At 40.5% G+C, this 121,896-nt stretch overlaps 5 protein-coding genes and 2 long non-coding RNA genes across 15 annotated transcripts; 2 read left to right on the forward strand and 5 right to left on the reverse strand.

Moving 5' to 3' along the window:
* Window positions 1–4,103: 4,103 nt before the first annotated feature.
* Window positions 4,104–7,350, reverse strand: LOC137598984 (uncharacterized). Its single transcript, XR_011036742.1, has 3 exons — window positions 5,537–7,350; window positions 4,685–4,781; window positions 4,104–4,240 (listed from the first exon to the last, which is right to left on the reverse strand). It is a non-coding gene; the product is annotated as an uncharacterized lncRNA (long non-coding RNA).
* A 3,029-nt stretch (window positions 7,351–10,379) lies between these two features.
* Window positions 10,380–16,306, reverse strand: ttc22 (tetratricopeptide repeat domain 22). Its single transcript, XM_068319882.1, has 8 exons — window positions 15,963–16,306; window positions 15,370–15,670; window positions 14,919–14,974; window positions 14,717–14,832; window positions 14,480–14,598; window positions 13,718–13,879; window positions 13,397–13,549; window positions 10,380–13,315 (listed from the first exon to the last, which is right to left on the reverse strand). The coding sequence occupies exons 1-8, from the start codon at window positions 16,220–16,222 to the stop codon at window positions 12,779–12,781; spliced, it is 1,704 nt and encodes a 567-aa protein (XP_068175983.1). The 5' UTR covers window positions 16,223–16,306; the 3' UTR covers window positions 10,380–12,778.
* Window positions 16,307–19,364: 3,058 nt separating this feature from the next.
* On the forward strand, window positions 19,365–32,192 carry lurap1 (leucine rich adaptor protein 1). The gene is made up of 2 exons (XM_068319726.1): window positions 19,365–20,031; window positions 27,923–32,192. The coding sequence occupies exons 1-2, from the start codon at window positions 19,816–19,818 to the stop codon at window positions 28,787–28,789; spliced, it is 1,083 nt and encodes a 360-aa protein (XP_068175827.1). The 5' UTR covers window positions 19,365–19,815; the 3' UTR covers window positions 28,790–32,192.
* Window positions 32,193–41,171: 8,979 nt separating this feature from the next.
* lepr (leptin receptor) lies at window positions 41,172–69,547 on the reverse strand. Of its 3 annotated transcripts, none has more exons than XM_068319294.1 (21): window positions 69,445–69,547; window positions 56,913–56,970; window positions 55,827–55,879; window positions 54,733–54,963; window positions 52,350–52,467; window positions 51,727–51,917; window positions 49,790–49,938; window positions 48,818–48,959; window positions 47,492–47,652; window positions 47,268–47,367; window positions 46,891–46,990; window positions 45,748–45,947; window positions 45,358–45,512; window positions 44,756–44,909; window positions 44,585–44,667; window positions 44,281–44,494; window positions 43,211–43,417; window positions 43,044–43,127; window positions 42,856–42,949; window positions 42,450–42,525; window positions 41,172–42,367 (listed from the first exon to the last, which is right to left on the reverse strand). In XM_068319294.1, exons 2-21 carry the CDS (start codon window positions 56,924–56,926, stop codon window positions 41,570–41,572), a joined length of 3,324 nt encoding a protein of 1,107 aa, XP_068175395.1. In that variant the 5' UTR covers window positions 56,927–56,970; window positions 69,445–69,547; the 3' UTR covers window positions 41,172–41,569. The 3 variants fall into 3 exon arrangements, with proteins under 3 accessions (XP_068175395.1, XP_068175396.1, XP_068175394.1); XM_068319295.1 differs by lacking the exon at window positions 69,445–69,547 and adding an exon at window positions 58,606–58,936 and having other exon boundaries at window positions 54,733–54,960; XM_068319293.1 differs by lacking the exon at window positions 69,445–69,547 and adding an exon at window positions 58,606–58,936.
* Window positions 69,548–75,250: 5,703 nt separating this feature from the next.
* Window positions 75,251–107,212, reverse strand: dnajc6 (DnaJ (Hsp40) homolog, subfamily C, member 6). Of its 7 annotated transcripts, none has more exons than XM_068320476.1 (19): window positions 106,741–107,212; window positions 100,601–100,745; window positions 95,112–95,247; window positions 88,214–88,263; window positions 87,666–87,814; window positions 86,761–86,883; window positions 85,301–85,434; window positions 84,933–85,127; window positions 84,724–84,841; window positions 84,075–84,154; window positions 83,751–83,944; window positions 82,641–82,994; window positions 82,009–82,152; window positions 81,581–81,682; window positions 81,275–81,409; window positions 80,869–81,201; window positions 79,897–80,045; window positions 79,421–79,597; window positions 75,251–77,706 (listed from the first exon to the last, which is right to left on the reverse strand). In XM_068320476.1, exons 2-19 carry the CDS (start codon window positions 100,611–100,613, stop codon window positions 77,605–77,607), a joined length of 2,688 nt encoding a protein of 895 aa, XP_068176577.1. In that variant the 5' UTR covers window positions 100,614–100,745; window positions 106,741–107,212; the 3' UTR covers window positions 75,251–77,604. The 7 variants fall into 7 exon arrangements, with proteins under 7 accessions (XP_068176577.1, XP_068176576.1, XP_068176575.1 ...); XM_068320475.1 differs by lacking the exon at window positions 106,741–107,212 and adding an exon at window positions 103,569–103,644 and having other exon boundaries at window positions 81,275–81,406; window positions 82,084–82,152; XM_068320474.1 differs by lacking the exon at window positions 106,741–107,212 and adding an exon at window positions 103,569–103,644 and having other exon boundaries at window positions 82,084–82,152.
* A 1,607-nt stretch (window positions 107,213–108,819) lies between these two features.
* Window positions 108,820–117,259, reverse strand: ak4 (adenylate kinase 4). Its single transcript, XM_068319187.1, has 5 exons — window positions 116,865–117,259; window positions 115,062–115,181; window positions 112,917–113,089; window positions 112,543–112,661; window positions 108,820–111,339 (listed from the first exon to the last, which is right to left on the reverse strand). The coding sequence occupies exons 1-5, from the start codon at window positions 117,004–117,006 to the stop codon at window positions 111,213–111,215; spliced, it is 681 nt and encodes a 226-aa protein (XP_068175288.1). The 5' UTR covers window positions 117,007–117,259; the 3' UTR covers window positions 108,820–111,212.
* A 773-nt stretch (window positions 117,260–118,032) lies between these two features.
* Window positions 118,033–121,346, forward strand: LOC137598741 (uncharacterized). The gene is made up of 3 exons (XR_011036724.1): window positions 118,033–118,603; window positions 119,121–119,381; window positions 120,915–121,346. It is a non-coding gene; the product is annotated as an uncharacterized lncRNA (long non-coding RNA).
* The last annotated feature ends 550 nt before the right edge of the window (window positions 121,347–121,896 follow it).

Below are 121,896 nucleotides of genomic sequence, written 5' to 3' on the forward strand. Positions count from 1 at the left end.
ATTAACCGGCTACAATTACTGTACTTTGAATAACCAATTCTGTTCCGGAACATTAAAAAATATGAAGTTTTTAGTTTTGTTTTCGTTCCTGGCAAAATACCAAAAGTTTCTAGTTTTTGCTTTTGTTCCATGAACAGATTCATAGCCCTGATATAAAATATGAAAGTTTTGGTCTCATTACAAGCAGGTCTTAATTTACAAGATCTGTATGTGGACCTTCTAAAGATCAAGACGGGAGTATTTTTACCTGGTTTTTATGTAACTAAACTTGAATCAATTGTCATGACTTGTATGAAATTTACACATTTTTTTCTTAGCAGTAGTGTGATCTGCATCTATTTACTTTAGAGGATGCAAACAGGCCAAGGAGAACCCAACAAAGCTCAGCTTGTCATCGTGAGTACAGAGGAGGCTGCATCATTAGAGGAGACTGCATTACGACTGGAGGAGACTGCATTACGACTGGAGGAGACTGCATTATGACTGGAGGAGCCTGCACTATGACTGGAGGAGCCTGCGTTATGACTGGAGCAGGCTGCACGTTGATGACATTCGTCTCTAAATTAATGACGACGGGAGTCTGTCGACGGTGCTTTAATTCGCGATGCATCTGACACCAGGAGCACCACCCGCAGAAACAGGACACGGCCGCATCCTTGAAGAGAGAACCCTGTGAAGAGCATTCATGAAAGAATGACAAGATTTAAAGTCAGTAATTTCAATTTCATGTGGCATACTTAATGAATAATCTTGATGTGTGTCCTGCCTTGATTTTGAACTTGTGCCTCATGGCAGCCCTCACAGACAAGACCGCCGGAGGAGGAACCACCGGGACTCCAAAAGCTGCTGTTATTCCAAGGCCGAAAATGTCACATAATGGGAAACAATATTGTTCTCCAAATCGCCCGGAAACCGTACAGGCAAGACAAGGCCAGCACCAGAAACCATAGCAGCCTGAAACCCACACACATACAGCAACAGAGTGATGCAAACTTTAGGAAGTGATCTGGAATGAAATGAAATAAATGTGTGGGATGAATTCATACATGTGCTGGCATCCTCAAAGCAGTCACAGAGGCCGGTGTTCCAGTCAGTCCAGGGTTCTTCTGGCATTGTTGTCTACAGATTTTCCACAGATCTTCGTTTGAACTTGTTAAGAAGAAAATCAAGGCTATAAGCTAAAAGCCAATGAGTTCATGTCTAAATCAAACATTGATTGACACACTGCAGTGTTTATTCTTATGAATATAATCGAGGTTGGGAGATTTACTTTTCCTTGACTCTGCTCTCATCACACATTGAGTGAATGACAGAAAGGGAAACAGTCAGATATTTCTATCAAGAACGAAAAAAACCCTGCATAAACCGATGACAATTATTTTCTCTCGCTCTCATTACGCATTGAGAAACATGAGGGGAGATATTTTTTTCTAGGACGACAAAAAAAAAAAAAAAGTTTTGATTTCGTTTTCGTTCCTGGCAAAATACCAAAAGTTTCTGGTTTTCGATTTCGTTCCATGAACCAGTTCAAAGCCCTTTTACAAAAAGACATATAATGTCATAGACGGGCTAAATGTTTATTATCTACGGAAGATGATAGAATTAGTATTTCAACTTTTTTGTTTCTGAAGAAAATTCAAATTCTGTTTTGAATTTCAGAGAATACTTGGACCAGTGACAGATGTGTTAGCATGAACATATTTATCATTCGGTTTGGGGTTCGGGTCCCGCTCTGTGCGGAGTTTGCGTGTTCACCCCACAGTCTGCGTGGGTTCTCTGGATTCATGAACATGCAAACTCCGCACAGAGCGGGACCCGAACTGGGATTCACGTTAACCCAGCTGTCATTGGTCCAAAAATTCTCTTTAATTTAAAGAGTTTGAATTTTCTTCAGAAACAAATGATACATCAATTTTTTCATCACACATTTACCCCATCAATGACATTTCTATCTTTTTTTAAACGAAATTACTGTATTGGTAGAGCGCTGTATTCTCACAGCGTTCTACCAACTGCTCCGACTCTAACTGGAATCATCATAAACAAAAAATACTGATTATTATGTATGTAAGATAATCAACATTAATCTGTAGGAGTATAAATTAAGATCTTGGGTTTGTGTGATGGAAAAATGGCAAACGGGGTAATTCAAATATCTTACCTTATTTAGAAGAACAAGGAAGAAGCTCCTGGCTGAAGCTGAAGCTGCATGAATGAGCTCTTTACTTTAAATGCTGGTAGTCACAACGGGCATCCTGTTATCACACACACAATGCTGGAAAAACCTGAATTATGACATAATTAAATATTATTCATCAAGTCTGAAGTCAGTTTCACTTTGGGGAATGAACTTACGGCTTATACCTCAGTGATCCCTCCTGACACCGTCAACTGCAGACAGATGCGGAAAATTTATGTTTTGATTCAAACATATGTATTCATTTTTATTCATCCTGTCTTCTGCATGAGTTTGTATTCATACTTTCAATTTAATTTAGATGGATTTGGATTAGGTCACATGATTAGTGTGGTGGAAAAGCCATAGGCGGGGAAGATAAGACTGAAAACATGATGACAAGTGTCAGCAGATCAGAGATAAAACTAGGGATTGGTTCATGCAGGCTAGTTTCTGACGTCCAATGACAAGGCCATGCAAACAGAACTGTTTTTTGTTATTTCTGCAGTGTGACTGGATTCATTTTGTAACAGAAAGGGATAACAAGTTTTCTGTCTTCATAGGAGGATCTCATTGGGGTTGTTCAAGAGTTTGATGTCTGAAAAAGTTTGCAGATGTACGTGGAGAGAGGCACAGAAGTCAATCCGATCAGAAGGCTGAGCTTCACCGATGTAACAAAGGGGCTCTGGTAAAGACGGACTTCTTCTGCAGGGAAGATGGATGAAGTTGTTCTTTTTCACTTGTTCCAAAACCAGCGCTAGTTTTACCTCAAATGCTTTTATGTGGGAATACATGTCCAACTGAGTTTACCTTCGTAGCTGCAAGTTTAAGGCTGTTCAGCATTTCTGTCACAACTCTTCAAAAATGCTATTTCCACTCTGGATCGATCAGCCCAGTTTTGTTAGTCCCAGGGCTGAAAATAAAAAAATAAAAAAAAAATATTTAAAAAAATCTTTTACGTATTTTTTCATTTGAAGAAGACATGCTTTTTAAGATTTTCATTTCAACCCAAACAGCCAAACTTTTTCTTTTATTTTTTCTTCTTTTGACAGATTTTTTTTTTTTAAAGGTTTTTGTCACAATCCATAGATCATGAAGACAGATAGCTAGACAGACAGACAACAGACAGATAACAGTACTAATGCATACATACACACTATGATGGTATTGGGTTAATAAGGTCTGAATAAGAGAAGAGGAATATACAACATAGTACAGTAATATAAATTTAATAAATTATGTGCAATAAATAAAGGTGTGCAGTGTGAACTGAGCAGTCTGACAACAACATAGAACAATATCTTTATTGTTGTTTTTTCTTTACAGAAAATGTAATATAATACTGTATACATAAAAAGGAGCATAAAAATAAAGGTAATCAATACTACCTTAAAAATATATTAAACTAAAGATATCCATTAACCTCCAATATTTATAGAGATGGCATTTAATGACTGCAAGTCATACACCATTCTCGATCCCAATAAAAATGGTCACATCTTTGTGACTCGAAAAGGATTATTCATCAGCTTCTTATAAAAAAGTCTAAACAATCCCCACACCTCACCAAAAGTAATCAGATAAAACCTCTAATGACCCATAGGTGCTTAAAACCGACCCGGGGCCAGAACCACTGGAGCGGGTTGCATGTTGACAATGACAGGGTTCTTTGTGCGATATTTCCACTCACGACGCATCTGACACCACGAGCACCATCCACAGAAACAGGAGGTCAGGATGTCTCTACAGTAGGAACCCTGTGAAGCATGAAGGCAAGTCATAATGGGATGGAGTCTTTCATCAAAACACAATGCAAGATAAAAGTGTGCATCAGTTTGTCTGTTTTGTAATTCATCACACCTGGATAGCGTATCTGTGTCGCATGCCAACCCGTACAGACAGGCCAGCAGGCGGAACACACAGAGGCAGGCCGCAGGCCGCCGTGATGGAGGGGCTGAGGATGTCACATAGTGGGAGGCAATGGTGCTCCCCAAGATGTCCGGTAAGCGTGCAGGCGAGGCATGGGCAGCAAAAGAAACCATAGCAACCTGAAAAACAATCCTACTTTAGTTTGGACAGTAAGCACAAACCCGTTAATGCCTTGTGATTATGTGATCGTTTTTATTGTGTAACTTTGTGTTACTTTTTATTTTTTTTATAGTATGAAAAGTGCTATATAGATTTGGATGGAAACCAGCTGAAAATTCATCTGCAAAAACTAATTTAGACATTTTTTCTGGAAGTACATGAAAATATATGCTTCAATCTTAGGTTTTTACTTTGGATATGCTTCACTAGCGCCCTCTAGTGGAGTCATAGTGAGTCTTGGCTCATTGAAATCATTGCAGAGGGCTGTGAATGAGGCGATGTGCAGAGCCACCCTACTCTTCTTCTGATTGGCTATCCTGATGTTCTTGCCCAGATTCTAACCAATCATAATTCAATTAATCAATCAGTCAATGACATGCCTTCAAGCAAATATGGTAAAAAAATGTTGTTTACACTTACATGTACTTTTGTCATCACAGCAGTCAAAGAGACCGCTGTTCCACTTTGTCATGGGAGGTACAGCCATTGGTTCTTGGTCTTTACCGTCAATGTAGAACTAAAAATGAAATTCAAAGAAGTGACTTCATAATTCACATTAATCATTTTAAGTTAATGAAGAAAAATTAGTTGACTAGTTACGGTTAGATTAGGTCAGTTATGTCTTATGTATTTACAAACACAGTTTAAATTGCATTCAGTGATACTGTTTTTTCAGGCAATAGTCTTTGAATGCTTATACATTAATCAAATGCATTTTGTTATTCTTAAAGCTTTTTTCTCCCCTGTAATACTGAACATACAGAGGACATGAGTCATGCATACCTCCATGCAGCAGCCTTAACCTCGTTCAACAAGGGAATTGCTGAAGATATGCGAGGCAGAATCTAAACCGTGCTTTTAGAGATATTTTTAGGTTCTTCCATATTAAATGAGTTTTTTAAGTTTTGTCTTCAAGTATGCTTTTAAAACCACTCAGAGTATAATTTGATTTTATCATCCTTCATTGTATTACCAAATATAGTCAGGAATAAATATGATTTGTGCAATTATAGTTTACACAGTATACTACCTAAAACGTTTTCAGAAATAACACTTTGTTTTTTACAGAAAAGCTAGCACATGTAAGAGCCAGAATGAAAACTGATGTTTGAAGCAACAATGCTGCTGTGTAGGTTCTCAGTTATCCATGTCATGGTTATCGCAGCAACAATGCTATTCTTCTTCACATCCATGAGGTCAGATTAAGGCTAATCTATCACTTTGCTTTCCAGTTAGAGTTGTCCAGATTATTATCAAATGCATGAATCTCACCTGATGAAGTGCGAAGTCTTGCTGAAAGCTCTACAGTCAACCGAAGTGTCTGCTTTGACTGAGGAGTGTCACCTTATGGGTAAGGACAGAATAATTCAAGCAATGCTGCAGAACCTGAACCCATATGAAGCGGGAAGACACAACCAAACAATGACGCACCCCAGCCAGGCTTGGCAAACCAGTCAGGCAATGAGTTGCGAAAATCTTTTTTTACAATTGTACAAATGACCTCAAAAACACTAAACACTAAATCACAGGATGCACATTGTTGTAAAATGTATATTTTATTCCTATCATTTCACTTTCATTTCTGGCTGAATGAGTTTCCCTTCAATCCAAATGAATTCTGACTTAAAGACAGACAGATGTTTGTATTACATGCATTTCAAGATTTAGAATCCTAGACTTTTGGTTCACATTCGTTTCACTGTAGTTTTGTTGACATATTTCTTGAATGATCCAGTGTTTTGGATCATTTTGGAATATGTGAATAGAATACTGTTTTTTTTTTTTGTAGTGAAGCAGACAAACCTTAATTTTCATAAAAAATATTATTCCTTGATTTGATTTGCATGTTGTGTGTCTGCTGGTCCTGGTAAAACAGCTGTCTCCATCTAATGAGCTATTATTAGCATGGTTGGGTAGAGGTGCACTAAGTGCTGTCAAACTAGCTGTTTTGTGGGTTATTTTTTTGATACCCTGGCTTTCTTTTGCAGTCCAAAAACATGCAATACAGATGTGATGGGATTTTTGTCTATTCGTTGAATATGTGATGACCTAGCGGCTTGTCCAGGCTACTGAACTCCATGAGAGATACGCAAGAGAAAATGGATGGATGGATGGTATAACTTTCAATTTTGAAGATCTGGATAAAAGGGCAGATCTGGGTTTTATTTCCATGCTTTATTTAGCATTTTTATCGACTAACTTTATTGAAACTCCTTCCAGAAATCTTGTCATGAAACTTTTGTATATGTGGCCTGTGATGTCCCCTAACCCTAACCCTAACCCTAACCCCTAACCCTAACCTCTAACCCGTACCCGTACCCTAACCCTACCCTAACCCCTAACCCTGACCTTAACCTTAGCCTTAACCCTAACCCTAACCCTCTAACCCTAACCTCTAACCCCTACCCTAACCCTACCTTAACCCCTAACCCTAACCTAACCCAACCCCTAACCACCAGGTCGCAACCCTAACCCTAACCTTAACCCTAACCCTAACACTAACCACCGGGACGCAACCCTAAACCCTAACCCTTAACCCTAACCCTAACGACAGAGTCGCAACCCTAATCCTACCCTAACGATAAACCCTAACCACAGGGTCGCAACCCTAACCTTAACCCTTAACTCTGACCACTGACTAAGCCTAGCCCATTGAGAAACATGAGGGGAGTTGTTTTTTTCAAGAACGTCAAAAAAAGAAGAAGGTATTAACCGGCTACAATTACTGTACTTTGAATAACCAATTCTGTTCCGGAACATTAAAAAATATGAAGTTTTTAGTTTTGTTTTCGTTCCTGGCAAAATACCAAAAGTTTCTAGTTTTTGCTTTTGTTCCATGAACAGATTCATAGCCCTGATATAAAATATGAAAGTTTTGGTCTCATTACAAGCAGGTCTTAATTTACAAGATCTGTATGTGGACCTTCTAAAGATCAAGACGGGAGTATTTTTACCTGGTTTTTATGTAACTAAACTTGAATCAATTGTCATGACTTGTATGAAATTTACACATTTTTTTCTTAGCAGTAGTGTGATCTGCATCTATTTACTTTAGAGGAGGCAAACAGGCCAAGGAGAACCCAACAAAGCTCAGCTTGTCATCGTGAGTACAGAGGAGGCTGCATCATTAGAGGAGACTGCATTACGACTGGAGGAGACTGCATTACGACTGGAGGAGACTGCATTATGACTGGAGGAGACTGCATTACGACTGGAGGAGCCTGCACTATGACTGGAGGAGCCTGCGTTATGACTGGAGCAGGCTGCACGTTGATGACATTCGTCTCTAAATTAATGACGACAGGAGTCTGTCGACGGTGCTTTAATTCGCGATGCATCTGACACCAGGAGCACCACCCGCAGCAACAGGACACGGCCGCATCCTTGAAGAGAGAACCCTGTGAAGAGCATTCATGAAAGAATGACAAGATTTAAAGTCAGTAATTTCAATTTCATGTGGCATACTTAATGAATAATCTTGATGTGCATCCTGCCTTGATTTTGAACTTGTGCCTCATGGCAGCCCTCACAGACAAGACCGCCGGAGGAGGAACCAGCGGGATCCCAAAAGCTGCTGTTATTCCAAGGCCGAAAATGTCACATAATGGGAAACAATATTGTTCTCCAAATCGCCCGGACACCGTACAGGCAAGACAAGGCCAGCACCAGAAACCATAGCAGCCTGAAACCCACACACATACAGCAACAGAGTGATGCAAACTTTAGGAAGTGATCTGGAATGAAATGAAATAAATGTGTGGGATGAATTCATACATGTGCTGGCATCCTCAAAGCAGTCACAGAGGCCGGTGTTCCAGTCAGTCCAGGGTTCTTCTGGCATTGTTGTCTACAGATTTTCCACAGATCTTCGTTTGAACTTGTTAAGAAGAAAATCAAGGCTATAAGCTAAAAGCCAATGAGTTCATGTCTAAATCAAACATTGATTGACACACTGCAGTGTTTATTCTTATGAATATAATCGAGGTTGGGAGATTTACTTTTCCTTGACTCTGCTCTCATCACACATTGAGTGAATGACAGAAAGGGAAACAGTCAGATATTTCTATCAAGAACGAAAAAAACCCTGCATAAACCGATGACAATTATTTTCTCTCGCTCTCATTACGCATTGAGAAACATGAGGGGAGATATTTTTTTCTAGGACGACAAAAAAAAAAAAAAGTTTTGATTTCGTTTTCGTTCCTGGCAAAATACCAAAAGTTTCTGGTTTTCGATTTCGTTCCATGAACCAGTTCAAAGCCCTTTTACAAAAAGACATATAATGTCATAGACGGGCTAAATGTTTATTATCTACGGAAGATGATAGAATTAGTATTTCAACTTTTTTGTTTCTGAAGAAAATTCAAATTCTGTTTTGAATTTCAGAGAATACTTGGACCAGTGACAGATGTGTTAGCATGAACATATTTATCATTCGGTTTGGGGTTCGGGTCCCGCTCTGTGCGGAGTTTGCGTGTTCACCCCACAGTCTGCGTGGGTTCTCTGGATTCATGAACATGCAAACTCCGCACAGAGCGGGACCCGAACTGGGATTCACGTTAACCCAGCTGTCATTGGTCCAAAAATTCTCTTTAATTCAAAGAGTTTGAATTTTCTTCAGAAACAAATGATACATCAATTTTTTCATCACACATTTACCCCATCAATGACATTTCTATCTTTTTTTAAACGAAATTACTGTATTGTTGGTAGAGCGCTGTATTCTCACAGCGTTCTACCAACTGCTCCGACTCTAACTGGAATCATCATAAACAAAAAATACTGATTATTATGTATGTAAGATAATCAACATTAATCTGTAGGAGTATAAATTAAGATCTTGGGTTTGTGTGATGGAAAAATGGCAAACGGGGTAATTCAAATATCTTACCTTATTTAGAAGAACAAGGAAGAAGCTCCTGGCTGAAGCTGAAGCTGCATGAATGAGCTCTTTACTTTAAATGCTGGTAGTCACGACGGGCATCCTGTTATCACACACACAATGCTGGAAAAACCTGAATTATGACATAATTAAATATTATTCATCAAGTCTGAAGTCAGTTTCACTTTGCGGAATGAACTTACGGCTTATACCTCAGTGATCCCTCCTGACACCGTCAACTGCAGACAGATGCGGAAAATTTATGTTTTGATTCAAACATATGTATTCATTTTTATTCATCCTGTCTTCTGCATGAGTTTGTATTCATACTTTCAATTTAATTTAGATGGATTTGGATTAGGTCACATGATTAGTGTGGTGGAAAAGCCATAGGCGGGGAAGACTGAAAACATGATGACAAGTGTCAGCAGATCAGAGATAAAACTAGGGATTGGTTCATGCAGGCTAGTTTCTGACGTCCAATGACAAGGCCATGCAAACAGAACTGTTTTTTGTTATTTCTGCAGTGTGACTGGATTCATTTTGTAACAGAAAGGGATGACAAGTTTTCTGTCTTCATAGGAGGATCTCATTGGGGTTGTTCAAGAGTTTGATGTCTGAAAAAGTTTGCAGATGCACGTGGAGAGAGGCACAGAAGTCAATCCGATCAGAAGGCTGAGCTTCACCGATGTAACAAAGGGGCTCTGGTAAAGACGGACTTCTTCTGCAGGGAAGATGGATGAAGTTGTTCTTTTTCACTTGTTCCAAAACCAGCGCTAGTTTTACCTCAAATGCTTTTATGTGGGAATACATGTCCAACTGAGTTTACCTTCGTAGCTGCAAGTTTAAGGCTGTTCAGCATTTCTGTCACGTCTCTTCAAAAATGCTATTTCCACTCTGGATCGATCAGCCCAGTTTTGTTAGTCCCAGGGCTGAAAATAAAAATTAAAAAAAAAAATATTAAAAAAAATCTTTTACGTATTTTTTCATTTGAAGAAGAAGACATAAATGCTTTTTAAGATTTTCATTTCAACCCAAACAGCCAAACTTTTTCTTTTATTTTTTCTTCTTTTGACAGATTTTTTTTTTTAAAGGTTTTTGTCACAATCCATAGATCATGAAGACAGATAGCTAGACAGACAGACAACAGACAGATAACAGTACTAATGCATACATACACACTATGATGGTATTGGGTTAATAAGGTCTGAATAAGAGAAGAGGAATATACAACATAGTAATATAAATTTAATAAATTATGTGCAATAAATAAAGGTGTGCAGTGTGAACTGAGCAGTCTGACAACAACATAGAACAATATCTTTATTGTTGTTTTTTCTTTACAGAAAATGTAATATAATACTGTATACATAAAAAGGAGCATAAAAATAAAGGTAATCAATACTACCTTAAAAATATATTAAACTAAAGATATCCATTAACCTCCAATATTTATAGAGATGGCATTTAATGACTGCAAGTCATACACCATCCTCGATCCCAATAAAAATGGTCACATCTTTGTGACTCGAAAAGGATTATTCATCAGCTTCTTATAAAAATAAAGTCTAAACAATCCCCACACCTCACCAAAAGTAATCAGATAAAACCTCTAATGACCCATAGGTGCTTAAAACCGACCCGGGGCCAGAACCACTGGAGCGGGTTGCATGTTGACAACGACAGGGTTCTTTGTGCGAATCCAAATGAATTCTGACTTAAAGACAGACAGATGTTTGTATTACATGCATTTCAAGATTTAGAATCCTAGACTTTTGGTTCACATTAGTTTCACTGTAGTTTTGTTGACATATTTCTTGAATGATCCAGTGTTTTGGATCATTTTGGAATATGTGAATAGAATACTGTTTTTTTTTGTAGTGAAGCAGACAAACCTTAATTTTCATAAAAAATATTATTCCTTGATTTGATTTGCATGTTGTGTGTCTGCTGGTCCTGGTAAAACAGCTGTCTCCATCTAATGAGCTATTATTAGCATGGTTGGGTAGAAGTGCACTAAGTGCTGTCAAACTAGCTGTTTTGTGGGTTATTGTTTTGATACCCTGGCTTTCTTTTGCAGTCCAAAAACATGCAATACAGGTGTGATGGGATTTTTGTCTATTCGTTGAATATGTGATGACCTAGCGACTTGTCCAGGCTACTGAACTCCATGTGAGATACGCAAGAGAAAACGGATGGATGGATGGTATAACTTTCAATTTTGAAGATCTGGATAAAAGGGCAGATCTGGGTTTTATTTCCATGCTTTATTTAGCATTTTTATCGACCAACTTTATTGAAACTCCTTCCAGAAATCTTGTCATGAAACTTTTGTATATGTGGCCTGTGATGTCCCCTCCACCGAGACACTACCTGGTCCTACTGGCTGTTGTTTGCTTGTGTTTGCAGGCGCTGAATGAACAGCTGACTGCTAGATGAACTGAACCTGAATTTATTGCACTCATGTCCGACATACACGCCCCACCCTATCAGAATTTTGTGCTTCAATTCGAGCCACTTTTTCCAAGTATAGCATAATTTAAACTAGATTTCTTCCAGGGCAGAGAAGCTGCCTTTTTGTATGTGTTATAGCTCTATTAACATGCAATAAAATGTGAAGCAGTGTGTGATACACAACATTATTTTGGTAGTGGCACCAGGCCTACAGATCCAACAGGAAACCAGAGAGGATTTCATATTCCTTTTTTTAATTGACATTTATTGTAATAGAGACACTGTTCATTCTTATGCTATAGTTTCAGTCTTTCAAAGGATATTTTAGGTGCTTCTTAAAGGACATGGAGTAGATATGACAGTCTCCTCTCGGTCCGAGACCCCAGCAGTTTATGAATCAATCCAGCACACAGTCTGGTGGACTAGCATTATCAATATGTGTATCTGCCCTGTGTATCTTTTTTTTCTCGCCTTGCCTCATCTCTCAAGCTGTCTATGAAACACATCTCCAAACTCTCCTACGGCTGTTTGGTGGGGTTGAAATCCAGCAACCTGGAATAAATTTCACAAAGCTATTCCTTGATCAGTTTATAACAGGATTTGATTTAATGTCTTAGGTGTCTGTAGATGAAATCATTGATTAAATAATGACCGATTTCATCTGCACTTTAAAGTTCATTGAAAGGCATGAGCGTGCGTCAGCCCAGAAGGCAATAATAATTTAAACATTTCACAAACACAAAAAAAGACTATTTGGGCTACAATTTGAGAACTAATCTGAGAACTAGTCATTTGTTGGCCCACTGTAGGACAACTTCATGATCATAATTTATTAGTATAAGCCTTTTGCTAATCTCTGCATTAATTTCAAAAGATCACCCTACTTTAACAAGTCACAGATTTAATGGAATATTCAGCTGTAAAGTAACCTTATACGGAATATCCTTCAGCAATGCGATACAGTATCTGTAGGTTAATCAGTAGGTCCAGTCTTACCCTTGTTGCTCTTAAAATTTTTTATAATAGATTGATCACAGCATTGAAAGATCTAGAGGTGCAGCAAAGTCCTTTTTTCCACAAAGCTCAGTTGCTGTGCATTTTATTCTGTGAAATGCCATCAAGGAGCTTATTAATGATTGTATTTCTAGACTAGTTTAATCTTTCTTTTTAAAAAGTTATCATGTGAAGGAGAAAGACCTTGTTAGAGGTCTCTTCTTAGTCAGATGTTTGGGCACCACTGTTTTTAACAGCCTCCTCACTAGGCCTAGTCTACCTGTCCCGATCAGAGCTTTGGCCAACTCCGTCACCTCCTCTGTGTGAGTCCTGTAGAGACACCTCAGCTCTGTCTTTACGACATCTGCAGGGTACCTCTCCTCTGCCCTTTGTACCCACACTTCCAACTGGGTGATAACCAGGTCTGTGTCGGGGCCTCCCAGCATGAAAAGAGTCAGGAGTGCCTGCAGGAGGCATCGTAGAGCCGTGGTGTCTGTGCTTCCTGGTCTCTCCAGTTCCACTGCCTGTTTGAAGCAGTCTGCTGCGTTTTGCTCCTCACCCTTCAGCAGCAGGCAGCGTCCTCTGAGTACGTGGAGGTCAGGCAGGCTCTCCCCCAGCTCAAACTGTAGGGCGTGGGACAGACTAACCAACGCACAGTTCACTGCCCCCTCGTCCACCAAAAGACTCTCCTGGAGCGCATCGACGCCCATGTAGTAGTAGACCTAATTGGAGAGGCGTGATTTTGAAAACCATGTTGCACTAAAAATCCAATCTTCATTGTTCATTATTGTTTGTGCGTCTACCTGTGCCATCTCCAGGTGAGTCAGCAGACATGGATGCACACCAAGGACCTTGTCCAGATCTTTTCTGGCTTCAGTTAGGTTCTGTCGGTCTGGGAGTCCACCTTCACCTTGTTTGGCCTTTTCCAGGTCCTTGATGTAGAGCCTCACATTAATCTGAAAGGAAGAGCTGTAATATTTATACTCAATGCTTTCTAACACTTCAACGTCAGTCAAATCTAGTATATGAGACTTAAATTGCAAAAGTCTTGTGTGTGCGAAATTGTAACTTCCCCAACTCTGTCAGCGTTTGTAAAGTCATGCAACTCTTCATACACTCAGTACCTTGGCACGGGTACAGTACGCCTGCCAGTTGAGCTCCGGGTCTGGCAGTACATTTAGGCCCATGTTGCAGATCCCTGTGGCCATCTCAAGTTTGCCCAACAAAAGGAAGATCTTTCCCAGGAGGTTCAGGGTGAATGCATCATCACTAGCCAAGTTTATGGCCTGAAGACAGACAAGTATACTCCATATTACAGACCACACAGTATTCAAGTGTCGTGTCATGCATAAATATTAGGTAATTGTACTTCACTTGGCTGTAATAAATACATATATTTGGCAAAACATTTACTTATGCTCCACATCTCAGAGGAAAATACAAAGTGTGTTTTTGAAGCCATTACATTTGCCTCACAGCTTATGTTAATAGTTCTGAGATGGCAATGTGTTACCATCAGAAAATTACTTGCTTTGTGTTGACTTTAAATTCTAATTTAATTCCAATAAATTTTAATTCTAAAAGACCGGCGATAATACAAATATCTGATTATACTGAGTGTGGTGTAGTGTAGTTGAGAAGTTTGTGCTGATCAGCAGGGCAAAGGAGGGAAGGAAAGTAGGAAGGAAGTTACTTTTAGGTCCATACTGATCATAAATTCATGCACATCGAAGCCAAACTGAAACTGAAGCAGCACAAAAGGTTGGCAAAGCAACCACAACAGTCATACAAGAAGGTCTATATAAATTATATTTGGATGGCACCATCTTTTATTCTCCATCTTGTCATATATGTGGTGAGAAATTCCAATACATGGATTAACTCACAGTTCCATAGCAGGACAGAGGATCAGTGGCAGAGTAGCCACAGTCATGGACAGACATGGGCACAGTGTTGAACTCGTCCTTTCTCTCCAACATGACGCCAATGAAACACCAGGCAAGAGCTGGGGAGAAACAATCAAAGTCTTTACTTTTTACTGACAACAGCTGCAATTAAATGAAACATCTCCAGCAGAAAATGTCTGTAAACGCACAGCAGAGGAAAATCATAGAGGTGCTCACCTTTATATCGAGTTTTCTCACATTCTAGTGATTGTTTGAGGAACTTCAGACCCTTATTGAAGTGGGAAAGTCTGGAGTATTCAGAGTCTTCTGTGGTCTTTACGATGTCATCCAATCTGCAATACATATATAACATTTTTAAACAATGACTGAATACAAAAAAATATGGACACATTTGGTTATGCAGTGTTCTTTTTTTTACCTTATATAGATGCATGCCATTTTAAAATACCAGATTCGTTTCTCCTCCATTGGTATCTGAAAAACAACAATAGTCTTTACGAATGATAAAAAAATTAAAATATAATGTCCTGGAAGTAATTTAATGGCTCTAACCTGAGCCAAATTGGCCATTTGAGAATGCAATTCGATTTACTTGATGTTTGGATAATGTTAGTGTCATGTCTGTTATAGTGAGCTAATATTTTTAGTTTTCACAATAGACACATCCTTTAAATTAGTTAAAAAATAAAATGAGTCATAATAAAACAGATTTTTTTTTTGCATTCCCTTTTGATTATTGTCATAAGTGACTAATAGGTTTCTGTTTCATCACAGTCGTTCCTCCAGCGCTCCTACTTACAATAAAGCTAAACAGACTTCTACAGCTAACAGAGTGTTAGTGTGCATGCAGGCCTATGTCTCCATCTCACCAGCTCACCCCCATAGTGCAGGGCTCTGTTGTAAAGTGTCAATGCTGCCGTCAGCTTCTCTCTAAGGTCTTCTTGGCTGTCCAGCTCCACGTCGTAGGGATACACGTAGGCCTGCTCCGCCAGACAGCGGGCCGCCAGGATCCTGGTCTCCTCTGCAGAGGCTTCTCCACCATCTAAACCCATCAAGGACGACACTTTCTCCACACACTCTCCTGCATCCACCTCCCTCCCCAGCTTGTCGTACACATAGCCCATATTAGCCCAGGCATTAAGGTTGCCAGGATCTTCTTTACAAATGCCTCTGAAAGTAAAAAGACATAAAAAGTTGATCAAGATCTTGAATTTTGGATGAAATTCTGTAAATATAATTACTGTATTATGCACAAGCTGAGAACGGATTTCCAATTATTAAAAAAAAATGCTCACGCTCCATAGTTAGCTTTACACACATTTCAACCTTTGAGTGGCATTTCCAATAAAATCCTTAAAAGTGTTAAAGATTTCCTGTGGAAACAAACACCAGCAGTGTCTCAAAATAACACCTCTTGCAATGTAAATATTCTGAATAAGCCTTGACAATGATTAATGATCACCTGAATATTTCCTCAGCTTTGTCCAGCTTTTCGAGATGAAACGCCAGGAGACCCAGAAGATTTCGGACAGCGTACTGCAGATACCCGGCTTCAGCCTCCAGCTCACCTCGTAGGCTTTCCTGTTTTAGACAAGTGTCCCTGAACCTTAGCCTGGCTGGGCCAACAGGATCGCAGTTGAGGTTAAGGTCCAGGTGGAAGTGGCCTGGGATGTAGTCCATGTCTTCTATGAGGAACTCTATGTCTGTGTTTGCTGCTTCCATGGCCTCCTGCTTGCTTTGCCCCACCGGTAATTAATAAAAAAAGTAGGAAAATCTGTTTATTTTTGATACCTCACACCACATACTTCCTCTTCTCTTCAGCTAAGAGTCAATGAAATGTAAAAGCATTCATCCTCACAGTTTTGTCACCACAGTACAGACAGGATGAACAGGTTTGTCTTGGGAGTGACTAAAGTATGGAATGCAAGGAGAAGTAGTGTATTTCTTTTTTGTATCAGATCTTTAATTCCATCCTTAAATACACAAAACATTTGTTGTTGCTTGTTTGTTTTCCAAAAGTGAATCCCTCATTTTTCTTCAGTGGCAAATATTAAATCCATTCTGACAGCAACCTGAACTCCACACTTTGAATTTTTGTAAAAATAAATAAATTGTGAAGCCTTGTTTTGGTCCAGTCCAGACAACAATAGAGTGTGAAAAACCTGAATCGGTGTGACGGAAATGGCAAACGAAACAAGAAAAAAAGAAAAACTTAAATCATCTTTTAAATAATCCATTTAAACATTGCAAAATAAGGTAAACAACATGCAGCTGGTAGATTTTTTTGCTAACAAAGCATGCAAACACCCAGAGTAACAACGCATGCACTTTACACAGCAAAAGCAAACAATGAATTCTCATCATACTGCAACTCACCATGTTATCTTTCAACATCAGATGCAAAATGATATGCACATTTTCACCAGAGTTCCTTGTTGTAAATAAGTCCACTGTTAAATCTGATGGGCTTTTCAAGCCCGTGTCAATATCCCCAACAACAGAGGAATAAACTCCGTGAAGCCTCAGCACATAAGAGGCTTTTGTGGAGATCATTCAAAGAGAAATCTCCCCTTCTTTGACAGCTGGGGCTCAAAAGCTGCAGGTGGGGACATCCATCAATCCATTTATTCATTGTTTATGCTCTGGTCACCTCTGATCACATGAGGGGCTGGGGCCAATCCCGGCTGATGTTGCCCAAGAGGCAGTATACGCCCTGCATATGTCAGCGGTTCATAATAGGGCTGATATGCAGACAGACAAACAACCATTCACACTCATAGTGATGCCTGCAGGCCAATGGAAAGCAATTAATTCATCTGTAGTGCATGTTTACTGTAGCAGGAAGTTGGAGCTAACAAAGAACATAAAGTCCACAAAAAAAAAAAATCCTATGCTGAGATTTGAGCCCAGTTCCTCAGAACTTTGTAGCTTACAAATACATTTGAATACATGTAAAACAATAATTACGTTTGAGTTTTCATATGATAGGAGCTCAAAAAACAATGTCTTTTGTGTGTGCATGCATGCTGCAGAGTTTAAGTCTCCTTAATAACAGGTGTCAAACTGGTTGCTCCTTTTAACCAGTCTTATAAATGATGTTTAAGGTGCACACAGAGCAGATGAACTATTGTGTATGTGTCAAACTCTGCAATCACATCATTCTGACTTGCATGGGGTTAGAAATTCAATCGCTATGAGCAAACCTATGAAAATATAAAGAGAACTTGTGAGCCCACGCACAAAAGTCCTCAATCAGGTTTCAACAAACCTCTGCTGCCCCCGAAACGCAGTGATTGATATACCTCCAGTGGGTCATATAATGTGTGTTTGATTCATGGGTAGACTTTTCCATTTATACCACATGGATGTAGAGAAGTGAATATTTGCTATAACCATATAACCGTTGTGATAACCAGGTAAACTGTATGCTAAAATGACATTTACAGATATTTTTATGTGTGGCGGTGCACCCTTCAAGCCAAATTAACACTTCAAACAAGATTATGATCACATGTGTACTTCGTTTTAGATCATTTGTTTTACACATTAGCAACAAAGTTACTATGGGGAACATGTGGACCCTTGTAATCCTTGTAGCCTTCCAGTGCGCCCCTGTAAAGTCGGATTAGGATATGCGTCCTACATTCTCATCAATGTCAGTGTTACTCTCAACCTATGATCCAATGTTAACCTACTTCATTGTTTGGATGTCTCCCGTAATCTCTGGTGGAATCTACAGTGTATAAACACACAGGCAGACAGGGACAGTAATGGGAGCTTTGACTGGCATCTTGTGAACAGCATGAATGAGTTCAACCATGGCAACAGTGGGACATTTAACATTCTAAAACTCTTCTCTACAGCAATAGCTGCAATACTGGATGTTCCTCATGAGATGTGACCCTTGAGATGTTTTCCATCTCAAATAAAACGAGAGCTTCATTCCGATCAGTTGGTCTGATATCAGAAAGAGCACAAATCCACAGCCTAAATCCAGCCTTTATTATTTTTCTAATTTATTTCATATTTTATTACATATACCTTTTTTAGCCTTAATTCCCTTGAGACGCTCTCACACATTTAATTAATACTTGTACTGCCTCTGAAACTGCTTTGCCTTACAAAACCCCTTCATCACTGTGTGACAATGACTGTATTCCCATTCTTAGTCAGCTTATTGCTCGCACAATGAATGTGGGTTCACAGTGAAACGCAGCTCTTCGGCTCTCTAGAGACTTTGTCTGGCTGCAGATTACACTGGAAATGATGATCAGCAGTGTTCTGGAAGGACGTGATGATTTGTTTAAGCTCTTTCCAAAAATGTCCTCATTTCTGTTTTCTCATGAGTAAAAATTGAAATGTTGTACATTTTATTTTTACTTTTGACCAAAAGTAGAAATAAAAAATTGTGTAAGGCCCTATATAATTAAAATATTGATAAAAGTCCTATTAGTGTTAAAATGTTAGAATGTCATTTCAACCAGGAGAGAAACGCAAATGAAGTTTAGGTGTTTGTTGCAGCAGATGGTGCGTTTCAGAAATTCTGTGCAACTCCAGAGAGGCTGTGATTGATGCATGTCGCCAAAAACAGCAATAACATAAATTCCAATGAGGTCCAGACATTTAGCGGTGATGGCGGCTGATGGCTCTGCTGAGACTGATGACGTTGATAAAACGATGAAGTTAGTGCAGGGATAGACATGACGCACGGCTCTGAGAAAAAAAACACACTTTTATTTTGGTAGTTCCCACTATTAAAATCCAGTGTTTTTACAGGTATTTTATTTTGAAAAGTCACGAAGGAAGAGGCATGATTACTCGGTTCGACAGTCCGGGATCTCCTCTCCTCCGCTCTGCGGCTGCTGGTCGCTGTCATCATGCAGGTGGAATCTGCGCAATGTAGCTCAGTTTAGGAATCTCCAACGAGACGCAAACGCATCAATCAGCGTTCACAGCGGACTCCAGGAGTAAACCTCTGGTGGTCTCAATCCACAAGCCGCGGGAATATAGAAGACTTTTTTCTCTTCTTATCTGCTTTTAATTTGTTGCGTGTGCTCCATCACTTTAACACCAGATGATGACCATCTGAGCATCATGCTGCTGGAACAACCACACACACACACACACACTGTTGTGTTGATGCTGTGAGGTGGTTGTTGTTTTCTGGTGCAGCTGGAGTCGCATAGGATGCCACACAATCCTGTAAGACGGGACAGACGCAGCTTGCAGAGCAACAATTTCCAGGATACGCAAAGGACGTAATCTTGATCCCGCAGCGGTTTTTTTTTTTTTTTCGGTGTCAACGCACGAACACGATGGATGAAGGCAACACCGGCGAGACCATCCCAGATCTGAAGGATATAGAGGTGAAAATTGGCAGAAAAACCCCCGAGGGTTTGCTCAGGTGGATGCGGGAAGAGGCGTCTTCTGTCCGCGGAGGAGACGCCAAGCTGAGCGCCGCGCAAGACACCAGCAAGGAGACGGGGAGGAAGAGTTTGGATGACAAGATCAGGAAATTAAGGGTGGAAATGGTAAGTGTGTGTGTGTGTGTGTGTGTGTGTGTGTGTGTGTGTGTGTGTGTGTGTGTGTAACTATGCAAGATCAGTTCGTCCTGACCCAGTGATGATTGAACACTATGATGTTATAATAAATGGAACTTTGCCATTCCTGTTTGACACTTTATTAGATATCAGATCTACCTTCATTAAGATAAGGAATGAAATGAATCCTTGTAAAATCAAAGTAGAATTAAAAAATACAAAAAAAAAAGTCAAGCAAATGAAATGAAGATAATTGTTTTTGGAATGGTTTGTCAGAAGGAGTTTGGCACATAGACCAGGAGGGGGTTGTAATCGAAGGGCGTTGCTGTGGGCAGCAGTAAGATAAATCCCCCCATGGAGCACAGACACTGGTGGTGGTGGCTGATGATTCTGCTGAATCAGGTGAAGCTGATGAAACTGTGATTTGTAAACACTGGGTGGAGATGGGATGCAGGATGTGTTTATAATGACAGCAGAAATTAACTAGAGTTAAAGAAGATTCCTACTAAGCAAGCTGATTGGCTAACAGTGAATTTGTGTCACAGGGCGATTGGATGGTAGCAATTAATATCCTACAATGACAGCAAAGACACGCGGATTTGTGAGAGGCGTGAATGACCGGATATCACAATTTATTATTTACTACATTTGAAAGACAGTTTTTCCAACTGAACAAAATAAAGAGAGGAAATAGAGAAACCGAGCCTGCTGTTCTCCAAAGAAGACAAAATCTGTTTCCACCATCTCTGTGGCAAATAGTTTTTGTGTTTTGATTGATTTGTGCTTGAAAAAATTTGCCAAACCAACAGACTATAGTTTTATTGGGTCTAGTGACTTCCTGGAGTCTTGTCATCACTTGAAGTTGCCAGGCAACCAGTGGGGGTGGAATCAATCCAGTCATCAACTCTAGCCAAGAATGGAGTGTTGTCTACATTTGCACATGACATGCCTCATTCTCCGTGATCGTCACCAACACATCCACCAAATTTGTGGGTCTATTTAAGAAGCAACAATTTCCCTCTGCTGAGGGTGTTAACAAATTTCTGTCACTCCCCAATTTATCTGTATGAGTATATCAATGGGGCGTGATCAGGTCAGAGCCCAGACACCAAACTCAAGCTATGCCCTGCTGTAATAATAACTATGTAAAACTATGACTGACTGGAATGTAAGCATATTTTCCACTTAACTCTTAAGTATCTAGATCCAATAAGCAGCTGTATACTATAAAAGGAAAAAACACGCATCGGTAATATGTATTTGAATCGCTGGAGTGATGAAGTCTCTGTGTACTCAGCCAGTAATTCAAGCAGCTCCTCACCATGCCAACAGATCACATGCAGATCACTGCAGTTGCTAGGAAATAAACTGACCAGCGTAGGCCGGTAGGTAGAAATGTGATGATCGCTCCAGTCACACTGCTCTGAAACACGTTTATATCCACCAATGCAGGCCCAGAGAAGATATTTGGTCGTGTGTGTGTGTGTGTGTGTGTGTGTGTGTGCGCGCATTTACGCTTTCAGTCAGTTTGTAACCTGCAGAGTGAAAGACGTCCACCACCTGTCTATATTTATGTCTCTACGCCTTCATGTTTGTGTGATTTATGGTTGGGATTTTTTTAAATGCATAAAACAAATGCTTCACTTCACAGTCTTGAGTCTATAAAGGACACTTTGTGCCGTTAGAGACACTGAACGAATTAATGAACTGTGTTCACACTAAAGAGTTCCTACACTATCCATGATTTCCTTTACATTGAGTTATGGTTAAGTATTGATTGGGTTACTTGTGAGCCAATTATAAAGTGCAGACTTTACTTATTCAATATTTTCCGATATGCACATTAACATCGTAATAAAAGGCTTTTTTCTCCTGATGACCCTAGGCTGACTGTTGCGGTAATTTTGGCCTTTGGCTTTGCACAAACCTGACATCCACAGAAAAATTTGAGACTTTGAGACGGAGCATCTGGAGACCAATTCTGTATCGGATACGTCATGATCCATTAAAGTTGAGCATGCTATAAAGAAATCTCTGTTATTTGTGAACTCTACTTGTTTAGGATATATTTGTTTTTTTTACTCATTAAATGATTGTCACTGTAATAAAAGACTTTTTGTTCAGATAACTTTGTTTTGACAGCAGATTATTAGTAGTGGATTTATTGCATTAAATTGATATCTTCCTTTCTTCTTGTTAAATGGTTTCCAGCTCTTCTAGTTAGTGAAGCTCTGCACCAACCAACCACCAACTTGATAGTTGTTTCTTTTCCGCATTTGTGATCATATATGTCCTTTTCTGTAGTTGTTAGGCAGAAGATTTTTACCACTAAAAAACTCCAAAGAAAAACAAGCTGTCCACAACATTTAATGGCTCCATAAAACATTTAAACATCCTCTAAACTCATTGTTGGTTTGGTCACACTTTAGCAGTAGAAATGTTTGTCTCTCCAGGATTGTCACAACACAAGTTTTGACTCGCTTTACGACTTTCAAGGCTTCTAAAGGTCATGAAGAGGAGGAAGTGCTCTTTACTGTAATTGCATCATCTAATGTCAAACATAAATGTTGCATTTAGAATATGCTGAAGTAGTTTGAGTTTACACAGCATTAAAATGAGTTTGTACAAGCCAGCACAGTCAGTTTATGATGCATTAACCATATCATCTCATAAAATCTGGCCTCGAAATAGTCTCCAAACTTTCCATTAGCCCACGAATTTCATAGAGAATGATAAAAAATGATTTTACTATCAAAATAATGTCATAAAAATTCAGTGTTGTAACAGCAAGACATTTATGGCAACCAGTTATCATGACTCAGTTAAAGAACCCAGTTCAGATTCCCAAAGCCTGCAGACCGTCTCTAAATCTGTTCAAAGCAGTGGGCCAAACTGATTTGCTGTCAGTTTTAGCCTTTAATCAGTGGAGGGACTGAGAAAGAAGTGATGAAGAGCTACAATAGTGCGTGTATGTGTGTGAGAGTGTGTATTTTGCTCATCTCAGAGAGTGGTGGAGTGTAATGTAGTGCGAGAGAGAAGATGAGCGTTGCACTTTCATCAGAAATCTGCTTTAAGTAAAATGTGTATGTAGAGTGATGCTGAATGGAAAAAGTGCACATGTGCACACGTTTGACCTGGATGTTGTTGTGAGAAAACTCAGTGGTGACTGTTATGCTCATTTCTCCACACACACTTTTTCCTGTTTGCTGTTGCATAACGCGATCATCTGTTCTACAGGATGATGCTAGGCTGCAGCATCTGTCTGCTAGAAGATCCAGGATGTGTGTGTGTGTGTGTGTGTGTGTTCGCTGTCAAGGGAAACAGGATGTTATCTCGCATTTCTAACTTTATGTTAGAGTGGAATAAACACAGTCATGCCTATTTCTTTACACATCCAGCTTGTGTAGGCGTCAGATTTTTGAACACCAGCGATGGCATGGAGCATTGGCCTGCTAACCAGAGTGCAGGTTGGTTTGTGCATATGGTGATATGACACTAATTGCTGTTCACACCTTTTAATGAATCAAAAGTTGTCATTGGAAATGCCAAGAAATGCAGAAAAGCAGGAGACTGAATGTGAATAAATGAGTTTATAAAGTCTGTGTCACACATGTATATATAATGCACTCTGGTTTCAGGCTGTGTGTCAGGATGATTGTATGTATTATCCCAGGGACATGTTTGTTGTCTGTCAGTCTGGCTCTTATGGTGCGGTAAAGTCCTACACGTTTGCGATCTACAGTAACAGTTGCTTGCTGGGTGGTGGGCAAAGGAGAAACAGAACAAAAGAGGACAAAAAAGATACCGAACAAGGGTGAATGGATTTTTTTTTTTCCGGAGCTTTGAGATGTGATCACAGACAGATGGAGCGGTGGGAAATCTGTGGGGTGACCTTCCGCTGCCTGTTGTGACTGGAGGGGCTCTGCAAGGTCATTGTATTCAGAAAGCCTGTGTTAGATCAGTTAAATGACAAACGAGGTGATGTGATACAGACCGACAGACACACACAGAGGAAGGGGTGTTGATTTTGATGCTGTGTTATACATCAAATGTAATTTTGTGACTTTCCTGCTGGTCATGATTCAGTAGTGTGTTCGGTAGCTGCGTGACACAGGAAGGCTGTTTGTGGGAGTTCATACTACCATGAGAAGTGTAAACACAGACCGATGATGGCCCAAAGTACAAAAAATGAGATCCATCTAACATTAGCAATGCCTTTCATTTTATATTAAGGCATGCATTTGAACAGCAAAGCCATGTTGATGTTTAAAACTGGCAAATCATTTTATGAAAAGGACTTTTTAATGCTGTAAATGTTGCCCCAGCTGCTGGGATAAAAACTGAGCTTCATGGTCCAAACATCTGATCCAAATCCCCACAATCTACCTCACCACAAAATCCATGTTTTGACAGACAAATGTTAAAAAAGAAGTATAATCTCAAGTCCAACAATATAATGAAAGGAACTTTCCAGCAAGCGGTTGAAGTTGAATGTGCTCCTTATGCCTTTGGAGCTCTTGGCAAGTTCAGGATGTCACTGGTTCCTTACTGCTTTCAAAGATATGTCAGTCAGTATCTGGGATCCAAACTTGTCCTAAATTCTTATTGTGGCACTAACGCTGAAGCAACATGTAACTACAAAAACCTCAACGCGTTTGAGTTTACTCCGTATTAAGTGATAGAAAAAGAGACACTCGCAATTTTCTTTTTAGGAAAAAAAAATTGGAAATATTTTAATCAGTAATGTTTCATTGTATAAATGGGTGTAATATAAGCAGTTCAAATTGTGGAACATACTATTAAAATAAAAATGGAATTTGAAAAAAAAAAAAAAAAGTTTTTCCTAACCTGAAATTGCAATTAGTGAGCATTTTTTATTTTTACTGGAAATAATGTTTTACTAGAGTAATGTTTAGCTAAACATTGTAAGGCATATCTCATGTATAAAAGGCAGGAAGATGAGCTGTCCAGAACCCCATGGATCGGCCAGAGGGTGTTTGGCCTCACGCCTAAGTGGAAGGCTGAAATCTGTTTGGCTCTATATCACTGGCAGCAAACATGACAGAGGATAATGAATGGTGTTTCAGGCCTCAACTTTGCTTTTTTCCCAAATGTCCACTCCTTGTTTTCATGTCTTTTTACTCGAGTGTGACCGTTTTCATTTGAAATATTCCTGTTTTGCGGCTCTATATGGCAAACAAAATAATAATAACTTAAGTATACCTAAAATAAGAGAGGGCTGAGGACACTGCCTTGAGGAACACCTCAGGTCAGAGGAGGAGGAGAAAAATGTCTGCTATGTAGGATTTGGATTACAAGGTGGTGTACTGTTGATTTCTTCCTTTAATGAGTGTTTAGGTACTGTAATAGATGAAGAAATATGACAAACATAGAAATATCATTTTACATACAACAAATAAAAAGGCAATGAAAATTTGATATACAATTTTCCTATTGACAGACATATTTACAATAGATAAAAACACGCATCTAACACTTTAACAAAAAAAAACGCCAATTAGTGAGCATTTTTAGAGAATATGAAGTTCGTGACCAACCATGTATTTAGTTTATGTATATCGTCAGGCAGGGCTGTTGGAGCATTCAGCTTCGTTAGCATTGTGCCACCTCAGTGCTGACAGGCAGGGAACTACTTTTACTGCCACCATCGTTAGGAGCTCAGTCTTTGCCAGCTGAAAACCTCAAACCTCAAACCTGAGCCCCAGCCCAAATGTCTAACAGTGGCCCAGAATGTCATCGAGTTCAGTCCCTTCTCTTTGTCTAGAATTTTGTCCCAACAATAATGCGATCCTTTATTGTAGGGATGAGAATCATTTAGAAATATGTATAAATACTCGCTTTTATCTTGCACTTTTTGTTTCTTAGTTGTCTCGGGTTTTTTTAGAGTTGAATGCCAATAAAATTCGTACTATGGTTTTGCTCCTATCAGTTCATGCATCCATCCTTATAAATTTCATTCAGCAGGTTCTAATGTTCAGATTGACTTATGAAGAGTTCATGTAAGTACATGCTACAGTAGAGTGTTGAGGCGTAGTCTGAAACAGTGGGTTTTCAGCATTGTTGGGACTTTTCTCCCATAAAAACAATGTTTGTCCCCACAGCGTTAACCGTCCATGTGTTTATAGGGTAAGACTTGCTGAGAAACTTGAGCCTCGCTTTTCTTAAGGTTTGTGGTTACGCATATAGTGCTTATGGTTTATGTGTGAGTAAGCCTCTTGGAATTACTGTCAACCCAGTGTGTTAACAAAGCACATAAACCAATTAATTAAACCACCTTAGGACAAAGCTGGAATGTTTGATCATCATATTTCAGTCAGATGTGGTGAAAGTCATTCAGTTAAATGTTTTTAATTAACAGACATCCATGTTCAACTCCAGGATGCGATATTATGGTAACAACTTCTGTGGCTGTAGGCTCCTTCAAATGAACGTCCTTGTGCCCTCTTGTGAGTGTCATGAGCGCTGAGGGGAATTTTGCCTTCTCTGATTTTATCATTAGAAGGATTTTTAGAGGCCTGAAGAAGTTAAAGCAGCCATTATTTCACGCAGCAATGCCAACCAGTAAAGACTACAAAAATCTACGTAATTTTGTTTTGTAGATTTACTTCGTATGACTTCTTTATCTTTAGAGGCTCTGAACTTTAAAATTCACTATTCTTGGGTGAATAAATGTGTTCCTTTCTGCCATTTTATTGCCATAACCTGAAAGGTCATGAGGACGCAGTAAAGGTCATGAGAGAGGAAAACAAATTCTAGTGATGAACGGTTTTGGTCTCTGAACTCTTCATTGCGAAAATGACATTACAGTTTCTACAGTGAAACCACTCATTACACAGTTTATAAATGAAGTACAGTTACGCTTTACAATTGACAACGTATACCTGTATGTAAGGACATGAAGTATTGTGGACGAGAATGTTGTGCATGCAACCATTAATCTATATAGTGCAAACCATCTAAATACATCAACAATAGTTAGAATTATAATAAAAATTAATCTTAATTGCATAAAGTGTGCCAAACAACTCAATGTGTGTCATTGTGTGTAAGTTGAAGTTTTGGGAAAGTCAAAAGCTAGTATTACACGGATACTGAGGTCCTGCTTGGGATTCTAGGAGGGCTTATCTGCACAGAAGCGCAGATGTCATCGGGCCAAGCTTTGAATGTTGGTGCCATTTATCACCTCTTGGCCCCGAGCTGCACCACAGACCTCTGCTAATGTATTCTAAGGGGGAATTTTCCATGACTGCAGCCATCTTTTTCCTCTTATTCATCATATTTCGTTTTTTAAAAGCCCCTGCACACACACGCAGACGCATCATATTAGGAGACGGATTTTTCTGATAAATCTTTTTTTTTTCATACTACATGACATCATAATTAAATGCTCTAGTAGTTTGAACCCGTTAAAGGGTGTCCAGACATCTTTTTAAAGCGTTTTCCATCATACTTTCCAATGTCTCAAATTTCAGTCTCACAGCATCGAGTGCGTACTTCAACAACGATCGCAGAATTCACCTCTTATAGAACACATCTAATGTGCTTCCTTTCTCTTTTTTCCCCAGGATGTTTCTTTTACTCTTATCTCCATTTCTTTTCCTTCTTCAGAGATATACCATCAACTTCTCTTATACTTTGCTTCCAGTTATGGTTTGTTGTAACAGTGTTTGCACTCATCTGTGGTGCCAAATCCCTGAAAATAAATATCCACGGGCGTCCCAATCATAGAGTTTGGAGTTTCATGAAGTACACGTTACAATCACAAACTGAAAATCAAAAAAGGGTCCAAACAAGCGTGTCAAGCCTCAACAACCCATGTTCCTGTCTCCTTGTGATTTCACCCTTGTTCGTTTTCCCACAGGCTCACTTGCGCTCAGTGGACGTGAAGATCTTGCAGCAGCTGCTGGCGGTCCACGAAGGCATCGAGGCGGTGAAGTGGCTCCTGGAGGAGCGCAGCACCCTGACAAGCCGCTGCAGCAGCCTAACCAGCAGCCAGTACAGCCTGGGGGAGGGTCCCGACACCTCCTGGAGAGGATCATGGAGCAGCCTGCAGGACCCCAATGACAAGCTGGACAACATCTCCATCGGCAGCTACCTGGACACCTTAGCGGACGACATGGATGAGTACTGCCCCTCCAGCTCTGAGTCGGTCATCTGTTCCACCACGCCGCTGGCTTCAGAGAGTACTTTTGGGAGCCGGAAAGGTGGCGTGGTCACATCGGCCGGGCCCACCGCTGCGAGGTCTACCAATGGACCCGGAAGTGTAACTCAGGTAAATGAAAATGGAACTGGGACTGAAAACGGAACACATGTGAAAAGCGAGGTTACCAGTGCTGTTCCTGAGACTGGGATTATCGGGAACGAAACTGGGAAACCAGCTGTTCCTGTCGGTTCTCCCAAAGCTAAGCCCCAAGAGGGTTCCAAGAAAGATGCTCCTGTCTGGACCAAGGCTGCAAAGATGGGGAAAGGAAGCCCCGTTTCTAAGGGAAACATCCAGACTGAAGCTGTAAAGTCAAACGGTGCTCTGGAGAAAAGCACCACGCAGACCGGCATCCCAATCCGGCCCAACCTCAGCGAGAAACCGGGAATGACCCAGAGCCCCAAACTCAAACCTTACAAAAATGGAAAGATTGACTTGGAAACTTGTAAAATGAACGGCAAAATGCATCTGGAGTACGACGCACACTGGAAATGGGTGCAGTCGCAAGAGGATGTGACATTTTTGTAAGATGGGTGATAACAGAGTTCAAAACGCAGAGCTGAAGGACAGAAGCGCAACCTGCTGTTTGTGAAATGCACATAATCAGGCTTTGTTTGAGCAACACTGGGTTTTGAAAGACAGAGTAACTTCTTTTGTCCCGTTGTTCCCCCCCGTGACTGCACTAACTTTCTATAAAAGATTGATGTCAGTATTAGGGTGAATGCACATTACAGGATTTTGACCACTTACAGTATTTTCCGCACTATAAGGCGCACTGGGTTAAAAGGCGCACCTTCAATGAATGGCCCATTTTAAAAAAAAAACTGTTTTCATATATAAGGCGCACTGGTTTATAAGGCGCACTGTCAGTTTTTGAGAAAATTAAAGGTTTTTTGGTGCACCTTATAGTGCAGAAAATACTGTAGTTAAAAAAAGAGAAAAAAGTCGGCTGCGTCTAAGAGTTGAAGGAAAACCAGTTTTAAAATCCTGTGATAATTTTTCTCAGGGCCTTTCCTGATTATTTTCCCTAATTTCCTCTCTTTCTTTTCCCGGTCTTTTGCACAGTGACATGATCAATATATAGTCTTCATCCCCTTTATCCAACAAGCAGTGCTGATTGAGCCCATTGTACTGACTTCAAGATGTAAAAGGTTTCCCAGATCGAGCGATAAATTAAATTTATTCCCTACATCATTTGAAATATACTCCAGCACTTAATGATTTCTCAATCAGATTATCGCTTGTTAAAAGCCCCGAGTGTAAGTGACCTCAGCAAAAAGTAGTGGATATTAAAACAGCAGCTAGTAAAAGTTTGTCTTTTAAAAAAAAACCGCACCCACTGCTAGCATTCGTGTGTTTGTGGACCTAATACCTTCAGTGCTTAACCGACTATCTGCAATATTGTATATTCAGTGAATCTCAGTACAGCTACTCTGTGCATCAGGTAGGATTCTAGTCGTGACTTGGTTTGTAAGCAAATACTTAATATGGCTGATTGTTGTTGAACGGTATCCTGTTTTTACAAGCTGATGTTGTGCCTGATTTGTGTAAACCTTAGCTAATATGCCTGACGACTACAATGTTATGATAATCACAGCTTTTTCACTGATATTATTACCTATTTTTGCCTCTGCTTTTGTGTACAAGCAGCTAAACCGACAGTCGTTGTGCTCTTGTCGTTTTGAGTATTGAGTGTTAAATGTGTTATTTTTGGTGGGGCGGATGTTGCATGCCTTGTGCTGAAAGCCTTATTGGTGAAATCGTGAGAAATGCGAGGAGGACTGAACACAATCAGAGGAGAAAAGCAATATGTCATGAAGCCTTTCTACTGGCTTACATTAACCAGTTTCTTCAAATGAAATCTTATATTGTCGTCTCTTCTTCAGGAGTTTCCAAGACTGTCTTTTTTTTTGTGTGTGTGTGTGTGTGTGTGTGTGTTCATACATATACACATTTTAAGCTCAGCATGTCCATTTCTGTGAGCAACTGAAGTGTTTCCGCTCTGTCTTTCTTTTCCTATTGATGGAAATGTTCAGTCTGTGCCAACTTACACACAAACACACACAAAGCCCTCGCGCCAGACACCACTATACAGCCGGTACCACAGAAACAGTAACCAAAGTCCAGTTCTAGGAAGTCTTCTCAAACTGGACCTTGAACTTTATACAAGTTGGAACATTTTAAAAATCTTCATGTTTTTCTTTCCTTTAACTGAAAGCAGCAGAAAAGCATTTCTGGATTGGTTTTTTCAACCGGTTTATCATTCATCCACCAAATAGACAAAAAGTCACACGAAACCTCTGTACCTGTTTAACATATGTGTTGGATGTAAAGCGACACTGCATGCCAAAGAGACTGGCTGCTCTGCTAGTTTGTGGGTTTTTTTCCCCCAAATTATCCGAGCCATTTGGGGAAAAACTATATTTTAGTGCAGGGGAATAAACCTGTAAAACACATTACATCGTGCTATGGTGTGTCGTTCCCAAGTTATGTGGTAGCCCAAGATGTTGTACTGTGTTTTCACTTGGAACATCCAGTTTAAATTTACAGTATGGATATCACTTTTGAAGGATTGTTTTTAGAGACATAACATCTGCGTCTTGACGAAATTGGAAGTGTTTCTGACAAATTTGTGGAAAATACAGTTTATTCCAAGCTGTAAGTTTACATCCAAACCCGTCTCTGTTGTAAACACGACACATAATCTTCCCGTTTCTTTCCTTTCATGATGTCTGGGATTTATCAGATGCCTCATGTGTGAAATGTTTGCTTTGGCCCTTGCCTAGGCACCCTCCAGCTATTCTGGGCACAAGACAAACAGCATGATTACATAGATGAGTGGATATCCACATGGTTGTCATGACAATGAGACCGCCGAGGCTTCAGCTCTTGAGGCTGCGTAAAACAACTGTCATCGCAGCACCAGTAGCAGGATCTCTCTGGATGATGACAGGTGAAGTGATAGAGGTTACCTGGTGACGCAGAGTCCCTAAAACAATCAATTTGTGATCGATTCTAATTGATCACAAATTACAAAACCTTCAGATTATGCCAAATTGGACACAATTTTGTGAGGAATCATACGTTTTTAATGGTTCCATTTTCTTTCTAAATTGTAATCATAATAATAAAACGATTATAAATATTTTAGGGTTATTTTTTCCTTTTCTTTTCACTATGCAGTGAATTAATGCACATATAGACATTCCTAGCTTTGACTGTCCTTAATCTTCTTCATTGCTACACTACTCATAGTCTCAATGATCCATCCTGAAATGCTGTCAAGAACCTTTTGCCTGCATGTTTTTGCCATTTTATTACAAGCTAAAAGGCAGGCATTGCGTCTCCCAGGACACATAATAGATAAAAAGTAAGCTGAGCAGCCGGATGCAGCTATAGCAGCTAAGAGGAAGCTTCCACTCCCAGTGTCTTGCCGTTTGCTTCCTTCCTACACAACACACACAAGCACAACTTACGCCCAGGTCGACACGGGTCTTGACAGCTTCTCAAAGAGAGCCATTAAGACATTTACTTGAATCTTATTTATATTTTATCCGCGTGTTCCATTCAGATCCCAAAACTGGTTAAGAAGTGGAAGCCACTTGAAATAAACCCCGTTGAGTTCACACTGGGTTCTGAACTGAATCCAAAACTGAATATAGCCAAAACAAAAGCTCTGAGGTTTACGAGACAAAAACCACAGAAAACCAACTGCAGTTCACTGGATCGGCTGAATATCAATATCTCGCTTGAGTGACTGGAACTGTTTTTATTTCCATGACATGAAATCTGATTTTATAATGCAATTTGTGAGAAATACTGTATGTATTTTTTTCTTTGTGGAAATGTTGAACTAATAAACGATTATGTTCATTCATGTGGAGAATTATATTATGCAGTCTGTAAGTTATGCTAGCTTATCCAATGATTAAAAATATTTTAAGTGTTTTGGCTGTTTTTATTCCGTTTTGGGTTTTTTTAAATCAAGTGAATCTGGAAGAAAATCAACACCAACTTCTAAACAACAAGAACAACAACTTCAGCAGCTTTTTCTTTCTTGACTGCTTCGTGTAAAATACTCTGAGTGCTTTCACTGAAACTTATTGAGATTTCTGATCAATATTTGGCTCATCCTTCAGACAAAGGTTCATCAATGCAGATCCATTAGCACTCAAAGCACTCAACTTCTATTTCCCAAAGCCACTTCATAGATGATGATGTAGTACTACTGTTTGCAGGAAAGAGAAAGCATCGCTGCCCTGTCTAGATTCTGAATATTAGGATATACAAGTGTTCAAATACATCATGTACATCACATATATATATATATATATAAGTATATATATATATATATATATATATATATATATATACTGACATTCACAACTTTAAAAAACTCATGTTTTTAGATTTATTTTTTTGCTTAAGCATTGATGTCTGCCAGCTTTATGCTATATGTCAACAACTTCAAATAGACGTGAAAAAGAAATTAAAGGTAATGATTTATGAGGATGCCAATCAACACTAGTTGTATAAAATGTACAATACGTATGATTGTAGATTACAGTAGCTTGCACAGATCCCAGACCCGAAGCACGTTGTTAATAGAATAGGGAATTTCATTAGGTTGATTCCACTCTCTTTTTATCCATTAAATAAACAGTCAGCACTAAGTTTACATTTCCTGTTGTTCTGAATATTTGGGAACATACTTTTACCTTCGAAGGTCGAGAAAACACCCCCCCTATTGATAATGAAAAATTAATCTCTTCATTAGCCATTCTACCTGATCACAACTCCTAATACACTGCCAGCTTCTAGAGGTCGTAAATCTCATCCCAGTGAGACAATGAAGAAAGACAAGGCGATGGAATCGTGAGGTTTTTTTGGTAGACCAGAAAATAAATTGAACGGTTTAACAGAATGTGGCGATGATGGGAACGCGTGAGGCTGAAAAGGCGGAGCTTCTGTAAAAGAATGGTGTTATGGTGTCTCCAGACACTGGTGGTGGTGGCTGATGACTTTGCCGAGACTGGTGAGGCTAATGAAACACAAATGTTGAATAACCAGCGGTGGAGAGGATGAAGGGTTGGCAGCAAGGATGAATTATAAAGACAATCTTGATTAGAAAAGACAGCGCCAGGATGCTAGGCTAACAATGAAGGTGTGTCACCATGCTATCGGACAGACGTTACCAGCTGGTATCAAAGTAAATACAAAAGCAGTTTGTGTGCTCTTCCGATCGACAGGTGATCCTTTTGTGTTGACTTCAGGCTGCTTCCTTTCTTTCGTAATCCAAACAACGCTTCCCAGCGAAGCTAACATGCCGCCATCAGTCATTGATTTTTTTACATTTTTTTTGCCATCCAGGAGACAGTGGTTTCTTTTCCATTAATGCACAGCTCTACTAACTGAAGCAGATCGTTTGCAGCTGGTTGTTTCCGCCTTAGTCAGCAGAATGCACCACTTACAACCATTACACCCTCCAACCTAAACGAAGCAAATACTGCCATTGGTACTTGTATTTGCGCACGTTTTTCTCTCCGCCACAGTGGGCGGTAGGTATATGGAAAGGACACCAACAACGTAGGTATGCATTAAAAGTGCAGTGAAACAGTAGGAAAAGGAAAGGTGTGGACCTGGAGGTGTGGACCCAGGAGCAGGCTGGTGATCGAGGAGACTTTTAAAAAGTATCATTAAGAATTGAGGGAAATGTACTTGTTTGTTTTATTTCTGCTTCAGATGAGATGATGTAACTTAGCGGGAAGACTGGAAGCAGGTGCAAACAGTCAAAAAAAAAGTATACTTTTTTTTCTATTTCTTTTTCTCCTGGTGTTTATCCAGTATTATTTGTTATGTAATGCCTGAGCAGTGGATATATACAATTTCCTCCGGGATTAATAAAGTATCTATCTATCTATTGGAATTTGTAAAATAATTTTTTATGCCTCCCCATTGATTAGGCTACGTGCTAACCGCCTCCTGGTTGCATCTTCATTTTTGAGACAGACATAAATGCAGTGCGGATCCTTCAACAGCGGGGGGAAAAAGAAGAAGTGAAACAAAAACATATCTGCTTCTTCAGATCGCCTTACTCCTTCCATCCGTTCAATTAGGTTGAGGATAACAGTTATAAGCTGCAGGTTTCCAACCACATACTGTCACTACTTTCCTCCAGTAGACCTCAGAGTCATGACAGCAACAAAAGTCTTCCAAAACTTGAAGGGAAAAGAACAGAGCAGGAGAGGAAACCACAGATCATGACCTCTTAATCCCCTGATGGTCAAAAACCACCAGAGCGGGGAATGAAATGAAGATTTTCACAAAGGAGTCTGTAAAAACTATTACGGAGAGATAACAGTACTACTTATTTATCTTAAAGTAATGTGAGACAATGGGAGTTTGAATGGAAAAGCCAACCCATTGACTGGGAATAAAATACACTTACAAAATAAAGTTCTAAAGTTATAGTTGTACTAAAAACACTATTTAAGTCTAATCTTTACCTTTCAATAACTATTTTTTGTCCATTTGTGAGGACAAAGCAAGGAAACATCCTGACACACCATTTCTCCATGATACATTTTTTATGTTAAGCTTTCCATATCCAATCATTGGGAGTCATGCGTCCGTTCACCTGAGGACAACAAGGCCAATAAACTCTGTTTTAACTCCAGATCTGGTCTCCTGAGAGATGAACCTCGTCTCATTCACTTTTAAAAGCTTCATTATGTTTTACTGCCTCATTAATGGGAAGAAAGCGACGCTACGTGAGCAGTCAGATTGGAACAAACAGTAAAGCTCTATCATGCTGAAGGAACAATATCTTGCAATAATTCTGCGTCCAACCCTCCAGGGGTAACCAGCCACCTGCTCCCACTGGCCGACCCGGTCTTTTCCTTTTAAAGTAATCTCAATTTATCAGTGTGAACGCTTTAGTTTCATGTCATTAATCCCACTGTATTTTCCTCCCCCCTTAACTTAACATCTATTTGGATCACCATAACACTTTATTATGACGTTCCCAGACAGAGGAATGTGCAAATTTATCCCACGAGCTAGTAAGGTGCTGATGGGTGTTTTTACTCGTGGAGGACCCTGGGCTCCATGGGGAGGCTGGGGGAAACAAACAAAGGGGCAGAACTGGGCCATGGTGTTCCCATGTGATGTAGCAACGAGGGTCAAGGTCAGCAGAGGCCGGGTTTTTCGGGAACTGTTGTCGCCATTTCTAAAAGCTGCTTGAAGATTTCGCTGTGAGTCGAGTCTTATGATGGACGAGGATGAAACCATCTGCTTTGCATTAGCATGACTGGATATGCATGTGTGTGTGTGTGTGTGTGCATGAGTGTGTGAGTCTTTCTCAGCAGCTGGAATCTTCAGCTGTAACATACGTGCACGCAATGGTCACCGAGGGCGGAGCTCACTGATGAACGTTTGCGTGGCATCCGCTGCTAACCTCATCTGTGAGTAACTGTTCAAAGACAAAACAGGCCGGCTCGTTTTTGGCTCTGCTCTGGTCGTCACAGATCAGAGGAATATCTTCAGATGGGTGGGGGGGCAGAAAGTATAGACAGAAGCCTGGGGTGTTGCCCTACCGCATGCCTGTTGTGGACCTCAAACCAATTAGATCTTAATTGAGTATCAGAGTGAAAGGAGGCTGTTGGACTGAGCTGCTTTCAGCCTGTTAGCCAGAGACAAACATGCGTTGTGACACGCATTGACCGATCCGGAGGTATTTCACTCATCCGACCCATTTCTGTAAAAACGCAGCCGCGGGTCAAGGCTCATATGCATCCCGTGTGTTCTCCCACATGTCAGCGGATAAATAGGTTTTGCCATGCAAATGATCGGGTCAGCGGTTTGGGTCACAATATCAGATCACGTCTCTCGAGTATGTGGGGTAATGGTTATTTCCCTTCTGTTCACAAGTGATGGGTCAGAATCGACACACTTTCATAGACCCAGTTTGTTAACCTCCAAAAAAGGACGATAAAATATCTTCCTTCTTTCAGATTCACCTCTCGCTTCATTTCCATCCACCAATCATGATCCCGGATTGAATGTGATGATGTTTGAACGCTTATTTGGTCACAGCCTATCAAACCCAATCAAATCACACCAACACAGATGTTATGTTCACATTGTCTCACCATCTTGGAGTCACATCACTGGAAAATCACTAAATTAACTAGTTTGTGTCTGTGCGTGATGATTTAAGTAACCTAACAGGCCTGTAATTTCTCACATATTTTAATACCCTGTTTGAGTCAGCAGTATGAAAGTGTTCCAAATCCTCTCTGAGTGCACTAGAAAGGGCCTCAAAGAGGGTCTGGGGGGGTCAGCACAGCTTCTGTCTGCATGCTTTTCCCATTCTTACTCCCTCCCTCGCTGTTTTCCTGCTCTAATCCACCTGCTCCTGCTGCAGCATATTTACAGCTCTTGTTTCCCCACTGCGGCCTCTCTACATAAATATATTTAACCGTTACTATTTTATTTTTCCTCGCTCCTCTTTTGCCGTTTGTCCATCCTTCTCCTTGAGAATGTTGATTACATGGATTTCCCTGTAACTGAGCTGCAGTTGAGCCAAGATTCCACACAGAGATAGAGAGAGAGACTTTACATTCCCAGAGAAACCAAAGCTATCCCGACTTACAGCGCTGCGATGCCTGGCAACCGAGCTAAGTTTCATTTTGTCAGACTGAAAGAGGGAGTGCAGCCAAATGCAGTGTGCACAAGCAGAGTTTTACTCACTTCTTTATTATTGAGTTTTGCAGTAATCTTAACTTTCAGATGCTGAGGGCTTCAAAGTTAAAGATAAAAGTCAGAAGCCAAAGCCCTTCACGACTGCTGCGGGAATTGATACCAGGCAATCAATGAAGGATTTTCAATGTTGAGCCTCTAAATCTTTTCCCTGATTCCACTTTAAAGAACTGATGACAACAAGCGGTGCATAAAAAGTGACAAAACCGCAACCCTTGATGTCTAAGGAAAACTTTTGATGGATGCTTGATAAAAGCATGTTGTGCAAAACCCATTAGTGAATGATGTAATGTTAATGAAGACATTTTTCAGGACCCCCAGCTGATGAGAAAGACCTTGGACATTTTTTTTTTCCCATTTTCACAGTGATTTCACTACATCTGGTTTGCTTTAGGGCGGCACGGTGGCGCAGTGGGTAGCACTGCCGCCTCACAACACGGCGGTTTCGGGTTCGAGTCCCGCTCTCTGCAGAGTTGGCATGTTCTCCCCTTGTCTGCTTGGGTTCTCTCCGGGTTCTCCGGCTTCCTCCCACCTCCAAAAGCTTGCGCTTCAGGTTGATTGGCAGGACCCAAAATTACCCGTAGGAGTGATTGTGTGTGTGCATGCGCGTGGCTCCGCGGTGCAATGGTGTCATGCCCGGAGTGTCCCCCGCCTCACGCCCCATGCCAGCTGAGATAGCCTCCAGCTCCTGACCCGCTACGGCAAATGAATCAGCAGACAATCAGTGAATGAATGAATGGTTTGCTTTACTCAAACTCATTCTAACCAGTCTGTTTTGGGAGTCTGCAGGACATGTAGATGAATTATGCTTCTGATTTCATTCTGGATTACTTCCATCCCTGATGGATGTTTTTTTTTACCACAGCGGTTCACCGCAGCTAACCAGCGACAAGCATCATATTTGCTTCTCAACTCCTCCTGGGCTATGTGATTAAATACTTCTGGTTTCATCTTGATCCTGTTAAAAAGTGTGCATCCAGCAGTACTAATCAATAACCTGATATTCCAGATCCAAAGAAAGTACGCTCAATCAGTCAACGATGAAAGGTGGACATGAAGTGAAGCGTTTAGCAGCTTTAGAGACAGATATATTTTCCTCGGGCAAATAAGGGAGAACAGAAATTGGGATTTCCTCCATCAGGTGTATAAAAAAAGACATTTACACACAGTTTTGAATCAATTAAAAAACGAATTTGTTGGTGAAAAGATGGAAGAGAAAAACAAATTCCAACACGGTTACATCTCACCTCACCTCTCAGTCACCAGAGCATCGCTGTGGATCGGCATTTCCTCTATACTCCTCCTCCAGACTGCCTTCTTAACTTCCACTCAGCTGTTTTGGGGGTTTTTTTTGTGTTCTTTTTCCACCAACCAGAGGTAATTCAATCACTTCCAGATGACAACAGCATGCAGCCTGAAAGATAAATCAGTCAGGCTTGTTTTTGAAGAAAGTTGTAATACCATTCAGACATTTCCTGGAACTTTCTGTGGAAGGTTTTGAGTGGAAATAAGGAAAAATAATCAAAAGAAATGTCTTTAAATTGAATTTGTCAGAGTGCGGTCATGCATAAATTCTAGTGTAACACTAAAAGACGTAATTCTGTTATTGATCAGTCAGCATTTATTTAATATTCCTCATCATTTTCAACATTGATTCATGCCGCCATGTATTTGTACTTTAAAGTTTCTACAGAATACAAGTCTTCAGGGCTGCTCAAACTTTTTTCAAAGGGAATATTCAAGTTAATGCGCTTGAGCTCATTTGTCACCAGAGGCGCTCTTTTTCCACTAATGAATAAAAGCTTGATCATAGGAATAAGATTACAACATTTCACGGACGCTTAAATTGTTTACATCACACTGCTGGCAGGTTTAGTGAGAAAATACTAAAGAGAATGACCTATTTGGCTTGGGGAAAAATCCTTTAAGGTCTACATTAAGTTACAATAAAAGTAATGTTTTCCTCAAAGATCATCTTTAGTACAATGATAAATATATACAGTAGGGTTTTTATAGGAAGGTCACTCTCTTACTTCTCACATTGAAGTATTAGCAATGCTAATTTGTCACATCTGAGTGTCCAACAAAGTTCCAAAGAGCCGACACATGTGCTGCATTTCCCTTGCAGTCCTTCTTATCTCACAACCCTTGGTATTTAAAATGCTGGTTTGCAAGACCAGGAAGCCACTAACGGGTCTTTGGGGGAAATTTGCTTCACATAACCAGACATTAATATCACTCTTAAAGCTTGGATTTCCATCTTTTTGATGGTGAGCGGGATGTACTTCTAATTTAAAACACTTGAATGATGGCTTTCCGGTTGACCTCCTTGGAGCTGTGAGAGAAGACCTCTCGGTACGGTTCACAGAATATAATCCTTTGCTCCCAAACCCAATTTATAGCCATAAACATAAGTTCTCCCTCTTTCCATTGTGATTCACTCTGTATTACAGCCACTTACCCAGGCATGGCATCAGGCCTACGTGCTTTCAGCCAGAGAGGCTCTCTGCTGGATTATGTCCTTCTATGGCAAATGCAAGACACCCAGCACAGAGGGCCTTCAAGGATACAGCTTCCCTGACTGAACAGGCTTTTAAATTCCATGGATGTAGTTTTTTTGCCCCCTTGTGGTCAAAAGTACAAACGTACCTGTAAATTATTGATTACAAGTATTAGCTGTAATTTACATTTATTTCTACTTGTTGCTGTATTTTACTGATATACAGCGTCTTGTGGCGGAGGGGTGTGGTTAGAACTCCGTGTGGGCGTGGTCTAATTATCACAGGTGTTTTGCATTGAACTGTTTTCTCTTCCTTACCGACATGCTGGGCCTGCTTCAGACTAACAAAGAGGGCTTCTGAAACGCTTCCTATGGATTTTTACGTGAAAAAACCCAACAGATTTTTTTTTAAAAAGGCAAAAAAAAATAAGAAGAAAGAATCCCCTTAAATATGTTGTAGTTGCTTCTTGCAGCCACGAGGTGGCAGAAGAGGACTGCAGCTTCGGTCAGGCGGTTGTAATTTAGTTGAAATCCTTTTTTAGTGTTTAGACACACACACACACACACACACACACACACACACACACACACACACACACACACACACACACACACACACACACAGAATCCGTAATGATGCCATGTATGTAGATTTAATTCCGACCTGTAATGAGCTGATGAAGTAAATTTTCTATTTATAATGTGTTGTGATCATTTGAGTGTAGAGTTTCATTATTTGTTCGTAATCACAAAAAATAGCAATGTCACAACTAAACAAACAAAGTTCATTGGCCGTCCAGAGAGACAGCGACGTTCTCCCTGGGGGAAATATTAAAGATGTGTTTGACAACTCAAACTGACCATCATGAACAAGCTACAAACTATAGAGGCTTTTTTCTCGACTGATATTTGTTTTTCATCCTTCACATACTTCCATAATTCACACTTCCAGTACAGATCGCCGTCACACAAACCAGACAATAAACACTTTATTTTCAACATGAAAAATAGACAAAAGTTGTACAATGTCAATGTACAGTATCTGCACACTGCATCTTGACATTCTCCACATTTTGGCATTCCTGTCTTCCTCTGGTTTTAAATATATAATTGCCTTTATCTTTTATTTATACCAGACAGCATGTGTTTATGTTAATGGTCAAACCCAGAAAAAAACAGTATAATATCACATTTTTTGACACACGAGTCTCAAACACATTACAGCACACGGTACAAAAAGGACATTCTTTGGGTTGGTGGGTCAGTGAGTCCGTGCAGATGTTGTTGTGCAAGTTGCTTCAAAAGCAATAAAGTCCATGTCCAAAAATCACCTGCTGCTTTCATCATTAACCGGTTCCAGTTAGTCACACCAGTGGCTTCGGGGTGACATCCAAGGCCTTCGACTCACGTTCTGATGTGGTTTGAAGAAACCAAAACATTCCCACTCTCGTTTTCAGTGGGTTACTTCATTCTCTTTCAACGTTATTGAAGTACGGATTAATGATCTTAGCAGAGAATGAATCACAACTTGTTTTCTACACAGCGGTGGGAGCAGATAGGACGACGTAGGCACACGCAGCATTACAAAATCATTTATGTAAGCGTGATCACCTGTTAAATTTGTTTTATGTATCACATGTTTCTCCCATCCTATTTACCGCTATCCTGCCTGTGCTGTCGTCCCCTCTGAGCAGTAAATGTACTTCATTCTTCTAGGTTTTATCAGGTATTCTTTCAGCAATCTGATGAAAAAGAGCAGCAATGGACACGGTCAAATCTGGAGTTTAATCCCCCATCAAGAAATAAATAAATAACGGCCTCCAAATGAGGCTTTTACCCTCATGACGTTTTTTTTTTTTTCCCCCAGTAGATCACAATAGCAGCACTGATGAAAATTGATTTGCAGTCAAATGTGAGGAGAGGTATTTTACATTTTCCAGCATCAGCACTGGGTATGTAGGAAACATGCAAATCCACTTTGGTTAATGCTGAACCGGATCACAAATGGGTTTTTAAAGGTTTTTTAGATGCAGTCCCATTTTAGAGCGTCACAGCTGGGCTTGGACGTCTTGTGTCTGAGCTGTGGGATGCCTCGTGCATTGAGCAGTTCTGTACTGAGGCAGGTAGAGGGAGAAGCCAGGCGGTGAAGCCGACAGCAGCTCGCTCGAGTCCTGGGGGCGAAGCAAAGGGTGCGACTCCACCGAACAGTCCTCTCTGTTTAAAACCGTCTTTTTAAGCAGTTCTGTTTGCGTATCCGCTTCCGGCTGCTCGTCCTCACCGCTTTCCCCGTCCTCCGCTGGATAATCCATCCCTAGATAATACAAATCCTTCTCCTCTCTCGCCCCCTCGTCCTCTTGCTCGGATGTTTCGGAAAGCTCCTCCACGGAATTGTAGGAGCAGGAGCGCCGCGGGTCATCCGGATCCCACAGGCCGCAGGGAAAAGATCCGGAAATGTCTGAGTTGTTAGCGGAGAAGTTGCCCTCGTCGCTGGAGCTGCTGCCGCTGCCATCCTTGTAGTGGAGATGAAGAGGCCGTGGCTCCTGCTTTGGATCAGAAAGCAGCACGGTGGTGTACGTGACCGACGATTGGGCAGAGCTCTCGCTGCTGCAGGGGGGCGGGTCAGCCGGTGGGTCGTCAAGCAGCAACCGATTTATTCCCAGGCTGGAGTTAGTTAAAGTTTCCAGATGAGGCTGGTCGACCTCTGAGCCTGGGAATAAAGCCGTCGTCAGAACCGAGAGGTCGACCTTGTCCACTATGACGACTTTGGAGATGTTCTCGTCTGGAAGGAGCAGAGGCCAGGCTGGGAGTCCCTCCGGAGGTCTGAATGGGTGATCGATGGTGTCCGCCTGCAAAAACACGCATCAAGGGTGCAATAGCGTTCAGAACATGATCTAGGATCTTTTAGGGAATAATCACTTTTATATTTACTTTTTTTAAGTCCAGTCCTTTGGCCCAGGAGCACTTGTTTGGATTGGGGACATCCTTCCACATAAACTTCTTCATCCTGGACAGAAATGCAGCAGAAAAGAAAGTCTGAGTTCTGTCTAATAGCTGCCGTCCTCCCATCACTCACCCCACATCCCATCAGGTAAAGCCACATGTAATCACGCCTTGGTGACCCATTAAATGTCACACTAAAGGTTACACGAAATTAGACTGCACCTCAGATACTTCTGATGGACACCATTAACGACACAGTCGGTGCAAGATTAGATACGTTTGGGGGAAAAACTGCACATTTTGCAGGGGCCAAAAAGTAAAGCTGTTCTTGTATGAGAATATAAAACATCTTAAACACATTAAATATCACTTGTTTCTGCAGAGGAGCTCTTACTGGTTCTGGGAGAGGACCAAGGTGACAAACAGGACAATGGAGAGGAAGGAAATGATCATCAGCATCATGTAGGCTGCAGGGTCTCCTCTGGTGCCTGCAAACGATTAGAAAACGAGAACTGTGATTAATAATACAGCTACAGCGCTCGGTTGTGTCCGTGAAATTTGTTGGTGTTTACTGATACATACCTGTAGAAAACATCGGTTCTCCTTCTCCATCTGCAAACACTGGGTATAAGTAGAAGCCACAGTCCTCAGAGCCAAAGAAATCACCTGAAATGAGTCAACAACACACTGTTTACACCGAGAAAACGAATATTTAACAGACCTGAGAGGGAGCAGATCGGTTTCTTTACCTCTCAAATAAGTGGGACGGTCAGTGTACGGCAGTCGGGCCCAGGTGTTTCTACCCGGGTCTTTGTGTAGATCGGGGTCCTGATGCCTCTGAGGAGACCACTGGACCACCATGTAAAGGGGCACGGAGCTGTTGTCCAGCAAAGTCCAGGACAAAGACACAAAGGTGCTGTTGATGACCGACACCGTGAAGGAACGCACGCATCGGCCTGGAAACGAAAGAATAAGGTGCCTTCAGGTGAACAAGTCTCCATTATTAATACAATATTAAATAAAAATAATAATAATCCTGCTCCAAGTTAGAAAACATTATTCTGAAAACCATGAAATTGTTAGTGTTTGTATTTTAGGCCAGTGTAAAAGTCACACACACATATGAACACCATATTAGACAGAGAGCTGCCAATTAAAAAAAAAAGAAAAAGAAAGTAATTTGTTCTGTTGGGCTGCAGTTAACAGTAAACAGCCCTTAACACCACGGTGGAGCTAATGGCAGCAGCAGCAATCAGAGCTTTCAAGAGCCATCCAGACACATGTTGTAAATGGAACGCCTAAATGGATGGTGGTTAAGGTTGGAGCTTTGACGCGCTCTTTAATGCCATAAATCGGAATAGTGGGAAACGAGCTGACATTTTCTCAGCTTGACAATTATGAAGGCGACATTTCGTGCATTTTTTTGTGCGGAGAAATGCACGACTAAAAGACTGGAAACAAACGGGTTACGCTGGTGCATCGAGGAGCCACACGTAACAACAAACAAACACTCACACAACAACTGACAGGTTAGAGTGATCACTCTACTTAAATCGCATGTTTTTAGGAGGTGGGAGGAAGGCCTCACATGTAATCCAAGGTCGCTAATTATTACCAAGTCATCAAATTCAATCCTAGTTTGGTGAGGTTATGAAAAACCTGCAGATTTTATGTAGGTATAGTGAAGATTAACGGAATAGAATATTAATATTAAGAAATATAGCTGTAATATTAATATAACAACATTACTGTGGAAGAGATTCAGCGTTACAGATGGACAGAATAAGGCTAATGCTTCTTAACACCCCTGCTGACTCACGTTTGGGCTGTTTGTCCAACGTCATGTTGATGTTCTTGGTGGAGCTCCCCACATTGTTAAAGGCCTCCACTGAGACAGTTTGGGGCATCTGGTTCCACTCAAAGCTGTACGAAGACGTCACGTCCATCTCTTCCCTCGTCACAGATCCGCTGGAGTCCCAACGCCGAACTACCAATCCATCCACGCAGTAAGATCGTCCTGATACGTGTAGATGCTGAGGAGAAGCACATAGGATGGGCGTGTTTAATGGTGAGCCTTGCAAAGATGGTGTAAATTTGAATATGTACAGTATGACGTTGTGTACCTCAAAGAGCAGAGTAACGTTCGTCTGGTTTCTCTGTGGATCATCATGAAGGATCCTCCAGAAATCAGGGCCGTGTTCAGGAGCTGTGGAGAAAATGATCAACGTTGTCATCATCTCAAAAGGTAGTGGTTTGAAATGATGAGGCATGAAGCTGATGCCGTTTTACTGCACCTCTGCTGTTCTGAGGCGTGGAGTAGACAGAGTCGCTCCATTCGCTCCAGTGGCCGGTGCTGTTGGTTTGCTTGCACTGCACCTGCACCACATACACACGACACATGTTGGGCACCGCGACCTCCGCCCGAGGTATCTGCACCGGATTCTGGACCTGCAGGCGGGACATTTCAGTTAGGGTTCATTCTGAATGAAGGAAAATAAGAAATGTCTGATCTGTGGGGTTCACATCTGTTTCATCCGTCCCTTCAGAAAATTACTTCCTCATGTCATTATTTTGTTTGTCTCATTTCTTTTGAGCATTTCCTGGATGAATTTTTCAATCAGTCGGAATGAATGTGGATTCAAATCCCATAATGCCACAGTGACCATTTTATGTCAGAATGACATCTAAATAGATGTAAGACTTTTATTTGACCAGCCGAGGTTTCACTGGTTTTGATGCATAAACAACATTGGACATATAATTATTAAAACCATGATGTTCTGCAGTATCTATCCTAGAATCGCATTCGGGTTTTTTATTGTTTTGGAGAAAGAGGGTTAATTATCTCCAGCAGTCATTCTTTTTCCATAAAAGCGTGCCCGACATCGACACTCACCTTCCATTCCGGCAAAGCTCTTGAAGCAGATGGTGAGTGGTACCGAAAGCGACACTGGAGACCCTCAACCGGCAGAGACGGCGGCTCCCATGTGACCGTCAGGACCCCAGTGCTCCGGCTCACTGCCTTTACATTCATGGGTGTGTGAGGTTTGACTGTGGAATGGAATAAGCTTTTGAATTTGTCTCATTTAGCAGCAGGATCTGATCATAAGACAACAAATGCGACTCCATCGTTTTCTACATCCGGCTGATGTGTTTCCAGTTCTTCTGCGGCATCAACTTTAATTCAATATTTAAATGATCTCTTCCCTTTCAAGTGCTTAATCAAGCTTGTTAAAAGTTTCTGAATCTTTATATATTTTTCAAAACATCGTTGGGAGATGCTCACCGTGATCTATGGGGGACAGGTAGATGGGTTTCGACCTGATCGGCCCCAGGTGGTACGGGACTTCCAGCCACAGCTTGTAGCAGTTCATCCTCAGAGGCTGGATGGTGCAGCTTTTCTGCAGGCAGGTTGGACCCATTTCCCCGACTTCCTCACCCAATTTGTCCCTCTCCTCCATCACATCACAAGGAAGGTCAGCCCACCTGGAAAAAATAAAACGAGTAAACAATGGCCTTGTGGATTCTGTCTTAGCATTCCTATGGGATGACTTTTTATTTCCTCTTTGAAAGACAATTTAATTTAACTCATTCATTCAAGGACTAAACATGTTATGCTACTCCATACTTTCTGTCTAGTACCTTTACTTGTTAAATTAATACTAGTTACTTTGACAGATTACAGAATAAATCCACTTCCTCACGACTTGTACTTTAAAAGCATGATGTCTAATGGTGATGATAATTAATCAAACTGACTGCTGCAGTCTTAGAACAAACAAACTTATTGGAATGAAATCAGGCAAGACAACAAACAGGCGGTCAGATGATTGTAAGCCTCTTAACAGTTAAATGACATTAAAATGTTCCTCCACAACTGTATGTTGTGGAGAAAACCACAAGAACCCTATCACTTCTTCTTTTTCTGTCAGACTTCTTTTCACTTATATTTCTAGATCAATCAATTGAAAGAAAAATATTAGTTTTACCAGTAAAAATTATTAAACTGCTATAAATGATATATTTTCCATAATTTACCAACTCCTGTCAGTCAAATTTGGCAAAAAAAACTCATAAATCTATAAGATAAACAGGTGAAAAACACAAGAGAGGGAAAAGAGGAGTAAATTAAAACGTGTAATGTAGTGTTGCACAAGAGCTGTCTGCATAAGGTCAGTTAGAGATGAATACATAATATTTTTCCCTTGGTGTAATTAGTACACTGGGTATAGATCCTCTATTGTTCTGAGGGAAGAAACGCCAATGACCCTTAATTATAGCTTGAATAACCTTCCTGGTAACGTTTATTTTGTCAGGGTGTGTTCAATAATGTTACCATCTATCAATGTCTTCAGTGGCTTCCGGCCTTTTAGCACAATGAGTTCTGAGTGTTGATTTGCGGTTTCAACGTCACAAATTACGGCTTTACCTGGATCTGAATTCCAGTTTTGTCAACTGTGTGTTCTTCCAGCTGCAGTCCATGGCGTCGATATCTCCATTTGTCTCACAGTTGATGTCAATGGAAGCCCCTGACACACACGGAGAGAAACACATACGGTATAATTAACAAAAACAAACTTCACCTGAGGTGGCCCCGGTGCACCGGGGTTATTTCGGTTCCCATTGTCGTGCTGTCACAAAAACTTTTCCTGTCTTTGTCCACTGCAGAGGGAAACTGCCATGAAAAGGGACACAAGCCTCCAGCAACATTGTCACATTTAACTCCCACTACTGCTTTAAGATGCATATAAATAATATATTTATGTGGCGGTCTTTTTTTAAAAATTTTTAGCTTTGCCAGCTCACCCTCTACAAAGATCTGGCTGTACGGGATGCTCCACTCCCTGGTGCACTGCAGCAGGTCATACATCCTGGTCTCTGAAGGACGCATTGTGATCTGACTGACCTGTTTGAGGACGGTAAACAAGATTTATGCAGTTAATGACCCAGAACGTGCTTTATTGAAAATATAAAGGAAAGCCAAACAAACTGGAAATGTTCCTGGAGACACACAAAGAGGTCAGGCTTACCCACTGGTGGACTGGGTGGTACTGGCTGCGATTCAGCTGCTGTTTGAAGTTCAGCATCCACATGGCCATGCTGGCATTGACGTTGTGGTCGTTGAACACACAATAAACTGTTACGTCCTCTCCCGGCCGCGCAACCACCTTTTCAGGGATGTAAGTCACGGCTGGGAAAACACACATAGACACAAACAAACACAAACATTTTAATATTTTGCAAATATTTTGGAAAAACCTGTTCTTGACTAACCTGTTTTTTTCCCCAAAAAACATTTAATTTGTTTTATATTCTATATAAACAGGCATTATTTCACTCGTACTTCATTTTCCTGAGAAAATCAAGTAAGATACAGAATTTTATTTTTTTTTGCTGTGGAGTCATTTCCTGGTAAGATGCATAAAATCATCCTTAAACATAAACACGGGTCAACAAAACTGCAACAAAGCAGGTTTTTACACAAATATAGAAATACAGTACACACTAATATAGATGTTAAAGTATTAAAACTGAGTTCTTGGTTTCACCATTAAAAAAAAAAAAACGCCTGCGGAGAAGTCTGTGCCTGAAAAGCTGCTTCATTTCTTTGTCAGATTTACCTCCTGTGACATTTCTCTTTTCACTGCTTCACCACTGCGTCACGCCGTGAGACTGCCAGAGGTCACTAACCATGAGAACGACCTCTGAGCCATAGTGAAATGATCTCTTCATTAATAGCCCAAACTAATTAGCGAGTTTGAGCATCGACATAAATCTACCCAACAGATAATTGGAATCCTGGTCTATGGGCCTCTTGTTCAAATTGCCACCAGTTAAAAACATTGGCGAGAGATTAAATCACGTAATCTGACTCACAGAGGGAATCACTAAATAATCATGTGATCTCTCAGTTCAGCTGTTTTAGCTCTGAGCTGCTGCGTGGCGATATTTCTTATGTTCACAAATTGTACTAAATATTTGAGTCAAACTGAGAAAAAAATCATTTACATAACAGGAAGAACTGGTATCTTTATAACGTGTGACAGTCTGAACAAATTAAACCAGAAAATCATAAAATGCCGCAAGATATTTGATGTTCCTGAACATATTTATTCATTCAACTTTAATTTCCATACCTACATCTGTGGATCATGTCAGTATTTGATTCTGCTGTCAATCATCAACGCGTAAAGCAAATACATGCACGTTTCAATTCTCTAGAATTTTCAGTCTGAACTGAGAGAAAGGTTTCTTTTCAATACTTTACATGTTCTTCTTTGCACCTCTACCTCAAAGATGCAGCTCTACAGTTTTTGTGCTGCTCCATTGACTCACTACTGTAAAGCAGGACTTACTGTCCAGGTAGATGTGGTGAGGTTCACTCCAGTCGCTCCACGCTGGGGGATCGCCCAAGCTGGAGCAGCGAACCTGGATGGTGTAGTTCAATCTGGGTTTGAGGTCCAGAGATGACCTGGGCTCGCCGGTTTCACACGCCACCTGCAGACAGCAGGACAGGAGTGAACAAACACCGGTGCACGCACGGGAGAACGCACATAGCAGGACATGTTCACGCATGAAAGTGATGACTGAATCCATTTCATTACGGCTACTCGGCTGTGATTAATGACTGGTGTCTCGTCAATTGTAGCTGTTACCGAAACAGGAAACAGAACTGAATGATGTGTAGACACCTGCAAGTTTGGACATTTTCCCCCGGAGAGTCTTTTCTTGGCATGTATGCATATGTTTAATCTCACAATCCATCATCCTGACTGTCAGCACTTTGGTTTTATTTAAATCTAATATCGCTTGCATCTCTTTCAGTCCTGATTGAAGCTCCAAATTAGTTATGAAGGCAGAGGGCTGTTAAATTATGAGGTCTGGGGCTGCAAAAAATGGACATGACTTCATTTCATACAAAGAATTTAACACCCAAACCGATGACGAAGACACAACCACCAAACCCATATTTCATTCATGCCTCACCAGCGATCTCACCGGTCACCCCCCTCCCCCTCAGATGAACCACTAAACCTCTGATGTCGACACTAAATACACTTCCCAGGCTATTACCCGCCCGCTGACTGTGAGCGTGTCTCCCTGAATAAACAAGTCTTGTTAGTGGAAATTGTAGCTGCAGCACTGCGGTGAAAAACAAATGCAGCGTTTACATGAATAACTAAATAACTCCATAATCAACCTGCTGTAAACTCTTCCTCTTCTTTCATTTCTCTTCTTCAACCACAAGTTACTGTCGAGGATCAATATTAAAGTTATTGTTTGCGGTTTATAAAGTCTATATATAAGGTGTTTCCCATTAGAGTTACCTGCCAGTCTGGATGAGAGGTGTTGGAAGAGTAACGGACCTCATATCTCAATGGACCGGTACCGGAGTCTGGTGGGTCCTGCCACCGTAAGATCAGTTCCGCCTTGATGGTCTGGATGTGTGACAGATTGATCGGAGGATTTGGTTTCACTGCAGAGAGAGATGATCATCACAAAAAGTAAAAAACTTGATGTAATTACTGTCATCGTCACACGGTGATCAATAACCCTTCATTCCTTTATCCTCTATCCTTTATCCATCATGCCAGGATTGTCAATAATATTAGAAAAACTAATCAATCAAATATTGAATTTGAGTCAATGGAAATAAAAGATTATATATAAAAATGTGATTAAATGATTATTGGGCTAAAATGTTTGCGTTTCACTTCATGGGATTAATTATCAAAGTCAATTAAATTAAAGTTGCTGGAGATTGTAAATATGTCATTGATCATCAGTATAACATCGAGCTCAATACTTAAACTGAAAGACCGTTTCAGGTGGATTTCATGTACGAGCTTCTAGTCTCACTATTTACTGTCATTTAATAAAGTGACGTCAAGATATGGAGATAATGTTCCTCATCACTCAATTATGACAATTTCAGATGAGATAATTGGGTCTCATGAACCCACAGATGTCCACTGGGAGAAGATAAATTACATAATGACGGATAAATCAGCTTTTTCTTTTCTAGATGACGCTCAGAGGAAAGAACAACTATCGATTTTCTTTCAAAAGAAAGGATCATTTTAAAACGTTCTTGTTTTAATAATAAAAACTGACCTAATTATCGAAAGCAAGCACGATCCAACAGTACACTCATTCAATGGCGCTAATACTGTAAAGTGCATTCCCTATGAATGCAGTGACGATATAAAGACTTCATTTTGTTATTTTAGGTTGAATATTTTACTCTAAAAATAATCACAGCTGTTAAAATTATACAATTCCTCCAAAATGCAGATACTGCATTCGTCATTGGCTTATTTTCTCAATGAAGCTGTTTTCATCTCATTTACATGGATCTGATTTCCATATCGGGGAAGCACAAAACAAACCTGAAGGTGCACAAAAGCTTTCATGGTTGAAGATACGTAATCACACAGTATGAACCTGTCCGCCACGACCCTCAGAATTTACTCTGACTTTACTCTATGAGGATGACAATGTTGGTTTGACCTGCAATGACCTTCTTGATTTATCTTCTTCTTTGTAAAATTGTTTGCAGAACTCCAGTTTCTTGTTGAGTGTTTTTCAATTTCCGACTGCTTTTTCTGTGCTTTTGCAGCACTCACACTGAACGGTGACTCAGTCCACATGCTGCTACATCATGAAACCGAATGAAAAATATTTTCTTTTTCATCTCTGTCCAGGTTCGTTCATTTAAAACATTGGAAAATATTAATGAAATAGTCAAGTATTAAATGTACCTAAATTACTGTATATAAAAAAATGCAGTAAAAGAAAATGCGGCCAATGTTTTTTATCCAATTATGAGATACAATATAAAACCAGTTTTCTTTCAGGTTGTCTTGTTGAACTTCTACTGCGGCTCACATGTCAATGAGTCCTGAGGCGAGCGACTGAACCCAAATTGCTGCGTTGACGTGTGAGTGATTGCGTCAATGGTTAACACTCCTGATGAGCAGGTGAGGCTCTGCGTGGTAGCCTCTGCCCGTGTGAATGCGTTGGTGAATGGAATGGGGAGAACGCTGGCTTTGAGAGAGAACAGCTGCTTTTCAGTTAAGTAAGGATAAAAACCCTCAGCTGTCTGCCTCCTCCATATTGGATGCTTCATCTAACTGAAGGTTGAGAAGAAATTAACATTGATTTTCTTTGATTGTGTGGGTCCAAGGTTTGTTTCTATGAACATAGTCTTAAATGAGACAACTGGAAAAGTAACCTTGCAAATACAGTACATCTCTTTTCTTACCAGGTAAGGCAGGAATTCTCAGCTGAACCGGCGGAGCTACGGCGCCAGAGATGCTGACAGTTACCACGGTGACAAAGCTCTTTGTAGTGTCAAGTGTGACTGAACACATAAAGGAATCCTCCGCTTCACAGACAACAGGATTATCTGGTGGCGAATCTCCATTGTTGGGCTCAATGTTCTCTTCGTTTGACCTGAGAAATGGAAATTAAAAATATTTTGTCAGTGAGTGAACAAAGTATAAAGGAAATTAAAACCAATACGACCAATCTATTGAGGTTTGAAGACGTTTACATTTCTCAACAGTGAAAGAGCGATAGAATAGAATAGAATAGCACTAGAAAGAGTTTTCTATTCTAATCAAGTGTTTGTGAGATCAGTGGTGACTTGGTCCCTTTATTCCCACCACAATAAAAGCCTGGAGTCATTGCTTTATTATACAGCTTCCCCTTCGCTCTTTAAAGTAAACACATACTTAACCCCCCGCTGAGAAGTCGGGAAGGGTTGAGTTCAGAATGAAATACACACACACACACACACACACACACACACACACACACACAAACCTGGTGACCGAAGACAGGAAAGAAACAGCTAAATAATAGAAGGTGCAGTTTCGTACTCACTGGACACGCTGTAAGCTAATTGCCAGGGGGCCGGTATCCAGGGCGACTGATGACTGAAGGTCACAAGTTAAATTTTCCCAGTTTTCATCAAGTCTGCACAGAATGTCCAAACACGTGCCTAAGGAGAGATTACATTTGCATGTTAGCCTGAGGCAACTGTGATAGCGTAATGAAGCCTTCTGAGAAAAAAGCCCCTTTAACATTCTGAGAACTCTGCTTTAAACTTATAGAGTGAAATATCAACGATCCGAGCAGCAATGAAGGGACAGGTCTCCAGATATATAACCGACAAGAAGCCATATTCTTAGCTTAAAGCTAGTAGTTTAGGGAAATTGAGTTAGGAAGGTCAATATGTATTCTAAAAAAATTCAATGCTAATAGTGGTGAGGTGCAGCGATCCATCTATTATCTTATTTAAGCATATTAGCATGTTAGCATTTGCTAACCTTCAATGTAAATAAATACAAATGATCTGACTTAAGTTATTTCTTCATAGGATGTACAGTTTCAGTATTTCTAGCAACATTTTGTGAAAATCAGTCCAGTAATTTTTGCATAAGTAGAGAAAACATTAACAATCACAACATTTGCAAATTTTGATAGAAAACCAAAAACATCTTTTGCAACTGGAATAAAATGTTAGCTTTCCACACAATCCTGCTGATAATCACTCGAGCAACTGGAGATGGGCAGAATGCCTAATCTCCTCAATTGGAGGTAATAAAAACCATGATGGTTGTCTGGTATTCATAAACACCAGATACATTATCCTAGAAAGCCTCATCCTTCTGCAGATATTCAGCCTGATTGTGAAAATTCCTCGTAAAGCTGTCAGGGGGCGCGAGGAAGACCTTTAACTCCTCTGTTTAATTATTGTTGCTTTGACACGAGGCTGGAAGGGCTTTGCTAATAACAATTGACTAAGATGCGTCACAACCGCTAACAGATCGATGCAAAAAAACAAATCTTCCAAGCCTTCCTAAAGCTGCAATATTGCCTCACCTACATCTTCACCTTCACACCAATCAGAGCAAAAGGGAAGGCCTCGGTGTTTCTACTCTTGAAATGGTCCTCATCTGCTTCCTGAACCAAACACGATTTTTTTGTCTTTTTATATTAAATAAGTGACGTTGACCAATGTGATCCGTTCCCACAACTGAGTTTCTCTCAAGCAGTCTGACTTTAGTTTGCATCCATACATTCTCTGTGGAGTTGAAGCTCTGGTGTCCTTTAGGACAAAAGCAACAAAAAAAACCATACATGATCAAAATGTGACTCTTTATTTCAGAGTGGATTGGACCTTGACAGATAAATGAGTTGGATGATTATGACGACATTTTGAATTGAAAAAAATATCAGCTTCATCTTCAGTCAGTGTGTCCACGTGAGATCACAATGCCGGGATGGAGTTTTTAAGTCAGAACAGGCACAGTGTAAGTTCACTGCAGACACACACATGCACACACACACACACACACACAGACACACACACTGTCTCTCCCATGTGCATGCATGCCGGCCTAAAATCAAACAAATTTTAAAGTAATGGTAAATCATAATCTGATTCACTAAGGGGGCGTTACGCGTGACTGAAGACTAGCAAAACAAGTAGAATTTGTCTTGTTGTTTGTTATTGGTAGTTTAATTGTTTAAAATAAACTATATTATCAAAAAAAACATGCTCATGTAGACACAAATCCCATTTTTGTGCATTCTATTTGAGATATTTTACCTCTGTTTGATAAAATAAAGCATAATCACTTAGTATATGAAAAAAAAAAAAATACAGGTCACATAATGCAGATGGACCAGAACCAACTGCTGTGATAATTCTGTAATGTCTGATAAAAGGTCATCTTCACGAGCCACAATCACCAGACCACGGGGTTATGAGTCAGAACAACTGTGATCATTTCCCAGGATTTATAATCACACGGTTCCACACGCTGAGGAGAGGCTGAAGGACGATTAAATGTAATGAGCCTATCCGGCTCATCTTTTGGGGCATCTCTATCAGCACCATGAGGCTCTGTGACGCTAACTCTTCTTGTTGGTTTTCAGGAGCACGAAGCACATCGCATACCTAACCTGTTGCTTCTGAACAAACTGTTATGCTCTTGTTCCCTCACGCAGCACTGATGCCTTTCCCGTCACATCTTGTTTCGAGTCGCAGATGGAATAGCGTGAAATCACCAGCTGGAATGTGTACAGCATTAGCTGCAGGCTTAAGTGTAGGCTAACTAGGATAAAAAAAAAGCCTGTAGAAGAAGAGGAAGAGCAACAGCTCATGTGGGAAGAAAGGCAACATGGTATTAAATACATGTTGCCTTTAAAGCTGTAAATTGTTCCATTAGTCTTAAAAGGAACATTTTCTATGTCTTACCGCCTGAGAGCTCGCGATGATGTGATCCAGCTGTTAAGCTCCTGAAGCTGCAGCGGCGATAAGTCGATTGGTTCGATTGGGAGAGGTTTGCTTGCGCTGCGTGAGAGTCGTCTTCCTCCACCGGTAGGTCGACCGATGAAGAGTCACAACACAGTTCATCCTGCCAGGGGAGGTTCACAGCACCCGAGAGGAAGGAGGTTCCCCCGTCCCGCTCCAGACACCAAACACCTGCTGGAGGAGAAACGTCGATGGTCTTCAAAATTTAACTTTAAAGGCGAAGTTGAAGATTTTATTAATAATTACATTTGGCTCATTCACAATAAGAACTCACACAGTAAAAGAAAGAAATTTGAGGATTGGTGCAACAAAAAGGTAGCAGCTCTATCTGAGACATCTCACACTTAATTTTTTGGCTGTAAAACCCAAACAAGATTATTGTTTGTGCCACACAATAAACAGAAAAATCTCTTCTTAGTGAAGATATAAGGCGTTATCGATTTAACCTTGTACTGAAAGCCTTCATGTGGATTATAATAACTAGCAGTCAAAGATGGGAACGTTCACTTTCAATTTGTTCCATTCTGACCACATGAGGTGCTTTTCGTACAATCTGTGACACACAATAAATTTAAAGCGGTCAAGTGTCCACACTGGTTTAAGGTCACTGTGTTTCATATATATGGAGCTTAAATGGACTTACACATCACGGTTAGTGTTACTTCTTCGAAACATGAGAGCCACTCGAGAAAAAAGTCATTTCCAAGGTGAAATTAAATTCAAACCACCACCAGTAACAGTTCAAGAATGACTGACTACCATCTCAGTCTTCACACCCACACATTTTATTAACATCCAGAATTACATTTATCATCCCTGAACTCTCATTTATAAATGAAAACCAAACTAAAAAAGAGAAGTTCACGCTTCATGCATCATAAATATCACATTAAGATTCAGTAGCACCTCTTGGTAAAACCTCAGACTGCTGCATGAACAGTATAATGTATGATGTTGGATGATAACACAACAGCCACATCTGAAGCTTATATTCGTGTGGATAAAAGACATCCTGCTGTGCTGGATGATGTACTCACCTCGGGACGTCAGGAAAATATGAGCAAGGACGGTCAGCATCACAGACCGGAGCCTGGGCAGAGAAGGAAAAACATTGAGGTTGCAGCTCTAAACTGAGCAAATATCACCGACATCAAATGTTTAATAGGCTCTGATCCATATCTTTGTAATGTTATCTTAATTTATCTTCACTACATCTTTGAGGAAGCCATAAAGGTAAGACTCACAGAGCATCCAGACACTGCCTACCTATAGCATCCTGTGAATAACTTCCTTCTTCCATGTCTATGTGTGATATATTTCTGATTTATTTCACAATATCAACAGTCAATCAATGTCCAATGACCACTTTTTGACATACTCTGTGAAAAAGAGATAAATGTGTAATCATATGATGTCCTCCATCAGGTGCTGTGGGTTAACTCCACAGGTAGAGGTATGCATGTCGGCACTGTCGTCAGCCTGCAGTAGAAGAACGAGTGGGGCAACTTTTCTACGGATGTAATATCTCACTAAACATTACATCTCTGTTGTGCGTTATTGCAGCTCATTAATCCAGATTCATGTCTTTTCAGGGACGTGGCTCCTGAAGGTGGATGGTTAAACTCCATCAGCGACAATAACTGCATCGCCTCTGATACGGTTGTCATGTGATGCCTACCGTAGTTTGAGTCCTAATCACCAGATGACGCTTTAGTTTGTTTTGGAGGTTGTTGGGGGTTTTTTTGAGGGTTTTTTTTTTTTTTTTTTAGTGGAAGCTATGAGTTTGCAAATGATGTGGTATTTGAAATAAACACAATCATCATTGTTCAGTCATTATATTTGCCTGTCTTCCATGCTGCATTCAAGGGCCCCCTGTAGAAACAGAACTTTTCAGTTGCTCATATCTTTGTTGAAAGTTGCAACGTTTCATGGTGATGTTGTATGAACCCACTGATCTCAAATTAAATGATATATTTCATCTGATCATAACCTCACTGTGCTGATTAACAATGATGAACTGCAGAAAATATACTGCCTGAGTGGGATTCAAACCTGTGAATTCAAATCACCACTGCAATTTCATTCACAGCTGATTGCTCTACTGTTGATGCTGCAGTACTTACATTGTAGTGGTCATAGTGAGGGCATGGCCTAGCTGGGCTTTAGCTGGAGTGAATATCACTGAGGAGAAAGAGAGAACAAGTTTTTAGAAACCTCATCAGGTGATAACACACAGGAAAGCTGAAGCCATGCTGCAAGGAAGTCAATTTCGACTGGAGCAGGAAGAAAATCTTTGTTTTAATTTGAACAAACACGTTTAACAGCAGAGAACATAACTTTAAAAATGCATGAAATTCCTGGACAAGCCAGAAGCAAATAGATTGAAACAGCTATGTTCTAGAAACAGAAATAAAAGCTATTTTGAGAGGGCAATATCTCACTGATAAGAACACCTCCAACGTCCCCTATCATTAAAAGAAGAAGCCCTCATCGTCTTTCTTGGTCAATGAATGGATTCATTAATCAGGGGATGTAAATCAGCCTCATCAGAACCAGGAGCAGGTAGAAGGACTGAACAAGATCTAATGCATTTAATCACAGCGAACACCTGTCATCACCTCCAGGGGTTCAAAACAAGACCTCACAACCTCCTGGGACAAGTCATTACTTGTCATGTCATGGTTTCCCTGCAAATAACATGTTAGGATGAACGAAACAACATCCTGAGATCCTGATTTGTCAGCGTGGACTACTTTTCATGGGTTACAAAAATCAATTACGGTTGTTATTTTTCATATTATGAAGTAAAAATATAAATAGTATGTGAGCTACAATTACCTTACCTTCTGCCAAGAAACAACATTCCGCTGATTGATTTGCACAATCGCCAGGTGAGGATTAATATAGTCAGATATATAAACAGGATAGCTGCTACGGTGTAAATCCTATTAAAATCTAATCTCATCATATCTCAAAATTAATAGGAGACCCAAAAATACAGAAATGTCAGTTTTATCTTATTGGCTGTTTTTATCTGTCATCTTGTCAACAGTCGATTTCAGGATTAAAAGCTCAACCCATTAAACTGTCGATTTACCAGTAGAGCTTATCTACCATCAAGTAAACCCGAGAAAGCCACATAAAAAGGGATGCATTTACCAGAATTTGAAAAGAAAGATATTTTGTGCTCTCTTGAGCATTTTTAAAAACTTTTAAACACTTGATCTTGCTCTAAATCACATTCCTCATGGCCTTTCTCTGAGCTGACAATAGGCAGGTGGAGCCACACTCCCACTAGAGAAAAACACACCATGTCCCCAAAACTGATGCTGCTGACACGCACACCTTCCTCATCCTCTTGGGGTGGGATTAAGTCTGTCTGAAAGCTCTGCCTCTCCGCTCCAAGGACTCCACCTTCACTGCTCTGACTCAGTCCATGTCCGATTATCAGGAGTCTTTACATAGAGGCGCTCCGGGGCTTGTCTGTCTACAAGATGACAGCACGACACCTGAGCAGGTTCATCCAAGCTATTCCCCCAAGATGACAAGCGCGTCATGAATAATAATCACATTAAATAATAATAGTAATAATCTTTTCTTTCAATAAACTGATCAACAGATAGTGCGTCTGTAGTGTAGATCCATCTATTAATGGAGCCAGGACGCATGCATGACATAATCTGCGAAATACAACAAGTTGTCCCGAGTGGGTGAGTCATTTCACACCTGCGTGACGGATCGCAAGTAAAACTGAACACTATTTAAACTAAACAAGAGAAACAAAAAAGTTAGTAATAATTAGTAATATTTCCTCACGTCTATCTTGTCTTCTTGGTTTAGTGATTTTTGTCTTCAGGTATTATTTATGTCCGATTTATTCCTCAGATCTCGCTGTTTCCACACGCTGGGTTCGTTCCCGCCCTCCGTCACGACCCACTGTCAGCGAACAACCGGCTGGAACCTCCCGGTAAAGAGAATGAGACCGAAAACCGGGAGCAGCGGCGGAGGAGAGAAACGGCGTCCAGCCCACTGTGATGCGTTCAGGAACGCCTCAGGAAATCCTAACACTTCAGTTTTCAGCTGACGCCTGCTTCAAATAACTGTCTGTCTAAGAATGAATAATTAAAATCTATGGCGTGGAATGTAGTGAGAACTGCCTTTATAACATTTTTAAGATATTCTACTATAGCATTTTCATTTTATTCTACCTGTAAACAGTGTTAACGTTACAAAGCACAGCCTTTGAACGCTACATAAACTACAGGTGATACAGTACTGTACTTGCATGGTGAAGTGCATAAAATATTATATTATCACTAAAATAATTTGTTCCCTTTTATTGTTAATAATCTTAATATAACCCCCACAAAAAGGTGAAGTGAGTGATTACTTTGGGGTTGTGGTTGGATTGTTTGGAAAATTACACAAAAACCACTTAACATAAATTCGTGAAACTCAGTAAAAGATTTGCACACACAGCAAGAAAGAACAAATTGAAATATGGAGTTTATAAGAATAAAGGTGAATGTTTTCCAAGCATTGCAAAAATAATCTTTTTGTCCTTTCTGTCAATTATATGTTACATCCAGTCGATTACAACTGGCATCATGGAGACCAACTGTTTTAATTACACCGCTGCCTCTGTCTGGGAGAACTACAGAACAGCCACAGTCTGCTTGAAACCACTCCAGCCTCACAGATGTACGAAACGTCTGTTGTACAAACATGTCTTCTGTTAGGAAGAACTGTGAGTCAACAGACTGCAGCGGGAATCGGGAACAAACAGGGCTGGATTGCAGACCTCTGCCGGGGCTTCGTTCTATTTTAAATACTACTGAAAAAGTTCACTGTTTAAGTCCTGGAAAAAGTCTCCATACACACGTGGATCATTGGCCACACCAAGAAGTTAACCTACTTTTCCAAATGCAAACAGACGATCCAGTCAATAATGTGCCATTTGATTGGAAAGAATGTCTGTGTTGGTGTTCAATGGGAAGAAAGCATCGCATTTTAGACTAGAAGGAAAAAATAATAATGTCAGTGGAAAACATAGGTAATGTCAGTATGGAAAGATTAATAATGAGAAAAGGAGACCTTTGAGAACCAAGGGTGAACAGGGAAACACTCATTCGTGTTAACACCTTATTAGTGTTTCACACAGTCGTAGTTGCGTTTAAATTCTATATTTTAAATTTGTAATTAATTTTTACCCAGTGCACAACTTTGAGTTCTTAATCAGTTTTGATTTACGAGCACTTTCAGCCATAATTAATGTAGATTTTATCATAAAAAATGATTATAAAAGTGATGAACGTGCTGATTAGAGTGTACCTTCTACCTTTTATTCCTTCTCCCACCATCATCTGAAAGTTTGCTCATCCGATTTGGCTTCCATGCTGGGTGTAATGAGAAGAAATCTAATCTATTTGCAACATCATCTCACAGCCTGCCAAACAAATTAGATCATAATGCATGTGTGACTGTGGGTATCACACCGTCTTGTTGGAATTAGTGTCTGTTATGATGACGGGTAAATGGCTGATCCATCTGTAAGTGCGGATACCGATTTCCCACACCTTTGATGATACCTTCTGCTTTATAGGTACAGTACAAGATCAGACATACCAGGTCCAGTGTGTGTGTGTGTGTGTGTGTGTGGACATTCATTCATCTAACATGCATACTTTTGGGCTGTAAAATAAACGCAGAACACCTGATAGAAACCAAGGCAGACAGGTCGAAAACACGCGAAAACTGCTGGTCGACAAATGAAAGAAGCTCCTTCCTGCTGGTCAGTCACCTCGGTGCCCACAAAACCATTCTGTTGCCCTTTAAGCAATTATTTGCTGAGGTTAAGTCAAGGTGAGGCCAAGAGCAGCTGAATTCTGGGTAAGCCTCCATGTGAGTGACAAGAGTAAGACTATGCTAAAGTCACTATCGTCCTCTATGACGTAGAACGAGTGAGTCAGTGTGCGCTAACATAAATTTGCCTATGTGAAAGGGAGGCAATTCATTTGCAAATGGCTTTCCTCGATCTGCGTCACAACGGAGGCTCATTGCTTAGATTTCACAGGCTGCTGATCTTTATAGAGATTGATTCGGCTCATCATTGTCAGCCGCCTGGCATCGCTCTACCGCTGACTGTTGCCGCAGCCGATGGGGATTAAAAACATCTGGCCTCACACTCACCCATCCATAGAGGAGCAGAGAGTTAGAAAATAAATAAAATAAATGCAAAATTTTTCCATGCAGTCGCTTTTTTTTTTTTTTTTTTTTGCTATTCAAGTCCTGTAGCAGCTGTTGTCAGATGACTTGTTCCAGGTTTTTCATCAGTCTGTATGAATAAGTATTGACCTGGCCATGACGATTGAATTACTCCTCATCTAGCACGCTGGATTCTGTGAAACCTGATGAATTTAGCTGATGGGGGCTACTTCTAGGGGAAGAAAGTAATTAGAAAGGCTTGCTCACACTTAACATTCACACGCTACATCTATTTATTTGCTGACAAGGTCAACCACCTGTGTGGTTACTCCTCCAAATCCTGATCTCTCAATGCACTTTCATTTTCCCGCTGCTCTCGCTTTGATTTTACCAATGCCGTGCTAAAATGACGAAGGAATCTGATACTCAGACTCAGTACATAAATCTAGACCAGAGATGGACAGAGTACTTGACCCCAGCACTTGAGGAACAGTACAAATACTTCTGGTCAAAATATACTCCGCTACATATACTCCGCTAAATGTACTTAAGTATTCAAGAGTAAATGCTTTTAAATGTGCTTAAAGTAAAAGAGTAAATTCCTATTTTTTTGTCTTTGATGAGAACGGACCTGACTGAATTACTGTACTTTTACAGTTTTATATATAGTACCTTGTATCTCTTGTTTCAGAGAAAACTTTTTGAAACCACCTGCACTGATGTGCTTGTCTGTAGAACCATTATGTTATACTGTACCAAGACTTCCCCAACATCTATAAAAATGGAAATAAAATTAATGGAATCATCAAAGAGGACAATTATGTCATTTTCACATTTTATTAAACAATTTCCCCCTTCCATACACACACAAGACCAAATGGAGCCATACAGGCCCAACCAACTCGTTTAACTGGGGACCAACTGGAACCCCTGAAGGACACCCTGGTGGACTACTGGTTGAGAACCACTGCTCTACAACAAACTAAAGCTCTGCCTTCAACAACTCAATGTTTACAGGAAGGACATATCCCAGTACCACAATATTTGTCTCCCCCCGACTGTCTGTCTCCCCCCCCCAATCTGTGTGTCTCCCCCTGCCCCCCAGTCTGTGTGGCCCTGTGTCCGCCAGTCTCTGTCAGTCTGTAAAAATAAGTGCCCAGAGGTCTCTAGGTGTGACTTTTGTCAGTTTTTCTTCGGCAAACACAATAAGCATTTGAAAATGTACTTTTTCTTGTCTGAGTCCACGTTGTCCTTTTTCACTTCTACAAACTCAAACATATCTTTAAGATAAGGCCATGGGTTTTCTTCCTCCGCCTCATAAAACTCCGCCTCATCATGTTCATCAGATTCAACGGAGGCTTCTTCGGCAGTAGCCATTGCCACCGTGGTCTAGTTCTGAGCTGGATAGGGGATGACGTATATCCGCTTTTACGTAAATCCCTGTTGAGAACGTGTACTGTGATAGGTTCCTTCTTTGACAAACACTGCGTGTGGCCAACTGCATTTTAGGGGGGGGGACGACAAAAAAACAACAACAGGCAAACCTAAAAGTAACGAGTATTCATGAGCCTTCTCAGAAATTAACTCGAGTAAGAGTAAAAATCTTTGCCTTGGAAATGTATTCGATGAAGAGTAATAAGTATGAAAGAATTCTAGTGTTTGAGTAAAGTAAAAATCCTCAGAATCTGTACTTAAGTACAGTACTTATGTATATCTACTCCGTTACTGTGCACCCCGGATCTAGACCAGGCATACTGTGGATCAGAGGCGTGAGCGGCACATGGCAGCAGCAGCCCCACCTGCAGCATGCATTTAAAATGAGGGGATGAGGTAATCCCCGCCGATGACATCATCCAAACAATTGTGCATGACATCATCCTGGTGGTATGTAATCCTCATGTGAAGATGACTGTTGATGCAGCAAAAATAATTCTGACTGTGATGATTATCACATCAGTTATCATCCACACATTCTGGAGCAATGTGTCTTTTTCCATCTGCTATTGATTATTATCCCTATTAATGATGGAATGTATTAAGTGTATTTTTTATTGGTTTGTTTATTCCCTTGTCTTGTTCTGTGCAACACCAGTTATTTTTGTTATGATTATTCTAAATTATTAGAGTTATAATACAAACACATGCTGCAGTTAGCGGAATGAATTGAGGTTATTTAATAAAATAATTAATGGTTATTTAAAGTTGGGTTTTTGTTTTTAATTTGGTTGAAATTACTATTTTACTAAGACTAAAATAGTCCTGTCATTGCTAATGCATCTTGCGATTTACAAACACCTTTACACCTCAAACAGGAAGTCTCTCATGAATAAATCATGAGATTTGACACAAGGAGAAAAAAATCCCCAGAGAGGGGGCACAGATTAGATTCCAAGACGATGAAGTCATGTTTGTAGATGGATTTGGGTGATGTCACCAGAGGATGATCTCACCTCTTCATATCAAATGTATGTATGATTCTGCTCCAGTGGGGTTCCCCCAGCCAGCAGCCTGCTTCACATATGGGTTTTTTTGTTTGTTTTTTTTGTTTTTTTGGGGGGGGGGGGGTAGATGAGTAGATGGATTACTATGAAATTACAGCCAGCAGATGATTAGCTTAATTTTTCTTAAAATTGAGACTAGTGGAAAGCAGCCAGTGTGGGTTCATTGAAAAGTGATTAAAATCAAAACCATCTGAAGCTCACTAACTACAAGGAATATGCAAAAACCCATTGACTTCTTCCTTTATCTAACAGACACAAGACTAATCTCATGTCACTTTCAGCACCGACCAATGGGTGGATATCCAAAAATGTTGCAGATTTTACAATACTGTACGCATGTTTTCATACAAACATCTCCCTCTCATTCCTCAGGGTCTGGAAGAAGCCTGCTGATGTCTGAAAACTCAAAGTAGGTCATCTTTCTGCTGCTCGTTTTGCTCTGGGAGGACAGGATGGAAAAGGTCTGAGTATGTAGAGCAAGTGGGTCACACGAATTCTCAAATGACCGTCTTACATGTTAAATAGTTCAACAGAAAAGGCATCGTCGCTAAGCCCTGAATGATTTTTTAAAAAAAGTTTCAAGACTATTTCAAAACAATGTATTCTAATGATTCTCTCTGTGGTGCATTTTGTGCCAACGTGAGCTTATCAGTTGCTGTGTCATTCACCCAGGACTTGTTGATGTTGCCGTGATCAAATTGCACATAGTGGTGGATAATCATGAGATCTCCATGCTTGGCTAATTTGATTCCTATTTGTCTATTATTTCCACATGATACCTGTATAAATATTTAAAGCAAGGGCCTCACCAAGCAATGCTATAAGGGAAATGAAAAAGGTCACCTTCTGATTGTTTATCAACTCTACTTTGGCACCAGCAATTTAAATCTGTTGACAACCTGTTGAAATATCTGGCTGTGGTAAATATAAATGTTCTGTTCTCAGAATTCTTTGAGACATTGGTACATTAATTCCAAACTGTGCTGCGCAGCATGTGGGGTACATTTGTTAAATTATCAGTATTGTGACTGTGAGACTGTGTTCTCTGTTGTTGTTTTTTTATTGATGGACATTCTTTAAAATCTAATTCCTTATATTTATCCTCATTTTTGAATAAAGTACAAGTACTGGGTGTTCTTATATCTATTGGTATCACGAGTTACACTATGAATATCCTTGTCAGACAAAAGCAGCAGCAGCTGATCAGAGAAAAAAAACACACTGAAGCACAGCCAACTCTTCTGTACAGCTTGAAATGCATAATCACATTCAGTGTGTGTGTGTGTGTGTGTGTGTGTGTGTGTGTGGTGGTGGTGGTGGTGGTGGGGGCTTGCTTAAGTCATGAACTGATTTCATTGCATAAGCAATAGTGCTGAGAAAGTTTGAGCCTGATGTCTTTTCCAGAGAACAAACTCATTTCCTGTGAAGCTGAAAAACAAGCTGATCCTGCATTTTGAAGAGTCCTGCCTAATGGAGCTGATATTCATTTGATAAAACAGACCAACAGTCTGAACCAGGAAGAACAATAAAGGCTGCTGACATCTACCATTCTGTAAACTGTCACAGGGCAACCGGACAAGAAAAATTGAAGAAATAATGGCACATGTGGTACTTTTCCACTGCTCATTACTGTTTACTGGATTAACAGGAAAAAAAATGAAGAGCTACACATGAGACGCAGCACCTGCCAAAGATCAAATCCCCTGAGAGGAGAGATAGACGGAGAAACCGCCGGCTCAGCTGAGGAAAAACAAGGAGAATGTGCCAAGGCAGCGTGTGACAGTATATAACAAAACAGAAAAAAGGTTCTAACTCACGTTGATGGCATTTAAATGTGTTTTGTTTCTTTCATTCTGTGAAATACAGAAGTTGTGATTTGAATTTAATGCAGATTCTGACACCTTTTCAATCATAATCATTGATCATTTTTTGTTACAGACCGCCTGAACTCAGTTTCTTCCCTTTTCTTGGTTTTCATGGCTCTTCTTTCCTTCTTTCTCCGAAGGAGGTTTGTCTGTGTGTCGTAACGCATCTGGAACTGAATTGGGATCAGTATGACACATTATACTGTCCCAACCCACACACTGTGTGCGTGTGTGTGTGTGTGTGTATACAATGATGATGACATGACAACTCTGGCTTCACTCCATCCCTCCACTTCGACAATCGCATCATCAAAGCAAGATGGATAAACTCATCAGACAATAGTTACACTATTTACCCAAGAAGACAATGTTCACCTTGTTTCACAAACACACACACACACACGCGCGACTGCGACTGCTCGCTCACTTTTTCCACACCAAAGGGATTATGGGCTCAGAGCCTCACACAGATTCCATCTCACTTTCTTGTTTGAGAGACAATTAAAATTAGGAGGGAGTATTTTATCTTCCCTTGGAAAAAATTGCAAACATGGAAAGAATATGACAGAAAAAAAAAACAAAAAGAGAGGAAATGCTGAGGCATCCACGTACGTCATCAGATTCTATCACCCAAAACCTGGTTAGCCGTTGTCTCCCAAGCACCTAATTGAAACAATAGCCTGGGTGTCACCATCTGGCTTAGAATGGAGGCTGTGATAAAAGCGCTATAACCTTGGCGTCATTTTGTGACGGCTGCATCAAAAACAATTAGAGTTTAGGGAGAATTGGTCGCTATTGTCTTGTAGATTCTCCTCCCTGATGCTACTGATGATTCATCCTTCAAAAAATGAAGAAAGTTTCCAATTTCACTAGATGAAAATGCAAAATGGGGAGAATTCAACTACAGTCACCATTAATAGAGGGTCTGATAATAAAGAGGACATATAATATCCTACTAAAAGAAAATATTCACTTTGAAAATGTGCTTCAAAAGGCTTCATACTGAGTTTTCAAGGAGCTGCCTTGGATCAATGTAAATGAACTCCAGAATTAACAACTTCTCCAAAGCTGACTAAAGCAACAACTCATCACCCAGAGGCTGTCACTCAAAAATTTAACTGTGACGTCAAAGTCACTAAAATTTAGCATAGGAGTGGTTTGTTTTGAAATCCCTCATTTCACAATATTCAACAGCAACTGCTTCACATTTGTATGTAACTCCAAGAACCCTTCCACCGCCCACTTGTGTCTGCGTGAAAGATAATGTGTTCATCCATTGCCCACACACGCTGAATCAATCCACATCAGCCAAACAGCTCTCCGTTCAGGTCGTTCCCTTGTTCTCTGCCTCGATGTCTGTTTGGAATCTTAAAAGGATCGTCTTATCTGTTGAAATTAAAAGGGACATAAAGATTTTGCGGCTATTACGATTTTATGGTAATGAAATGAAGTTTCTCATTACCGAGTGAACGTCCTCCATCAGCTCTTTACTAAATCACATTCCCCTGACTGAGGCCGTACAAACACCCATAATGCCTTTATTTTTAAATTTACCTTGAATTCAAACAGTTTCTTTACAAGTCCATACATGTGTCTAGATCTAGCATGTTTATGCATTTATTTATGCGTGTTTACGTGTTCCTTAATAAAAATACTAACCAGAAAAAAAACATTACACCGAACGTAAAAAGAGCTTGACTAAAATTTGTGTGAGAGAAACAGGAAATAGTGAAAGTGCCTGTACAGGAGGTAAACAATAAAGACGACAGCTGTAATGAAGGAAAATGGAAAAAGTAGAGAGGAAGCAACACAATTAAGGAGAAAATGTGGAGAATCTAATCTCGTCGGTGATGTAGATATTTGCATGACCGTAACTCTAAGAGCATGAATTGTGATAAACCAGAAAAAAGCTAGTGAGTCAGTGAAGACTGTTAACAGAGCCATTACTCCAAAGCGTTTGGTCATGTTGTTTGTGTTGCCAGTGTAGGTGTGGATCCGAGCTGGTGATTCAGCAGATACTTTGCCAAATGGGGAGTTGACATGAAGAATATACTCGACAAAACAACAACACAATCATGTACAAATATCAGCCAAGGCCTGTTGAGTTTTGTGCTGTTTATGTTGGAACACAATAAAGTTAGTAGAGTAGTTCTGTAAACACTCACCCCGATGTCCCTGTGGCTTTAAATGAAATGTGTTTCATGGGGGAAAAGTGCAAGTTAAATGTTCAGCTGTGTTCATCCATGTGATGGCTTCCTGTGTCCTTCAGTAGCAATAAGCAGGTAAATAGAGAGGATGACGGGACCTAATGATAGATAGAAGTCTTCCATCTAGCATTATTAGTATTCTTTATAAGTTGTTCTTTATTATGTTCCTCAGATTCTTGTTTTGACCTTTAACTTTTATTTTTGCAGAGAAAAGAGTAACAGAAGAGAATGACTGGATTTCAGACATAGCATCTTATTCTGCTTCCTCTGTAACCTCGATAGAAAAGCAATAATCTTCAAGGCAGTGAGATATTGTGTTTTTATTTCACTAAAATGCAAATTGAGGTCAAACTAAATATAACTAAACCGCTGTGGAAGAAAATGGACACAAAAAGCTTTCCATGAGACCAGGTGAGCTGAATCTCCATGACAACTCAGCTCCGCCCACCAGGCTCCTGTAAAGAGAGACTTCTTCAAGTATAGCCTGTGAGGTAGGCTACTGAAATCCTGCCTAAACATATACATGTATGTGTCTTAGCTGCACAAGGAATCTGCACCCAAGTTCCTTAAGCCCACAAACTGAATGGAAAAGTCCTGCATAAGACCTCTGTGTTCCTACTGCCAGTCGTGTCCTGCCTTAAATGGGGGTTTTTAAAGGGTTAAAGATTCATTTTCACTTTTAGCTGTGTAAATTCAGCCCTAAAGGTCCAACTGAGCAAACACCACCGAGCAGAAACCCCTCATCACCATGGAGATCCCTGCGATCATTATCACACCTGTTGCAGTCCCAGCTTGAATAAACCAAATGGGCAGTAAAATGCCCCTTTCAAAATGACCCAGGCTACAAGCTCTGACACAGATTAAAAAACCAGAGTGTCTGCCTCTGAGAATCTGACACTGGACCGGCGATCGAAGCCATCCCGGGCAGCTTTAGCCGGAGGCTTGTCTGAAATGTGTCGGTGGCCAAAGTGTCTGATCTCCCAGAAAAGACGAGTCAACAGCCACACGAGCAGCGAAAAGCATGGCATTGTTTCTGAAGACGGAAAGAAAGGTTTGGTTCTAAATTTTCAACAAAGCAGAATTGCTGCTTCAAGATATCCTTTGAAGTAAAAAAAAAAAAAAGTTTATATATATATATATATATATATATATATATATATATATATATATATATACACAGTATATTATAATGAGAATAATCTACTCCAAAATCCTGTGGCTCCATTTTTTTATGTTTATTTTCCTGGCAAACCTTCAAGTCATTCATATAAAGTATTTAAAATGATAATAAAAGAAAAGAAAGAAATTGTTTCTTATAACTTTTCAAATTATTTGAAAAATGGTTCAAAATTCTTAATATTGCAATGCCACAGAAAGTTGAAAAAGAACATTTCTGACTTGTTCCTTTATCCAGATCCACTGCAAAAGAGCCTTCTTCTTTCTATATCCTGAGCTCTTCTGACAAATTTCATTAAAATAAATGTAGTTAAAGCATAATAGATTGAAAGGGAGAAAGAAATTTGAAAAGAAAAGAAAAAAACATTCCAAAAAAACTTTTACCATGTCAGATATCCGATCACACTGCCCAATTTCAGGAATAGCAATCAGTTTTGCTAACAGACAAACCAACATAAGGAGACATAGACAGTGAAAAGAAAACCGCTGAGTCATGCTAAGAGACTGAGGAGTGACACAAAGTTCTGTTTGTTATGTTTGCCACTCATTACTGTCATTGCCTGCAGGAATTCAAAGCAAGAGCAAATAATTTTTTTTTCATTGTTGAGTTCGGAATGAGTCATCGTGGGTTTCTTACGCAGGTGCTGATCATCTAATGAATCATCTTATCAACTGTTGTAATATTGATTAATAAAAACTCACCGTCTTCACTGCATCAGTTGATGTCTAGAGACACAAAGAAAAGTAGAAAGAAAGTTTTCCCTCCACCTGATATCCTCTGCATTTGTAAAAAACTGAGGGAACACTGGGAACACAGGGACATGAACACCCCACGACTGGCAGCTTTATGTGGGGCGGCGTGTTTCTGGGTATGAGGGGCTATTTCTGATGCACCGTCTCAGAATACACACCAACAGCTAACAACTCAAAAGAGACTGAATGTGCATGCGTTTACGCTAATCTGTATCTGCAGGTGTGTGTGCACAGCGAGCATAGGTGGGATTAGATTTTACCAGATAAATGCCATCTCTATTTTTTGCATGCATGTAAAGCAGAGTGATGAGTATATTCCTGGCTGTGCACACAAAGGGACTTCACAGAGTTTAGCGACAAGCCTGCCCTGTGTCAGTCCACACCTCAGAGGGGTTTTCTGTACGCCTGTGTTTGTGGCAAATGATATTTGATCCCATAATTCCTCTGACGCACTCGGGCCAGCAGCCCAGTCTGTAACCACACTGATCCCAAACGGGCCAAATAAACAAAGGGTCACAGAGATCGGGAAAAAAGTCACCTATAGAATGTCATCAAGTTGCAAGAGGAAGCATATATTTTATATCTTTTATTTAACGATAGGTAAGGAATGCTACTGGAATCCTAATACGGAATAAACTGGAGCAGCTTTCTTCTCTGTCTGACCACCGAAAGCACTTCGCACAAGCATTTCCCCTTTCACACACATAGGTTAGCATGCACATGATCACCTAAAAAACAACAATGGAACATTCAGGCTGCAGCAGGTGGGAACTGAACCAACAAATCTCTGAAAAAAAAAGTACCACTGCTCTTCTTCCTGAGCCACAGCTGCCCTTACTTAACTACTACTGCAGATAATAAATATTAAAATAATATTGCTAATATGCTTTGGCAAGGTTATCAGTATGCCATTTCCTAACACTGTGATACGTTGAACTTGTATGTCTTTGTCCAAGGACTCAAGATACCTAACCCCCCCACCCCACCCCTCCAACCCACTACTGGAAAAACTTAATTTGTGCTGATGCAAATAGACTGCAACCTCCGAATAAAAGCAAAATGACATAGAATATTCATTTATTAATATGCATAAAACTGTAAAAATAGGAATAACAAAGATCCCATTTCATTCAAGAGATACAGTATCTCCATTGGTGTAAGCAGACCAAAAGCAAGGCCCCCTATGCTCCACACCCCCCAACAACAGCAATCCTATTTTAAAAACAGCCTTTAAATGTCTGCTATTAGTTTAAGGCCATTGTTAGTTTCCACCACAGCTGCAGGTCCGTATCACCAGTCAAAGGTGGGAGGGACACTATTTTTAAACTGCCAGGAAGATTTAAAAAAAATCTCTGCTGAGGAGTGCGACATCTGAAAATATCTGAAAACACCTTGTATTTTCAGGTGTTGAAATAATATTAGTACATAGGTCCACCACTTCAGAAATATATTTGTTGTTATTGCAGTAATGCTGTGTGCAAAGAAGACTGCTGCTCTGTTCAGGGCTAAAAATGTCAACATGCTTCTCTGGTGTTTCTGATTGGTCGCTTGGAAATAAATCATTTTAAATCCGGGATATTTCCTTCTTAAGGTGGCTGATATAAGCTTCACTAATGGTCAGACCCAAAGCACTGCCTCCACACTATCTATTTAAACCACAGTAACGTCACACCATAACACAAAACCCAATCAAGATATCTGTAGTTAATGAAGTCTCATTGCTTTGAGCGGAGCGATATAAAGGCTTCAGTTCCACCAGAAAGGTTAAAAAAAAAAAATTCTGTATGAATCCTACAAGATGAATTTACTTTGTCGATATTTATTATATTTTATTTCTGCCCTCGCCCACAATAGGTCATTGCTTTGCTTTCATACTGGTACACCTACTATCAACGACTTTACATAACTCACATGAATAACTACTTCACACAAATGCAAAAAATATACATCTAATATAATAAAAATGTGTGTCCAAGGACAGAGATGAATTTGCTAATTTGTACTTACCTAAACATCTGGTGCCAGCTCATTGTTCATGTGGATCAGACGTTCTGATAAGGGAGCACCTCTCATCAGCTTGTTGGGTAGCACAACAGGTGTCTGGAGTGGGATTGATTTGTTGATCCAGTCACCATCCTTTGCTTTGGATTCACTCCGTGCAGTGTTTTCAGACAGAAACCTTGTGGGTATCAATCCTCTTCAATAAAACTAGTGAGCCAAATCGGATTCACCTGAAGGAGTCTCTGTTGCTGTTTAATTACGTTCAACTCACTGTCTTTGACTGTGCTTAACTAATCTTAAAAGAATTTTGGACATATACAATAATTGAAGGTATTCCAGTTTTCCTGGTGACATGACAGAGTAATATGCAAGGTCAATGGTTGAGGGAAACAGACTCCAGTGTAAAGAGCAAAGTTCCACATGTAGCTGCTGTCAGTAAAGATTGATTGAGTTTGATTTTTAAAATCACATTTACCCTCAAACCCCACTGCTAGGTTTCAATTCAAACCAATGCAAGCCTATTTTCTGTTACTTTATTTAAAATGTCACCAGGTCAAAGTTTCCATCCATCGTCAAAGCATGAGGGCATCCATTTAGGTAGCATTCACTTGATGGATTGGCACTAATTTGATGTGGGCATTCATGACATTTCTCCTCCACAGGCACTTTCTTATCCCACAGCACCAACATGGACATGTTTGCTTTTAGGTGAAATAGCTCAGCAGGAGTTGGAAGGATTGCCATTGAATTCCATAAACACCTTAATGTTCCCAGAAGTGAAAGTGTAATGACCTGGGTGCTGACGCATATTTTCACGCCACATCATCATCACTTAAAAAGCAAAATTATGTAATACTTAGGTTTATAAGCAAATACCTACAAAGCTAGTAATCTTCCCATCAGCCTCTGCTGAGCTTTGTGTTTACTGACACCTGCTAAATATTAACGTGTTTGTGTTGCCATTTGCATAGCATGCAGTTGTTAGCATTTATTGTACCGCTGTGCCTCACACAGATTGGCAAAAACTGCTTAATTGTTATCACATGAACAGACTGTTTTATTTGTCAGATAGCAGTTAGCATTGTCTACTCAGAGCGGACAGGTTCTGGATTTGACTCTAATCCTGTTTGGAGTTTGCATGATCACCTATTTGGTTCTATCTGGATGCTCTGGTTTTCACCTTCAATATAAAACACATGTCATATGGGTGAAACGTTAACTGTAAACTGTCCATAATAATGAATGGTTGTTTGCTTCACTAGTCCTGTGATGATCGGGCAACTCGTCAACAGTAGGATCCAGTCCCCCAAGGGGCCCTGTGCAGGATTAGTGGATACAGCAATGGTGAGATGTCTGCTGGTTTGTCACATGAAAGCAGTAAGATAGCCAGATGATTTCCAAAGAAATTCACTGTCCATCAATCTAAATATTTATAATGACCCTTCATTGGAGAGGCCATGTGGAAAAACTGTTTTGGATTGTTGTTCCCCTAATGAGCTCCCAGCCTGGAGGAGCACTATCTCTGGAGAGACGTTCCCCAGGCAGTCAGCTGACTCCATCATAAGTACACAGTGTGTTTGTACAGCAGTCAGCTTTTACATATTAACTGACATGTACTTAGGCAAAGCATTGAATGTGTTTTACTGACCCATCCAGTTTAACAGGAACACAGCTAAGTGTTGAAGTTGGCACTGACTTCCTCCACCAGACTTCAATCTGGTGCCAGCAACAGATACCTGTACAGGTAAACTTCTACGGAGTGACATGGATTATTTAATCATTGTTCACCTTCACCAATCTGCTGCATCTCTAGCACAACCTTCTGGATCCTTTGGGTGTCATTTACTGAAAAAAAAGACACCTGCCTTACTTTAGCTTTAAATTTGACCTCTGACAATTGTGATTAAAGTTTGAGAATAAAGCAATTTTAGGACATCTCTGTTTATGTCCTCTGTGAATTCATTATTAAATGTTGATATATTTACTTGTCCATTCCTACAATAAAAAATTAAAGATATATTTTTTTTTACTGATAATAAGGAACTGATATAAATAAATATATGTATTATTTAACACGTTAAATCAATCAATAAAAAGTAAATTTAGATAAATAATAACGAATGCTGGTGATGTATAAACCCACCCTTCAGGCGGGTAGCGGGGTTCTTCTTTCAGGGGGGAAAGTCGCACCGAACGATTTTTTGTTCCCGTTTGGAAAAGTTACCGGAAGTCCCGCCCCAAACAATGGCACGCGCCAGCGTCTTCCGCGGCGCCTCTGGATTTGAATTGTAAACTCCAGTACTGTACCGTTATTTACGGAAGTCAACTGGGGGTCCCGGATCTGAAGAACGACAGACATCAGCAAGAGCTACGGAAACTCAGAAGCGTCCAATCATGTGACACTACGCCACCGGAAATCCCGCCTCAATCAGTGACATATGCCGGCTCTCGCCACGGCAGTTCCAAAGTGACGTAAATACGAATTGATTAATAGAGATAAATTTAATTTCACTTACTTTTAGGTATTTAATAATGTTACCTTAATAATAATACTTGAGCTAGCTTCTATAAAAAATATTTTGAATTCTTTCAGTCAATAAAATTTGACTTAATTTATTTATTGTAATTTATTGTGTATTATTTAATGTAATCTGTGTAAAAGGTTTTAACTGAACAAATATTAGAAATAATACAAAATGTTTAAAAAGGTGTGACAAATATATAGAAAACAGCTTGTAATCATTCACTGTTCAAAATACTGTACGTCACTTCGCTTCTCCAGTTGAGACACCCTGAAGCATCAACTACATTTGTTTTCCAGTGTTTTAAACAGGTATTAATCTTTTATTATATATCTAGTCTGACAGTGCAACACCCTTGCTCACCATACTATGTATGTATTTATCATTACAAGACGAGACCACTGCCTAATGTGCTGAGATGAAAAATAATCACCCCGGGTTAATGGTCTTCATCCACCAGTGCTGAATCTCTCTCAGGATGTGCGTCAGCACTGTCAGCAGAGCGAGTAAGAGGAGGGAAAAACTGAAGACTGTAATAGTAACCTTATTTTACGATGAATCACTCATTGTGGGGGTTATTTCCAATCGCCTTAAATTTTCCTCTTGGATAGTGAAACACTGAAACTGCAGCCCTGCTTTTCCCGGATCTGAACCCCAAAGGGAAACTTATCCACCCCACTGGTCACATATGAAAGGTGTTTAAGATGTAGTCAACGGCAGCATTGTAATGCAGCTGAATCCAGTTTCATCACACCAGTGTCTAATGCTGCAACCCCCCTCCCAGAGAAAGATTGTCTCCCACATTAAATCATTTGTTTACATCACTGACAAAGTAAACCGACATTTGTTGTATGAATAAGTTGTTGCAGTTGTTGGAATGTTACGGAAAATGTTTTAGACACCTGAATCATACAAAATGTTTATCAGACACACTAAAATGAATGTTTTTTTGTTTTTGCCTAATTCAAAACACATTGAGAATCAGGGATCAGACGGGACCTTACCTTACCAGTTTCTATGCATAGTGAATTATTATATATATACTATAACATTCACAATCTTCTGACGAATAATGATAAATATTAATAAAATGCATGGATAAAAGGTTGGTTACAATAAAATGATGCTCTTATCTAATTTCTCATAAATTACGCTGCTGCCCTCTAGTGGTGAAACGGAGGAACCTCAAGAAGCATCAAACAAAAAACAAATTTTCTTTGTTTACTATTTATTCCTGTGCAGTGCACTTGATCATTATTTACATCCTGTAATGGTAACAAAAACTGAGAAGGAGCACATGAACAAAATTGTACACAGTTTAGTAACACTTAAACAGCAGACAGGCAAGCACATAACATACAGGAGTCTGTATCCAAATGTGATCACTTCCATACATACCACAGTTTAAAAAAGAAAAGCAAGAAAGAAAACACATCCATTGACTACAGTGTACAGAATAAGTTTTTAACATAGTCGTAAGTCAGAGAGGGAGCTAATGACGGTTATTTCACATTTAAGTCCTCAGTGTAAATGAGAAGCACACAGTATTTAGCACTCCTATGTCTGCGAAGTCAACAAAGACAGCAGTAGCCTCTAAATCTGTTTTCAGTCCCAGATTCTTTTCCAGGTATCCAATCTCTTCTGACTTGATCAATGATGAGAGTTCTGGGTTTGTATGAAAACTTGGGAATAAGTAACAAGGTACAATGACATTAAAATATGATCGTACCCTTCGTCGATAGCTGCAAAACAGACGGTCCTGAAAACAGCGTCAAACAAACATGAAGGCAAATATTTTGATAAACTGAGTTTAAGTACATTTTTGAACTGATGATAGATGTCAGATATCACACAAAATCCTCTCTGCAAGGTTTCCCAGTTAATGAAACTTCTTCAGTTTGTACCTTCCAATAATCTATTGAGGGTTTAAATTGCATATGTTCATCATTGGCCAATGCAATATGAAATACTTTTTTTTTTACAGAAGAAGCCAATGGTAAGAAGCCCGTTCAAATCATACAGTTACATGTGATGGGGGTTCAAGAAATAGCACCTTATGACATGTACAGCTCCTAATAAAGGTTCATAGGTCAAGCTTGTGCGTTGTACCTCAACGCATGAGAAATAGCCTCAGCATTGCTCATCCAGTTCCAACGGGGTGATGGAAATATCTCAGAAATGCAATAAAAACAACATAATTAAAATCGTAATAAAAATCAAGTCGCACTCACCATTAATTAGTGAAATGAAATGTTGTAAACTCAGATGATGTGTATAGAATTCAAAGATATAAGAGATATGGTAAAGCACATTCATTGATCATCAGCTTCAATCCTATGAGAAAATCCACTTTGGGCTCTTTTTAGCACTGTACCATTTTTGTGAGGCATATAGAAATGTTAGATGTGCTTCATCATAATGTTTCAGCTCACTTCAGAAAGTCAGAAAAAATGATTTACGCTTAAAGACTTTGTATTGCTAATTCGTCAGGCAGTCTATAAGTCAATGACCAGAAACGTGTCCTTTTCATGTGTTCGCTGATGATGTGCAGTTAACCTAAAACAAAATGGGTCTGATGCACAAATGAAATGAAGATGAACAAAACTAATTGTGAATAAGTTGTCCTTCAACGCGAAGCACCTTTGTTAGTTTGTGCTTTCACGGGGATGCCTTCTAAAAAATACATCTTACCTCAGGAATGAGGGCGCATGAGGCCTCAAGGGGCTTCATGTATGCAGGCGACTGTACATGTGCTACTAAAAACAAAATACAGCATATAATCATCATTTCCCTGCTGTTAACCTCACATGAAAATCAAGATATGATTTTAAAATCAGACCAGACTTAATTTTTTTCAGAATTAAAGGAGGCATAAGTCAACTCATAATGAGAGTAAACAAGATCAGGATATTCAATATCTTTGATGCAAATTTCAGGATTAGATCAACGATTCGTACCTTTGAACATTTTTGAGGAAAGATTTGACTCTGGTTGTTTCGATTCAGTAACAAACACCTTGAGTTTGATATGACAGGTCTCATCGCGGACTCAATTTTCGCTCAGAGTACAAAGCTACTAACTTCCCCAACAGAAGGAGTGAGTGGTTTGATTGCCATTAAAAAGTCTCTCGAGCCTTACAGACTCTCTGGAGCACAATATCAGTCTATTAAACGTTTGATCGGTATCCTCCCACCTGTGATCTTTTTCTTATCTGTTGCGTTCTTTGCGTCTTACTCTGCTTTGATCCGAATCCGAATCGAGAGTGACGTCGCGGTGGCATCTGCTGTGATTGGTGGGACACTCAACAGAGAAATGAACCACGTACAGTAGATTGAGTAGGTAGGTACTTTTGAGTTATGGGTTCAGGGGGGGGGGGGGCATTAGTTCAGTTACACCGTTGTTGTGGGAACCCAAAGTAGTCTTTTGCAGATCAACTGGGCGTTGTGTTGGACAAAGGAGAAGTACGGGCCGTAGTGTAAAGGTAGAGGCAGAAGTCATTTGATGACCAGAGGCGGACACACCTTTAGGATGAGATGAGATGAGATGAGATGAGTTGACATGTCCTCTTTTCGGCCCCTTTATTGATTCAGTACAGAGGTTTTTGTCCTTGGCTTTCAAATTCTGACCAGGCGTCATTGAGTTCCATGAAAATCATCTTGGCATATTGTTCGTAGGGCTGCCCCGTTGCCTGTGAGGGCGAAAGGAAAAAATGTGAAGCGAAGAAGAATGTGTTGCTCTTCTCAAGCCATATGCAAAAGAGTCATTCAAAGCAGAGCTCGCTCACCCACCGCTGTTTTTTCTCTCTCTCTCTGTCTAGGCGGGTGCAGTATAAAAAACTACAGTTTTCTTTGGTCTGTGCTTCACTTTTCTAGTACCTGTAATCCTGCTGGCAAACAAACCTGACCCTGGCAGAAGTAGGTACTAAACAAATAAAATGTGGGACAATGCAAACAACTCAGAGAAGTTTTGAAAACCCACCCGGTCTGAAAAAAAAGGATTCTAAAGTACACAAACAAAAAAGATTCTCAAAAAAAAAAAAAAAAAAGCACAGAAAACCACAAAATGCCTGAAAAGATTCTTTAACTACAGTTTTCACATAAAAGAAGCAGAACCGTTTCTGACTCGTTCCACTATGAACGAATGAAAAGACTGTAATTCAGATAATCATAGTTGTTTATTTTGGGATGCATTACGTCTCCTTTTTTTTGTGTGTTTCTGTTTCATCTGTGTCTATTTTGTATTTATTTGACACATGCATGAAAGTTATATGGTTATACAACCGTCACAGAGCCGCCTCATCGTCTGCCCTCCGATTGATTGAAATCCAGCCACCTGTATTGATTGATCAGTAGGTGTGAATCTAATGATTCAATCACTTGATCCCACTGACTGTGTTCATTAAGTTTTGCGCTTAAAAAGGGGATGATCAGAGGGGTAGGAAGTTTCAGTCTCTCCCTGTATGCCTGCCTCATCTCACAGGTGACCAATAGCCAATCACATCAGCCCTAATTCCAGCTGTTACGTGTGCGGCCTCCTGCCCTACAAAGGACGCTGCAGATTGGCGCATTGTCCTCCCAGCTATGAGACTGGATAAAGCCAGAATCGTCGGGTACGACACGCTACCTCGGCGTAGGACCATCAATCGTCCCTCGAAAATAGGCTCGGTCCCCTGCGTCCGTTTTACAGCGTTATGTCTGCTCTTGATCAAATTGCCGATCTGTCTCATATATCGAGTCAACTCGCCTCTGTCAGGCTTCTCGCTTTGCAAAACAGAGCAGCCTTGGATTAGCATTCAACAGCTCAAGGAGGAACTTGCGCTGTGATCGGGTCTGAATGTTGAACCTTTGTGCCTGAATACAATGCTACAACTGGAGAAATAGTAAAACACCTCCATCAGACTGCGAACTCCAGTCACCACGATGGCGGGTCTTTATTTGACGGGTTGAACGCCAATTTGGTATCCTTGACTTATACCTTCATTAGAATGACTTTCATTGTGTTTGCTTTCATTGTGTCGCTGTCTTCACTTTTATCATGTGTGAAAAAGTTTCTGTGTAACTGTTAGCTATGATGTTACTGATATTTAGATCCAATATGCTGCAACCATCACACACTTTTTAGAATTCCCTAAATTATGCACACGTGTTGTAAAATGGTTAGATATAGTTTGATTAATGTTTTAGTCTATTTGCATGTCGTTTTTCATACTGCACCTGAAAAAGACCACATTTTACACTCAAAACATGAAATATTTCCTTCTTTTGTTGGGACAGCTCAGTTCTGTTAGTTAAAATTGTGAGAAAAATTGCTAAAAAAAAACCCCAAAAGGAACATGGAATAAACAAAAAACCTTCAACAATGAGCACTGGGTATAAATTAAGCTCTTTTATCATCTCTCTCACCTTATCTGGGTGGACCACCAGGACCGCTTTGCGGTAGACCTTCTTGACCTGCTCTGGGGTAACCAGGTCAGCCATTCCCACGGGTTTCCAACGCGTCTCCCCCTCCCACAACACGGTATGCATGGTGGACAGCAGAGCACGGATGTTACGCTCCTTCCCCTCGATCCAGTCCAGAATCTGGGTCACAAAACAGAAGCGTGAGAGAAGGGGAGTCATTAGCCAGCAATGAGTACATTTGGGAACGATCCAGCAGAAATGCCTTCAGTGTTTTTGGGCTTGTGACAGTTTTTTAAAGGAGTAGTTAGAGGTCATGGTAGACCTGCTGTTAAATGCTTTCACAGCCACAGGCTATTGCACATTTGGGAACTGAATTGCTATTTTTTGTGGTAGACTGGATAAACAAACAACAAAGCCCAGTGAACCGATGCCAAACTGTATTTACTCTTTATTCCTTATCACACAGATCCCAGCCTTGCCTTTATTTTCTCAGGGTCCATCTCTTTGGCCATCTCCTCTTTCCTCATCTCCGCGATAGTCCTTGGTCCCTTCTTCTCTTTGGTCCCTGCAAAGCCTTGACCGGAAAGCAGGTCGTCGAAGTTCACATCTGACGCCTTCGGCTTAGAACCTTACAAATCAAAAAGAGGGAAACAAACCCAGTCATCAGCCTGCATTACTTCTCAGCCCCTGAACTCTTCTTCCACTTTAAAATTGGTTGCACATCTACATGTTGGGCTGGTTTGGCTGTGCATTATATTCTGTTTTATTTTGAAGTTTCACTTTCAGAGTTTGTGAACTTCCTGTCTCTGTTCTATTTTCCCTCCACTCTGACTTGTTATTATCTCCATCTGCGTCTTGTCCCACCTGTTTCCAACCCACTGCTTGGATTGAAGTTGTTTCTATTCTTACTTACCAGTCTGTTTTTTGAGGAGCATCTCTGCTTCTCTGACATTTTTCTAGTTATTCCTACTCTCTTCTTGCTCCTGTGAGTTCTTTGTTAGATTTGTTTTTCAAATCTTACCTGTTGGATTTTATTTCTGCATACTGAATCTTTTGGATTTTTCCTGTTCACCACACCTCTCTGTTTTCTTGGACTTATTTCTGCTCATCTCTGAGTAGCCATTTAAAAAAATTAACAAAAAAACTGGCATAAACATATCACTGACAACCTGCAAAAGTGCTTTTCATCTAATTAAAATAACGATCAAGGGTTTCTGGACCTGCATCGAAAATAATGAGAGCACAAAAATGTTTGTTTTGTGAAATAAAAAGATTGTTTTGCAAGTACGACTAACGACAGATGAATCCTGACGATCTAGATTTATTATGTCGCCTTTGTTGCAGGATTGCATGAGAGATAACTGTCAAAAACTGGGGGGGGGGGATCAGATTTGATGAAACGATCCAACAAAAATCAAAACGTGAACACATTGTTTTCCAAATCTGCTCACCCACGCCAGGATTTGCTTTCCCGCCAGCGCTAGGTGAGCCTCCCCCCATCGAGGTGAAGTTGACGTTGTAGTTGGGTCGGTTCTGGGGCGATACATGAGGCATGGGGTTGTGGGAGGGGCTGGGCTTCGGCTGAGGGGAGGGGCCCTGTCCTTGCGGCGGCCATCCCCCGCCACCTGCAGCTCCCTGTTGCCACGACGGGAAACCGGCTCCTGTGTGGGACTGCCACCCTTCTGTGTGCTGGGGGGATGGAGGGGGTCGTGATGGGGAACCCATTGGGGGGACGAACGGGGTGGTTCCAGTTGGAGTGGTGGGTTTGCTGGAGAAGCCAGAGCCTGATGGAGGAAAATACGGAGATTGTGACGAAGATCACGTCGGATAAGGAACATAAAACGTCCAGCGTCTGACCTCCAAAGCTCCCCCCCAGTTTGCCTATGTCGGCGAATGGGTCCAAGGTGTTTGGCTTGGTTTGGTGGGTGGGGGTGCTGTGGACTGAGCCTGTGGGGCTGGTCGTAGCCGAGCGGCTGCCCATACCAAAGCCTGCTGGGAAAATCAGCCAAACTATTATAAACTAATATTCACCATTAAGTTCCACCAGCTTCCACTGATTTGAATGCATGAAAAACAAAGGTTCATGTATTTTCCCTGTTTATTCAGCATTGGATGAACATCGATTGTAATATGAGTGCGGACATTTGACCTCCTGCCTCATACCTGTGCTTGTGGTGGCAGGTCTGTTCCATTCCCACCCTCCCATGGCATTTTGTTGCTGAATGTTGACTGTTGGGGTGCCCGGTGGGACGGGGGAGCTCCGGCCTGTTCGGCACAAAAAACCTTAGTCTCACACACACCTCACCAAGCACTAAATATCAACCAAGAGACAACCGCAGAAGAGCTGAGCACTGGGAGAGGTGTGTGAGAGGATGTCAGAAGTAGTTGGTCGTTCAAGCTCGGTCCACTCATGCATACACTCATCATATATCACCCAGAACCGTACGTGAGCAAACAGGGAGTAGCAGTTGCAAAGCCGACGTGAGTGCATATTATGCAGGGAAAAACAGAATATATATTAACACATTGAGGTTTAATTCATTACCAAAACCTAGTGAGTGCACAACACAAGCAGCAGAGGCATGCCTTACCCACGCTCGACGGCTGCAGAGGGGGGGACGGAGAGCAAGCAGCATGCAGGAAGGGGTCCGGCTGCCCCACGTTACCTGGTCCAAGGAACGAGCCCATCATGTCCTGAGGCTTAGGCATGGGACCAGTCCCGAAAGGATGGAAAGCTGAGGGAAGCAACCCCCCCCCCATTGCGGTTATAGTGTGACTTCTTTATTCTATTTATTTGTGTAAATCCCAATGTGTAAGAAAGAAAATTGCCTTACCTTGACATGTATGTACTTTATTTTTACATATATCTTTATCAATTCAATTTTATTTAAACGGAATAAAAGGAAACAAATAAAACTGTCCTCATTTTTCTCGAGGACAATTTTATTTTAGTCAAGACTAATAATAAAAAAAATTTTCTCTAAATCATCACAACCCAGAAGATATTTACAATCTCAATTAATTTAAATGCATTTACGTTTTAATATATGTTAACTACATCCATTTGACAAGATCATTTTTATCTGAAGATACAATTAACCCTCTGTGAAGATGAAATATAGAGATTTAGCTTCACATCGTAGGAAGACGTGGATGTCAGCACCAACAACCTTTGAGTCAGTAATCTCACATGTTCATGGTAGTTTCAGGGTTTTACTCTCACCTGGTGCCGGAGAGGGACATGGCGATGAGGTGTTTGGGACTACTTTATGAGGAGTGGACTGCGCAGAGGACGGCCCACTGTTTGGCTGGGGCGGCCCCCCGAACAGATCTCCTAGGAGGTCAGTGGTTGTGGCTGTGGTGGGCTGGGGTTTGGGTGACGGACATGGGCAGTCCCCATCAAGACCTAGAAGATCCACGTCCTCGGGGGGTTCGTGGGCAGCTGACATCGCTGCAGGTGGGTCGGGTTTTTGAGGGGCCGTACCGCTCCGCTGGCTGGAGATGGAGAGTATCTCATCATCCGACGCCTCGCTTTCCTCAACGTGACCATCTTGACCTCCGTGGGTCCGGGTCGGTTCTGCAGGAGGAGGCAGAAGTGGGAGGTGGAGAAATTAGACACGGGCAGATAAAGTGAGCTGGATGAAATAACGGCAGGAAATTAATTACGGCAAAGCAGAGAGAGACCGACAGCAGGCACTAGCTCCAAAGAATAAAGAACCAGAATGAAGCAGGGAATAATGGCCGACGACGGAACACACTGCAGGTCACCTCTGCTACAGACACCACCCACTGCATTCCCTCCACCCCGTGTGCGGCGTGCTGGAATACATTATGCTGCACATTTTCCAGTTTGGTTCATCCAGTAATTGGAGGGGAGTTTTTAAGAGGGGGTAGGGGGGTAATTCACTGCTTAACCAGGGTTGTTTCAGTCCGGTCGGCGCAGAGAAGAAAAACACTTAATGAGCCATAAAAGAATGCATTTTTTAATAGGATCAATAAGTTTGACTGAATTGAAACAACCCCTCTTTTTAACTACAGAATCAAACTGATCTTCTATCTGTTCTCTTCTCCTGTCTTACCCTCCAGATCCAATCCCTCCATCTCATCTTGCAGAGACAGAAAGGAGACTTCATTAGATAGATAGATAGATAGATAGATAGATAGATAGATAGATAGATAGATAGATAGATAGATAGATAGATAGATAGATAGATAGATAGATAGATAGATAGATAGATAGATAGATAGATAGATAGATAGATAGATAGATAGATAGATAGATAGATAGATAGATAGATAGATAGATAGAAAGATGTTCCCATGCCTACAGTACCAGCGATAGCCAGGGCGTCCTTGTGCTCCTGATGGCCGGAGAAGAGCACGCCGGGATTGAGGTCCTTACAGGGGAACTGTTCCCACGGTGGCGTCAGGTCTTTCTGCTTGTCCACCCCCTCCACCTCTATGTCCAGTATGACATGGAAAAGCTGGGGGTATTTCTCAGGGGAGTCACATGCATCCAGCTCCGGCCTGAGAGGAAGGATTACATGTACTGTACGTTTGACAGGATTACGTATATCTGGAAATCATCATTCCTATATATCTTTTTAGGACATCTGTCATACTTGTGAAAGAGCTTAAACAGAAGAACGGATCGTACTTGTTAAACTTTAACATGGTGGTACCGGGGGTAATGAAGCCAGTGTGGAACTGGATCTGGAAGATCTGGGTGTTTGATACCTGCAAACAGTGGAACACATCTCAAACATTGATTGCGTGACAAACTTTTTTATTCCTATGACTTGACAGCTACATTTACTGGAAGGCGTAAATGGTGTGTGATTTAAAGTGATTTAAAAACAGATTCAAAAACACTTATTGCTGGCTTTTACAGATTAGTTTGATTTTAGAAGCTTCTTTCTCAGAAGAAAGAAAACCTATTAGACATATTGGGGGCATACTGTGCACCTTCAAAGATTCGTAAACATCAGCAGATGTGCGGTTAGAAGATTTATTTTGCAAGGCTTGGAAGATCAAAACTAGACCCAAAATGTTAAAAAAAGAACATAGTTTTCATCTTTTTTTTCTTCTCCAAGCTGCTGTTGGAGGATTTCTACATGTTTTCAAAAAAGATGCCAGGAAATGAAAACACCTGTCCTTCTTATTAGTTTCCTGTTGACATTTTGTGCCATTTTTTTTCACTTGGGATGAAAAAATAAGCTGCAACTAATCAAAAAACTGAGACTTCTTGATGTCTCTGTGGTCTTGAAAGTCATCATGGTGCAACATGTCATTTTTATAAGCATTACCTTGGCTTGCAGACGCCCTCCGATGGTTGACCTCATGTGGTAGACCGACACGATGACATCGCCTTGCACGCTCACACCCAGATGGAAAAGCACCTTACCCTCTTGGATTCTATGCTCTCTGGACATCCAGAATAGAAAGACGGAGCTGTCATGTAAAAAATATTTCTTAGCAGCAGTTAATTTCTGCATTTAAATGTCTCTTATCCCACCTCATCCTCTCATACTCCTGTGCAGTGGTGAAAATTTTTGTTTCCCCTATTAGGATGTCGCAGAAGGGCCGGCAGCCGCTGCGCTGCTTGTTGAAGCAGGGCACCGGACTCATGGTGAGGGCCTTGATCACCAAGGGCTTGGAGTGGGGTAGACTGGGCTTCTCTGATACCATACTGCACACATAGCCGATGTACCTGCATGGAGAGAGGAGTGAACCTTAAGCCTGTTAAGAAACGTAACCGATAATCAAACACCTCTCTATCTCTTCCTTTCTCCTGTGCTGATGCCAGTCACATCCTGAGTCGGTCTTCTCTCTCTCCTTCTCTGTCACACACACTTGCTCACCCATGTGTTCAGGAATGCGAACCTGCGATGTGAGGGCCAGAGACCAGAACCCGGCCTTTTAGCGCTGAGGAGCTGCATGGCAGGAACCGGGTTGTTGAAGAGGTGGCAGAAGCAGAACATGGCACAAACCAAGACGCCCGAAGGAGCACGACCATCCTGAAACAAGCAAACAGTGAAGACGAGTTTGCAAAACTTGTGCAAGTTTGATCAGTAAACATGCTAAACATGAGTTCTCTTAGTGTTTTATGCAAAAAAAAAAAAAAAAACGAAGCTGAGAAAGACATGAGTTCATTTCAGGTCACCGAGAGACAAAAGCAGTTCTGTGATGTGAAGTTTTTCTCTTTTTTAAAGGAACTGTTTGGAGGAGGTTATGCAAGATGGAGCAGTTTGCCAAGGCACAGCCAAACCACACTGACTTGGCAATAACATGCTCGACCACATGCTAACATGCTGTAAGGCAGTCGCTGAGTTACATTTCTTTGAAAACATAAGTACTGGAAAATATGTAGCACAACTGACATTATCAAAACGTTTAATGTGCCTACATGGGGGGGATCTCTGACTAATAAAAATGCATATTCCATGTATGGCAAGACTTCTTCTTTTACCGCTGGAATCTCTCTCAGGCTGTTTTCTCACCTGCAGTTTATGTCATTTGTTCCAGATGAAGAACAAAAAGTTATACATTTTTCTATTTTTATTTAGGATTAAATTCTGTGCAACATCAGGGGTAAAGAAAAAGAGCTGACGGGTATTAAACACAATCGATGAGAGCAGTTTGAAAAGCTCAAGGCCATGCTTTCCTCTAATTGAAATGAAAAACTGCGCTGCCACATCCAGGTTTGAGCAGAGAACTGGGAGTGGAGTTAGTTTCCTTAGCTCAGATTCTTTTGCTTTACCAATTTAATTTATACTCAAGACTGACAGTTTGGTTAAGTCATCACTAAGTGTGTATTTTGGACCAGTCACAATACAATCACAACATTTCATTTAATAAACTCCAGAAAGAAAAAAACAAAAACTAGTTGAAACTCCAGTCATGCACAGCTATGCTCATGGGTATTTTATTTTAGCTCAAACTAAAATAAAAAAGATGCCAGTGTCCAGAAAACAAGACACCGGGAAGAACTGTTTTCTATATGAAATTCAAGACCATCTTTATTTTAATGGTCCGAAAACAAATCACCTACGTTAGAAATAAAATTAACCAGCGTGCAGTTCCCTATGTATTTAATGGGGCATCATTTATGTTCAATAACTCCTCCAGCAGCCCATTAAAAGCACTGTGAGCAGCTTTAACATGATATAGCAGGACAGTTAAAACAATTCCAAACCTTATAAATTGTGTCTGTTCATGCACGTGAGACATAAATGTGTAAATATGCTTTTTTTTTTTTAAATTCAAATTGACAAGAAACTGGCAAAAATAACGTTTGGAGGGAATGAAATGATTTTGCTGTAAATGCATGGGCGTCTTCTTACCGAGCAAGTGATGACGCACACATTCTTGGGATTCTGTTTCAGCCAGTTGTGCATGTTCTTACACACTGCAAATAAGTTGTGAAGGCTGGGAGCCTGACAAGAAGGCCAATTACACTCTGAGACCTGGAGAGAAACGGGGGGTTAGAAGTTAGAGGAAGGAGGGACAACAGGTAGAGATGCAGAAACGGAGGATGGTGGATTCCAAATGGAAAGAGGTGAAGGATGATGGGAGAAGAAACATTCTGAAAAAGAAGAGGATTTTAAAAAATGACAAGAAAGGGGGGGGTGAATGTTTGGCATGATGAGTCATCAGCTACATGCAGACAGAGGCCATCTTGGTGAATGTAATGCCACAGCCTCTATTTCTGCCAGAGGGTGGCAGTCTATATAAAGAGATCCCACATGTGTCTGAAGTTGAATCCGCATCCAAATAAAGTCCATCATTCTGAGCGATAATTCAGATGGGATGGCTGTAGTCGAGGCCCATCCATAACACTAAATGTAGTGACATCTGTGGTCACTGCAGGATGTTGCTATGGTGAAGTCTGTGAAAGATGTTGTGAATCTAGAATCACTGCAGAGTTCCATTTCTAGAAGATTACAAATAGCAGAAACAATCTTATAATTTCTGCAAATATATGCATCCCTAATTGTTCCAATGACATTCCCAAATCCCAGAATGTCCTTCAAGCTCATTGTGAATCCACAAAATCAGTTAGAAAGAAAAATATTTTGTTAAATGGATATGTTGAGGGGTCAAAATACAATACTAAAAGGGATATTCGACTAAATCTGATTAAATTAATTCATCATTTTAGATTTCTTTAGCGTTCTGACTAATTTTTAAAACATTAAACTAATAATTCAGGTTCATCTGAATCTTTGCGAGGCAGCATGAGTCTCACCCTGTTGGAAAACTTGGCTCCGCGGTAGTTTCGCTGCGATAGATTGAAGACAGTGTAGTGGTCGGCGTGGCGACTGTCGAGGAAGGACCGGATGTCTTCTACGTGGTTCTGGTAGCCAATCTGCACCGACTCTGCCGGGTAGGTCATGACTGAAATAACAGAATGACATTCAGTCATTGACATGAGTCAAAGAAGAAACACATTCAAGTGGACATAAGTTTAAACCCTTCAAAATGATTATTCTAATCAGTGAAAATGTGACATTCTCAGGATCATTCAAATGCAGCACCATGGTTTCAATAATACATAGTTTTTACATTTCTTGTTTTCTGATAAAATCAGACCTGAAAAAGAGATTTAGTGTGAAATTATCCATAAATAATGCAAAAGGGGTCCTTTGGCTGCAGCTCATTCACTGATAGCTGAATGTTTTATTTAAGCCAAAATCATTAAAGGCTTTTTTGAAAGCAACGTTCAGACAGATGTATTTCTGGATTATAATTTGTGATACACACAGTTCACACCTTCACACAAAAGAAGGCCTTTACCTATGATCCGTGAGGTGACGTAAGCGATGTCCAGCTCCCCTTTAGTGTATCTGCAACAAAGACGAAATCTTTGAAGAGGATTTCAAACGCGAAAGAAAATACATACAACAAAGAGCTCTGATGATTTTCATCACTCCACTCGACACCATGAAAAGAAATTCTTTTGATTTGGTGTGTATGAGGTGTTCTGCTATATCAGATTCATATCATCACCGTTTACAGACAAGCGTTTAGTCAGGAGGGTCAAAAGAGGTAATTGCATGACTTTCTAGCATCCAAAAGATGAGTCAGCCCCTCTTCTCTCTCGCTGGCGGCATCTCAGGCTGCATGTCATTAGCATTCAAATACACACACACAAACTTACACACGCACACACACAAACTCAACAGGCTTTGGAGCAGAAGCTTCTACATTTCTGGCGGGAGGGGAAGGGGCTTTTTTTCCTTCCTTACTGAGCAAACTTGTACCGCTCTAGCTCCAAGGAATACCATTTGTGAATTATTCAACTGAGCATTGTAACCTTTCATTACAGAAATTAGCTATTCCAGATAGAATAAGGAATTAGCAATCAACTTCTGCTTTACCTTGGAAGAGATGCAAAAGAGAATTTATTAAACTCTGAGCTTTTTTTTTGGGCAAAGGCAGAAAATGGATTAAATATCTTAATATCTGTGAAGATAAATCATAAGTAGTCACCTGGAAACCTTAGCGATCTCTAGCAAAAGTGCTTGACCAAGCCTAATTTATCTTAGACAAGAAAATTGTGATGTTGTGGTGAAATCAGAGTTGATTTGAAGAGTTTCTTACAAAACCCTTTCACTTAGCGAGCTGCAGACAGTTGGAATCCCCTGCTGAGCTGCAATCATCATGAACACAGTAGCAGGCTAATGTGGATCAGACTGAGTCGCTGCCTGAGCTGCGCTGATCTGGAGCGGTTATCTCTGTGGTCATGGCGACGTGCCACATGGCCCTAATGGAATCCTGCACCTGCTTATGTAACGTCCTGCGACTCAACCAGTGTGTTTTCTCACCAGTGTTACACATAAACACATTTTATATATTGACTTTCTTCTTCCCACTTTTTTATATGGCAACTCCAAAGCACAATATTTCCTTGTTGAGAATATAATAAAGAGTATTTTGTGTTTTAGTGGGTGTGAGCCGTGCCATTTTTTTTCTGTAGGTGGGGAAAGACATTGTAAGCTGGGATCAAAAAGAGTTTTCAACATTTTAGGGAAAGCTGGGTCTTGATTAAGGGAAGAAGTGATTTGATTTTGTGTGGAAGATGGTATAGATCCAGGACTCTCTAAATTTAATAGAACTATTGTCCCTAATAGAGGTATAGTACGTTCTTCCCAAGTGCCCTTTAGTTTTTGCATTTCTTTTTCCTAACATGGTGTAGCTGGAGCAGAACCAAGCCTGATGTCAGGTATAATTGGTCATGACAGTAGCCTTGGTATATGCAAATGAGCCATTTTCCTAAATGTTAAGCTAGAATGGCTTCCAATTAAAATGTACTGCCAGGTGTGGCAAGGATTGGTCAGGGAAAAGCTCAGGCAAGGAAACGGTCTTATTTTTATGTGGTCAGAGTGTCCAACGTCGGTAGGAAATGTTCACACTCTAAAAAAAACAATGCTCAGGCATGTACAACTCATAATGTTTCATCTCTAATGTCTATTATATATTAGGAGGCGGGCAATAACTGTCTGATCACTATGGTAACAGAATGTAATGAAGACACAGCAGAGCAATACAGATCCAGAGTCATTCAAAGGGATTTTATGTACCTGTCAAAGTTAAGAAGTTACACCAAAGTGATAGAGAAGGATTCCAAATGATGGGAGAAGGAATCAGATCACCTTAAATCAGCCAAACGTGCCTTTGTGAAATAATTCATAAATATTGCCCCCCCCCCCAAAAAAACCCCCAAAACAAAACAAAAAAACATAACAAAAAAAAAGTATATCAGTTAAACTATGAGGCGATTTCAGTTTAGTTACGTGTTAATGAAACAGGAGCGAAGAAAGGGATGGATGAAAACCAGTCAGAGTGAAACAAGCAGCAGCAAGGAGAGAGGGTTGAATGTGTGTTATGGTGAGAAGGGGGGGGGGGGCAGTCTGGGTACTGACCAAGGACACTGTGCCTTTCACAAACCCAGATCAACCACCCAGACTCCATCTGTGTTTTCACAGAGGGGCACACAGACCAGCGTTGTTGCCGGATTGGTTTCCCTGCAAAAATTTCTCTTCAGGCAAACAAACATGTCGACTGCCTTACATAATTCAGCAACTGCTTATTTCCTTGAATACAGATGGAAACAGAGAGGAACCAATCAGATTTATTAGGTTTAGGTTCAGATTTATTGTCTTTAAAGGACAACTGTAACAACCGTGCCTACCCGGGGTTCGGCTCACGTCTGACAAGCTCAGGAGAATTTCTTCTGAGTGTCAAAAAACTGGGATGAATCAATCTGTCGACAAAGTCATGCAACCTTAGAGATCAAATGTCCTCTTCTATGTAAAAGCAGGGAAGTTTTCAACAATCAAGTTAACGGAAACTGTGAAAAATGTCTAATAAATGAAAACAAAATCATGAAACAATGTAAAAAGTAAGAAAAACAAGGATTTAGGAAGAAAGTAATGTTCTCTTGCCTCTTTATTCCTCATTTAAACCTGACCTGACTGACATTTGATCACTTAGAGGTGGTGAAGAAAGATATAAAAAAAAAAAAATCTGAATCTGATTTGTCAGTTTCAGTAACAATTTCAGCAGCGGGGCAAAAAATTGTTTATCTCAGATGAAGAAAGAGGAAGATACAGAAGAGGAGGAGGAGGAAGAGGTGGAGAAGAATCAGTTCGAATGCAATTGAGCATAATGGGAGACATCCCGATAAACAACAATAAAAATAGTGAAAACAGATAAGCACTGGCAATAAAACCTGGCGCTTGGTTAACTAGAAAGCCTTTTTAAAGAGAAAAGTGATTTAAAGGATGGTTGTGATTCGGCAGACCTCAGAAACTCGAGCGGGGAGTTCCAGCGCTGAGAGGCTTTAGTTTTGTCTCAGCCGTGGACCAATAGCAGAGCCCTGGACGAGAATCTGAGGCTGCGCCCCCGCTAAACAACTACCACTGCATTCAACCCTGAACACCATCCATCCATCCATCTTCCACCGCTTATCCGAAATTGGGTTGCGGGGGCAGCAGCTTCAACAGGGAGCCCCAAACTTCCCTTTCCCCGGCCACATCCACCAGCTCTGACTGGGGGATCCCAAGGCGTTCCCAGGCCAGTGTTGAGATGTAATCCCTCCACCTGGTCCTGGGTCTGCCCCGAGGTCTCCTCCCAGCTGGACGTGCCAGATACACCTCCCTAGGGAGGCGCCCCGGAGGCATCCGCACCAGATGCCCAAACCACCTCAACTGACTCCTTTCCACGTGAAGGAGCAGCAACTCTACTCTGAGCCCCTCGTGAACAGCAGTGTTTCTCACCTTATCTCTAAGGGAGACACCAGCTATCTGCGTGAGAAAGCCCATTTCAGCCACTTGTATTCGTGATCCTGTTCTTTCGGTCATGACCCATCGCTCATGACCAAGATTGAAGATTGAACGGTAGATGGAGAGCTCTGCCTCTCGGCTTAGCTCCCTCTTTGTGACAACAGTGCGGTAAAGTGACTGCAATTCCGCTCCTGCTGCCCCAATTCCCCAATGCCCCAATTCTCTGTTCTCTGCCGAGAACCCGAACGCAGCTCTCACTTTGGGCGTACATACTCCCGCAGTACCTCCCACAGTATATCCCTGGGGATCCGATCGTAAGCCTTCTCCAAGTCTACAAAACACATGTAGACTGGATGGGCATACTCCCAAGCCCCCTCTAGGATCCCTGCGAGAGTAAAGAGCTGGTCCGTTGTTCCACGACCAGGACGGAACCCACATTGTTCCTCCTCCATCTGAGGCTCAACAATCGGCCGGACCCTCCTTTCCAGCACCTTGGAGTAAACTTTCCTAGGGAGGCTGAGGAGTGTGATGCCCCTGTAGTTGGCACACACCCTCTGGTCCCCCTTTTTAAAAAGAGGAACCACCACCCCAGTCTGCCACTCTTTCGGCACTGTCCCAGACTTCCGTGCGATGTTAAAGAGGTGTGTCATCCATGACAGCCCCTCAACACCCATAGCCTTCAGCCTTTCCCGGCGAATCTCATCAATAACCGGGGCTTTGCCACCGTGAAGTTGTTTAACTACCTCGGTGACTTCGCCCCGAGAGATTGACTCGAATCCCCCATCATCCTCCAGCTCTGCCTCTGCAACAGAGGACGGATCAGTTGGGGTAGTTGGATTCAGGAGTTCCTCAAAGTGTTCCTTCCACTGACCGACAACCTCCTCAGTCGAGGTCAACAGTGTCCCACCCTTGCTGTATACAGCTTGGATGGTCCCCCATTTCCCCCTCCTGAGGTGTCGGACATTAAGGCATAGGGAAGCGACCCTCTCATCCACCGGGATAAACTCCAACACAGCGGCGCTCAGCCGGGGGCTTGTGAGTATCCCCACACCCACCCTGCGCCTCATGCCTGACGCAACTCCGGAGTAAAACAAGGTCCAACCCCTATCCAGGAGTTTGGAACCAGAACCGAGGCTATGCGTGGAGGTAAGCCCCACCAGATCCAACTGGTAACGCTCCACTCCAACACAAGCTTCGGCTCCTTCCCCTCCAGTGAGGTGACATTCCACGTCCCCAAAGTCAACTTTTGCCACCTGGGTCTGGTCCGTCGTGATCCCCTGCCGTCACCGCCACCCATATGGCAGCGCAATCGACCCCATCGGTCTGCCCTGTGAGTGGTGGGTCTCTGAACACAGTAAGATGTGATAGTTTAAATGTGTGGAAATAAACATCTTGGGCATGAACACAACTCTTAGACTTTTTCCTTGACATATGACAGTAGAAAATATTAAAAAATTATATATTTATTGGCCTGAAGCTCAAGAATAATCTGTCTCATCATCTAAATATAAGAAATCAGAACTTTCCTCAGTTCCCTTTTCTGCACCGTGAAAGAAAGCAATTGATTTCCCCGGTTTGCATCTTTTACATCATGCAGCTATTTATTATACCTCTCTAATTAACTGCTGGCGTTGGCCTCACGAGACAACACGGAAAACCATAACGGTCGATGAGGAAGACCCAGAAAAACATCACATACAGTATAATATTCCTCATAATCATCATATTGCTTGAAACTGCTCTGTAGATATCCTGTGGCAGACAGTCTGGCTCTGTTTAGAAAACATGTGTCAAACTCAAGGCCCGGGGGGCCAAATGTGGCCCGCCACATCATTTTATGTGGCCCACGAGAGCATAAAAGGTCAGAGTGTCTAAAAATAAATAGATCAAAGAGTGCTTTGACCAGAAACTACATTTCCCACAATGCAGTAATTTTAACTTTGACAAAAAACGTTTTGAACGAAGTTAATGTCCGAACTTGTGTTTGATTTCAAAACCTGACAAATTAAAGAAATTAATGTTATGGAAAGGAATTAATAGAATTAATGTTAACAGATCAATAAGCAAATATGTTTTTTCTGTGCAGCTGTAATGTATACTGATGTGGTCTGATGTGGCCCTCGGTGAAAATGAGTTTGACACCCCTGGTTTGGAGAATGTACTGTAAACTAAAGTATACAAAAAACTAAAATATGTATTTATCAAACACGGATAATGCTCCCATCCTTAGGAAGCCACTTGTGCTGTCAGAGTTATTTTAGAAATGTTATAAACAGGACACTTAACTCTTCAGGGGTCCGTATCGCTGCGGGATAGTAAATGTTTGTACTTGTCACCGGATCATAAAAGAAACCTGTCTGAGCAGTTTTATAATGTCCTACATTAAACTGCGCTGGCCTACCTCTGCCTTCCCTTTCGGACGCTTTTAGCCGGTTCCCGCTGCAGCCCACCTCCCACCACCCCATTATCCCAACCACCCACTCACAAATACACATACAGTCTGCGAAAAACCAAACCACCACACACACACACATACACACAGGACCCAAATGAAATGAATCCTTCTGTCTCAGCAGCGCACTGGCCATTTGGCTCAATGAACCCGCATGAATAATTCACCGGGAGAGGAGCGATAGATGTGAGAGGAAAGGAGGGAAGGTGCAGCCGAGATGAAAGAGGAGAAACGCCGAAACACTGGAGGGAACCACAGGACAGGAGAGGTGGGAGTTTGCCAATGTGTGTGTATGTGTGTGTGTGTGTGTGGTGGTGGTGGTGGTGGGGACACAAGAGATGAATTATCACCATCAAACTTGCTGAGTCAAAAGTGAGGGAGGAGCTGTGAGTGTGTGTTTGTGACACTCCAAAGGCCCCTTTGTGCTGCCCCGTGCAGATGCTGGTGAACAAACACAATGGAACGGCCGAGCCGTGCCAGACTCTGCTACCTTCCTCTCTCCTCCCTCCACCCACACGCCTGTTGCTGTTGGAGACTCACTTTATGCTGTCACCAAGGCTGAAACCACACTCTCTGATCAAAGAAATGTAAAGTTACAGTAAATATTATCAGAATCCCTTGATCTTCATCAGGATAGTGATCTTTACAACGATGTCTCAGACGTTGATGTGTTGGTATGGAGTGAGGAGGTCAGAATTTGACAGGTTGTGTCTGGTTAATTATGCAAATTCATTGGTTAGTGTGTAAATGCGGTTTGTGTTTTGTTGTTTGAATTCAAATATGTTGGTTGGTCACTGGAGCTCCGATACATTTCCAAGTGTAATCAAAAGATGATCCTTTAGCATTGAAGACCGTAAAGTTTCAAAGAAAAACAGCACACAAACACCAAATTATATCACATATATTACGTTATATTGTGTGGTGCATCACGGATATGCATGCGGCAGTAACTTACGTGGCAACCTGATGCATGACCTTGGTGGAAGTGTCCTTCAGCGTGTCCTTCAAGTTGTCCTTGAAGTTGCTGAAGAACTTCCCGGCTCCTCCCTTCACCATGTCCAGCAGTCCTCCTCCATACCCGCCATCCATGTCTGAGGACAGAGGACCTCCAGCCAATCAGAATCCAGAGGGAGACACAAATACACGTCTTTTTTCTTGTTCTTGTGACACAAAATGTGCATTGCTTTCTATGCAGATGATGTATTTTTATATTTATACGTTTTTATTTGAATTTTAATGAGTCACAGTTAAACTAACCAAGTGAACACCTGTGTATGTGTAATGGAATGGCAGACAAATACACAAGAGATCCTAATACACACACACATACACACACACACACACACACACACACACACACACACCATCTGGAGCACTGTGTGTGCACGCGCGTGTGTGTGTGTGTGTGTGTGTATCTGTGTATGTTGTGTAATTACAACCCACTCGAGTGTCATATCTTAGTCAGCATCCCTCTGGTGATTTTTCTCTCCTCCCTCCCTCTTTGTCTTCCCCTCCTCTATCCACACAGAGCGGCCACAGAGACATCACTTGACATGTAACTTGGCAGCGCAAAAAAATTTACTGACGAAAGGGATTTTCGGCAGTTTTAGTTTAAGTCTCCCATCAGAACACCGGTGCATCAACGACTCTCTTGAAACTCTCTTGAAATTCTCTTGAAACCATCGGGTAACAACTATTGATGGTTTTTTAGCATCAGTGTATCATCTGACAGGGATCAACAGGGCTTTCTGGAGTAGGAGAAGGGGCTTATGGGTAAAGTGTAGCTTTATTTATATATACTGTATATACTGTGTGTATATATATATATATATATATATATATATATATATATATATATATATATATATATATATATATATATATATACAGTATATATAGTTAACGTCTGATTTATCATCAATGGAAAATATTACTCAATGCTTATAATTCATATTCCAACACTCGACACGTTGTATGATGTGTGGTCCGACTGTTCCGTGCTTGAATCCTACTAGTATTTTTACGTGCTCTTTAGGGAAAATAAAATGACCACAGCAGCGTCATTGTTTACTTCATGCATTAGTTTAATAGTTAAACAGATATCGCTTCAAAATAAAGGTATTATTAGAGAGGGCACTCAGGGAATAAATACTTCATCAGAGACAATATGAAAATATCCTGTTTCCAGGGGCGGAGCCAGAGGGGAACTGACACACAGGTGAAAGCTGATTGGGCTCCGAGGTGCCTCCCAGAGGTAACAACAATTCTGCTCCTCTCCGCGTGATTTAATTGAAAGCTCTACAAAACATTTTAAGCTGTCCTGCTCACAAACATACAAACACATAAAGGGCACCGATCGCATAAACTCCTCCAACTCTCATTTGAGGAGTAATAAGCTGCAGGAGGCTTCAGTGAAATGAGGCACAGGCAATAACTCCATCATGATGGAAAAGGACATGATGCCTATAAATGTGGTGAATAAAGGGGTCTTCCAGGGACGACCAAACTGCATAACTATCCATCACATGCCTCTAGAATTTCTAACTTAAACTTGAAATGGGAAAAAAAAGGAAAAGGTATTACTGAGCGTTCAAATTACAACAATTGGTGAAGGAAAATTCACGAAATTTGAAACCCTCATACTCACAAAGACATTAAAAAAAATATGATATGATATCTCACTGAGGCAAAGTTTTCTGATAAATCAAACAGTAACTGCTTCATGTCCTCATTTGTCTCCCATTCTCTCTCCCCTTTCTCCTTCGCAAGCATTACCGCTCTGTTACTAATCCCTTCATTCCTCTTTTTCCCTGTCTCGTTCATTTCCATCCTCCTCTCTTGACATTTCCACTAAATTCCATATTTAGATTTGTCAGCTCAGACTGCACAGATCTTACATGCATGACAGGAATAAAAGAACAGACTGCTGCTGCTTATTGAACTCGTGTGACCTGCTGAAATACAAATTTTAAATTTATAGTCAAACAGAAATTATTTCTTGCAAATTTTACAAATGCATTGACGGGGAGGTAGTCAAACCTGCAAATCTATTTAATGTGAGTCTGAAACACATGTGGTCAGCAACTGGCTCCCTTAACTGTTTAAATCCAGCAACATTTTGACCAAAAGCCAACAAATGTCAGCTGCAAATGCATTAAGCAAGTAAGCTTTTAAATCTTGTGGAACTTTAGGGTTTCTTTTTTTTTTTAGATCTTGATGTAACCTAAGAAATTTAAATTTATGGTATTTGTAATTGAAGTTACCAATAAATGTGCAGATAGCATCATATTCATTCATCTGTGTAGCACAGAATCAAATCCTGGTAACAAAAACAACAACACCAGGATAGCATGTGAACCCCCTAATGTGCAGAAAATAATCCTGTTATTAATCCACAGCTGACTGAATAAACTTGTTCATTTAATGTGTTTGTTATTTCCTGGGCTAATGTTATACTATTACCATTTAACCTTCATCAGAAGGAATGTTTGTTCACACTGAGAAAAACACTTTATTGCCTTTGTGTTGTGAGTTTCATTAGGAGAACAATCCCACTAAAGGCCACAATCTGTCAGCTTACTTTAGCAAAAACATAGGAAGAAACCACACATCTGCTTCCACCGAAAATGAGCTGATTTAACTTTCCACTTCCTCTAAAATGCACTAATTAGCACATTATATCTTTAATCCTTTCAAAAGTCAGGTTTTTTTGAACAAAGCTAACTTGCTTTAAGCAGTAGCATTAATATTATCATAAAGGGAAAAGAGCTGTGTCAGTTTCTACATCTAATTATCAAGGGGGGGGAGAAAGAAACCATATTTCCCAAAATATTGAATAAACCATCCAAAACATGAAAGAGCAACACAGCGAGTTTTGATCTATTTTTAACCTACTTCCAATAAAAATGTCTCAGCGGCTGACATGACAGCCATGACAGGATGCATTAGGAACCGGGATCCAGCTGCGCCTTGAAATCAGGCCCTATCTGAGATCTGAGGTCCGGGTTAGACGCGCAGGTAAAGAAACCATCTGCGACGATGAAGGAGAAAAAGTGCTTCAAAGAAATCTCACTACTGGGACAGCTGTTCTACAAAAACCCCGACCAGCCCGGAGAGAGAGGGAGAGAGAGACGTAGGAAGAGAGAGAGACAGAGAGGGCGAACAGAATGGCTGGAGAGTAGAAACAGATCCAGTTCTGTCCGGAGCAATCAGCAGCCTGTCTCCCTCCTGCGATCCCAAACGTATCTCCATCGATACTCAGCTTGGTGTAAATAACAGATTTGTACGCCTCACGATCAAACAAGCCAAACTGCACCTCATCCGACTCCACTACGCTGTGGTGGGTCCCTCTTGTGTCCTGGACATCGATGGCTAATGATGCAAGCAGAGTACCATTAATCACCTTGAATACACTATAACCAGAGGAGGACTCTGGTTACCAAATGTTTTTATGTGGGTTGATCCTTAAAAATTAAGTACTATGTGTTGTTTATGTGTAAGCATTAGGAGATAAAAATCAATCTATTTTAAAAGTGTTGTTAAAAAGACAAAAGAGTTTCACATGAATAAGAAAAAAATGGAGGAACTTGCAATTTTTTTTCCTGTGTCCTTAAACATCTCACGAGCCACACACTCTTTGTCTCTGTTTTACTGCATTTCTATTTCTTTTGCTGTTTATCTGCATGAATGTGGCAGCTAGCCCCTGGTTGATCGCTGATCCCAGTGCCTGACCAGATGGAAGTAGGAGTGTGCAGATTGGTAAGTGGACACACACACACACAGACAAAACCTCAGTCGTACAGACATCAGAGGAGGCTTTGATACAGAATCCATCAGGTAAAAACAGCAGAAGAGAGTCCCAGCCAGTCACAGGACATCAGGGCAGCAGGACTTCAACAGAACAGAGAGCTCTGAGAGATCAATGGTTTGTTTAGACGTGTCTCCCTCCTTCCAGTGCACCATCCTTCACCCCTCCATGTTGGGCTGGGTGTGAACGGGATAGACGAGCACACAGACAGATAGTGGTGATCATCCTCTCACGTAAAACAGAGGGTCTATAAGGCCTGGCGTCAGATAAACATCTGACGCTGGAGCCCATCCCCCCGCCCCTCCAACCAATCCCGCTGCCTTTAAACTAACATCCCCTATTGTTTTTGTTCATTTCAACAATGAGTTTGAGTTAGGTGGTTGCTTAAAGAAAAAGTATATCACGATGATAAACTTAAGGCTCACAGCGAGGATTCATTAAAAATGTATGAAGTATTCCTATCCTATCCTCTTATATTCAGTCTAGCATTTTTTTTTAAAACCCCATGATACTGTATTTTCCAATCTGTGCAAGGGAATGTCTGCATGACTGTTTCTTTCATTTAGATGCTTGATAAAAAGGTACTTCCCCTAATAAGAAAGAGCCAAATGTCTGACATGGTGCATTTATAAAAAAAAAGAAGCAGTAATAGCGTAGCGCATTAGAAACACTGTCATTATAAAACTTAATTTTGCTCAGGATATTCTATTCCAGAAGACAGAATTGGTCTCACTGAGGACAAGGTGACAGAAGCAATAACTTATTAGCACTGAATCCAGGAAGGCGTGCAGGACAGTTGGCATCAGATTAAACATAGACAGATGGATTAAAGTTGACTTTTTAGGTTCATAAAGATAGTTTTTTATTTTAAATTCAATACATAAGGTAAATAATCCATTCTTGATGTCTGGTTGACTGAACTTATAGTATTTAGTGTTTACAAGCCTTAAACCTGAAGGAGAATTTATTCTATTGACTTGTAATATAGAATTTCATACATAAATAGACTACTATCATGTTCAAGACAGCTGAGGATAGGTTGGGAAGTAAGTTTCAATTTCATCCTCTATATCTTTAACGTATTACGGACACTAGACAGGGTCATATAGTCCTTCTAAATTCCATCCAATGCGTTCTCTACGGGCTTGTAGAGGTGGCTGGAGCCTTTCCCCGCTGACATCAGGATGGGGCACCAGGTCACCACAAGCAAATTTTCACACCTTAAGGAAACTACACAGCTATAGTGCATGTTTCCACGCTGCAAGGGAGATGCCGGGGGCGCGGAGGGAGCCCACCCAGATACAGAAAGATGAAGATTCACAGAAAGGGGTTCAATCCCAGATCATTCTGGTTGGGTTTACCAGTTTTTCACTATTCCAAAAATTTTTTTAAATTAATAAATCTATACTCCAAATCACATGCATTTCGACTCAGACTTTGTAAAATTGATCCCAGTACATTTCTGGATGGTGTTCCTTCGCTCTGCATAGAATAACCCAACAAAAGCATTTAGGAGGAGGAACCACAGCCCTCCAGGAGCTGCAGAACACCACTGCCTACTTTCTGCTGTCGGTTCCAGTAACATCAGGAACATTCCTCCCTCCACCTCAGCAGCCGGAGGCGGTGAGGACTCCTACCTGAGCTGTCCATGGTGCTGCAGTCCTCCTCTCTCAGCGGGCTTGCCTTCGGTCCGAGGGTGGCCGCTATGGAGCCTGCGAGTGTGGCGCTTCCGCTGCTGCTCCCTCTGCCGAGACCGAAGCTATCCCCGCCGCTATCGACCAACTGCAAAGATTCATAGCCATCGTAACTGGTCTTTTTCTTGTAGGCCCCCAGTAAGCTCATAACCAAAGGACATATAAGAAGAAGGAAAAAAAAAAAAAAAAAAGGGACGGAAGAAAGACGTAGTGCGCTCCGCGCGCCGTCGCCGCTGCGCTACTGCTGCTGCTGCGGGGCGCACCGCATGTCCACGGAGGAGAGGAGGACCGGGCTCCTCCGTTTAACGGGGGAAACGAATATTCTGCCTAGAGGTCTCTCTCTCTCTCTCTCCTTCTCTCTTTCTAGCTCTCTCAATCACTCTCCCTCCTCCTCCTCTTTTTTTCAGCAGAACCGCATTTCACTACGACACTGCTGCTGCTGCTGCTGCTTCTGCTGTGGACTATAACGTTAGTCCCCTAGTGGGTTAAAGGGAAATCCATCCCACCACCCCATCCCCAACGCTGCTGCATCTATTATTCACCTGCTCTAATCAGTAAATGAGACAGGAAAGAGCCTACCGGGCAATTTTTCCCCCCGAAAACTAATCAATACAGGGCAGATCTGCGTAAAACCCAGGCACCAAAAATAAAATCTGATGCTAAGGAATCATACTATTGCTATGACAAGGTGGGGGGAAAAAACATCGTTATCAGGTAATAAAGTGAAAATGTGGTAAGTTTTCCTTGCGTTTTTCAATTATATTAAGCAATATATTTATGTGATCAAGACAATAAAGACCCCTCAAAGTATCAGGGTCACAAATATACAAGATTTTGATAGATAAAGTCATAATATGAGGAGCAAAAGTTGTAATATAGGGATAAATTTTCTTCTTTTTTTAATAGAAAAAGTCAATATATTATTAGATTAAAGTTGCAATTTTCCACAAAAAAAATCCCAACGTGATTTTTTGCAGCTCATAGTATTATGAGAACAAACGTAATTACGAGATGAGCATTGAACATTTTTCGGGGGAAAAAGGCATGATATCATTATAAGAACAGAGTTTTAAACAGGTTATTAAAAAGATATTTGATGAGAAGAAAGTTTCAAATTAACAAGAAAAGGTCATATTACAAATTGGAGTTTTCTTATTTTTCATTTTGTCAGTAGAGCTTCAAAATGAGAGCTTTTAGCTCCACTTTTAAGGTTTCTGAAGGCCAGAAATATTCAATCTTTTGACACAACAGCGCCACATCGAGACTTTAAAACAATTTCATAAGAAACTAGACTTGCTTCAGAGAAAGAACCAGACAGATTCAGAGGAAATTGCCTCTTTAGTAGAGGAGAAAATGGTTGGAAGTGGTCTAGTGCAGAGTTACCCTCGATGCTCTGTGACTTCATTCTACTAATAACACATTATTATTACTATTTTCACAGCTTTATTGTTATAATGTTAGGTTTTTACATCCTGCTTCAAAGCGGTGATGTATATTAATTGTCAGTGTTCCTGTATTAGTCCATTCATTCGTATGTCCATCAAATATCTTCACAACCATTACAGACAGAATGATGGAACAAAAAGCACATTACTTGGGCAGCATAGGGGATGAAAATGAGATAATGACCTTGAGAAAAGTATGTCACGGTCAAATTTCAACTTTTGTACACTCAGGAAACAGATAAGATAGAAAGACGAGGGAGAAGGCCAGTGTAAGTAAGACCATAGATCAAAGCTAGTGCTTTGATCTACCTAGCTTTGATCCATATGTACTAGTTTATGCACTAGTTCAGGTACCCTGAAAGTAGGTCAGGGTAAGTCGCGGGATGCTGCAGTCTCTGACTACCTTAGTTCTAGTTTTTTTTGTAAATTATTATTTAATTCTCATAAATGTCTGTCTTATTCTGAAAATATTGATTTTTTTCCCCTCACTGTGTCCTTAATACAATTACTATAACCTGATAAGTTTTATTGTTGTATTATGAAGCATTCCGCTTGATGATGAGGTGCATTGATCTCTGGAATAATGGACTGCTCTGGTTGAGCCTCCATATGCTGAATAGGAGCCGAATCCCATCATGTCTGTCTCAGGTGGGCTTTAAGAACTGATTCTGAGCTACTCTTCATCCATCACCAGATTACTCTGTGGATTCACATTGTTAATCCATAATATGATCCATAATATAAATCAAATAGTAAACCATATTATAACAAACTGTCTAGAAATATATAACGTAAATCATGGCAGCAAAGGACACAATATTGATCACCAATTAGTATCAGCACTTCATGATGTATGGATCTAAAGTGAGCCTTTCTGTACATGGAATACTTTAATTACTTAAACTATATTTGTACTATACTACTGGTATTTTAAGTTCAGATATATGCAGCAGTATATGATGGGAGATATGGTGTAGTGGTGTCTGAATCACAGAGGCATGGTAAAAAAAAATTAATTTAGAAATGACTGAGCTTCTATCAGTAAAATATTTCATCTTAAAAAGAAACAAGAGGAACTGCTCCACTTCACTCCAGACAGCTGCATTATGGCTGTATGATGGCGAGGAGATAGCGGTTTGAAGTCTGCTAAGAAATAAAACTTCCCATGTGAATTCAGAGTGTCATCTGTTAAAGTACCGTAACATCCTCAGGGTGAGAGATTAAAGAAAATCTGGAGTTGACAAGAAAGAAAAGGAACTTGTGGTCTGACCCGCTTTCTTCAGAATAAATTAGGAGAAAATTATGCGTCCATGATAGAAAAAATGCAACATACTCGACTTGTAGCGCACATGAATGTTAAAACTCTTTGTTATGCACTTAAAATAAAAGTTTCTTTTTCAAATTCAGTTCTAGATTTGTAATTGTTTGGATAATGACCATCGATCCATGCAGGACGGAGCACTGACCACTGATGGCATGCTTCCTTCCTTGGCCTTGTCCCCTGGCAACGGGAGCACTGCATGGTTCTGAAAAGAGGACATGAGTCTGGGAAACTCTTTTAGGAGTGCAGACAGGAACTCAAAGCGCAGCCGGAACGGAATGTCCAAAAGGGAGGAATGATACCCCCGCTAGAACCGGATGCAGAGTGCCGGCGCTCCACTGTAGCAAAGGAGACTCCTGTCTTGTTCCTAGCTATGCCAAATAATCGTTAGCCCTGGAGGCCCTACTGAGTGTGACTCTTCCGGAAGGAGACAGCAGGTGTAGGCAGGACACCACAGGATCACAAGGTTTACACAGGATCAAATGACTAACCCAAATCAAATATGCAAATAGGGCCATATAAATATTTCTTTCCTCATTTCAGACATATTTTCTGGTCAAACCTGCATGACACTCCCTAGTTCCAGCCTCTGACTTGTGTAGATATTCAGCATCTGGCTGATATACTGTATGCTGCATGATAATAACCTGATTATATTTTATTAAATGTTGGCCAGATGAAGCAAGAAATGTTAATGTGTGACATGTAGTTCTAGGAAACATTCTTCATTGCCTCTGTAAACATTTTACTGCAAGGTAAGGTTCCAATCAGCTCACTGATTACTGGTGCAGTCTTAAAGTCAATATGATGGCATAATTATGTGTGGTTGTAAATTCTAACAGTCATCATATTCAGGTGGATATGTTGCTCTGTCATAATTTGTTAAGGGAAACCGAACCCTAACCCACACCGCTGTGGAAATTGCTTAGACTAAAAGCAGCTACCCAATTTAATCTGACGTCAGAGAAAAATAGTCAGTGAAGTGCTATTTTAGAGGATTTACAGTATGCTACAGTATGATATGGCCTTGAGTCTTAAAAGGGAGTCCCTGTTTTGCCCACTAAAGGATAGATGGAAGTTTAATGATTATCCTCATGAGGGTTAAAGTAGAATCCAGAATTCTGCAAGATCAGCCATAAGCCTCACTTCAAAACAGGGACCTTAGATGTGACTCTGAGGGTACATCCTGGACTCCTCAGATCGTCTAATCCAAGGATTCTTGCTCTCGCTGGTAAACACTGAAACACCACGGATAAATATTTGCTCCTGGGTCATAATATAAAAACTGCATCCATGCTGCTTAGGTTTTCTACTACTATGCTGACAACCAGCTCACTTGAGGGAGTAATAACTATCCTGTTTATCTTGTTGAAGTAGAGCATGGCATGGAGTCTGTATTTGTTCATTAACCACCTGTCTTTAGCCGTTAAAAAAAGATTTAACACTTAGTGCACCTGCACTTTCAAACACACCCCATACATTACGAACAGATTAAAACATTCTTTAATTCTGAAGTGATTTAAATCCACAGTATGACTAAAAATAATGTTTCTGAGTTCAAATCATTGTACTGGTAATTCAAGTCTTTGTAAATTTTGGGCATTGTAAATAGGAGTCAAAATTAACTTTGACAATATTTGACAAGTATTTCATTTCTTTCTCTTAAGCATTTAAATGTCCATTTTGTATGATTAAGGCAGTCTTTGATGCAGAAATAGATTAAAATTGCAGTAAAATGTGAAAAATCTTGATAATAATTTTTCTATTTGCATTTAAATCACATGAAATGTGTTGTTATGTCCCTCTATTTGAATTTATGGAATCTGCAAACCATCCCCAAAATATGCTAAACTATCTGCATTTTAGGTGAGCCTGTCATTTTTTGCCACTTTTATCTGCCAGTGGGGGGGTGAGGGGGTGCTACCACACCACTAGATTCCACTAAATCCTACACAATGGACCAGCCACGGTGTTTGTTGACTCATCTCCGATATGGAGGCGTTTATGTAAATACACCCCATCAATTATATTTCACATATAAAGCAGCACATTTGCTCAGTACAATTTGAAGCCCTTGTTTTGTTTTTACTTCAGTATTTTAATTTTCAGCTATTTTGATTTAAGCATGTGATAATCCCACTTTTATTTTTGCTCATTTGATAACTTGAGTAAATTATTACCATTAATTTGTAAGTGGAAACCAGTCATTGTCATCTGATTTCTATGAATCTGATTTCACACTGGTGGATCATCACGAGAAGTCCATGACAGGATATTTTGATCGGTTTAATATTAGATCCATCTTTAAATGTAATTAAAAATGTAAAAAAAAATACACAACTACTTAAAATTTCATCAAAATGGACTGACACCAATTTGAGACCAATAAATAAAGGATGGCAGTCATAAAACCCTAAGGGGGTGTTTGTGGCTGACTGTGTACTAAGCCACTCCCACTTTCAAGTGGTCCACTAAGCATCAAGGACTCGCTAAACCCCGCCCACATACGTAGTCAATACGTCATATTATGGAACCTAAACGTCTTTTACTTCCGTTTGACTGTGACTTTTTAATTATATGTCTGCCCGGTGTGTAAATAACGCATTTAAACGTGACACATGACAAAACCGCATCGAGCTGCGGTAATTAATCTGATCACGTGACGCCGATGGCAGCGTGTTGATTGGAGGAGCTGTCATCTCATGTAAATAGCCCTTAGGTGAGGAAAACGGAAATTCTGACAAAATTGTGATCAATACACTGTTAATCACACCAGAAAACACCAGTCGTTTCAACATAACGTCCATTTGGCTCATAGAGAATTGTGTTGCCTCAAACCGGTGTCCTCAAATCAACCGAAGGGAAACACCAGATGATTAAATCTACTTGGAGATGTCAATAACCTATTTGAAGTATTGATAATATGTAAAGATAATATGTTCAATTAAACATACTGTATGTGGAAAATAAATATCACCTCCCAAATAAAAATAGACTAATCCGATGATGTCATTCATGATGTGCGTATCTTTCCAGAAAGGAGGCACTGAGCACAGACGAGTTTGTCCTTTTAAACGCATTTGTAAGTCAGCGTCAATAGAATCATAGAGCAACTGCGCCCTACACCGACGACAGCCCCTCGATCCACCTTGCAGAGATGCACTATGGGAGGGAAGTGGCGTGGATTTCCAGGGGTAGCCTGACATTATGTAACAGCTCACGGTTCGTGATGTTCTATCTCCATCTCCGCCTGGTTTCAAGTCACCAAAACATGACTAATAAAATCACAGGGGACAAAATGCTGCAGATGACTTTACCTTTCGGAGTGTTTTCTACCATTCTCCCGGGAGTGCCGTCCTGCGCCGCGGTGGAGATGCTCTCTGACCTCCTGCTCCGCTCATAAGACTCGCTGGATTTGTCATTCGCCGTCAGTCAAAGGTCAACGCGTTAAACGTCATGCGAGACGCGCTGTCTTGTCTTTAGAAATTCCCACAGAGGACGAAGCACCAGATCATAATATTTTGGCATATGGGCAGCGATCAGGAGCCTGCGCGAGTGATTTGTAGATCTATAGACTACTTGGATGAACCATCACCAGGCTGTTCAAGGGTGAGCTGACGTTTATGGATCTGTACATTAGAAACTGCGCCGCGCAGCGCATCCAGGTGTCACTGACGCGAAGGCAAAAACGTGATGGATTTTAACAATAAACAGCCAATAGTAACTAAACGTGGATTATCTGAAGAGGGAGGCAAAGAGCTCCGCTCGTCGATTGATCAACTCTAGTAATATGCAGCAATAAATAAATAACAGTATTCAGTTTGATTTTTAACATTTTATGAGTTTAGTGATATTTATGCTATAACTGCAAATTTTTCAGTCATTGTTGCCATTGCTTCCATTGTCCTTTATTACTTTGATTAATGCTGATGTTAATAATGGTATCTTTTTTTTAATTTTTTTATTTTTATTGATATAGCAGCTAAGTTTGCCTCTTCATCTTTCCAATTTTTTGTTTTTCTTGGATTATTTCTAAAATACTTTGAATTGCATGTTATTTTTAAAATTCCTCTACAAGAAATTTCTAATCTTGTATTTTAAAAACAAAACAAAAACAAACGTATAGTAATTATAAAAGTGCCCTCGGAAGCATATTTATCACTCCTACTATGGCGACGTTATGACCCGCCCTACTCGGCCTCTGATTGGCTCACACGAGGACGACGTTTCCTACGTTCATACGCACTGAGATATTGACAGTGTATAAATTGTCACCGCCACAATAACCTGAGATAATCTTCCCTGATTTGTCGCTGGAGTTTATAATTTTATTTACAGGTTGAAGAGTGAGCTTCAATTTGGTTCAGCGGACAGAAAAATAAAAAATGAATGTGTTTGAATGAATGCGTAAAGTCCGTCATTTCTACGCACGCAGCTCTGCGCCGTTTTTTCAGCGTTAAACACACGGATGAGACCTTAATCCTTAGGAGTGGAAGTGGAGTTCAAGCAAGCTGTAACGCACACATGGGGTTTATTTACAGATCTGAGAGGATTACATAAGAGCAGGAGGTATAGATACATCCCACAGCTTCTCGCGTACAGTGCAAGTCAACGCACTATCCTGCTGCTTCCTGTCTTACACCTTATTAAAGCCAATAAAACATCTTGAGGATGAGCAACGAGTCTCTCATATCATGTGTTAGAAGTGATGCGTTCAAGTGTAAAGGACTTGATCTTCACTTTAATTACTTTCCTGCATTTATATTAGTTTGTTTTTTTGTTTTTTTTTAAAATTATTTTGAGTATCCAACTTAGCTACTTAAATAACCAAATAAATACAGCACGATAAGAAAGTGAAATAACGGCTTCCAAAATGTGGAGTAGGTGTAGAATGAAGTAGAAATACTTAAAATTACAAATACTGTATATCAAACGCAAATACGTCATCTGTGTACATCAGGTACCCCACGGGAGTGGAGCTTGTCACACACACACACACACACACACACACACACACACACACACACACACACACACACACACACACACACACACACACACACACACACACACACACACACACACACACACACGAAGCTGTGAGAAAATGATTTTTATTGTTCCTTGCAGGTAACATGTTTGGGCAGCATTGCTAAAATAGTGAAGCATAAATGGACTGCAGTGTTACATAACCGCAGTGGGGTGTGGTAATAATACTTTCCCATCACACCCACAGCACACACCAAGCACAAAGGCATGTAGTGATCCCCATCATGACACCCAAGTGTGACTCAGAGGCACCACCTACAACACATCTCCACTTTATCAAACCTCATAGCTGTCATGCTTCATCTTAGAACACTAAGACATTTTGGATCCAACAGCATTTTATGCTATTTTTGTTGTAATCAAATATTTTGGTCTGTTTTCTATTTTTTTTCCTTTGGGGCAGGGGGTATCTTTGGACAATCTCATAATCAGTCCGCACAACATACAACAACCAACAAAACAAAAACTCCATCAAAAAACATCACAAGACAGTTTTGACCTCTTAATAAAATAATGTAACTCAATTGTTGGTTTTTCCTCACACTGGTTGGTCCTTGTTAAAAAAATGTATATGTTGACATATCTTTTTTATTATAAAGAAGCAATTCTGTATTCCGAATCACTTGCAAAAAGAAAAGTCCAGAGTTAACAATTGTAACTTTGTTCTTTTTGTACAATACATTCAGATGATCTGATAAATAGGACCGTTACATATTCATCAGAATCCTAAAAATTTCTTGTTTTCAGAAGTTACATCCAGCAATCTGAAAGTTTAACAAACACTGCATCGCATTACATTTTCTGAACACTGGTTACAATTTACAATCATTCATTTTTCTATTTGTCCCTTATCCTTTATAGGCTTCTGGTCTTCACAGGGAGCCAATCACCCTGGGTCATTTAGAGTCCTGTATTTGTGGATGTCTAGAAACAGTGGAGGAAACTCAGAAAAGTATCTATTCCTAATATTTATGAAACCATATCACCTAAAAAAATCACTGAAACAATTAAGTGATGACAAATTTTATTTAAATCAGCCAATTATTTAATTGACTCTATGTGGCAGCTGTAGTTTATGTATAATATGCCTGTTTGTCTTCTTCCCGGTCAAAACTATAAGTGCTGTCAGGGGATTCTTGCAGAGGTCTAATGCAAGCCCACTGGATAAATCTGCAAGTTAATGTTTGCAGATCATATACCGACTATTTTGCAGTATTTCAGTGCAAAGTAAAGAATTGCAGTTTACATAATAAAATTATCTTTGCATAGAAATATTCAAGAAAATCTGAGCGGATTAAAAGTGGATTCTGCAGAGGAGATGCATTATTTAACGGCCGATTGCAGGAATTGTACATAGAACAGCATTCGGGCTTGCATAGATTCAAACATTTTATCGAAAATCAACCCAAATAATTTTGAAATTTATTTTAAACTTTGCTGATGTTTAAAAAAATGCTCTGAACATGTTTTTTTTCTCTTATTCAGCATCTTTTGTAAATTTTTTATGTGTATCTTTTAAGATTCATTTTCCAAAGTGGGAACTGAAAGTTTGTCAGTGTTTGGTACTCAAATTCTAGCTTCAAACGTGAAGCCACAGTAATATTCACTTCATAATCAAATTGTCTGCAGCATTAGATCATGAAGACAAAACTGCACACTTCCCTTGCAGGACGTTACAAATCTCATTATACAATGTATAATGACCATAAAGGTTTTCTATTCTATTCTATTCTATTCTACAGTAAGCTCAATTTGCGGAACTATTAAAGAAAGTAGAACGATGAGAGAGAGAGGATGAGATGTCAATTTGTTCTTCTGACTCAGGGTCCAGTAATGAGTGGCTGATACAGCCATCAACAGTGGACGGCTGTTTTATCGCCATGATGTTGAAAGCCTCGGTCAGCAAATGCACAAAAGGCTCAAAACATCCAAGCTGGATATTGCAGATGCACTTATCCTTGCTAGAAAGGACAGGAAGACCTTTTAAGGGAAGTGAAGAGAATGAGTTCACCAGATGAGGAAGCATTTTATCTGCGTAACACTTCTTGTTTTCATGTCAGTAATAATTACAACAATTAATCCTTTTTATTTTTTAATTTACGCCAATTTTCCACTGAAGGTTGAACTATATTTAATCAAATGTGTACAGACTGCAGAATGTTGAAGTAAGATCTCCAAATGTAGTTTTATTTAGATTGATATTGATACCAACAATAATTTTATGATATATAGTGCACATTAATGTTGGAGTCAGACACTATCTTTGGTTTCTAGTCATAAAATCTGACTGGAGAACTGCTACGAAGAAAAAATTACAAAATGTGTTCCTTTTTCTTTGTTGTTTCACTAAAGCCTCCTTGAATGAGGTATGATTTAATTTCAAATATCTCAGAATTAAGAAAATTATTGAGAAAAAAAGAGAAATGAGAAAAAAGTATAGAGTTGCTTCTGTAAAATTAAGGCGATTAACAAAAGTGATGAGTTTTAGCATTATTTGAAGGATTTGAACTTGTCCACCATAAAAAGGCCTGAAATCAGCATAATGGATAAAGCTGTGGGTGCAAACATTGAAAAGACAGCAAATGATTGCATCACAAACACCATGGACGACAACAGTTTTGGTGAGGGTCTTTGTCAGTCACTCACACATCATGAGGAAACTAAGGGCTGGGGCCGGTGAGTGGAAACTCGCCTGACAGCCTCCGGATGTTTCACCCACGTGTTTACATTTAGAGAAGTGTCACGGTGACTGGCTTTGGAAGGCACCTGAGGGCTGCGTGTGCATTTTAGCGCTGAGGAGGGAGTTTATATATGGCCAGATCCGATCCGTTTCTGTGCCGGAAAATGAGTGCAAGATTCCCTGTGTCCTGAGAAAACACACAGAGGAAGAAATTAGACATTAGAATATTGATAACTAAATAACAGACTGGTATAATTTAGCTAATAAATTACTTATTCATTGAAAAAAGACCAAAAAAACATATTTAAGGAACTACCAGATGCACATAATTCCTTATAAATTCCGAAATATTTTATTTGCATACACTTCTCATCAGCATCCTAATATTACTTTTCTGTATAAATAATAAGACTTGTCAATATTACATCTGATTATCTCTATAGTCACAAACTGATAGTAAATACACTCAACAAAAATATAAATGCAACACTCTTGTTTTTGCTCCCATTTTTCATGAGATGGACTTAAAGATCTATTAATTCATTCCAGATACACAATATTACCATTTCTCTCAAACATTGTTCACAAATCTGTCTAAATATGTGATAGTGAGCACTTCTGCTTTGCTGAGATAATCCATCCCACCTCACAGTGTGCCACATCAAGATGCTGACCTGACATCATGGTTAGTGCACAGGTGTACCTTGTACTCCCCACGATAAAAGGCCACCCTGAAATGTGCAGGTTTTTTTTGCTTTACTGGGGGTCTGGGGACTCAGAGCCAGTCAGTATCTGGTGTGACCACCATTTGCCTCATGTAGTGCGACACATCTTCTTCGCATAGAGTTTATCAGATTGTCAATTGTGGCCTGTGGAATGTTGGTCCACTCCTCTTCAATGGCTGTGAGAAGTTGCTGGATGCTAGTGGGAACTGGTACACGCCGTCGTATACGCCGGTCAAGCACATCCCAAACATGCTCAATGGGTGACATGTCTGGTGAGTATGCTGGCCATGCAAGAACTGGGACATTTTCAGCTTTCAAGAACTCCCTCAATGCTTGTGGCATCTGTGGCATTTTGCTGTGAGACAAAACTGCACATTTCAGGTTGGGCCTTTTCTTGTGGGCAGTATAAGGTACACCTGTGCACTAACCATGATGTCAGATCAGCATATTGATGTGGCACACCTGTGAAGTGGGATGGATTATCTTAGCAAAGCAGAAGTGCTCACTATCACACATTTAGACAGATTTGTGAACAATGTTTGAGAGAAATGGTAATATTGTGTATCTGGAATGAATTATAGATCTTTAAGTCCATCTCATGAAAAATGGGAACAAAAACAAAAGTGTTGCGTTTATATTTTTGTTGAGTGTAAGTATTCACTGACTTGTATAAATCTAAGACAGGCTTTGCCACGTCTTTGTAGAGTCTCAGTCTGGCCATCAAGGCTTCTGGTTTGTCGTCATCGTGCTGGATCAGCGGCTCCCCGGTGATGTCATCCTTACCCTGAAGAAAACACCAAAGGTCACTTCAAGACATCGTATTGGAATCTTACAGTTTTACTGCACAGTGCAGCAAAATAAACATGATGGTCATGGCAGATGCATATCTGTAGTCACAGCTGTATCAATCTCAGGATCTTCAGGATTTATGAAAATAAAAAAAAGCATAAGTTCAACTGAGGTTCTAGCTTTTAAAGACCTCTTTTAGCAGATGAAATGTCCTACTGTGACGACACTATCGCTAGTTGGCTCTTGATACCTGTACTCGTGGCGGGTTGAAGCCCATGTTGTAGACTCTACCGCTGGCCGGATGGACCCAGCGATCACTCAGTCTGTCCTTTAGAGTCTCGAAGGGGATGTTGAGGCTGATGACCAGGTCAAGTTGGTACAAATCGTTCAGGGCCTTGGCTTGAGAGAGAGTACGAGGAAATCCTAAGAGGAGGAAGAAGAGGAGAAGGAGAAGGAGAAGAAGAATTATAGAAAGGAGGGACGGTGGTAGCTTCAACATGAAACAGTTCAGTGTCCTATTATTGTCATACAGAGTATTCACAAGGACAACAGAAACTGTTGCGAGACACCAGCATGTTTGCAGTTTTCACGCCACTCCAGTCCAATGGGGGCTGAGACCTTTCACTCCAAATGTGAACATCATGGTGGTGATAAAGCAAAGTCATGGGACTAAAAATCTAGATGGATGCATCAACCCGCTGCACCTCTGAAACCAGTTCTGCCAGTCCAGGAGGACGCAGATTAATGCCATCATCAGTGCTAATGGGACGGACACACACACACACACACACACACACACACACACACACTGAAAATATAGTAAAATGTTGTACAATTCCACTTGTGTCACCTGAGATTTACAGCCCTCCTGTTTTGGGCATTGCATTAGTTCTATCTCTTTGTTTTGTCACTGAATAAATTAGGAGAAGCATTAAAAGTTAATGAGGACTGAAATACTACCCATTAAATGTGCTGTTTGGTTGTGAAGCCAGTGGGCGTAGCATTTTGTTGTGCTTTATTACACTTTGGTATACAAATATTTCAGCTCCTTCTCAGTTAATAACCTCCTCACTGTCTATGTTACCATGGGAACCAACATCCACGCCGAACGCTCCTTTGATAGGAGCCGTTATCTGCCAGAGTACTAGGTTTATCACAGCTGATCGATGACACTAAGTCGGGGTAACATGAGGCAGCAGGAAATGATAATTATATAGAGTACAGTATATGTGTATACAAATATATACATGTGTGACACACCTCCTGTCTCAAAATAAACACCGACCAGATCAAAAATCTGTGGAGACTAATAAGACCCGATTATTTGTCACATGTTCAGCATATTGAACTGAGATAAATGGGAGTACGAGGACGTCTATTTGTGGGTTTGTGTGTGTTTAACCTTGATTCAGTCGCCCTCTCTCCTCTCTTTACACACAAATTATTTGTTCAGAGATGACGCTTCAAAGTTAAAGATCAAATAGTGCCTATGAGTCTGTCATAATGATTATCTCTTGAAAAGTTGAACGGCTAAAGTTGAAATAATGCTTCAAGTCAACAACTAAACACAGATAAAGAGCAGAAACATGTTGTTTTGAGTTTTGGAATTTAATTAATAAAATATAGAGCCAGTTATAACCAGCATAATATTACTTGTTGTACATGCCTGGGGGATAAAAAGTGTGTTATAGAGGCTATAAACAGTAGCTGATGATGTTTTGACATGTGGATTGTAATAATATAGATATTTGTAATAACAATAATGACCCATTGAGATTGCAACAAAAGTAAAAGCACCATTTTAGCAATAAATTCTTCCCAAAAAATATAGTTTGTTAAACTTGCAGGACAGGAAACCTGCTGAACACGCCTCCAGCTGACTTCTAAAAAATTTTTTAAATGGATTTTCCAACAAACTTTGACTTGAATTAAATAAAAACCATCTGACTACTTTAATTTGAGAGTATGCCGCATACAAACAGGCTATTGATGGATCCCGTGCCTCAGATTCCCAGTTACTCTCATACATTCTGTCACAGCTTAACTAATCATCACATGTAATGGAGATATTGAACTTTACATTCCCAATTTTCTGAACATGTGAGGGTGTAAGCAAAGAGGATACTCTAATGACCCCGCCTCTAATATAGCCAAGAGTATCCAGATTTTGGGTCTGGCATATGGAGCGGCCAATCAGATTTACGGAATGTCCGGCAGTCCCTCCCACCCCCCCACTGGTCGTGATCCTGCACTGTTAAGAAAATACCTCTCCCTAGAAATGAAAGCAGGGGATGGAGGCTGCTGTGAGATGAGGAATGAAAAGCTGGTCTTCCACAGTTCACATGGAGAATAAAATACCGACCATGCCCTTCAATGTAAACAACACATTTCATACCGTCTAGCAGCCAGCTGTGGCCGCTCAGCTGTTCCAGTCTTGGCAGCATAAGTCTGGTCATCACATGGTCAGGAACCAGCATACTTCTGTCCACATAGGTCTTCACCAGCAGGCCGGCTTCTGTGGTACAACACATACATAATGATATTCAGTCCAAAAATACAAAGAGCAGACCTGAGTGCAGTAGTTACTGAATAAATATCTCTAAATACTATTTTCTGTAACCATTATTTTTTGTCTTATTTAAAACGATAGTGGAAGATGAATCAACATTAATGACACATCATTTAATGACAGAAATAAATACTGTTTATTTATCCAAAAACTTGTTTGAAACCACAAAAGAAACTAAGCACATGTGTTTTCTTTTTGTTGTCCATTGCACGTAACGCTAAGTCTATAATCAGTATGTATGGAGATCATTTTGTTCTAGAAGGGAGACAGTAATGAGACAGAACTATTAAGACGAACGGTTGGAGGGACAAAAAATTAAATCATAAATGCATGTGCATGGTTTAATTAAGATTTCAATGCAATGAGTGACTTGCCCTACATGAAGTAGGCCTAACTCTGACAGGTGTGTGCAGCAGCAGAGGTGATACTATTTAAGAACAATGCTTAACGGCTATCGTGAATACTTAATGAGTGATGTAATACTTGCATAAAATATCCCTAATCCAATGTGGATTAGGGCTCAATCAATCATTTGTTAATATCTAAAAGGATGTGTTGGTGTTGTGGACCAGTGGTTAACTCCTGTGTTGTCACGCTGAGCAGAGAGGAGATAAAGAAGGTAATACTGGAGGGGGCAGAACAGAGTCAAGTGAGCAGGTATCTGTCTGGTCAAGGCACAATGACATCTGGACAAAATTGTGGGTCAAGGTCATGATGGAAACATGGTCGCATGAGGACATCTCAGTGAAGCCAGCAGGTTGCATCCTCTACCATACAGACCACATGAGTGATACTAGGAAGGTGTGCCATTAGAGGACATCCCATTTTTTTTATCTGTTAGTTATAATGAATCATCTCCACTCTCTCAAAAAACATGAATACGATTTGTCAAAAGAACTCTTGTGTGTAATCTGGCTGCAGCCATACAGCCTCTCCAGAGGAAGTTGGACATTTTGGAAGTGGACCATCAATCAGTAAACATATTCCAGGATGTAGCACTGGGGTGAACATATCTCTGAAGTTCCTGTCTGTGCTTAAATTGTATGTATTTCTGCTCTAAACTGTTGCATATAATATTAGAATGACTTATATTACAGTATTTTATGTGTTGTTATGCTAGAAAGTGAAAAAGCTTGTGTTTTCTATGCATCGCAGCCTAAAATTCAGTGAAATTTAAAATGTAAGCATGATTTGCACAATATTTAAAATTACATATGACTTTTACTCAGAGCAATAGTGTAAATGACAAACGAAGGATAACTGGTGAAAGGTTAACAACTTTATTTCAAGAAACGTGCGTGATGTTGAACACTGACCCCTCTGTGTGTAAATTGTGGCCCCTGTATGACCCCTGGTTTAGAGAGACTCCAGACACATCGTCGAAGAAATGTGATAAAACAGAAAAATGATATCCTATGGAAAAATCCGGGGCGTTTATTTAAGAAAGCCTAAGATACAGAAAGAAATCGTTGAGGAATTATCCTGAAAATTGTGATATTTATGTATAACGAAGGTGAAGAATCGTTAAATTGACGACAATCTGTAGAGATGGATTTGATCCACTTCGTTCTGCATACTTGGACATCATGCTGGCACCACACTGTTGACATTTGGGTAGACGCATCCTACCTGTATTCGCCGCTATACTTTCTCGTAGAAAGTGACCACTGGACAGATACTGAAGGCCGAAGCTCTGCGCAATCCTCTTGGATATCGTCCCTTTTCCCGATCCTGGTGGACCCATGATTGCAGCTCGGAAAAACTTAGCCATGTTTCCCTCGAACACTGGCTCCAATTGGAAGACCTACCGTGACGCACAACTTGTATTGTTTTTGTGCGAAGGACGACGCCAGCAGGCTTTAAATAAACCCGCGGATGTATAATAAACTTCTCTCGTCAGAGTAAATTTCAGATAATTACTGAAGTGTGCGATTCCTTAATATACGCACAGCCCACTCATTGCGCACATCCCGCTCCTGCTCTGAAAAGCCTTTTTCCTTTTTTTCTCCCCCCCCCCCCCTCCAGTCTTTTTTCTTTCTGGATACACTAAACCGGTCTGCGTCTTTAAGAACACAGCCTGTCCTCTGCAAATGAATGAGGGAGTCGCTACAACGCCCCGTTTTTCTGCGCAAATCATCCATAAAAAATGCGGATGACGGGTTCACACGAAGTTTGCAGGGTAAACTGGTTCCTGTAGTTTTCTATAAGGTGCGCAACAACGGCATGGTGCTACTGTCGCTGATTGGAGACTCAGAAGGAAAAAAAATGTAGAAACGTCCTTAGAAAAATGTCACTGCGCAGAAACTGGATACGTTTGAAGTTTGATGAATTTAAGATAGTTGACGAGAATAGCTGGGAAGGTCTAAATGTTTGCCATCGCTGACATGCTGTAAAGAGTATGGGGGTTAAATCGTGCAAACTCCTTCAAGGCGTGTTGTGCGTAAAAACACAGAACCAGGTTTGCGTCCGCGACGCGTTCTGGGTCGGTTCGAGCAGGACAAAAAGCCCAGACAGCGGCGGCCAGCCGTGGCTGTCCTGTGTGCTGTTATAAAGGGAGTCCACCACAGGGTGGAGCAGTTGACTGACAAGATTCAATATGCATAATATGCACGTTACAAAGGTCTTCCGGGGAGTGAAAAATGTCATGCTATTATTTTGTTACAGATCAACAAAATAAATGTCACTTTCTGTCTTTTAAATAAATTTTAAAAAAAAGTGGCATTTAAAAAAAATAAAATCTATTATTCCTCTAATGTAATCAAAACTTTCCAAAATAACTGCGTGGAATTTTACAAAATCGAAACTCAGTTCTGCACTTAATACATTCAATTTATCCCATTATAACGCGTTTGCCTGCCATTAATTGAGAATATGGAAGATTCTTGGACTTGCTCGCTTTTATTATTTCTTGCGGGTTTGTGCGTTTGTGAGGTTTTTTTTTTTTTTTTTTTTTTTTTTTTTTCCCCCAGTGCTGGCAGTGGACACTGAAAAGCACATGAGTCGCTGTCATTCCGCGCAACGTTTGCAGACGGGAAGAATCGAGTGAGTACTTGTTGCGAACCATACGGCGGCGGCAGCGTCCCGGAGCTGTCAAATATTGCGCACAGCCTTCACTCCTCAGTCAGTGGAGTACCCAGACTAATCCATCAGACAAGCAACCGAGAAGATTAACCTTATTAGCGTCGCGCAACTGGTTTTCGTCTCCACGCGTGGAAAGCCTGCTTTTAAAAACCATAATCAATTTGTCACATGGCTTTAGAGAATTCAATAACAACAAAAAATGGCGACAATCACGTTGCTCTGTGTGGTCTTGCTGCGTCATTAAAGATATTCATGTAAACACGGGCGATCGAAGGAGAAAATCACAGGTAAGTGACACATATTTTTGCTCTACATTTAATGTGGGATGGATGTGTTGAAGAAGAAACGATTCTGTTTTGATTCTACGGAGTGGTGTTTGTTTAGGAAAGGGGTGTGTATGCAATGCTGGGCGTTAACGTGTGGCTGCACAATATTAAAAAAAAAACCCCAACATTGAATTCATTGTTTGTTTATTTTTGCACCTCCTAACAGCATAGTTAGACTAATTTAAGCACGTATGCATGTTATTATGGAGGGACATTTATAACGGTGGGGTTTGGATTGGGCTAACTTTTGTTCATTTGTAGAAAACAGCAACAAGCTTTAGCACGGAGCTCGGTTTTTGCTGTTTTCCATATATTTTCGGCTCGTTAAGTCTTTATTGTCTGTAAACTTTCATGTTCGGATACATTTTAAGCCATTTTTAGGTGTTATTTACATTGAGGATTCACGCAATATGGACGCGCTTTCTTCACGGGTTTTTTTTTTCTTTTTTTTTTTCCCCCTCTTCGTGCCAATCTATAGATCACCCAGTCTCGTTTAGTAGTTAGGCTGCATTGGTGCTTCGCTTTTCACGTCTGACAGGACATTCTCGGCCTGAGCCGTGAGCAGCGGGGCTAATGGAGTTGTTTACATGAAGCGGAGGGCGGACTGGCTTACTGACAAAGGGGAGGAGCCGCGACGCGCGCCAGCTACGCCACCGCACCGCTCCGGAGGCAGCGCGCGCCGAGAGGGGCGGAGCCCGTGAGGAGAATCATAACAAGTCTGACGTCACTCGGCCTTGTGGTTGGTTTGAGTAATATACAGTAGTTTGTCTCAAGTTTTTTTTTTTTTTTTTTTTTAAAAACTAGATGAGTCGTCTGTGCAGAAGCAGAATGGAGAATAATTACTAACTGATATAACATTTTTTCAAAAAATTATTTCAAATCATGCATTGTCATCCCATTTCTAAGAATTACACAATGCTGTTTGCAATCACAAATACACACTCATTAAGTCTTAAGTTCAAGCTATAGATGCAGGTTTGGACACGGCTAACTGTCTACAAATGAAATAGTCTACACTTAGTACACTTAGTAGACGTTTATTAAACAAAAGAGTTTTGCAACACAGAGGGAGTAACTTAAGGTGTTAAAAAAATATCAAAACCAGTTGTGCAAGTATTTCCCCTGATCTGATTAAGGTGCATGAGGGAGGAACCTCTTTTTACTTCCAAGTCTCACTGCTGAAACACTTTCATAAAACCTGGACTTTTCTGACATGGGTTTGTATGCAATATAAAAGAAACTGGGATAAGGCACAAAGTTTTATTTAATTTTTGCAGTTTTCACATATTCGTTTAGGAAATACGTTTACTTTTGCTCCTTTAATCAAACAATGACATGTACTTTGACTTTGTATTCTTTTCAGATAACTCTTTTTAATTATTGCTAAGTTGCCTTAGTAAAAGGCTTAATTCCACCCTCAAGGGTTGAGGTGCTAAACATTCAAATAAATGGCTAAAGTGTAACATTTTTTTTAATTGTTCTATAGATATATCTGTCACAGTAATGGGATATTATGACTTATATTTGGAAACAAGTGACTGGGATCCAATTTGCATGTGTTTTATATGCAATACCACCAAATAATCTCCACGATGGATAAAGGATGGACAAAGGACATCTTGCTACCTTTGCTTCAGTTGACCTGAAGCTCAGACGTTACATGTGGATGACAAATGGAGTGAACCCATGGACTGCTAGACTGTACAGGCTGCCCTGGTTCAGTTATCACAGTGCTGATGCTGTCCCCATCGAAGGTACAGTACTGTGATAACTGAAGGATGGCTGCCAACTTGACACAAGTGTTTGCAGTGAAACAAATCACGTTCAGGTAATCGAACTGAAGAACCCTAAAAGAAGAAACACATTGTGGGATAAATATTTATAAGATGTTTAGGGGATATCAATCCGTTATTTATTTATTTATTTTGGTCAATACAAGATAACATTGTTGAATCTGTCTGCATATGGCCTTTTATTTATGACTAACCTATCTTTTACCATTGTAAACATTAAGTATCATAAGTAGATACTTATGATGATAAGTATCTACTTATCACAACCTCTGCTTCAGTATGAGAATTAAAGAACTGACATTCCTGTAAGGTGTCTGAGTTCTTTTATTCTTATCTCTGCTTTTAATAATTCTGTGAATTTTAAAAAGATGTTTGCAGCAATAAAATAGTGCTATAAAAGTTACAACTGACATGTTATGCAAATTTGCCTTAAAAAACATATGAGTTCATGAATAATGCTGTGTTTCTCACCTTTACAGCCTTGACTGGTATAAGAACTGGGCTTTCCCTCGCTGGTTCCGTTGGTACACGTGTCAGATGACAAACTCAAGGCCCGGGGACCAAATGTGGCCCACCACATCATTTTATGTGGCCCGCTAGAGTATTAAAAGTCAGTGTCTAAAAATAAATACTGTAGGTCAAAAGTGATCTTTGACTAAAATATACATTTCCCAGTAATGCAGTAATTAAGCCCATTTTGAAAAAAGTTAATGTTCTAATTTGTGTTTGATGTTATTTTTCTTTATTCACTTGAATAGTTTGATCAAAGATTGATGGAGTTCTGTGGGTTTCATAACCGGACAAATTAAAAGGATTTGTGTTATACCACAGCAACAAGCAAACAATTTTCTGTGTAACTGTAATGTTTGTAACTTGAATAAGTAATAAATTCAGAGTTATTTAACATTAAAGACTAGTGACGTTTATTTTACATTACATTGAGTTAAATTTAGTTACATTCATAAGTTACAACTGGCCCCTTGAGGACAGCCATGATGCTGCTGTGGCCCTCGGTGAAAATGAGCTTGACACCCCCGGTATAAACGGAAGTGGCAGGTAATCCTGATTGGTGGTTCCACATTGCTGTCAGTAGAGGGAGCTAAAGATCTAGTAATGACGTGTTTTTGGTCGCTGAAGTTTGTTTCATTATCCTCTGAATATTACACTGAAGAGGTTGTTATAACGACTCAAGTGCACATTTGTCATGATTGTTTCAATATCGTTCCTAGTTTTAAATACGTGATGTAAAAATAATGTCTTTTCACACGCCTTGTTTTCACAATAAAAGAATAATGGCGATCCATCGCTAATTAACTTTTTAAATGATCTGGGCGATGATCTGGGTGAATAGTTGAAATTGTATTTGATTCAATTTGCACATCGCATCTTAATAAACTTTTTTTTTTTTTTAAAAACATTGAGACACGTCATTGGATGTCTTCTTTGCAATAAAGCATTTTT

Source organism: Antennarius striatus, chromosome 7 (genome assembly GCF_040054535.1).
Source record: "Antennarius striatus isolate MH-2024 chromosome 7, ASM4005453v1, whole genome shotgun sequence".
Lineage (NCBI taxonomy): Eukaryota > Metazoa > Chordata > Actinopteri > Lophiiformes > Antennariidae > Antennarius > Antennarius striatus.

Excerpts from the sequence above, each read along its gene's own strand:
- ttc22 (XM_068319882.1), bottom strand. The coding sequence starts at position 16,222 with ATGGAAGCAGCAAACACAGACATAGAGTTCCTCATAGAAGACATGGAC. Across the intron at positions 14,975-15,369 it reads TGCACTATGGGGGTGAGCTG|ATACCAATGGAGGAGAAACG; the intron begins GTGAGATGGAGA and ends GTTGTTTTTCAG. Across the intron at positions 13,316-13,396 it reads CTCACCTGGAGATGGCACAG|GTCTACTACTACATGGGCGT; the intron begins GTAGACGCACAA and ends CTCTCCAATTAG.
- lepr (XM_068319294.1), bottom strand. Across the intron at positions 49,939-51,726 it reads GAGAATTCCTGCCTTACCTG|TGAAACCAAATCCTCCGATC; the intron begins GTAAGAAAAGAG and ends CTCTCTCTGCAG. Across the intron at positions 45,513-45,747 it reads CCTGTCCCCCATAGATCACG|TCAAACCTCACACACCCATG; the intron begins GTGAGCATCTCC and ends TCCATTCCACAG.
- lurap1 (XM_068319726.1), top strand. The coding sequence starts at position 19,816 with ATGGATGAAGGCAACACCGGCGAGACCATCCCAGATCTGAAGGATATA. Across the intron at positions 20,032-27,922 it reads GGAAATTAAGGGTGGAAATG|GCTCACTTGCGCTCAGTGGA; the intron begins GTAAGTGTGTGT and ends GTTTTCCCACAG.
- dnajc6 (XM_068320471.1), bottom strand. The coding sequence starts at position 103,643 with ATGTCCTCTTTTCAGAACCATGCAGTGCTCCCGTTGCCAGGGGACAAG. Across the intron at positions 100,746-103,568 it reads AAGGAAGCATGCCATCAGTG|TTGGTCGATAGCGGCGGGGA; the intron begins GTCAGTGCTCCG and ends GAATCTTTGCAG. Across the intron at positions 81,683-82,008 it reads TCTGCAGCCGTCGAGCGTGG|GCCGGAGCTCCCCCGTCCCA; the intron begins GTAAGGCATGCC and ends TGTGCCGAACAG.
- ak4 (XM_068319187.1), bottom strand. The coding sequence starts at position 117,006 with ATGGCTAAGTTTTTCCGAGCTGCAATCATGGGTCCACCAGGATCGGGA. Across the intron at positions 115,182-116,864 it reads AAGTATAGCGGCGAATACAG|AAGCCGGCCTGCTGGTGAAG; the intron begins GTAGGATGCGTC and ends GTTGTACCACAG. Across the intron at positions 111,340-112,542 it reads CCTGTCTTAGATTTATACAA|GACACAGGGAATCTTGCACT; the intron begins GTCAGTGAATAC and ends GTGTTTTCTCAG.